This window comes from Sorex fumeus, unplaced genomic scaffold (assembly GCF_029834395.1).
Source record: "Sorex fumeus unplaced genomic scaffold, SorFum_2.1 ptg000009l, whole genome shotgun sequence".
In the NCBI taxonomy this organism is placed as follows: domain Eukaryota; kingdom Metazoa; phylum Chordata; class Mammalia; order Eulipotyphla; family Soricidae; genus Sorex; species Sorex fumeus.
This window is the reverse complement of record NW_026606066.1, coordinates 2,507,620-2,651,798: the sequence shown is the minus strand read 5'-3', so window position 1 is coordinate 2,651,798 and position 144,179 is coordinate 2,507,620.

Below are 144,179 nucleotides of genomic sequence, written 5' to 3'. Positions count from 1 at the left end.
AGATGCTGGCTATTGTGAACAGTGCTACAATGAACATACAAGTGCAGATGTCAATTCTGCTGTGTATTTTTGAGGCCCAGGTTTATATTCCCAGAAGTGGTATTGCTGGGTCACATGAAAGTGGTATTGCTGGGTCAATTTCCAGCTTTTTGAGGAATTCCCATATTGTTCTCCAAAGAGGCTGGAGTGATTGGCAGTACCATTATGTTTTGTTTTGTATTTAAAGGCCTACTTCCAGCAATTCACAGGGTCCAAGCTCTACTGGACATAAGACAGAGTCTATAATTTGGGTACACTCTTGGCCCCAATTATGTAATCTTTAAAATTTTGTTGAAGATCAATGAAAAAAATGTGCTTGCTTTATGACAGGTTAGATCATGTACACTATATATGGTCCCTGAGGACTCCAGGAGTGATCCCTGATCACAGAACCAAAAGTAAGTTCTGGGACAAGTTGGCAGTACTAAGGATCTATATACAGTGCCAGGGATCTGATTCAGAGAAAATCAGGCCTGCCATTTGAAAGACAAGAGACAAATAAACAAACAAACAATGTTTTTAAACACATAAAAATTATGGAGTTCTTTGAATAACCCATCAGTGCTCAGGAGCTACACCTTTTTCTGTGTTTATGAACCATTCCTGGCTCTTTGTCAAAGGCCACACCTGGCAGTGTCTGGAGGTAACAAATGAGGTATGGGAATTTTTGTTGTTCTTCTGTTGGTTTTTAGGCCACATTTTGTCCAGTCCTCAGGACTTACTGTAGGATCTGTACTGAGTGATTACTCCTGGTGGTACCAAGGACCAATATGCAGTGCCAGAGATCTAATCCAGGTAGAATTTAGGTCTGCCATTTTTAAGGCAAGTGCCCTATCCACTGTCCTATCACCCCAAGCCCTAGGGATTTAAGCCATTTTTTCAGATGCAGTCACAAACAATCCAGGTGCCTAAATCTTTGTATTTTCTCTCCAGTGTAATTTTGTTGGATATTTAATTTCCCATTTTATTCTAATGGGAAAAGTAGAACTGAATTTTTGAATAAGTATGTGGTAATAATGACAATTATGCTAATAATAAATGCTACTCATTCTTTCTTCACACTATTTCACACACCTGTTAGATACTGAACAAATAAGCTTTAATATTCGTAAGAAACCAATTAGGAACATATTATTATTTATGATTTGTTATTTATTATTTAAAACTGAAGAATATTAAGAATTTTATTAAACTTCACAGCTAGTAAGTTGCAGAGTTAGAATTTGAGCCCAAGTTGGCTAGCATCAAAGTCTCTTTTAAACAGGTGAATTACTTTCTCTTGATTAATGGAAAAAGAAGCTTCAAGGTTTAAAAATGCTTTAATGTGAAATGGGGCTTATCTTAATTCACTAGAAGCAAAATATATTTGTTTTTCTTTTATTGCTATCTCCACTAAACCACCCTTTGTATTTTTAAATGGACCTCTTATTACCTGTGAACTGTTCTTCCAAAGCCAAAAATAAATTGAAACTTCCTTCAAATCTTAATTGCTTTAGATGTTTAATCTACACAATAAGGCCAATAACCCTGATGCACTTCACAGGCTGTAGAAAGAGAAATCAAATAAAAATCACACATACAAACACACTTGTAAAGCTTTTGTAAATAAATACAGTCATATAAGTGCAAAATAACAATAATAATTATAATTGCTTTGAACACAAGAACTTCAGATTGCAAGTGTCTGTAAATACCTCTTCTACTTGCAAATTCAAATTCATAATAGAATAGATAATTATGTTTTTCCTCATTAGATGTCAACAGCCAATCAGAAAATTAGGTAAGTAGCTATTTTCTTGTAGAAATTTCAATAAATGTTTTCACATTATCTATTTTTACATCTCATATGAAAGTATCCAGAGGAAAGACTCTCCAAACCTGTAAACCTTAGTTATGAGGCTCTTATTTCTACTCTAGACACTTTCTATGCTTGCTGTTCTGTATAATTTCTTTTTCTTTTTTTTTTCCTTTTGTTTTTTCCCCTGGCTCACGCAGGCCAGAACTGAGTATTCTGCTTTCGTCTGGGCGAGCGAGGCAGGATTATATATGAAAGGATGTTCACGGGCTCTCTGGGCAGCTCTCTCTCACTGCCCATGTTCGGTGGTGCTTTTGAACCACTTCCCCATTTAAATCACCTGTTGCCTTGGATGGATGAAGGAAGAACGAGGGTCAAGCTAGTTACTGATTAATTGTCTTTTATTCTATCTCTCATCTCTCCCACCTCTGTCCAACCCTCTCTCTAACTAGCTCTACAACTCTCTTTGTGACTCCTCTCCAATCTCTCCACTCTTACTCTCTTCTCAGCCTTCTAACTCACAACCTTCTGCTCTAACTCCGTGTCTCTTCTCTCTGTCTCTGTCTCTCTCTTCCTGAGTCTTCCTCAAACTCTCTGTCTCACTTACACTATGCCTTCTTCTGTCTCTCTCTGTGTCTATCCCCCTGATAAGCTATCCTCTTCTGTCTCTGTGCCTCCCTTTCAATCTTCTCTCTCTCTTTCCCTATAGCCACTCTTTTCCTTCTCTCTCACCACGCCTCCCCAAGAACACCTTCCCATGGGAAGCGTGATCAACATATTTTTCCAGTCCTCCTGACCACCTGCAGCCCACAAGGGCAAAATAGTCCTGGAGGTGTGTTTCTTCTCTCCTTAGCCCTACAACTTAATTAACATCTTTAATTCTACTGCCTAATATTTAGCATTCTGTATGGACTCAATAATAAACACTTTTAGGCTTGTAGGGTGACTTTCCTGGGGACATCTCACCACAGACACAGACTACAATGCTAAGGCCAGATAAATCATTCCGAATTTCAACAGGGCCCAAATCTAGTTATTACATTTTTGATCATGACACAATTTGTCCATGACCAAGCTCTTATAGTTAAGCATTATGGCATTTTGGCCAGGTCCATTTTGATGCCAGGGTAGCTAGCTCACTGCTTGCCCTGGGTCCATCCAGTCCCTCTTTGGAACCCTGCTTTTGGGGATCTAGGAAGAAAGGGCAACTGAGGCTTAAGTCGAGAGAGTATATGTCCAAGAGGTAATATTATTTGGCAATCAATTCCCAAGCCACAGACCTGTCTTTTGAGCTATCTTCCTGTGTCCATACAAAAAGTAATTGTTCTGAAATAGCTAACCAAGAAAAGAACAGTAAAGAAAAGGGAAAAACAATATTTTCACATCAGAGTTTGATCAGGAGACAAAGGTAATTGACAGGTTAGGGGCCAATCAACAAACCTAAACTCCCAGGGGCCAGGGAGGAAGGGCAAACAAATGTTATCTTATATTTTTCTTCCTTGAAGATACCATACAAAACCATCTTTGAATATAAATATTTTATAGTTTATCTGGTTTATCACTTCTCTATAAATATTCACTCATACATCACAGACAAGGAGTTTTTCCAGTTTAGATTATTTTTTGTCCCTTCTTATTCTGAAACTTTGTCATTTTCCCATTTCAACTGAAGTTTCATTATTTTTTTTATTCTGATGCATCTTAGCTACTGCCCTTCAAGTACTCAATAGTATATTTGCTAAAAGGATTATATGCTCATGGTCTTTGTTCCTATTATACTTCTCAATAATGTTTGTCTTCTATTATTTATATTTTATGATCTGAATTACTAATTTTTCCTATCAACTCAGAGAATGTTTTACTTTACTTTTATCATTTGCTAATGCTTAATACACTGGTTTGAAAGAGAGATATATTCAATGTAAGAATTGGATGCAAAGAATATTCTATCTGGGGAGATGGAGGGATAATTCACCTGTTTATTTCAACTCGGTGACAAAAGATAGGATTTTCCTGAGATATTTCCATGGAGTACTAAAGAAAATAATTAGGATTCACATTGTTAATGTTAAAAAAATGTGAGTTACACAATCATGCATGTGCACACATATATACACACATACACATATTCATACTTATAGCATAGTCAAATTAGCCTTAGTGATGTAAATACATTTGATCCTTGTAGACTTGAATGACTCAAGTTCCTTATAAGAAGAGGGAAATTAGGCTGGAATAATACTACAACAGGTCTAAAGATTGCCTTGTATGCAGCTGATCCGGCTTCAATTCCGAGCACACTCATGTTTCCAGGAGCACTGTAAGGAGTGGTCACTGAATGTAAAAATGGTAGTAAGAACTAAGCACCATCAGATGTGACACAAACCCAAATATAATAGTAATAATAATAATAATGATAAATGAAATTTTAAATATGCTTATAAGTTCTTCCAAACTAGTACCGGATGAGGTAGAGAAAGTCATAGAAGCCTGAAAACAAATTAACCTCAGACAATCTGACAGCTTTTTTAGTTGCTGCTAGTATTCCATATGGACAGAACATCTATAAACCAAGCTCTCACAGATTTTTAATTTCGAGTTAACTAGTACATTTAACTCAAATTATGCTAGATGTTATATGCTAGATGGCTAGATGTACTAGACACACACACAGACATACACAAATAAAAAATCCACTACCCCCACATCAATAAATATTGCTAACTCAAGAGTACAATATCTTGGAGTGGACCTGATTGCAAACCAGAAGAAAGGAATTCTTTCACTAAGTGTTCTTAAATATATCCAGCAAAACACATTACCATTACTCAACATTCTGTGAATCTAGGATATCAGTGTCATCCCGTTGTTCATCAATTTACTCAAACTGGCGCCAGTAACATCACTATTTGTCTCAGCCTGCGATTTTAGCAGCCTCTCCTTACTGTCTTTCCCAGTTATTGGAGGCTCTTTCAGGCTCAGGGGAATGAGACCTGTTATAGTTACTGGTTTTGGGATATAGGATATGCAATGGGGAGCTTCCCAGGCTCTGCCCGTGCAGACAGGATACTCTCAATAGCTTGCCAGGCTCTCTGAGAGGCATATATACATATATATGTGTATATATACATATATTTATATATATTGTATAAACTACATCAAACATGATGTGGTAATTATGGAAAATGGGTAAGAAGTGTATTATGATGTGTCGCGGCCACACAGTACAGAGAGTGGCCTGGAGCATGGCAGCAGTTAGGTAGTGGAGATTGGCTGCCAAGGTTGGGTCCCTTGGAGTAGGGAGAGCTCTCGCCCACCCCCCTCTGGGGCACCCCGAGTGAAAACAGCCTGGTGCAGAGTCCCAGTTTCATCAGAGTGAATTAAAAATTATGCATGATTAAATTACAGTGTGCAAACAGTTTATACTTTATTCATTTATTTTTGGAACTATCATCTTTTCCATTTTAGACATTGTTCTATGCCTTCTCCAGATGGAATCCCAGCGACCATGAGCTTCTACAAGCATGGCTCCGTATGCAGGTAACAGGACAATTTTCCAAACCATGTGGAGATGCCGGGCCAGGCAGCTCTGTCCCGGCTCCCAACAGCCTGTGATCTTCAAAATCACGCCCACAACCTGCCCCCAGCGCCATCTCACAGTACACAGCAGCCAAGAGAACCAGCTGGCGGGCTCCACAACTCCTGAAGAATTCTCTGGGCCCCATACAGAGCCAATATCACCAGGAGATCCCAGATGGGGTAGGTGCTGCCTGCCTGCCTTCTCAAGATGGAATCCATATGTGGGTACCAGGACTATTTTCTGAACCATGTGGTCACTTATGCGGCCTTGCAACATTTCCTGATATGCAAAGTGATCAATGAGAAAGTAAATGATCTAGGGTTTGTTCCTGAAAGATAGGCTTGAATGTTGGTGAGAAAATCTAAGCAAAATATAATGCCCGATCGAAATCCATCTGGACTGTGCATTTAACTACAGTTCTATGCCACTCTGGGAGGGGAAGGGTGTCTGTCACTCCATCTGTTCCCCCTTAAGGAGTCGGCATGGTGGCCTGCATCTTTTAGAGCCTAATGAACAGCCAGTTATGAGACTGCATTGACAAGGCACGTGGGGCCTCTTGAGATGGGGGTGGAATTGGTCCTGTTCCCCACCATGACAATGCCCCAGGTTGCCACCCTCAAATGCCTCCCACAGCTTCTGAATGACTATGATCCCAGAGGCACACAAACCAATCTCAGAACCTATGGGCTTTCGGCAGTAATCTCTCTGGCTTATTACTAAAATATCTAAAATCCAAATTTGCGTGGCCACTATTGTGGCACATGACATCATATGCTCTTCATAATGAGCAATAGAAAACAAATTATCTAATGATGTCTTTTTGGAAGGTCTGAATGTTGGGGAAAATTCCAAATAATATTGTTGGGTCTTTTGTCGTTATGTAGAGAGAGAGAGAGAGTAAAGTGGAAATCTGCCACACAGGCGGGGGATGGGTGGGGGGTATACTGGGGTTCTTGGTGGCGGAAAATGTGCACTGGTGAAGGATGGGTGTTTGATCATTGTATGTTGATCGAGACTTAAACTGAAAGGCTTTGTGACTGTTCTCACAGTGATTCAATAAATAAAAAAAATAAAGAAATTGTTCTAATGCACTAGAGAAATAGTTGCTATAGGAAGAAGAAGGAATTTCATGAAACCATAAAATAAAATGACCACAGTGTGGCTTGATAAGGCACCTGAACTGTAAAAGACACGAAACGTGTGTCTTGGTGTAATAGTTATTTTTAAATCAATTAAACTTAAATTAAGAACAAGTTTTGTGACTCTAGGGAAGCCTTATAAAATGGTGCAATTCTTTTACTTTTACGTTTATATTTATTTTTATCAAATGATTTTGAAATGAGAAAACTACCATGAAAATCATTTGATTGAATTACAGGAAATGGTAAAATGATTCCACTTATTTTGACAAGCCATTTTATTGAAAGTGTAGCTCTGTCATGATCTGTTCTTATGTGCTGCAATTCACATTTCTCTCTCACTATAGGAAGTGAGTGTTGACAGGATGTTTAGAAAAAAAGAAAGGTACTATGAATTTAAAGTCAGAATAATTTTAAAGAGACCATTTGGCCCACAGAAGTTTACAGGGATAAACATAATCAGATTAAATGAAGAATCAGTACAACAGTATTGTGAATTGCTGCATGTGGTATAATCCAAAAAGCCTAGAGAGAATCAAGTATAAATCAATGAGCCAAGGATATATATAGGATAAGAATAACAGAAAACATATTACAATAAAGAACACGAATTCCAGGCCTATGCAGCTCACCTGCAGTGACTTTATTTGCCTAAAAAATGCATGAATTCAGATTCATTATATGTTGTCAGCATCTTCTTTCTCAGAACTTGTCCAATCTAAAACTAATTGCCAAATCATATGTATTGCAACATCACCCCCTTAAGTCTAAATCAGGAAAATATTATTAATTGGTTATTCCTTAGAAACATCTAGATTCTCTTTTTTTTTGTGGGAGGTGTTGGTCCACACCTTGTATTGCTCAGGAATTACTGCTGGTCCTGTGCTCAGGGTCATTCCTGATGGTACTCAAGGATCATATACACATGACATCATTTCACCTATCAGTCATATGGCAGTATTCTACTTGTTTCCTCTTGTGACCACACCTATATTCTGTCTGAATTCAATAGCCTTCTCCTTTATCCCTGCAGGTAATTTCTGCTGTCCTTGACTTACTCTGGCAATACACTTTCCTGAATTTCTTTTAAAATATGGAGTTGTCGCTTTCTATATACTTTTCAAAATCTCCCTCTGCAGGATCTGAACTAGTAGTTTTTTAACAATATGAAGGAGGGTTTGATGGTTCCAGATATATATGCAAATAGTGTAAGGGGATTAGGTTTTAGCCCTATTGTGTTTCAATATCTAGCCACAGACTCCTGCCTTCATAGTCATGTGGATTTTTCAGTCTTTGTGAAGGTGTTTGCTGATGCCTTGAAGAGCTGTGTATTCCATAATTTAAAAGATCTTCCTTTCTGTTCCCAAGCAACAGTAGAGCAGGTAGTACACTTGGGTTGCACACTGCAGACCTGGCTTTGATCCTATGTACAACCTATGATCTCAGAAATCCTCCATGAGTGATCCCTGAGCAAAGGACCAAGACTAAGTCCTGATCACTGCAGGTTGTGGCCCCAAAACAAAAAACACAAATAAACAACAAAAAAGACTTTTATGTTTGAATCACAAACAAACGAATAAATCTACAAAAAATGAACAGCACCCTATCCCCTCCCCCCCACCCCCACCACACACACACACACTGCAACTTCACTCTGCTGGACTGGGAAATGTAACCTGAAGCTCTCTCATGGAGACTTAGCTCTAATGAGGGATGAGAATGAAATGAATGTCCAACTTCAACTCTATATCTGTCAATTTTAAGATATCAAAACCCAGTTATCACAGCTAGTCTCTAAAGGCTGAGTGAATTTTTCCTTAACAGGTTCTAGATAAGTTATGCATGCTATGTACATAGACTTACTATTATTATGAAGTATTCTTTGCTCTACACCTCTCAAAGAAGGCAGAATTAGATATATTAGCTAGCCAAACATCTTAACAATCTTCCAAGAAGTATTATAAAACACAAAAGCAAACAAAAAAACCTTTGAGAAGGCCTGTATTAATAAGTTAGGGAATAGGTCTATTCTCTAGTAACTAGGGAACAGTAGTATAGATAAAATTAATTAAAAGGGAACCTAAGCATAAATTAATTAAAGAAAACAACAACATGAACTGTATCCTGTGGTAAGGATTGTGCTCAGTGCCTCACTGAGTCATCTCAACAAGTTGCTCCTTTTTTGTTCCCAACAGCATCATTGCAAGTATTGGTAAAAGAGAAAAAATTGATCTTATGTAATGTTCAAGGTCTTACAGAAAGCAGATGACAAGACAATGGTTTTAAGTAAAGCCCATCTTTTCAAAATCTCATTCACTTTCTGTAATATTGTCATACAGTACTTTTGGTTTGACATATATTCAATAGAGTATACTCTTACCTTCACACACCTGTATGGCTGCTCTTTTAAGTGGCAGGCACTTTTTCTAATTGCCCAGGCTTTAGGATATTAAATTAGCATGTCACATAAACACAACCAAATGGTAATTCAAGGAAGAATCCTACAAACATGTGTGGTGGTAAATGAAAACCATTTTAAGCTTATAAATCCTCTCAGTATGCCAATAGTAGTCTAAAGATATTAGAGATTCCTTCTTTATTGTACCCCTCTTTTTCCATATTTTTCCTAGCCTAGGTGAAGCCTATTTGGTTAAATTGTGGCCCCACTTTAATTAGTATTGCTCCTGTAAGTTGTTTTCTGATTAATCACAGGCAGCACTAGTCTATTGATCTTTGCCACTCCATCTTTACTTACTTTGACTCGGCAGAAAAAAAGAAAAAAAGGAAAAAGAAAAAAAGAAAGAAAGAAAGAAAGAAAGAAAGAAAGAAAGAAAGAAAGGAAGGAAGGAAGGAAGGAAGAAAGAAGTAGAGAGGGAGAGATGGAGAGAGAAAGAAACTCAAATATCACTATAATTTTTATTAATATCAATTCTGGGAGATAATGAGACAAGTCAAATTCATGTATCTGCTAATTGTTCCAGGCAGGAAGTTCACATTTCTTTTTTGAAGTCACTTGGTTAGGTAGTAAAAGTTCATATTTCAGCAGGGCTATAATCAATATATCACCTATATTAGCCTCATGTCAACATAAGGGTTCTTATTAAGGAGATTCTGAAGGGTTCACTGAATATTGCACTTTAAAATGTGTGTCTGGTGCCTTAGAGCAATTTCCGACCTGTCTTCTGGGAACTAGGACACACTTAAAAGGATTTAGGAGTACAAATCTTTCACTTAAGAAAATCCATTTCAGCAATTCTCACATTAAGGAAACGGGAAATGTTTCTTTACCAATTTCATTGGCATGTGATGGGGGAATCCTCCAGTACAACACAGGCAATTTTATTCTAGTTATTATAACAATCGATGTATAAGTGGGTACTTTGTACTCTCCCACCCTCTTCCAAGTAGGGGAATGCACGATTCATCATGGTCTTTGTGTATTACATCTAAATTCCAAGAACAATTTTATTTTATTGAATAAAAAGTGTATGGTGCCTTTTAAATACTTAGTGAATGCTACACTTTTGTGAAAAACTTTAAGATGCTTTGTTATTTAGTACTTATAATAAAAGTAGGTTTCTATCTTCATGTGCAATACACAAAGAATTTAGAAAGTTAAGTAAACTATTTAAAGTAACATAATTGATCTGACTATGATCACAACACATAATATGCATGTGTTGTGTGTGTATGTATATGTATATCTCATATACCAAGTTATGCTTATGCTAAGGGCTTACTCCTCGTCCTATGTTTGAGGATCATACCTGGAGGTGCTTAGGGGACTATATTGAGTGTCAGAGATAGAACCCAGGTCAGCTGCATGCAAGACAAGTGTCTTACCTATCATACTCCCTCTTCGGTCCCCCCAATGATATTTTAATCCAGTACCACACTAAACAATCTATTGCCTTAAGTCTAAATTACCTTGCCAAGAGAATATTTTTCCCTTTTTTTCAATTTTATTGATTCACCGTGAGATATAATTACAAGCTTTCATGCTTTCATGTTTGAGTTACAATCACACAATGATCAAACATCTATCCCTTATCCAGTGCACATTCCCTACCACCAATGTCACCAGTATACATCCCCTTTCCCACCCTCCCACTACCTCGATGGCAGAAAATATTTCCCCATACTCTTTCTTTACTTTTGGCCAAAATATATGCATTTCTCACATATAATTTTTTTATTGGTGAAACACCATGAGGTACAAATGTAGACTTACAACTTTTTTGTGCTTGGGTTTCAGTTATACAATGATTGAGTACCCATCCCTCCACCAGTGCCCATTCTCCACTTCCAGTGTTCCCAGTATCCATCCCACCCACCCCCATTCCCCCATGCCACCCAACCCCTGTGGCAGGGCATTTCATTTTGTTTTCTCTCTCCTTTAGGGTGCTGTGGTTTGCAAATGAGGCATTGAGTGGCAATCATGTTCGGTCTATATCTACTTTCAGCATGCATCTCTCATCCTGGAAGGATCCTCCCAACACCCTTTATTTGGTGCTCCCTTCTCTATTTGAGATGTCTTTTCCCCTAGTATGTGCGGCTGGCCTCCAAGCCATGGAGTGAAACTCCTGGTACTTATCTCGGATATTCTTGGGTGTTAGTTACTTTATATTCCCCAGATGAATCTTTCTATGTCTGTCCCTCTCTTTCTGACTCATTTCACTTAGCATGATACTTTCCATGTAATACCACTTGTATGTAAATTTCATGACTTGATCTTTTCTTTTTTTTTTCTTCATGTTTCTGTCCTGACTTTTTTTTAAATTTATTTTTATTTATTTTTTTTATTTAATCATTTTTTTTATTAGTGAAACACCATGAGGTACATTTATAGACTTATAAATTTTTGTGCTTGGGTTTCAGTTATACAATGATCAAGTACCCATTCCTCCACCAGTGCCCATCCTCCCCCACCACGGGTCCTAGCATCCTTCCCACCCCCCATCCCCGCCCCCGTCCCACCCCGCCGCTGTGGCAGGGCATTCCCCCTTGTTCTCTCTCTCTTCTTTTGGGTACTGTGTTTTGCCAGAGAGGCATTGAGTGGCAATCATGTTTGGTCTATAGACTACTTTTAGCATGTCTCTCCTACCCTGGGAGGGTCTTCACAACACCCTTTATTTGGTGCTCTCTTCTCTATCTGAGCTTCCTTTTCACCTAGCACATGTGGCTGGCCTTCAATGACTTGATCTTTTCTAACAGCTGCATAGTACTCCATTGTGTAGATGTACCAAGTTTCTTTAACCAGTCATCTCTTCTCAGGCACTCCGGTTTTTTTCCAGATTTTGGAAAAAACAGTGTGATGGAAAGTTGTAAATCTAAGTTATCTCTTTGAAGTTATGCTAATGAATTCGCCTGACTCTTAACTGTTACCTCATTTTCGTAGTACTGCTCTTGTTTCGGGCAGTTTTCAGTGAGGTGGGAAGGTATGTTATTTAACTTGATGTGATGATCTTTAACACATGTTAATAACAGATGTCTTGTCTTCATTGTGTTCAAGTTAGATAATTACAGTGTGTAGCTTCAGGGATGGCCTTATGCGGATAGCCAGGCTGTTCTTTCAGATTGGAGAATGAGCAGCTAAAGGATGCTCTTTACTGGTCTAGAAAGCAGTTAGTAAATAGTCACAAACTAAGCAGAGAAAGCAACAGCTCTTTCAGGAGCAAGATATTTTTTTCAGTGTCAAATTATGAAAACATCAGTAATTTTTTCCTGTTCTGGGGACCAGACGAAAAATACTAGTACCTTAAGCAATTATCATTGCTGTAGCCACAAATAGAAGAGTAGTTTGTGTATAGCCACAAATAAAGATTTGTGTTTTTAACTCCGCTCAATATGCCAGACACAGTAACAACAAAGTCTCCAATGGAGACGTTACTGGGCCCGCTCGAGCAAATCGACGATCAACGGGAGGGCCTTTACCTTTACCCTCCATGATATTGAAGCTAATGGTATTTTCAAATATGTCATGCCACTGGCCAAGCAAATAAAAACAGAGATAGACAATGGGGCTATCTTAAACTAAGAAGCTCCTGCACCTCAAAAGAAACAGTGACCAAAATACAAAGACAGTCCACAGAATGGGAAAGGATATTCGCCCAATATACATCGAACACGAGGTTGATATCAAGGATATACAAAGTACTGGTTGAACTCCACAAGAAGAAAACATCCAACCCCATCCAAAAAATGGGGTGACGGAATGAACAGAAACTTTCTCAAAGAAGAAATCCAAATGGTAAAAATGCACGTGAGAAAATGCTCTACATCACCAATGATCAGGGAGATGCAGATCAAAACAACAATGAGATATCATCTCACCCTAGAGACTGGCCCACACCCAAAAGAACAAAAGCAACTGGTGTTGGTGCGAATGTGAGGAGAAAGGGACTCTTCTGCACTGGCAGTGGAAATGCTAACTGGTTCAGCACTTTTGAAAAAACTGTATGGACCCTTCTCAAAAAATTAGAAATGGAGGTTCAATTTGACCCAGCAAATTGAAAATATCTTGGAGAGGGAAAATTTTTCCTTTTTAAAATGTCGGGATAGGAGCCTAAGTTTGAGAGATTCCAAGACAAATCTGTTTACTAACCTCAGGAGTGTTTTCTTTTGTTGTTCTTACATTTTGTCAACAGGTACTCTATTAAATTATTGATTGCCTCATCACTTGACATCCTGTTACTCATCGATCTGCTCGAGCAGGCGCCAGTAGCGTCTCCATTAGTCCCTACCGCATACTAGTGTAGCCCAATGACGTCTGCTCATTCTAGGAACATAAAGAACCTCAAACCAATCGTTCACGGTCTTGACGAAAAAGTCTGACCATCTCATAGGTGGCCAGCCACACGATCTTTTGACATCCTGTAGAATCCAGTTGGTATCAGCTCTAGTCCAGTGGTCATGTCCATATCACATTAGGTGTCCTGCCCATCTGATTTTCGACATTTTGGCAAACAAAACAGCATCCCTGATTCTCAATCATCAATGTAGGTCATAACTTCGGACTCCTTCTCTCATTTGAGTGACACATGATACTCCAAGCATGGCTCCTTCGATTCCTCTTTAAGAAACCCAAATGCTGTTCTCGTTCTGTTTTCCTAGGGCCCAGGTCTCTGAGGCATATGTTAATGCAAGAAGAACAGAGAAGTCAAAGAGATATGCACAGAGCAGGAGGTTCTTTGTCTTCTTAGCTATTTCTTCGACACCCTTGATGGCATTCCAAGCTGCTTTCATCCTCCTGTGCAATGTAGGTGCCATGTCATTCGCATGTTGAGTTCTTGGTCTAGGTACATATTACTGCTGGATCCAGAGATGTTCGTTCTATTGAAAGTGAATGGAAATTAGGAATGAGCACATTTTTCATGAAATTTTTTTTGTGATATTCAGCTGCAGTCCAACCTTTTCACGCATCAGGTTGAAGTCGACCAGTATTTGTACCACTTGACTAATGATTGGTGTTATTAGAACAATATCATCAGTGAAGTGGAGGTGGTGTAGTTGCTGACTGTATGTCTTCACTACCATTCTTTCCCACTCCAGTCATCACATGACATTCTCAAAGGTGGCACTGAAGAGTTTCTGTGAAATGGTATCACCCTGCTGAACCCCTCTCTTGATCACTTCCTCGTAGAATGGTGAGATCGTGGTAGTGAATCTGTAACACAGCTCACGGAGGATCTTGATGTATTTAGTTTGATGCTCTGTTTTGCCAGGGCTTCTGTGACCACTACAGTCTCAACAGAATCAAAGGCCTTCTTTAAATCAATGAATGTTAGACAGAGCAGCATCTCTGAAAAACACCTGAAAAACCACACCTGAAAAACACCTGAAAAACCTCAATGAGCTTGGTTATCGTGTGGATATGGTCGATGCTGCTGAATCCTTTTCGGAACCTGGCTTTCTCACAGGGTTGTCCTTCATTCAGTGTTCTGCCAATCCTATTCAGGATGACTTGAGTGAACATCTTGTAGATGACAAACAACAGGCAGATTGGGCGACAGTTGTCAATGTGGATGTCTCACTTCTTGTACAGTAGAACAGTCCTGCTGGTTTTCCATTTGGATGAAACCTGGCATTCAGACAGGTAGTGTGTAAAGAGATCAACCAGTGTATTGATGAGTAATGACGGCATACTTCAGGTGTTCAGGTCTGATCTTGTCTTGGCTGGGTGCTGTTTGCTTCTTTACCAATGAAATGGCATGTCAAATATTGGAAGGGACAACGTTGGGGATGACATATCCATCCTGCGGAATTTGGTATGTGGGCAGGTGGATGTGGCTATAGAAGAGATTCAGATAGAAGTCATAGATAATCTTCTCCATCGCCTTTCTGGAAGAAGTAATAGATCCAGCAAGGCATCAGAGGGCTGTCATCTTGGTCTTGTGCTTGGGGGAGGATAGGAGGGCATTGTGATTGCTTTTCTTGGCCTCTGCCACATCTGCCAGCACTGCTGATTTTCTCTCTTTGAGGTCTTCCTTTATTGCTTCTCTGCACTGCTTTGCAAGCTCAGACATTCACTTATCGTTGCCTGAGGCCCATGCCAAGCCATGTTGGCAAATGAACTCGAGAGTTTTCGAAGACAAGCATGTTTTTAGTGGTTTTCTCTCTCTTGGTGTTCCTTGGACAATCATAGAGGTGCTGAACCAGTCAATTGTATTGTTCATCAATGCTCTCATTGATATGCCAAAAACAAGAAATACAATAAGTCTCATTCCACTGACTCTGAAAAAGCCCCCACTATGGCAGCATTAAGAAGGATGAGGAATGAAAGGCTGATAAAATCTCAGGGCCAACTAGGCTGCCAAAACCGAACAAGGACTAAATGACTGTATGTACTCCCAATGCACGTACACTGGCATAGGATGCATCCATCGAGGACCTTATGGTGCAAGAGCAAAAGATCAAGGACAACATCATTGGTCTGACTGAGAGGAGAAGGCATCAACCACATCATGCCATTTTCAACACTGGAGAAGAACTGTTCCTTGAACTGTGACAAAAGTGTCAGTGGTGTCAGTGTCTTTGTCAACATGAACTTGGCCATGAGTATTGATTCATTCAAATGCCTAACAATCCGAATCAGATGATTACACTTGAATAGATGTGGCTCACTGCCAGAAGTTTCTATCTTCATTGTCTACACACCAACATCCAATTATGATGAAGGAGAAATTGAGTAGTTCTACATGGAGCTGGAGAAGTTCTATGAAAAAGACCGCAGCTTCTACAAGATCATTGTCGGTGATTTTAATGCCAAGATAGGACCAAGAAGATCAGCTGAAGTACTCCACATCCGGACCCATGGCCTAGAATGTAAGAAACAGGGTGAGAGACTGTCTGAGTTCATCATGTCAACCAAGACCATCCATGATAGCTCACAATTTCAGAAGGCCTAATCTAAATGTTGAACATGAGAGCCTCCCAGTGGACGGTTCCACAACAAAATTGACCACATCGTATTCAATCGATGGTTTTGCCTGACTGTGTCACTGTTGTCCCAAAATTCCAAACAGGATCAAACCTTCATCTCCTTCATGCAAAATTCTACTTCACGAAGAGGGGAGAAAGGGCTGGAAAGTTTAAGAAGAGAACTCACAGAACGACCACCGACTGGGAGCTCTTTGGCTCTATTGCGGCAACATGGGAAGTTTTATAACAATATCAACTTTTAGTTACTAAAGTTATATCCTTGAAAATATTTTTAGCTTTCTTTTTCAACTACTAAGATTATGTAATATCAAAGATAATTACTTGTTTAAAAACGTATAGAAAGGTAGGAAGCTAGTTACACTGGCAGCAACCTAGCTAATAATTTGGGCAGTAATCTATATGAGAGCTCAAAAAGAGTACTATCATGGAAATTTACCAGAGACTCTGGTAAATAAATTCTGGTAAATAAATCAGATTATTTACCTGTATTTCTCCACTCTCACTTAATACAACATGCAGTATGTTCTAATTGGTTTATCACTGATAAAATGTAAAACACTAAGGATGGTCTAAAATTCCTTTATTATTTGTCCTCTGTGATGATCTTTTCCAGCTCCTTCTCTCTCATATTTCATCTCCTAATCAAAACAACCTCCACCTCCCTAAACTCACAGTATTGCTTAGAATCCTATAATCCTTTCTTAGAATCCTATAGCAAGATACTGTAAGCATCTTGTCATCCTGGGAAATATTTTCCAATACTCCACAATTTATAATTTTAGCACTCCATTTCCTAAGAGCCTTTTCTTAAGGCATGTTTTTTCTAAAGACATAGGGAAATGCAACCATATTCTACTGTAATTTTAGATTATTGTTTTTATTACATTTCCCTTTTCTCATATTATTATGGCAGAAATGGGAATGGAAGATGAAAGGGCACACCAATTGTATTAGGTTATTTCCAATTGGTCATTTAAATGTCATGGACGGGGACTCGAAAGATCGTACTGGAGCTAAGGCGCTTGTCTTGCATGTGGCTAGATTTGGTCACTGGTGCTGCATATGGTTTCTTCAAGCACTACCAGAGTAATTTCTGAGAACAAGTATACCAAATATTTCTTACACGAGGTATAGCTAGTCATAAAAGAAGACTAGAAAGTGTCAGTAGAGAAACAGAAACATGTTCTCCATCATAAAGAACTTCATTTTATCAACAAGCTATCTCTGATTTGCACACCTATCCATAAATACTCAATAAAATTCACTTCCTTCTAAATGTAATATATTCTTGCATAAATATTTAATGCACTCTCAATGCTAACTCTTTACCAATGTGTTTTCTGTGAAGAACCCAGGTTGGCTGTGTGCAAGGCAAACACCTGACTGACTGCACTCTATCTCCACCCCAAGTCCTCTGAGATTTTTTATAGAAAAACTCATCCTCTTCATATAAAGAATATCAAAAATAGACTTCATAGTACACACTGCAGTAAACTAAGATAACTCAAAATAATAGTGCTCAGATAATCAAGAGGCAATACTCTTTTACTTGAAAAAAAAACTTTCCTAAATCAAAGTATAATGCAATGAGAAAGGGTGAATGAATAAAATATTTGGTTGAAATTGGAGCTCTCTGGTCTGTGAGAATGAATATCATTATCTGGAAATCAGAGCCATTAAAATACAGTTAAGGACATTGGTTAGAAAATAAAAAGAATAATTCAAAAATAGCTCTCTAAATAAAACCATTATCTCTGAAAGCGCAGATACTTAAAGGAAACTGCAGAACAGTGTTCAGTTAAAAGAACTCTGCACACTGCATGAAAAATAAAGAAAGCAAATAATGCACATCAAATCCAATGTCTTTATAAACGAAGTTAAAATGATTTCATTTTTCTTTCTGTAAAATTAGTAATAATAACACACAATGCAGTATTAATTATAAACTTAGTAATGTTCATTTAATTGCTCTTATTGTTGGACTGCAAAAGTGCATTAATAATCAATTTTGTGTATCAAAATAATTTCTTATTAGTTTTCTAAAAGTTATAGTGGCAAATGTATATTTTCACTCAATAGTACAATTATTGGAGTGGAGCATATAAAGAATGCATTACTACAAATCTGCAAAAATAGCATTTAATACAAATGATTGGCTATGTGTTATAAATTACTGAGACTCTGGACACTTAGTCTCCTAGTTCCAGTACAATTAGTCATAGGAAAAACAGACTAGATCACTTAGGACTGCCCATTCTCAAGCTAGTGAGAAGAATTATTTAAGACAAAATTTATGCAGTCATTTTGTCCAACATAGACATGAGATAAGGAGTTCTGGTTAAATCAGATTTTTCTAGGTATCAAATTAACACAGAAATATGCATAAATCTATTATATAACATTTTACATTTTCATAAACATATGGAGCACATATATTGGTAAATCAGTCTCAGATATTCCCTCAAAAGTGACAAATAGGGGACTGAAAAGAGAGTACAGGGGTCAAGTGACATGTCTTCAGTCCATCACCATATGATTCATCCAGCATCAGCCCAGCATCCCTCACCCCCAATACCTTGGGTGAGGCATTGAAGAGCCCCTACCAATCCCAGGTTGGCCTAGTAATGCAGGACCTGAGAAGCACCATATCTTTGGGAAGTGTGCAAAGATTTTTATGGAGGAGGGCCCCCAGCCTACTGAACACCACTTGGGAGACCCTGCCCCAAAATATAATAAACAAGGGTGAGGAGAGTGAGCTTAATCGGCTGGAGTGTATGTTGCAATTGGGGGACCTGGATCTATTCTCTGTCATCCCTGTCATCATATGGTTGGCTCAGCACCACTGGGGAACTATCCCTAATAAGAGAGTCTGGAGTATCCCCTGAGAACCTCCAGCTGTGAGGTTGTCCACCCCATTACAATAAAATTGTAATGATTTACAATCAAAATATAAACAATTTTTTCCAATCCCTCCATTCAAAAATACATCTTTATAATTTCTGATTCCATATGAGAAATTTATCTCCTCTTTAAGTTTTATGTAAATGAAATCATGCATATTACATCTTATTGTTTGGGATATATTCTTATGGTCATCTCTATGTTAATATTTTTTCTTTTACTATAGTAAGAGGCATTTGAATTGCTTCCAGTTTTGCTATAACTATTACTTCCATAAGCATTTTGTGGGTATATAAACTAAATTTTTATACTAAAAAATATACAATCTACATATTTTGAGAAGAAATTATGCATCATAATATAACACTTTCAGCTTTTCAAGGCAGTAAAAGTAATTCCCTGCAGGCACCTAAATTGTATAGTTTCTTAGTATATAGCAATGATCTCATAATTATAAATTAATATATAAATATTATTTTCTTTAACTTTTAGTGCACTTTAGTTTTTATGTCTGTAAAAGTTACCCTTTGTTGGTTTTACATTCCAGGATCTAATCAACCTAAGCTAAAAAATGAGTCCTATATGGCTAAGCCTATGATGACTCTGTCTATATTGAACATGCATAGATTCTTCCTTGGTGTTTTTATTTAACAATAGAATATACATGGGATTTATAGTATATTTGCTGTTGTAAGAAATCTCAATATTATTTTAAGTTTATGAAAGAACATATATTGGCTAACTACTATGCCATTTTTGTATAACAGATTTGATCACCGTTGGATTTTATTATCCTTGAAGTGATAAGCAAAGTGAGTGAGTATGCTCTGGAGCTAATCCACCAAGAATAATGAGGGACAATTATATTTATAAAATACAAAACATAATAATTGAAAAAGCATTTGAACATTCTACATGTGTTTGAGCATAAAACTTTTAAGTCAAAAATTTCTTTTTCAATTTGCAATCATATAGAATACCAAGAGAACCCAAACATACTTTGACGGGCATTTCATTCATGACCCACTTAAAATAAAACTGAAATAATTTCTTTTGAAGTCATCCTTTTTGACCTTTTCAAAGAATTATTTGGATTTTAATCAGAAATCTGTGTTTCATTTTGAACAAGGAATACATCATTCCATTTCAGCTATTTCCATACAAATGAACTACTTTCCATATCATAAGATTAATAATGAATAGACTTGCATTCCTACTAATGTATGGAGAAGTTCATGCAGAAGACCATTTTGATCTAGTTGAATATAAAATATTTCCAGAATGTTTGAAAGTTCTAATCTCACTCGGTTCTTGATGAATAAAGGAGTAAACACTCAGCTATAATTAATCCACAATTAATCAAGTATTCTCAAATTTAGCTAGAGGTGAAATAGATCATAGAGTTCAATTACTCTCCTATTGTAAAAGAAATAGATAGAAATTGAGGACAAAGACAATATAAATAAAGAAAAGGGAAAAGAAAAAGATGATATCATCAATTGTTTGTATATTTATGAAACTGTGGGTTATAAATAGTTCTCCCCTAGGGCATTTAGTTAAATAGGAATCTCTGAATCTCAGTTTCATTTACTAGAAAAGGTTTATACACTTTTGACAGGTAGATAAGCTTCAAATTTGATAAACTACAAATCAATCACAAATCATCCTGTTATTCATCGATTGCCTCGAGCAGGCCCCAGTAACGTCTCCTTCATCCTAGCCCTGAGATTATATAGAAGGCTCTTTAGGAGAATGAGACCCATCGTTATTACTGGTATTTGGCATATTGGGTATGCCACGGGGAGTTTGCCAGACTCTGCCATGTGGGCAGGCTACATCCGGTAGCCTGCCAGTTTGTCCAAAGTAGGAATGAGATAATAAGATGTCATAATAAGATGTCACGCGGCCGCGCGGTTCCGGGAGCTGGTTTTTATAGTCTCTGAGTCTTGGCCGCTGATGGGATTACACGGCGCCATGGGGCCAGTTGGTGGGTGTGACCCCCGCCTACTGGAATTTGGAGGATCTGGGTGGAGGATGCTCGGCCCCAATCTGAGTAGGCTTGGAGATCTCGGCCCCGGAACTCACGTGGCTTTGTCCCTCTGCCAGTACCTTCATGTGTGCGGAGAGTGGTCTCAGCATGGTGGTGGCTGGTCTTTGGCTGCCGGAGCCCTGGTTGGGGCGGGGAGGAAAACTCAACCTGCTCCCCTCCAAGGGGCCCCAGCAAGGACAGCCAGGCACAGGGGCAGGAGACTGCACTGTTGATAAACTAAGTAACAATTATTTAAATGGAACAAAACATTATCATTTTATGATGATATATATTTATTGTATGTTTTCAGAGAATTTTTTCATTCATTAATTTATTTTAACATTAATTGTACTATGAGGATTAAAAGATTGTTTTAGGATTGCACAAAACATATAGTACAAGGGACATTCAATCCTTCATCCTCATTTGGTTCTTTTACTTATTCCACTTTCTTCAAAATAATTGCTTCATAAATGGATGATGCACTTATCTACTTATATGTACTTCTATGTGCTCTTCAAATATTTCCATTACTCCCATATCAATAGACATAAACCATCATTAAGGGAGATCTCTTCAGTAAGGCATTTATTTCTACCCGGGTTCGGTTCCCTCCCCCCTTGGAGAGCTCAGCAAGCTACCGAGAGTATTCCGCCCACACGGCAAAGCCCAGCAAGTTACTCATGACGTATTCAATATGCCAAAAACAGTAACAAGTCTCACAATGGAGACATTGCTGGTGCCTGCTCAAGTAAATCAATGAACAATGGGAGGACAGTGCTACAGTGCAGTGCTACTGCTAAAACACAAACTAACGTCTTTCGTACATATAATGTCATCGGCTTTTTTTGCAGCTCAAGCTTTTATTTTATTTATTTTCATTATTTGTTTTGTTTTGGGGGAACACATCCAGTGGTCCTTGGGATTTACTCTTAGCTCTGTTCCCAGTGATCACTCCTCCAGGTGAAACATATGAGGTTGTCAGGGATCTAACATGGTTTGGCTGAGTGCAAGGCAAGTGCCCTCCCTGCTATTATATCTTGAACTCCTACCAGAACTTTTACACTCATTATTCTCGTTAATACCTTGTTTTGTATTAGATAAGTTTATATTTACAATCCTTGCTGTACAAATTCCAGGAAGGAAGGAAGGAAGGAAGGAAGGAAGGAAGGAAGGAAGGAAGGAAGGAAGGAAGGAGAAGGAAAGGAATGGAAAGAAAAAGGGTGGGAAGGAGGGAGGAGTGGGAGGATAATTTCCTTAAGCTCTGTTTACTAACATATTTCAGAGTCCCAAAATGGAGATGTATAACAGTGGATAGGGCATTTGGGCATTTGCCATGGATGCAGTTTACCAGATTTCAACCTCCAGCACCCCAAATCTTGAGTGACAGGAGGAAGACTTGAGTACAGAGCCAGGAGTAAGCCCTAAGTACTGCTAGATGGAGTTCAAAACAAAACAAAAACTAGTAAAAGCAACCAAAACTTAAAATGTTCTATTTCAAACGGAGAGGAACTATACATGTTTAAGAAGTTAAAAGTAGGTTTCTCTTATGTATGAAATGGAACATGTTAGAAATGATAAATTTACTACCAAATTTCCACTAAATTTATTTTCTGTTTTGAAATGATAATAGCATGATAATAGGGAACATCTAAGATTGAGAATTCTGGAATATTTAACTCTTCTTTATTTTTTTAAAAATGTCTTAGACAATCACTTCATTTCTATGAGCTTATGCTTCATGTAGAATAGGTACTGTATGCATGTTTTTAAGAAAGTCTGGGGTTTTTTTTGTGTGTGTGTAACTATTTCACTTCTTTCTTTCCTCCTCGCTTCATTGTTACATAATATTGCACATTGCACATTGTTGAGTGACTTCTGGGACACTAGTTCCAATTAGGAGATTTTCACCAACTATTTGCTTCAAGTGCTTTTCTTTCCTTGGCTTATTATTAAATTATAAGTCTATTACTACTGTTGTTTTTGAAATGCATCTGCAAGATAATCTATTATAATACTCACAATTTTATGCTGTGTCCCAACAGAGATGCTAAAGAGAAATGAGTTTTGGTTGTCAGAGATTCAGTTTCAACTTGGGAAAAAAATGAGTAGAAAGATTATTAGCCTCTGAATAATCTACAGAGAAAGCACTGAAGTCGTATTCCCCAGAGATCTTTATAAAAGGCTAAACGTGCATATGAAAATTCAGAAATATTTAACAACTCAAAAGGAGATGTGAGATAGTTCTAAATTTATGTACTAGAGTATACATAGATTTGTTCTAAGGCTCTATATTCTGTAAAATAAGACTGACAGAAGTGAATGAGGCCAAAAATATCCAGGAGGCCTATGGTTCTAGGATGTCTAGCCCCACGTTATTAGGACAATGCAACATGCAATGCCCTGACTGTATAAGCAACTTTTACTTATTATTACAACTTGTCCCATGGTCCTCTAAGAAAGGAATTCATCCAAGAGGTTTGCCACACTGGGATTAAGCAAAAAATGAGTTATCAAAAGGCCCTTTCTGTTGATGTGAAAGTGTAAAGAGGAAGCTATCTTTTTCAATCATGGAAATATTGTTAGTAATGAAGTATGTTAAGATTTAGTGAGTTTTTCATTCAAATTATGGTGATTTGAAAAAAAATCCCTTCATCTTTCTAAGTCTTCTTACTCTCTTCCATGAAAAGCAACAAAAGAACTACTGTAAGTTTTTTATCTGTAAATGTGTGAAACAACCTGTGATACTGTTGACTCTCTATTAAAGTTACTTATTTTTGACTCTATCTCTGCACTTGTGAGCTACGAGTTTCTAGAGAAAACATTTGATTCCTCTTGTATTTATAGCGTTTGACAGTGTCCTAAATACACTTTTTGCAAATGAGGGTGGAATGTCTTAGCAAAATATGCTGAAAAGAAATCATGTAAAAAAAATCTCTTAGGCATTAAGTTCCAAATTTTCTTTTTATTTATTTATTTATTTATTTATTTATTTTGCTTTTGAGGTCATACCCAGCGATGCACAAAGGCTATTCCTGGCTCTGCACTCAGGAATAACTCTTACCAGTGCTCACGGGACCATATGGGATGCTGGGAATTGAACCTGGTTTGGCTACATGCAAGGCAAACACCCTACCTGCTGTGTTATTGCTCCAGTCCCAAAGTCCCGAATTTTCAATGTTATCCTATGTTACCAATTTTTATGATACCTCTCCTCTCAAGTACAAAAACTACATATTACAATAAAAAACAATTAGCTATTAGATAAGTGTATAAATGTAGGCAACACATTTCCTCAATTTTCCATCCACAGAAATATAACAATAAATCTGTATTTGGGTCTTGAAATGTTAAATTATAGACTGAAATTATAGGTAAAAGTTATAAAAAGGATATAATTGCTCAGTATTCTTAAAATGTGTAATGTTCTCTTCACTTGATACATTAAATGTACAAACAGCTTAATTTAAAATATTTAAGCAGTAAAAAATTATTTTTAAAAATTGTGAGTTAAACTAGTGAATATTTAAAAAACACCTGTCCAAAAAACTCATATAACTGAATTTCCACTGGAAAAGCCAACATTATTAAATGTTAACTTGATCACTTGATCACTTGACTTCCCGTTAATCATTGATTTGCTCAAGTGGGTACCAGTAATGTCTCCAGTTGTCCCTGTCATGTGCTAGTGTAGCCCAATGGCGTCTGTTCATTCTAGGAACACAAAGAGCCTCAAACTGATCATTCAGGGTCTTGACGAAGAAGTCTGACCATCTGGTAGTTGGGTGGCCATGCAGTCTTTTGACGTCCTGTGGAATCCAGTCGGAAATGGCTCTAGTCCAGCGGTCATCTACAAATCTCATTATGTGTGCAGCCCATGTGATTTTCGACACCTTGGCAAATGAGACAGCATCCCTAACTCTTGACCATTGACGGAGGTCAGAACTCCAGATTCTTTCTCTCATTTGAGTGAAACGTGATACTCCAAGCATAGCACTTACAATTCCTCTTTGGAAGACCCAAATAACGTTCTGATCCTGTTTGCGTAGAGCCCAGGTCTCTGAAGAGTATGATAATACAGGAAGAACAGTGGAATTGAGGACATGTGCCCAGAGTCAGAGATTCTTCATCCTCTTTGCTATTTCTTCAATGCTCTTGAAGCCTTTCCAAGTCGTTCTCTTTCTCCTTCAAAATTCAGGTGCCAGGACATTTGTCATGTTGACTTCTCGACCCGGTACACATAACTGTTGCATTTGGAGATGTTTGTCCCGTTGAGAGTGAATGGAACGTCAGGAATGAGACCGTTTCTCATAAACATTGTCTTCATGAGATTCAGATATAGTCTGACCATTTCATACTCATGGTCGGAGTCGGCAGCATTTGTGCCACTTGGCTAATGTTTGGTGTTATTAAAACAATGTCATCAGCAAAGCAGAGGTGGTGTAGTTTCCAACCATCTATCTTCACTCCCATTCCTTCCCATTCCAGTCATAGCATGACGTTCTCAAGGGTGGCACTGAAGAGTTTCAGTGAAATGGTATCACCCTGCCGAACTCCACTCTTGACATGGACGATCACTTCTTTATAGAATGGTGAGATACTGGTAGTGAATCCGTAATACAGCTCATGGAGGATTCTTATGTATTCAGTTTGAATGCCCTGCTTGGCGAGGGCTACAATGACTGCTCCTGTCTCAACAGAATTAAAGACCTTCTTTAAATCAATGAAAGTTAGACAGAGCAGCATCTTGTACTCCCAAGAAACCTCAATGAGCTTGGTTATTTTCAAAAACCAGCTTGCTTGCATGGTTGTCCTTCATCTAGTGTTCTGCCAATCCTATTCAGGATGACTTGAGTGAACAGCTTGTAGATGATAGACAATAGGCAGATCATGTGATAATTGCCAATGTCATGAATGTCCCCTTTCTTGCACAGTAGTACAGTTCTGTTGGTTTTCCATTGGGATGCAAACTTGCATTCAAACAGGTAGTGTGTGAAGAGCCAAGCCAGCGTATTGTTGAGTACTGATGGAAGGTTCTTCAGGTGTTCAGGTCTGACCTTGTCTGGGCCGGGTGCTGTTCCTTTCTTTACCAACGAAATGGTGTGTCAGATTTCGGAAGGGAGTACATTGGGAACGACATATCCATCCTGTGGAATTTGGTATGTGGGCAGCTGGACATGGCTATTTAAGAGATCTGAGCAGAAGTCATGGATAATCTTCTCCATTGCCCTTCTGGAAGATGTGATAGATCCATCAGGATGTCGGAGGGCAGTCATCTTGGTCTTGTAGTTGGTGAAGGACAGGTGGGTGTTATGAATGCTTTTCCTGGCTTCTGCTGCATCTACCAGCACTTCTGCTCTTCTCTCTTTGAGGTCTTCCTTGATTGCATCTCTGCACTGCTTTGAGAGCTCAGACATTCACTTGCGGTTGCCTGAGGCATGTGCCAAATCACTTTGGCGAATAAGCTCAAGAGTTTTCGAAGACAGGCATTTTTTTGTGGCTATCTCTCTTGGCGTTCCTTGCACAATCATGGATGTGCTGAACCAGTCACTTGTATTTCTCGTCAATGTTGTCAATGACTGCATCTTCCCGTGTTGCAGAAATAGTGCCAAAGAGCTCCCAGTTGGTGGTCGTTCTGGGAGTTCTCTTCTCTTTGTAGCCCTTTCTCCCCACTCTGTGAAGTAGAATTTTGCACAAAAGAGACGGTGGTCCTATCCCATTTGGAATTTTGTGACAACAGCAATATCGATCAGGCAAAACTTTCGATTGAATATGATGTGGTCAATTTTGTTGTGGAACCATCCACCAGGAGACTCCCATGTCCAACGTTTAGATTCAGCCTTCTGGAACTGTGAGTTATCATGGATGGTCTTGGTCAACCTGATGAACTCAGGTAGTATCTCACCCTGTTTGGTCCATTCTAGGTCATGGGTCCCAATGTGGAGTTCTTTGGCTGATCTTCTCGGTCCTATCTCGGCATTACAAGGGCAATTAGAGGCCGTCCCAAAAGACTATCTCTCTTGGAGAGTCTGGCAAGCTATAGAGAGTATTCCGCCTGCATGCCAGATCCTGGAAGCTATCCATTGTTTATTCAATATGCCAAAACCAGTAATTACAATGAGTCTCATTTCCCTGACTCTGAAGGAGTCACCAATATGGCAGCGTTGAGAAGGATGAGGAAGGAGAGGCTGATAAAATCTAAAGGCTGAATTAGTCTGCCAAAACGAAGAAAGACAAAAATGATTGTCTGTACCTTCAATGCACATACATTGGCATCAGGTGCATCCATCGAGGACCTGATGGTACAAGTGTGAAAGATCAAGTATGACATCATTGTTCTGACCGAGACAAGAAGGCATCAATCACCTCATGCCGTTTTCAACACTGGAGAAGAAATGTTCCTCGGAACTTGCGATAAAAGAGGCATCAGAGGCGTTGGTATACTTGTCAACATGAACTTGGCCATAAGCATTGATTCATTCGAATGCCTAACAACCCAAATCAGACGATTTCACTTGAATAGATGTGACTCACTGCGGGCAATTTCTATCTTCATTGTCTATGTACCAACATCCAGTTATGATGAAGGAAAAATCGAGAAGTTCTACATGGAGCTGGAGAAGTTCTATAAAGAAGACCACACCTTTTACAAATGTTAACTTAAAATTATAAAATTAAAATTTATTAAAAGTAAACACTTTATTCATATATCATTAAATATTGTGTTTTGATTTATTTAATTATAGTTTATTCCATAGTCAACATGAATTTTCTGAGAACCATATGTTCATGTTTCAAAAACATGGGAAATAATATTTCCCAATCTGAATTAATGTACTGGCATTCCAATTTTATATGTTAATCACAAAAATATAAGATACTATTAATATAACAGAGATGATGAACTCTTGGTAAAAACATTTTGAGATTGTACACATAAGGGGAGACTAATGACTAATAGGATAAGGAACAATGCAGAGATGCCTAACTCACCTATTTTTTATATGTTTTGTTTAGTGAAGCATAAGAAGTATTTGACTATATCATTGCAACCAATAAACACCAAATTTTTTTGCTAGGTTTTAGTCTCTTGCTCCAATTATTACAAAGTACACCTATGTCATTAATCTTCCATTTTCTAGTTTATTCAGTTATTACTGAAAGTAACACGAGTCAAGTTCTAAAGAAATAATACATATTATCATCAACTGATTAACTAAGAAAAATTTCATTGGGATTGTTCATTTGAGTAGGTTCTCCCATGTTGTGCTCAGGGGTGCTGGTGGTCACTCAGTGATCCTTGACCAACTAGCAAGTGGTTCAATGCAAGGGCTCTGCAATGCCAGGGAAACTCTGCAGTGTTGACATACACAGCAGTTTTCTGGGGACCACACACAACCTGGGACAGAGCTGAGTCAGGCACATAAAAGTCCTAAGCTATACTGCCAGCCTAAATCAATGGCTATTTAAAAAAATGAAAGCAGGAAAAGATCATTGCCATTCCGTAGTATGAAAGAATGAGAGAGAGAAAAATATCAAATATATAAAAAAAAAAAACTAGTGTCATGGAGGAGGCAGGGGAAAAGTAAACCAGAAAGTAGTCTGATGACAGTTTAGAGAATCAAGGGCACTTTGGTGAATGAGTAGAGTAACTTTGTACATTGTTACAGTAAACTTTAACATTATTCTAATTACATAAACTATAGGGAATAAAATAACTTAAAATGATAAATATATTTTAAATCTATAATATTTGGTCAAATGCAGTCAAAATCAGCTGAAACAAAGGAGTACCCTTACCTTACATACTCATCATTTTTATTTCCTGAAAATTTGAGAAAAAAAGGACAAAGAGCATGAGACTCTATTGATTCATTTCACATGGGTCAGCTTACTAAAAACAGAGCATGCAAAGATAGGTAAGAATGGATCAACAGGATCAATATAAAAAATAGAATTGAGTTTCTTGTAATGGATGTAACATAGAATATAATGTAGCCCTGTAGCACTGTCCTCCTGTTGTTCATCGATTTGCTCGAGCGGGCCCAGTAACGTCTCCATTGTGAGACTTATTTTAGTGTGTTTGGCATATTGAATATGCCACGGGTAGCTTGCCAGGCTTGTGAGATACTCTCAGTAGCTTGCTGGGCTCTCCAAGTGGGGTGGAGGAATCAAACCCGGTTCATTTGGGCAGGCTGCGTGCAAGGCAAACGCCCTACTGTTGTGCTATTGCTCCAGCCCCAGAAAATAATGTACATTGTTTTATTTTATCGATGAATATCACAAACATACATTTATGGGTTGGGGTGATAGCTCATCATGCAGGGAATTTGCCTTGCACACGGCCCACGTGGCCGACTCGAGTTTGATTCCTCCACCCTTCTCGGAGAGCCCAGCAAGCTCCCGAGAGTATCTCACCCACAAGGCAACGCCTGGCAAGCTACCCATGACGTAATTGATATGCCAAACACAGTAACAACAAGTCTCATTATGGAGATGTTACTGGGCCCGCTCGAGCAAATCAATGAACAATGGGAGGACAGGACAGGACAGGACTTATTTAGTAAAATCATGTATGTCATGATTATATATTACTTGTATCACTTGTTATCCCGTTTATCTACAATTTGCTCGAGTGGGCGCCAATAGCATCTCCATTTGTCCCTGTCACATGCTAGTAGTATAGCCCAATGGCATCTGCTCACTCCAGAAGCACAAGGAGCCTCAAACCATTTTTTCAGGGTCTTGATGAAGAAGTCTGACCATCTCGTAGATGGGTGGCCATGCGTCCTTTGATGTCCCGTGGAATCTAGTCAGTAACAGCTCTAGTACAGCGGTCGTATCTAAATCGCATTACATGTCTGGCCCATCTGATTTTTGATGCCTTGGCAAATGAGACAGCATCCCTAATTCTTGGTCGCAGATGGAGGTCAGAACTCCGGATTCCTTCTCTCACTTGAGTGAAATGTGATATTCAGAGAATAGCTCTTTCATTTCCTCTTTGGGATACCTGGATAGCATTCTCATCCTGTTTTCATAAGGCCTAAGTCTCCGAGGAGTGTGTTAGTGCAGGAAGAATGGTGAAAATGGAAAGATGTGCCCAGAGCTAGAGGTTTTTCGTCCTCTTAACAACTTCTTTGATGCTCTTGAAGGCGTTCCACTCCGCTCTCTTCCTCCTGTGCAGCTCTGGTGCCAAGTCGTTCCTCATGTTGAGTTCTTGACTCAGGTACACATAGCTGCTGCATTTGGAGATGTTCGTTCCGTTGATAGCAAATGGAACATCAGGAGCGAATTCATTTTTCATGAGCATAGTCTTGATGAAATTCAGGGGCAGTCAGACCTTTCCACACTCACGGTCAAAGTTGGCCAACATTTGTGCCGTTTGGCTAAAGTTTGGTGTTGTTAGAATGATGTCATCAGCGAAGCAGAGGTAGTGCAGTTGCCAACCGTTTATCTTCACTCCCATTCCTTCCCATTCCAGTCATTACATGATGCTCTCGAGGGTGGTACTGAAGAGTTTCAGTGAAATGGTATCACCCTGCCGTACCTCTCTCTCTTGACATGGATGATCCCTTCCTTGTGGAATGGTGAGATCTTGGTGGTGAATCCGTAATACAGCTCATGGAGCATCCTGATGTACTGAGTTTGAATGCCCTGTTGGGCTAGGGTTTCGATGACCACTTCTGTCTCAACAGAATCAAAGGCCTTCTTTAAATTGATGAACATTAGACAGAGAGGCATCTTGAACTCTTGAGAAACCTCAATGAGCTTGGTCACCATGTGGATATGGTCGATTGTGCTGAATGCAGCAAAAAATGACTGTCATGAATATATATATATGTTAATCTTAAAAAATAAATATAAACATAGAAAAAGAAATGTAAGAAATCTCATACAGAGCCAGAGAGCTGACAGGTTTCCCTTTTTACAATATTAAAGTTGGGTTTCTCTTACTTGCAAATTAGGACAGATCTGACTTTTGCACTTGAAATTCTTTGCTCTCATTTTCATCAAGTGCCTAACTTGACCACTCAATTATCTTTAACACTAGACTTATGTAGATAAAAAATGTTAGGATTAGAGGATCAATTATTAGTCAGTCAATTAACCCAGGAGACCTACTTTTTTTCTAAAACTGTTATGAAAGACACCACAATTTAAAATACTCTCTATAAACCAGTGAGATAACCAATCAATTCTATTATTTCACTCAATCTTGACAGAAATTAAATCTTTGAAAACTACTTTTCTCTCTTGACAGGTTTACCAACCTAACTCACAAATGTTTTATTTGACTCCATCACAGCAAATCAAATGAATACTCTATTACATCAATTTGTAGTGGAAGTCAATCATGCTGCTTTTCTATGATAATCTTGAAAGTATTTGCATATGCTTGACAGAGAGTGTTGTCATTGTCCTCAACACACTTTACTCATAATTCGTATAATCATGTATAGTGAGAAGATGACTATCTAATATATATGGATATACAATTTCTTCAACAGTATACGTGTCATGTTTTATATCGTATTATAGTATACCAATTATATTACCAATTATATTACCTAACTTATTTTTATTAAACTCAAATATATGTAAAGAAGAATAAGATTGGTTTTCTAATTTTCTTTATAAAAATATCCTGTTCTTGGAGCGGAATGCCCTGCCACAGAGGCAGGTTGGGATCAGGGGGATGGGGAGTGGGAGGGATACTGGGATCCGTGGTGGTAGGAAATGGGCACTGGTGGAGGGATGGGTATTTGATCATTGTACAATTGAAACCCAAGCACAAAATTTGTAAGTCTACGACTGTACCTCAAGGTGTCTCATTAATAAAAATAATAAATAAATAAATAAATAAAATGAAAATACCCTGTTCTTATATGTAAAGATAATATTACATGCTTAAAATATAATGATTTCATTAGACCTTGAGAACATATACAAAAAGTGTATATTCTCTGCTATAGAGGAACCTAGCCAAAGTACAAGCAACTTAGCCTAAAGCAAATGAGGGTAATACAAAATAATGTTTTTTGGCTATAGTTTTCAAGATGAATCTGTGAGACATTTTGACATATTTTCAGAAGAACCAAAAATTGAGGTATCATTAAAAATTGATGAGTCTTTATCAGAGTCACTGTCACTATGTTACTAAGGATGACAAATTGTTACTAAAATAAACTGTGTTTTCTATACATATTTTAACATTTATGAGGGCCCAATGATTCACCTGTTCATTATCATTTAGTTTGTATAGAAAGAAACTGAGGTGCAGTGTGACTGAACTACTAGTTCAGCAAAAAACAACTAATAAGAGAGACATACTACAACCTTGGCCAGACTATATATAACAATTTTTAGAAATTATAATTAATTCTTGTTTTTTCTACAGTACAATTTATTTCAGATACCATGATACTTAATAATTATTAAAAGTTATTTCTCAAGATCATAAATTTTATCAAATATAGTCATTTTGTATTTTAAAAGTAAATAAAAATGGATGTTCACATTAAACAGTGGTAGTATAGCAAATATAAAGCATTTGTCTTGCATATGACTAACCAAGATTCAATCCCCAATACCTCATTTGGTCCCCTGAGTCCCACCAAAAGTGATCCTTTAGTACAGAGTCAGGAGTAGAGTGTGATCACAACTGAGTATGGCCTCCTAAAAAACAAAAAGAACTGGTGTTTTTTATAAAAGCATAAAAGCAAGGTTATAGAAAAAGATTGGTGCTCTGAAAGTAATTGCATGATGTATTCCACATGATTTAAACATAATGCTAATATGGTTTTCTAACTTTATATATAGGTTAGTGTTTTAAGAGATTTCACAGTTAATCAGATTCAAGATTAAAGTGGCACATAAAGATTAATACACATATTTACATTTTCTTCAGTGGTGATTACAACACAATGTTGAGAATTTTACTCCATTTTATTTATTTATTTATTTATTTTTGGCATTACTGATTGGATTCCACGAGACATCAAAAGATCACGTGGACGCCCACCTATAAGATGGTCAGACTTCTTCGTCAAGACCCTAAATGTTCGGTTTGAGGCTCTACAAGTTCCTAAAATGAACAGATACCATTGGGCTACGCTAGCACGCAACCGGGATGAATGGAGACGTTACTGGCACCCGCTCGAAAATCGATGAATAACGGGGATTAAGTGATTAAGTAAGTGATTTATTTTTGGATCACAAGCAGCGATGCTCAGATACATTCAATTGTACAATGATCAATTCCTGGCTCTACACTCAGGAGTTACTCCTGGTGGTACTTGGGGGACCATATGGGATGCCGGGGATTGAACCAAGTTCGGCCGTGTGCAAGGCAAATGCCCTACGCACTGTACTATCGCTCCAGCCCCAATTTTATTCCATTTTAGTTCAATGTATGAATAATTAAATTTACATTTGCATATTAAAAAATTAGTCGAATTGTTTGTCCAAGATCACAAAGCCAACAAGATCAATAATATACCCAAGGGTGACAAACTTTAAGTTCTACTTTCTAAAGTAGAACCCTATCAGAAAATGTGGGCAGGTAGATTTACAAATCCACGAAACAGGAAATCTCCTTGAAATCACGATACCATCCATTCAATTTATCAAAACCAGGGAAGGTGTTAAAACTCTATTGAGTAAAACACAGTTAAGTTTAGATCACTAGAGGATAGCAAGTATTTATTGATCTCACCATTGTGAAGGTTTCTTCAACACTGTAGTAGTCAATTACACAAGATGTAAGCAAAGCTTGCTCTCTCTCCTTTTCTCTGGCATATAGTAAAGACCTAATGATTCTCCCACTGCTTGCAATGTCTTAGAAATGGTTTAGCACAGTAAGATGTGAAGATAGATTTCTTTGGATAAAGAAATCCTGTATTGAATTTCTTTTGAAAGCTAGGCAACAAAAAGTCTTGTGAGAGGAAATAAATGCTTAAAGTGCAGGGGACACAAAAGGTGGAACACCTGCATCATACCTGTATAATTAGAGAATTCATTGTACATTAAAACCCAACAATATATTAAAGTAACATCTACAATATATTAAAGTAACATCTGGCTCTGCAAGGTGTCTAAGTTCAAACAACATATTTACAAATAAGTCTACCTAGTGTTCATTTTGATTCTTTGATTCTCTCAGATCTCACATATTGATAAAAACTGTTCGCTGGCATGACAGTACAACTGGTAGGTTGCTTGTCTTGTAATTGGCAGAGAGGACTCTATCCTTGGCATCCCATCTGATCCCCAAACAGGAACAGAGCCAGGAGTAATTCCTGAGTGCAGAGTCAGGAGTAAGCCCCGCCCCATGCCCTCTCCCTCAAGCAGCACCAGGTGTGGCCCAAAGCCAAACAAGCAAAAATTACACGTTTAGGGCTGTGCTTGGAAATAGCAGTTGTCTTCCACATGTGAATCTCAAGGTTTGGTACTGTCACTCTCACTGTCCCTGTCCCCCTATTGTTCATCGATTTGCTTGAGCAGGCCTAGTAATATTGTGAGACTTGTTACTATGTTTGGAATATTGAATACATCATGGGTAGCTTGCCAGGCTTTACTGTACGGGCAAGATACTCTCGGTAGCTTGTGAGGTTTTCCAAAAGGGATGGAGGAATCGAACTCAGGTCAACAGCATCAGCCATGTGCAAGGCCATCACCCTACCCACCATGCTATCACTCCAGCCCAAGGTTTGGTTCTTAGCACCACAATAGCACAAAGAGTGTGTGTGCATACACTCTTTGAACTAGCAGTGTGTGCACACACGTGCGCACACCCATACACACATACAATGTTTATAAATAATTTTTAAGGGGTCAGGATATAGTTCAGCAGGAGTGCACATACTTTCCATGTGTGAGAAGGTGGGTCCAATCCCTGGTATTGCAATAAAACAAAGCAAAACAAAAATGAATCCGTGCTAAATGAACACTATATTTAAGTTTCAAGGAATATGTGTTCAATATTCCTAAATGCGGGGCTGGAGCCATAGCACAGCGGTAGGGTGTTTGCCTTGCACACAGCCAATATGGCCGACCCAAGTTCGATTCCTCCTCCCCTCTCGTAGAGCCCGGCAAGCTACCGAGAGTATCTCGCCCACACTGCAGAGCCTGGCAAGCTACCCGTGATGTATCTGATATGCCAAACACAGTAATAACAAAGTCTCCAATGGAGATGTTACTGGGCCTGCTCGAGCAAATCAACGAACAACGGGAGGACAGTGACAGAGACAGTTCCTAAATGGGTCTTTCTTTTGGAGTTTTTTTCTCACTGTTTCTGCCAGGTCCCTTTGAACGACTTTAAAATAAAATAAATTATATAGGTGTTTGGGTATATTTACTTTAAAAAAAGTAAGAATTTATATTTGAGGATAAGCACCTGGTCTACTAATTATATAGTCTAAGATTGCATTTACTACACTATGAACGCACCAGAAAGAGTTGCCTTAAAGTTACTTCCTTCACTTGTGAAACTACTGCCAGGAAGAAGAACCTATCAGGATAAATATATTTTGATGTCTTGCCCCAAGGAGATCTGATACATACAGATCCTTCAGTCTGGGATGACCTTCTCCAGTTCCTCAGGGGTATTCAAAAGCCGACTATTAACTGTTGGAAGGGGCACTTCTCTGGTCTATAGCTCAGCTCAATGCAATTAGCAACTCTTTTTTCCTTCTTACCAAATAGCATTAGCATTTCTCACTTATTGGGCCAACAATAATGTGTGCCCTTCAGTTTACAAATCCCCTTAGGGAGGCTGAACTACTAGCATTGAGAATTACATTTGGCAAAAGTAAAAGCTATAATTTGGTCTATCATCAGATTAGAACAGCAGTTATTCTGGTGTACAGAGAGCATAGCATATAGGCACAACTATCAAAAATCCTCATTCATGACATCTTAGATTTCAAATAATTGATAGAAATATTTTATTGACACTAATACATAATCATTTATTTTAACTTATTAAACCATTAATAATCAAAAACATTATAAAAACACCAGGGAAAATGATCTCTATATTTATGAATGATAATTTTGAAATGAATTTTAAAAATTAAAAAAAAATCATCTTATGCCCCAACTAGAGTACATAGGATGCTTTACACTTTAAAGAATTCTGGTGTTTAAGTGATATGAAACAGATTTGGAGATCAGCAGGAGCCAAGGAAATAATCGTAGTAGAAGATAAAATTATCACCCTGAACTTGATAATTGCAGATCATTTTAAATGTGGCTAATGGTACCACTTTGCCTAGGTAGTTTATGTAAATGAATGATAGATATAGGTAGATAGAATATAGGTGGTTGATAGGTACCATTTGTAAACTTAACAGATGTTATATGTATGATAACTAAAAGAACATGAGATGACACAAGTTTCCTTGTCAAAAAGGGAAAGTTCAACATGTTAGAACAAATGTGAGGCATATGCAAAGTCTGATACTCATTCTCCCCTCTCCAACATAGCCCGGTGTGACACTGATGACCACCAGAAAGGTCATGCCCTGGGTACCATAGTGCCTCCCTAAGACCTGTATCACTTAGCTAAGCATCACAGGAAGAGGTCCAGTCCTCAGCACTACTGAACATGATTCCCTGCAAAGAAATGAAAAATAAAGGGCACATATTTTTCTGTAAATGAAAAGATTACAGGGTTTGTGTTGTAAGCTTCCCTTAACTACAGAATTTATATGGTCCAGATGCATAGTTGAGTATTATAAACTATATCAAATTGAATAATTTTATGGGTTTCACTAGCTAGTTGGGATTTTATCATTTCAGAAAACTATTTGTGGCTCAACTCAACCATTAATCTAACCAAGACTTCATCAATAATAGTATCTAAACATGTTATCAACTACTTTATTTATGACCTATGGGTCATCAACTCATCTAATAAATGTATAGCATTTTTTGGCTAGACAAATAGAAGGTAAGCATAACATTAGGGACAGTTGAAAAGAAAAAAATCCATATTTCTGATATTAAAATGTTAGCTTTTGAGATCAAGAAATACATTTTCCCTATTCTGTAATAATTTTCATATTAGATCTGTCAGTTAACTAAAGTGTGAAAAATGCAGGTGTTAATATCATTGCTCCTAGAGAGGCCAGCTGAGAGGGTTATCAGCCATTCCCTGAACGGGAAATGTAGCAGAAATTGAATAGCTATGGTTCTGTGATATTTTATTTTTTGTGTTAATACTCAAATTAGCAGACGGAGGAGAGTGCCATTTATTTACATTCATTTTGAGAATATTTTTGAAAGATAACTCTGCATTCATAGAAAAATCTACAGAGTTATATTACTTTTAGATTTCACAGATGTAATTTAATGAATTTGTATATACACAACACTGTGGAGTTTTAGGAAGGATTTGCAATTAAATAGTTTTAAGCATTCATACTCATTTAAAATGAATACTTTAAAAAATTATTATTAACTTATAAAGTGTCCTGATTTTCCTTTTTTCTTAATAGCAATTTTGATTGCAACCTTGCGTGTTCTTGCTCAACTCAAATTATATCCTGTCCATGGGTATACATTTTATTCCTAGCCAGGAGTGCACATTCATTTCTCCTCTTCTAAGTCAAGTATCTTATTTCTTTCTCATTTGGCATGGTTTATGCAGCTTGTAAAATGTGTCTTGTGACTACATGGCAGAAGCCTTGACAGTAAAAATTATCATATATATTAATATTTAAAACTATGAACTGATTTCCTACTGAAAAGGTTTTAGAAAATTATGTGCATTAATGAATCAATCTTTAAAATTTGTATTTAAAAGTACTATAATTCTCAAAAAAACTAAATCATTGATATGATTCAAGCACAGTATTTGATCAGTTTTCTTTCTAGAAAAATTATCTATTTTATAATGACAATCCATAATCCAAATATTAATTTGATTCTGTTTTTAGAACTATCACACATTATTTAAAGCTTTTATAAATATGATCAGCTGATGAGACTTCAATTTGAATAAATACTTGTAAGAAGTTGAAATTTTACTTCATCACCTTGATTATTTTCCGTCCCATATATCATCTCTAAAACCTCACCATTTGGGGGATGGAGCAATAGCACAGTGGCTAGGGTGTTTGCCTTGCATGCGGCTGACCCGGGTTCAATTCCCAGAACCCACATAGTCCCCTGAGCACTGCCAGGAGTAATTACTGAATGCAGAGCCATATCCAGGTGTCACCCCAAAAAAGAAAAAATAAAATAAAACCTCACCATTTTAGACATATTATGTTGTTACATATACTTTAGGAACCAACAGAGAGATATTAGATTTAGTAGCTATGAGTTGTTTATTTAATTATTATATGTTTTTATTTCAGTTTACAGGATAGGGTTAGAATAGTGTTCAAGCTGCTTACATTGATATATTACAAAGATATTGTCTAAGTACCCAAGACCCTTCCTCACCCCATTCTTATGTCCAGTTCTATCAATATACTTTCTCTTAGATGCTTTCCCTATTATATGTTAATTGGAATTTGTGGTTTTGGTCCATGTTGTTACTTTCCTTAATACCCCCATGTACTCAAGACCTTGCACTTATGTTCCCATGTTACTTGCAGTAACTAATTTGTTTTCTTTCCCCCTTGTCCCTAATTTAGTACTTTCAGGTTTGAGATTTGTCTCTTTTGACTACACCTATATTACAGTGTAATTAATTACTAGAACATGTGCCCTATTAGAAGGAACAATGGAGTCTAGAAGAAATTACCAAATGTCCTGATTTGTTTTGAGGTTCGGGAAGCAGTGTGAAGAATACGTAAGAGGTAGAGAGACCTTGAGAAAAATAAAAGAAGCCCTGAGCAAGCCATGCAATCTTGTAGTTTTCAACTTCCTGATAACAAGGAGAGTATGATGAACTAGTTCTAATCAGTGACCGACTGCATGCCAGAAAGCAAAATACTTACCCTAATTTCCCCTTTTTCTAATTAAGCTTCAAATACATATTAACTCACCTGCCACCTAGATACATAATAAGATGCTAATGAAACATGGAATATATGAGCAAGCATTGTAATCCATATATGCAAGCACAACCATATAAATTCCTGAATCAAACTATTGCTACTCAACCCCTTATGCATATTTCTCCCTTAGTTAACTTACCAAGTCATAATAACCATTTATCTAAAACATGCAAGCATGACCCTCTTGAGAGTACCCACACCTAACTCAGGTAGTGAAAGATAACTTCTATTTTAGTAACTCTCCCTTGGATAACTCTCCTCATCCCTTTCTCTATTCAACTCTCTCTCTCTCTCTCTCTCTCTCTCTCTCTCATTACACATATCCACTATGGTTCACAATTGCTGTATCTTGGTGATATCTCTCTCTTGCCATCTTTCTCTCTCTCTCTCTCTCTCTCTCTCTCTCTCTTTCTCTTATTACTCATATCTACTATGGTTCACAACTGTCTTATCTTGGAGCGCTGAGTGGCATGGACTTAACTTGCTCCCAGGCTCTATAGATGAAGTGACCTTAAACCGTGACTGAAAGTGACTCTTACAGCACTATCAGGGCAATTGCCCAAGCAACAGAGGATATCTCGGGGGCGTCATTTGCTATACCTGCATGCCCTGGAGGAAAATATAGCATGATTTTTAACCCAAACAAAAGTTCAAATAAAAAAATCAGATTAAATTTTAACTGAAGATATATTTTATAGCCTTCATTGTCATGAATTGAGATAACTACTTCTTCAAATGTGGCAAATTATTTTAAGTCCCCCCATATTGTGATTTGATGGGACAAGAGACACACATGTCAAATCTTCCACTAGTTCAAGTATTATGGTTGATTCTCCATATATTTGCAAAAAAGTTGTAGTCAATCAAAATAAAAGAACTTTCAATCTAAATCAATGTGTCTTAAAATGCCCAATTTTTGGGGGAGGGGGAGTGTCAGGCAACAGCAATCACCATGAATGCAATTGGCAATTGAGGGCTTTCTGCTTGCTTCTGTAAAGAAAGGTAAATATATTTACATATATATTTTTAATGAATTAATAGGTCAAATAACTTTGGGAACTTCATTCTAAATGTTTTCTTCGTATTATTTGAAAGAAAATGTATATTCATCAAGCACAAGTTTCTGTTCAAGTACTACTTAAAAAAACTTTCCCTGTAATCATCTGTTCCAACTACAGACTGTAAAATTTTTGTCAAGTCACTCTAAAGAAATATAAGTGGATATATTTTATGTCTTAGACTTTTTATTATTATTGTTTTTAATCTTTGTATTTTTTTCTGTGGACAATTTTTATATTTATTAGCCAGAAAGAAGATATCGACATTTTTAATGTCTCACATTCATCATGGTTCCTGTCTAGTTCAGTTTCTTTAGCTGCCTAATTCACTCTGGGGATCCATTTCAATAGCTAATCAATCATCCATTTATCTACGTATTTCTTGGGTGGCTGTCATCTAAAGACCTAAGAAATGAGACAGAAGAATATGTCTGGAAAACAAAACAGTGAAATAAATACTTCACTTATCTTTGGAGAACTAACCATTCTTAAAGAGAAAGACCTTATAAAATATTTATATATTTTTATATATTTAAAATACCACCACTTCCACTACCCAGCCACCACCACACTCCAGGACACTTTCCGGATGATTGGGCTGAGATTCATGCTCGAGTGAAGCCCCAAAGAACCACGTAAGTGGAACTCTGTTACCTTGACTCCAGGCTCAACAGGACCCAGGAACAGAGGTCCTCTGCATGCTACCACCATCTCCAGAAACCAATGGATTAAAACCAGAAGCCCCACCATTCCCTGCCCTATCTGCTTGCACCAATCTCCAGTGATCCAGGATTTACACAGAAGACCCACCCAACTGGTACCAGATCAAAAGACTTAAAACCCATCTTCCAAAATTACTGAACCATATTTGATAGGGTTCAAAAATGGCTTGAACCATGGGAACACCTGAAAAGGCAATTAGAGAACACCCTAAAAGCCTCTATCCTCGGAGAACCTGGCAAGCTAGTAAGAATATCATGCCCACAATGCAGAAGCTGGCAAGATATCCGTGGTGTCTTTGATATGCCAAAACCAGTACATACAACGGGTCTCATTCTCCTGACTTTGAAAGAGCCACCAATACATCAGCATTAAGAAGGATGAGGAAGGAGAAGCTGATAAAATCTCAAGGCCAAACTAGGCTGCCAAAACAAAAAAGAAAAAATGACTGTCTGTACTTTCAATGTATGTATGCTGGCATCGGATGCATCCATCAAGGACCTTATGGTACAAGCGTGAAAGATCAAGTATGACATCATTGGTCTGACTGAGATGAGAAGGCATCAATCACAACACGCCATTTTCGAAACTGGAGAAAAACTGTTCATTGGAACATGCAACAAAAGAGGCATCAGTGGTGTCGGTGTCCTTGTCAACACGAACTTGGACATGAGCAGTGATTCATTCGAATGCCTAACAACCAGAATCAGACGATTACACTTGAATATATCGGCTCACTGCCGGCAGATTATATCTTTGTTGTCTATGTACCAACATCCGATTATGATGGAGAAATTGAGAAGTTCTACAAGGAACTGGAGAAGTTCTATGAAGAAGACCACAGCATCTACAAGACCATTGTTGGTGATTTTAATGCCAAGATAGAACCGAGACGATCAGCCAAAGAACTCCACATCGGGACCCATGGCCTAGAATGGAATGGACAGGGTGAGAGGCTGTCTGAGATCATCATGTCGACCAAGACCATCCATGATAACTCACAGTTCCAGAAGGCTGAATCTAAACGTTGGACATGGGAGTGTCCTGATGGACGGTTCCACAACAAAATTGACCACATCATATTCAATCGATGATTATGCCTGACTGATGTTGCTGTTGTCCCAAAATTCCAAATAGGTTTGGATCACCATGTCCTTCATGGAAAATTCTACTTCACAGATCAGGGAGAAAGGGCTGCAAAGATTAAGAAGAAAACTCCCAGTATGACCACCAACTGGGAGCTGTTTGGCACTATATTGGCAACATGGGAATATGGCATCGTTGAAAACATTGATGAGGAATACAATCGACTGGTTCAGCACCTTCATGACCCAAACACCTGAAGAATATACCATTAGTACTCATAAATACACTGGATTGGCTATTCACACGCTACCTGTCTGAATGCAAGGTTCCATCCCATTGGAAAAAATAGCAAGATTGTACTACTATACAAGAAGGGAGACATCCACGACATGGGCAATTATTGCCCTATCTTCCGTTGTCTGTCGTCTACTCGCATCATCCTGAATAGGATTGGCAGAACACTAGATCAAGGACAACCATGAGAGCAAGCTGGGTTTTGAAAAAGACTCAGCACGACCTACCATATCCACACAATAACCAGCTCAATGAGGTTTCTCGGGAGTTCAAGATGCTGATCTGTCTAATGTTCTTTGATTTAAAGAAGGTCTTGATTCTGTTGAGACAGAAGCAGTCACTGAAGCACTAGCCAAACAGGGCGTTCAAACTCAATACATCAGGATCCTCCATGAGCTGTATTACAGAGTCACTACCAGGATCTCACTATCCTACAAGGAAGTGATCATCCATGTCAAGAGCGGGGTTCAGCAGGGTGTTACCATTTCACTGAAACTCTTCAGTACCACCCTTGAGAGCATCATGTGATGACTGGAATGGGAAGGAATGGGAGTGAAGATAGATGGCTGGCGACTACACCACCTCCGCTTTGCTGATGACATCATTCTAACAACAACATACCTTAGCCAAGCTGCACTAACATTGGCCAACTTTGACCATGAGTGTGGAAAGGTCGGACTGCCCCTGAATCTCACCAAAATTATGTTCATGAAAAATGAACTAGCTCTTGATGTTCCATTTGCTCTCAATGGAATGACCACCATCTCTGAATGCAATGGTTATGTGTACCTAGGTCGAGAAGTCAACATGACGTATGACCTGGCACCTGAGTTGCTCAGGAGGAAGAGAGTGGCTTGGAACGCCTTTAAGAGCATTGAAGAAATAGCTAAGAGGACAAAGAACCTCCGGCTCCGGGCACATTTCTTCGAGTCCACTCTTCTTCCTGCATTAACATATGCCTCAGAGACCTGGGCCCTACGAAAACAGGATGGAAAGCTATTTGGGTATCCCAAAGAGAAATCAAAAGAGCTATGCTTGGAGTATCACGCTTAACTCAAATGAGAGAAAGAATCTGGAGTTCCAACCTCCATCGATGATCAAGAATCAGGGACACTGTCTCATTTGCTAAGGTGTCAAAAATCAGATGGACTGGACACGTAATACTATTTGGAGAGGACCACTGGAATAGAGCCATTATTGACTGAATTCCACATGATGTCAAAAGATCTCATGGCCGCCCACCTATGAGATAGTCAGACTTCTTCATCAAGACCCTGATCGATTGGTTTGAGGCCCTTTGTGTTCCTAGAACAAGCAGACTCAATTGGGCTACACTAGCACACGACAGGGATGAATGAAGTTGTTACTGGCACCTGCTCAAGCAGATCAATGAATAACGGGATGTCAAGTGATCAAGTGATATATTTATTGGTTCTAGATATATATATGTCATGGGTAGGACTGTTTCTGTTTTGGAATATGTGAGTGACTGTTATATTTGAAGTGACTATAATGACAGCTTTCTCAAGTGTTTATTCACATTTGATTTATCTAAATGATTATTTATTGGCACTTTAAATATCTTTTCATTGAGAGATTTTACCTATATTAAGATTGTATATTACTTGCTAAGATTATATATATGTGAATGTGCATTTTATATGGGGATGTGAATTATTTTCATAAGGTTTTTTTCTGTGGCTCTCCATCTCTCCTTACAATTGTAAACACTAAGCAAAAAAAAAACCATGAAAACCTAAAAAACGTTTCAAATTGGGTGGGATGTGATTCAATATGAAGACCAAAATATTACAAGTATTTGGTTATATATTTCCCATCTTGGAAACTTTTTTCTTTAAAAATTAAATAAATAATTTATAAAAATAAGTAATAAATATATAATACAATGATTACTTGGCTTTATTACAGAGTCTTAACAGAGCTTGCTACTTATTAATTATACCCCAGTAAGTCTTTAATTGAGATAAAATAAAATAAAAACAAGCAAACAATCTGGAGAGACAATGTTTTTAGCTCAATATTCTCTTGTTTAATAACATATTAACTGAGTAACTTGTAAAAGTAAGGGAAGGTCTAAATAAATGACTTAAGTGGTAAGTCATGTGTCTGATATGTGTGGGGCTCTGAGCCTGATCCGTGGCATCACATGGCCTCCTGAGTATACTAGGTGATGTCCACACAGCATTAAAATAACTGCATAGAAAATTATGCTGGAGATGTGGCTTAGTGGGCAAGTCTATACCCTGAGTTTTTCCCTGACACCACTAACACGAACTCTAAAAATAAGGACAAATTTCTGAGCTTTACCTAGGAGCAATAGCACAGTGAGTGGGGCATTTGCCTTGCATGCAGCAGACCCTGCCCCTCTCGGTGAGCCCACCAAGCTATTGAGAATATCCCACCAGCATGGCCAAGCCTGGCATGCTACCTGTGACATATTCAATATGCCAAAAACAGTAACAAGTCTCACAATGGAGACATTACTGGTGTCTGCTCGAGCAAATCGATGAACAACAGGAAGACAGTGCTACACTGTTACCTAACAATGGAGTGAGTAACATATATAAATAATTGTTGTCCTTTAAAGTGTTACAATTTTAGATTAAAAATCATATTGAATAAAACATATATGTGGGTCATATGGAAAGGAAATGACGCCCACATTAGATATTTAACACTTAAGATTTTTTATAAATTTAAGATAAGTCCTGAAAATCTACAATTAATGATTCTGTGTAATTCAGCAAGAAGCAAAGGCTTCTCAAAGGAAATAAGTTCACAATTTTACTTTTTTTCTACCTATTAAAAATGATGAGTGTAGGTGATATAAACTAATATTTCAAGAAGTAGAGACATTTTAAGAAATATAAAGCACTGTGGATGCATAATAATGTAGAGAATAAGAGAAAATACCTACCAGTGACTTATATTACATAGTCAACTTTGGGGTAAAATTAAATTAGACAAGGAACTAAGTGCTGAGTCTAGAATTAACTTGGCATTGATGATTGGCTGATTAAATATACTGTTGCAGATGTAATTGATAAAGCTAAGTATTTATAAAGATATGAATGTTATATAAATTTGGGTTTGCTTATGTAATAGTATAGGCAGTTGTGTGATTGTATAATAAGCCTAGACACTTATCTCAAGATGCCTAACCTGGACTCCCCTAAGGTGGAATCCTCACAAGAACGACCCCTGCACATCCAGTCAACAGTAGATTTTATGCAGATAACTTGATCACTTGACATCCTGTTACTCATGGGTTTGCTCAAGCAGGTGCCACTTATTCGTCCATTCGTCCCTGTTATGTGCTAGTTTAGCCCAATGGCGTCTACTCGCTCCAGGAACACAAAGAGCCTCAAACTGTTAGTTCAGGGTCTTGACGAAGAAGTCTGACCATCTCGTAGGAGAGCAGTCAAGTGATGTTTTGATGTACCATGGAATACAGTCGGCAATGGCTCTAGTCCAGCAGTCCTCTCCAAATCATATTACGTGTCCAGCCCATCTGATTTTCAACACCTTGGCAAATGAGACGGTGTCCCTGATTCTCTATCATTGATGGAGGTCGGAACTCCGGATTCCTTCTCTCACTTGAAGTGATACTCCAAGCATAGCTCTTTTGATTCCTCTTCGGGATACCTGAATAGCTTTTTCATCCTGTTTTCATAGGGACCAGGTCTCGGAGGTACATGTTAGTGCAGGGAGAACAGTGGAGTCGAAGAGATGTGCCCAGAGCCAGAGGTTCTTCATCCTCTTAGCTATTTCTTTGACACTCTTGAAGGTGTTCCATGCTGCTCTCTTCCCCCTGAGCAACCCAGGTGCCAGGTCGTTCATCATGTTGAGTTCTCAAACTAGCTACACATAGCTGCTGTATTTGGATATATTTATTCAGTTGAGAATAAATGGAATGTCAGGAATGAGTCCGTTTCTCATGAACATTGTCTTCGTGAAATTCAGCTGTAGTCCGACCTTTTCACACTCACGGTTGAAGTCTGCCAGCATTTGTGCTGCTTGGCTAATGCTTATTCTGATAAGCTAATAATAAGGATGGTTTTCACAATTTACAAAAAATTATGGTCACTGCTAAGAAATCTAATACAATGACACAACAGAGCTGTTTAGATATTTAAGAGATCTATGGAAAAATATCTATATATTTGTAATATCAATATCATAATTAATATAAGATAGCACAGCGGGAGGGCATTTGCCTTGCACGCAGCCAACATGGCCGACCTGAGTTCGATTCCTCCGCCCCTTTTGGAGAGCCCGGCAAGCTACCGAGAGTATCTTGCCTGCACGGCAGAGCCTGGCAAGCTCCCCGTGACGTATTTGATATGCCAAACACAGTAACAACAAAGTCTCCAATGGAACCATTACTGGGCCCGCTCGAGCAAATCGATGATCAACGGGAGGGCCTTTACTTTACTTTTAAGAATATACATAAGTTCTTGTTTGAATATTCATAAATCTTCCACCTCCCACATCTAGGTTTATGGTTACTGTTTCCCGGTCCAAGGAAAGTGATAAGCAGCAATACCCTCTATGTTAAACATTTTCATTAAAAATGTCTGAAAATAGGATCCAGATATGATTCATTTACTAAGGAAGTTTCAAAGGAGAAATATCTAGGGGAAAGAAGAATAGGAAAAGGAGAGGTTCAAGTCCAGGTGAAGGTTGGCTGATATGTCAGAGAAGCACTTTCAGCTATGTCATATGTGACTTGACATGTACCATAATTTCTGTACTTCTTGGTTTTTTATTTTATCATTTTAGCTAAAAAAGCATTAATGTTGGAAACATGAACTCTCAAATGGTTGATTTCTTGGTGCTATTATTTGTCTCCTCATGTCAGAGTCTTATTCCAAAGAAGAATTTCAGATTTGGAATCTTTGTAAGAAAAATACGCTGAAACTCTAAGGGCCACACATATGTCTGTTTGGAATCCAGAGCACATTCTATTTTGGTAATAATGCTCTCTCAGCCTATCTTCCTCTCTTGGCCCACTCACACTCTCTCCTTCAGGTGTGCCATTTTACTTTGTAAATTATGCATTTCCCAAAACTTATGTAAAGTTATAAGGAAAAGCATTTTTAATGCCTACTTCAAAACATTACTTAACAACTACTTTACTTCCACCTACACTGTGAACAATAATTTTTTAAAAGATAGTAACTAATTTTATGTTCCCCAGATGAATGCAATCTTTCTATGCCTATCCCTCTCTTTCTGACTCATTTCGCTTAGCATGATACTTTCCATGTAATACCACTTGTATGTAAATTTCATGACTTCATCTTTTCTAACAGCTACATAGTACTCCATTGTGTAAATTTACCAAGGTTTCTTTAACCAGTCATCTGTTCTTGGGCATTCAGGTTTCTTCCAGTTTCTGGCTATTGTAAAGAGTGCTGCAATGAACAAACAAGTGCAGACGTCACTTCGACTATACTTTTCTGCCTCCTGGGATATATTCCCAGGAGTGGTATTGCTGGGTCAAATGGGATCCGTGTTGGTGGGAAATGGGCACTGGTGGAGGGATGGGTATTTGATCATTGTATAATTGAAACCCAAGCACAAAAATTTGTATGTCTACAACTGTACTTCATGGTGTCTCACTAATAAAAATTAAAAAATTAAAAATAAAATAAAATAAAAAAGATAGTGACTAATTTGAATGATGTCAGTAGTGTTTGTTCCCTTGTACCCCAGCAAACTGCAGGATACAGTAAGTCTTATATTTACAACAGGAAGTAGTATTTTGTATCTGTCTCAGCTTAAGAATAAAGCAACAATCCCCCTAGAAAGTGTATGAGGTCGTGAGAATGGGTGGCTTGGTGATAAAAATACTGCTTTATAAAGTCTTGTGAGAATGTAAATTCAGTTTCCCATAATACTTCCACATGCTGAGCAAAATCCCAGGTTCTCTGTTGTTGAGGATTCCCTGTGGCATAACAAAGTGCTTGAAAACCACAACTAGAATGGACAACTCCCTGAAAGCAATGTAAAATATATATATATATGTATATATATATATATGTATATATATATATATAATATTGCAACAGAGTGTGGGACCAGATATGTGAGCACTGCAGCCTAATATGTACAATCTCCAGACATCATGACTATAACAAGAGGGAAAGGGAGATAAATGAATTTAATTAAAAATTTGCAAAGGAGATTTGACTCAAAAGTTGTAAAAGCACATGCCCAATACATGCTAGACCCTTATTTAAGTCCATGATACCATACAGATTCTTAAGCATAGCTAATTTAGCTGAGGTATTATTGAAACAATGTACACCACTGGACTGACCATCACAGGAAGTGTCTCCTGAAATTCACCCATCATCATTGTGTGTAGCCCCTATAAAACCAAAATAAACTAAGTCAATAAATAAAACTCTTAACTCATATAAGAGTCTGAGCGTCTGCTTGCCTGCTTGTTTGCTTTTTTTAATTCTGAAGAAGCAAGTGAGTGTCTAGTCAGGAGACTGCACTTCAAAAATAACCTTTTTGTTGTTTCTGAATGAGCTTATTTCGTTTGTGTAATAATTGTATATATTTTTTTGGTTTGAAGTTAATAACAACCAAGCAGGCATTCTGTATCCAGCACTGTCCATTGTCCAGGTCAGCCTGCCTATGAGCTTTAGCTAAGATTTGTTACAGTAGCATTCTTCCTGAACCATTTAAGGCTAAGCGTAATTCAGTAAAAGATGGCTTTTCTGGCTTTTGAATCATGACTTCTAATCTATAAGACCTTGCGGATTTTGAATTGAGGGAAGCAGACAATTTTTCACTATCTACCATTATATTTTATATTTCTTTCTCTATGACTTTTATTCTGCTTCCTTTTCTGTTATTTTCCAATTCTACCTTTCCCATTTGATTTGTCAATGAAACTTTTACCTTTTTAAGCTTTTTAAAAGATTCACTTTCTGTACAACAAACCCAAATCTAAAAGGGTAGGCAAGGTTGTGAACCTAGTGTGTATGTCCTGTGTGTGTGTGTGTGTGTGTGTGTGTGTGTGTGTGTGTGTGTAAGCCCTACGCTGGGGACTGGGAAACGTTCTATAAAATTTATGGCTGTGGCTGCTATTTAACCCATTAGAAACGAGAATGTTTCCAAGGCATCTCTATTAGCAAAATAATCATAATTATGACAATGCTTAATACGTTCAGTGTCCTTTCTTTCTGTACAAATTTGCCTCTGAAAATAGGTTTCATAATGGCTAAAAGATTGTTAGGGAACAGTTTTTCCCTCAACGTGCCTGGACACATTGTGCACATGGTTCGGGCAGACATGGGGCGAAGGATGACAGGCGAATGGAGAAACACCCTCCGGGAGCAGATGATGACTGTTCACCTCATTGCCAAATACACACATAACACCTTTCCAACTCTGCTTTGCCCCCGTTCCAATCCCAGTCAAGGCTAACTGCCGCAGTTAGGATAACTTGCTAACCGTATGTGACAGTTTTCTGTTTCTAGGGCTTATGTGACTTGGAGGTCGAGTGAGGCTCAAGGCCAAACACCTGGTAGTGGCTGACACCCTGTTCCTACCAACTTTGCTCAGATAGCCCCTCTTGTGAGGCTTTGCTTTTGGGCAGCTTTGCAAGGTAGGGTCTTATCTGCTCCAGTGTCAGTCACCATGCTCCACAAAAGATGCTCTTGTTATTTGCACATAGAAGATAAGTACTGCCCCATACATTTTTATCTTTTTACTTTTTTCCTCACATTTTTGTTCCTTTTTTTTCTTTTTAATTCCCAGACCATTACAAGATAATTTATATTGCCTCATTCAGTGTTTAAAGATAAATCTTAGTAATATGTGTTTGCAGGGACCAAATTGGCTCAAAATAAATTAGATTAAAAACAAACCTCTGGCCCATGAGCATGTGACAGTTTTCAGACCAAAGCTGATTTTGAAGTAGTCCCTAGGAAATGGAGATTTATTAGATACTTGTGACAACATCTTCATTAGGGAAGTGCTAGAGGGGGTTGAAAAACTCTTTTACAACTCAGCATACATTTTCTGCTTCCAAGATATCCTCATGGCTGCAGAGCAATTAATTTGCTGTGCTAGATAATAATTAAAGCACTTTAATGTGTGATGCTCAACCCATATGCAAGCACATCTGTGGCAGAGCCTCTTTATGCCTGCCTTCTGTTTATTCTTGACAAGTCTTTTGTTGGATCAAAGAAAATGAGCCATCACCCTGCCCATTTGACCCAAGTTGAGTACCTTGTCTGCTATCATTAGTATGCCCAGTCAATCGGGTCTTATTACTAGTTTGTCACATTTAGCCAGTAGGGAATGAAACCGCATGCTTATTACGGTGCTTATTATGGAATTATCCATGAAAGAGTACAAGCATTTGAGTCAGATCTTTCCCTGCAATATATCTTATTGGCTTCTGAATTAAATAAAATGCAAATGGGACTTATTACACGATAAAAAAAAAACAGTGCTGGTAGGTATAGTCTAATAAAATTTCTCGAGTAATTCTAGTGGGCTCAGAAATTTAATGCAAACTTGGCAGAATCTTATGATATTGGAAATCACAAACTAGTTTTGTCAAGTTTTGATCATCACATATTGTAAATCTAGAAATATAAAATTTGGTGGTCCTATATTTCAGTAGTGAAATATTGATTCTATGAGTATGAAGATAAAAGAGGCTTCTTACTGTTTGTTAGAAAACATGTTTGAGACAATGAAGCCTTTTGATTTAAAGAATGTTTAAAGGTATTTTTTTCTTTGCATCATCTTGCTCCTGCTATCTGGATTAAATTTACTTTAAATTGAAATAGATCCTTGAGCAATTCTTTCAACAGAGGTCTATATTTTGGCAAAACATGAAAGAATTTACATCTTAAGATTGAATTACAATTCACAAAATATAAAAATTAGGGTTGATATCCTCTCTGAGAATTTTCATGATATCATACTTCTAATGCTGGAGATATGCCTAATACTAATATAACTTGCATGTAACTGGTTTAATTTATCAAAAGAATTTTTATTTTATTTTTGAAATCAATTTTGTAGTTCTAGGTTTTCAGAAAAAATAGAGTATACAGTGGGAACTCATAAACATTGCCCATCCCATAATTTTCTCCATTAATAATATCTTGTGTTAGCATTATGCACTTGCTATAATTTATGAAGAATCTATATCAGTACATTATTATTAATATTATTATTAACAATGTCAAAAAATTTTACATTTTTATTGAAGTCCATAGATTAAGCTAGAGTTTACTCTTTGAGTACATTTCTTTGGCATATGACAAAACTACTGTATCAAATGACCACAATGGCAGCATCATATAAAATATTTTCACTGGCATAAAAATCCTAGGCCATGACAACATATGAATATGTGTCCTACATGTTCATTTCTTCATTTGAACTATGTACAACCACCAATCTATTAACCACTTTACTTTTGTATTATTTTTTTAAAATGAAAAAATTTTCAAATATAATACACAGTATTTTCAGAAATCTGACACATTGATTTCTTTCAGATAGAATGCACATATAAAGTTCTTGCACATTTTTAAGTCAGTTGAGCAGTTTCTTTCACTTATAATAATATTCTACCACACAGATCATTTATTTATTCCTTCACATTTTTTTTGCTCTGGGGTCTCATTCAGTGGTAATCAGGGCTTATACCTTGCTGTGCTCTGAGGAATAATTCCTGGTGGTTCCTGGGGGAACAAAATGTGATGCCAGAGGTTTGACCTGAAAGGTTGTATGTCAGGCAAACATCCTAACCACTGTTGCTCTGGCACTTTCTTTCACATATTACAAGATAATTTAGTTGTGACAATTTTTAGAAATTACTAAGACATCAACTAGAGACATTTATATACTTGTTCTATGTGGATGTATGTTTTTGTTTAAAAAATATTTAGAATTATAATTTATCTTATGGAGCCTGACTTTGCTAAAGCTCCTATAGTAAAGTACAAAAAAGTGATTTAGAATAATAAAAGTTTGTCCTGAAACAGTCTCAGAAGCTCCAGATCTGATACCAGGCAGTAGTTTTGACTACACTGCAAAACATGTATGAGAAAGAAGTTTATTGTATTTTTGAAATTTCTAGCAGTTTGATGGCAATATTTCATGTTCCTTTGCCTGTAGATGCATCACATTCCATTCCCCCATATTTTTTTCAAGAAAAAGAGAATCATTTCTTCATTAAATTAAATTCTTTTTGTTTCTTTGTCAAAGAGTCATGGACCATACATGAATGGTTCTATTTCTGGGCATTTCATAATGTTCTAAAAAGAGTAAAATCATTTATTAGCATTAACAAATAATTTTTATAATGTATTTTACTATAATTATACATTAATATAGAGCTGGAGAGATAGCACAGCGGGTAGGGCGTTCGCCTTACAATCGGCCAACATGGCCGACCCGAGTTCGGTTCCTCCGCCCCTCTCTGAGAGCCCGGCAAGCTACCGAGAGTATTCCATATGCCAGACACAGTAACAACAAAGTCTCCAATGGAGACGTTACTGGGCCCGCTCGAGCAAATCGACGATCAACGGGAGGGCCTTTACCTTTTACCTTATACATTAATAAATTGATGATTTATTCAATCATCTATTTGATGACTCAGCAGCAACACACTGCTTTTAAATAGGTATTTAGATTATGCCCTGTGGGACTGTTCCTTTGAAATACTGTGTTGACTTTTCATGGGTTATACCTTTCTGCATAATCCATTTGAAACTTTTGTAAATATAACTTTGCAAGATTTTATTTGGATTCAGTTAACATGTTTATGGGTATGAATCATCTATATGACTATTTATTTCTTTCAATTATTTCTTCAGAATGTTGTAGTCCAGAGCCCGGGAGAGAGAATAGGGGTCAGGGTACTTGCCTTCATGTAGTCAACGAGGATTCAATTGTCCAGCCTGTCTTATGGCACACCAAGCCCTGCAAGAGTGATCCCAGAGTACAGGAACAGGAGTAAGTAAGCGCCAAGAGCAGCTGGGCATGGCCAAAAGACAAAGAAAAAGAAGAGAAATGGTAGTCAATGTAGTGTTAGTGTTAGTTATGGAGAATGTCTGGATATCTTATAATGCAATTCAACTCTGAAGCTCAATTGCCTGAGAAAGCATCATATGGCTCCGGTAAGGGCAGTAGTCCTATAAAAATGTCATCCTCTATTTCAGTCACTCCAAGCATCTAAACAATTAAAAATGGGATCTATTTTTCAGATTTTTCTTTACAATAGTTTATATTATCTATGCATAGTAAGGTAGCTAGCACTGTAGCATTGTCAACCCACTGTTCATCAATTTGCTCAAGTGGACACCAGTAATGTCTCCATTGTGAGACCTGTTGTTACTGTTTTTGTTTTTGTTTTTTTTTCTTTTTTAATTAGTGAAACACCATGAGGTACAGTTGTAGATTTACAATTTTTTGTGCTTGGGTTTGATTATACAATGATCAGATACCCATCCCTCCACCAGTGCCCATTTTCCACCACCATGGATAATATCCCCCACCCCCACCCCCCCATTCCCCCTGTCTCTGTGGCAGGGCAATCCCCTGTGTTCTCTCTCTCCTTTTGGGTGTTGTGGTCTGCAAAAGAGGCATTGAGTGGCAAACATGTTCAGTCCATAGTCTACTTTCGACATGCATCTCCCCTCCTGGGAGGACCCTCCAAACACCCTTTATTTGGTGTTCCCTTCTCTATCTGAGCTGCCCTTTCCTCTAGAATGCCCGACTGGCCACTAAGCTATGGAGTAATCCTCCTGGTGCTGATCTCAGCTATTCTTGGGTACTAATCTCATATTTTGTTACTTTATATCCCCCAGATGAATGCAATCTTTCTATGTCTATCCCTCTCTTTCTGACTCATTTCGCTTAGGATGATACTTTCCATGTTGTACCACTTGTATGTAAATTTCATGACTTCATCTTTTCTAACAGCTACATAATACTCCATTGTGTAGATGTACCAAAGTTTCTTTAACCAGTCATCTGTTCTTGGGCATTCAGGTTTCTTCCAGTTTCTGGCTATTGTAAAGAGTGCTGCAAGGAACAGACAAGTGCAGACGTCACTTCGACTATACATTTTTGCCTTTCTGGGATATATTCCCAGGAGTGGTATTGCTGGGTCAAATGGGAGCTCAATTTCTAATTTTTTGAGAATCGTCCATACTGTTTTCCAGAAGGGCTGAACCAGTCGACATTCCCATCAACAGTGAAGGAGGGTCCCTTTCTCGCCACATCCGTGCCAGCATTGGTTGCTTTTGTTCTTGTGGATGTGGGCCAGTCTCTGTGGTGTGAAATGATATCTCATTGTTGTATTGATCTGCATCTCTCTGATGATTAGTGATGTAGAGCATTTTCTCATGTGCCTTTTTGCCATTCGGATTTCTTCTTTGAGAAAGTTTCTGTTCATCTCCTTGCCCCATTTTTTGATGGGGTTGGGTGATTTCTTCTTGTGTAGTTTAACCAGTACCTTGTATATCCTTGATATCAACCCCTTGTCGGATGTGTATTTGGTGAATATTCTTTCCCATTCTGTAGGCTGTCTTTGTATTTTGGTCACTGTTTCATTTGAGGTGCAGAAGCTTCTTAGTTTAAGATAGTCCCATTTGTCTATCTCTGTTTTCACTTGCTCTGCCAGTGGCGTGACATCTTTGAAGATACCACAAACTTCAATATCGTGGAGAGATTTGCCAACTTTGTCTTCAATAAACATTATGGATTCCGGTCTGATGTTGAGGTCATAAATCCATTTCGATCTTACTTTTGTGCATGGCGTTAGGCAGAGATCTGAGCCCACTTTTATGCATGTAGCCGTCCAGTTTTGCCAGCACAATTTATTAAAGAGGCTTTCCCTGCTCCGTTTCACTTTTCTTGCCCCCTTATCGAAGATTAGATGATTATATGTTTGGGAGGAGATGTCAGTATATTCAACTCTGTTCCATTGGTCTGCAACTCTGCCTTTGTTCCAGTACCATGCTGTTTTGATTATTACTGCTTTGTAGTAGAGCTTGAAGTTAGGTAGGTTGATTCCTCCCATTTTCCTTTTCCCAAGAATTGCTTTAGCTATTCGTGGGGGCTTATTGTTCCATATAAATTTCAGGAGGGTTTGCTCCATTTCTTTGAAGAATGTCGTGGGTATCCTTATAGGGATTGCATTGAATTTGAACAGTACATTGGAAAGTATTGCCATTTTGACAATGTTGATTCTCCCCATCCATGAACAGGGGATATTTTTCCATTTCCTCGTGTCCTCTTTTATTTCCCAAAGTAGCCTTTTGTAGTTTTCTGTGTACAGATCCTTTACTTCCTTAGTTAAGGCGATTCCTAGGTACTTGATTTTCTGGGGCACAATTGTGAATGGAATTGATTTCTTCAAGTCACTTTCTTCTCTTTCACTATTTGCATATAGGAAAGCCATGGATTTTTGGGTATTGATTTTATAGCCTGCCACTTTACTATACAAGCCTATTTTTCCTAGGATTTTCTTGGTAGAGGTTTTAGGGTTCTCTAAGTATAGTATCATGTCATCTGCGAATAGTGAGAGCTTAATTTCTTCTTTCCCTATCTGGATGCCCTTAATATCTTTTTCTTGCCTAATCGCTATTGCAAGTAATTCCAGTACTATATTGAACAGCAGTGGAGAGAGTGGGCATCCTTGTCTCATCCCTGACCTTAGCGGGAAGGCTCTCAGTTTTTCCCCATTGAGGATGATGTTTGCTGTAGGTTTGTGGTAGATGGCTTTAACTATATTGAGGAAAGTCCCCTCTATCCCCATTTTGGCAAGGGTTTTCATCATGAATGGGTGCTGGATCTTGTCAAATGCTTTCTCTGCATCTATTGATATGATCATATGATTTTTATCTTTTCTTTTGTTGATATGATGGATTATGTTGATTGATTTCCAAATGTTGAACCATCCTTGCATCCCTGGGATGAATCCTACTTGGTCATGATGTATGATCTTTTTGATGAGTTGTTGAATTCTATTGGCTAGTATTTTGTTGAGAATCTTCGCATCCGTGTTCATCAGGGATATCGGCCTGTAGTTTTCTTTTCTTGTGGTGTCTTTGTTTCCTTTTGGTATTAGAGAGATATGGGCTTCATAGAAACTGTTTGGGAGAGTTTCCTTTTTTTCAATTTCCTGGAAAAGCTTGAGAAGAACTGGCAATAGGTTCTCTTTAAATGTTTGGAAAAATTCACTAGTAAATCCATCTGGACCTGGGCTTTTGTTTTTGGGAAGACTTTTTTGATTACAGTTTCAATTTCCTTGATGTGAATAGGTCTATTCAGGTACTCTATATCTACTTGCTTCAGCTTTGGGAGATGATAGGAATCCAGGAATTTATCCATTTCTTCTAGGTTCTCTTGTTTCGTGGCATACAGACTTTCAAAGTAGTCTCTGATGATCTCTTGAATTTCTTTAGTTTCTGTTGTGATATCCCAATTCTTATTTCTGATTTGATTTATTAAGGCTCTCTCTCTGTTTCTTTGTGAGTGTTGCTAGTGGTTTATCTATCTTATTTATTTTCTCGAAGAACAAGCTCTTGGTTTTATTGATCTTTCGGATTGTTTCTTTGTTTTCCATGCCGTTGATTTCTGCTCTAAGTTTTATGATCTCTTACTTTCTGCCTGATTTAGGCTCTTTCTGTTGATCCTTTTCTAAGGTCTTGAGCTGTGAGGTCAAGTTGTTTATGTGCATCGTTTCTACAGTCCTAAGATATGCTTGCAGAGCTATAAATTTTCCCCTTAATGCAGCTTTCGCTGCATCCCATAAGTTCTGGTAGTTTGTGTCTTCATTCTCATTTGTTTCCAGGTATCTTTTGATTTCGTCCTTGACTTCGTTCTTGACCCACTCATTGTTCAGCATAGAGTTGTTTAATTTCCAGGTGTTTGATTTTGTTCTCTGTGTCAGTGTGTGATTCACTTCTATCCTCTGTACATCATGGTCTGAAAAGATGGCTGATACTATTTCTATCTTCCTGATTCTGTTGAGGTATGTTTTGTGTCCTAGGACATGGTCTATTTTGGAAAATGTTCCGTGCGTACTGGAGAAGAATGTGCATTCTTTCTTTTGGGGGTGTAAAGCCCTGTATAGGTCTATAAGCCCTTTATCTTCTATTTCTTCTTTCAAAGCCAGTAATTTCTTGCTGGGTTTTGTTCTTGTTGATCTATTCAGAGTTGATAAGGCGATGTTGAAGTCTCCAAGTACTATTGTGTTGGTAGCGATGTCCTCCTTAAAATCTGTTAGCAGTTGTTTTAGATATTTAGCTGTTCCCTCATTAGGTGTGCATACATTTAAGAGTGTGATTTCTTCCTGCTGTATGTATCCCTTGATGAAGAGAAAATAGCCTTCACTGTCCCTTCTAATCTTTTTCAATGTGAAATTAATGTTGTCGGATACTAGTATGGCCACCCCAGCTTTTTTGAAGGAGCTGTTTGCTTGCAGGATTGTTTTCCATCCTTTGACTTTGAGTCTGTGTTTGTTCTGGCTGTTGAGATGAGTTTCATGTAGGCAGCAGAATGTTGGGTTCTGTCTCTGTATCCATTTTGCCACTCTGTGTCTCTTAACTGGTGAATTTAGACCACTGACATTGAGAGAGAGAATGGTTATGGGGTTTTGTGTCATCTTTCTGTGCAGGTGTTTTGTGGTTGTAGGGTTTGTCTTGTCTTATAGTAGCCCCTTTAGGCCTTGCTTTAGGTTTGGTTTTGAGTCTATGAAGTTCCTAAGCTGCTGTTTATCTAGAAAAAAGTGTACTGTTCCTTCGATTTTGAGGGAGAGTTTAGCCGGATAGAGTATTCTTGGTGAAGCATTCATTTCAGTGAGTTTTTTGACTATATCTTGCCACTGCCTTCAGGCTTGCAGGGTTTCCTCTGATAGGTCTGCTGTGAATCTAATGGATGCTCCTTTGTATGTGATTTCCTTCTTTGCCCTTGCTGCTTGCAGTATTGTGTCTCTATCGGCAGCATCAATCATTCTAACTATGAAATGCCTTGGAGTGTTTTTGTTGGGGTCTCTTTTAGCTAGCACCCTTCTGGCTTCTTGAACCTGAATGGCTGCATTGCGGAGCTCTGGGAATTTTTCAGCAATGATTTGTTTGACGGTGTTTTTTTTTCGTTAGGATTGTTTCCCTGAGCTTCAGGTAGTCCCATGATTCTAATGTTGTTCCTCTTGGAATCATCTGCTAGGACTCTGATTCTCTGAAAAGCTATTTTGAGGTCCCTTGCCACTGTTTGTTGTTCCGTGTTGGCTTGGCGCAGCTGATCTTCCAGCTCACTGATTCTCTCTTCAGCTGCGGTCACTCTATTTTTAAGAGAAGAAACTGAGTTTCTCATTTCATCTACGGAGTCTTTTAATCGTGACATTTCTGCTCTCATTTCTTTGCGTAATTTGTCGATTTTTTCTGTGGTGTTACTGGCTGTCTGTCTGACCGTTTCATTGAGTTGATTGAACATCTTGATGACTTCGTATCTGAATTCTGTGTCAGAGAGGTCCCATAGGTGAGCTGTATCGACAGAATGTTCTAGATTGTTTTTGTTGTCCTCCACTTGTGGTGCGGATTTTCTTTGTTTCTTCATATTGCTGAGTAGGTTGGGGACTAAATTCCTTGGGAACTAGGTTCCTTAGAATGGGTAAACAACCTGTGGCTGTGTAAGCGGCCACAGGCCTGAAAATAGGCCGCGCCCACTCTGAAGCCATGCCCACTTCTAGAAGAGGCCACACCTCTACGGAAAACTGGGTTTGAGATGAGATGAGCGCCGCGTGAGGAGTGAACAGGGGACGGCAGACACTTACGGCTGCGTTTCTCCAGGCGTCTGCCGGGATGCCTGAGGTCCCGAAGGGAGAGATGGAAGTCCCGGGGCCACACACCAGGGGCTGAGCTGACCTGGCTTTCAGATGAGATGAGCGCCGCCTGAGGAGTGAAGAGGGGACGGCAGACGCTCACGGCTGCGTTTCTCCAGGCGTCTGCCGGGACGCCTGCAGTCCCGAAGGGAGAGATGGAAGTCCCGGGGCCACACACCAGGGGCTGAGCTGACCTGGGTTTGAGATGAGATGAGCGCCGCGTGAGGAGTGAAGAGGGGATGGCACACGCTCATGGCTGCGTTTTTCCAGGCGTCTTCCAGGACACCTGAGGTCCCGAAGGGAGAGATGGAAATCCCGGGACCACACACCAGGGGCTGAGCTGACCTGGATTTGAGATGAGATGAGTTTCACGTGAGGAGTGAAAAGGGGACGGCAGCGATATTGAGGTCTTTAATCCATTTTGATCTTACTTTTGTACATGGTGTTAGGCAGAGTTCTGAGCTCATTTTTTTTGCATGTAAGCCGTCCAGTGATGCCATCACAATTTTTTAAAGAGGTTTTCCTTACTCCACTTCACATTACTTGCACCTTTATCAAAGATTAGATGATCATATGATTGAGGGGAAATGGCAGTGTATTCAACCCTGTTCCATTGGTCTGCAGTTCTGCCTTTGTTCCAGTACCATGTGTTTCCTGCAGGCAGCAGAATGTTGGGTTCAATTTTCTAATCTATCCTGCCACTCTATGTCTTTTAATTGGTGTGTTTAGCCCATTGACATTGAGAGAGATTATTGTTATGGGATTTTGTCCCTTGTTCTGTTGAAATTTGTTGTATTTGAGGGGCCATTTTTGCCTTAAAGTAGCCCATTTAGTTGTTCTTGTAACCATGGTTTTGAGTCTATGAAGTTCCTGAGCCTTTGTTTGTCTGTGAAACTGTGTGTTGTTCCTTCTATTATGAATGGGAGTCTCGCTGGGTAAAGTATTTTTGGGGAGGCATTTATTTCATTAAGTTTTTTCACTATGTCCCACCACTGTTTTCGGGCCATGAGGTTTTCATCAGAAAAATCAGCTGTGAAATTTAAGGATGCTCCTTTGTAAGAGATTTCTTACTTCGATCTTGCTGCTTTCAGAATTTTGTCTCTGTCTAAGGCTTTGGTCATTTTGATCAGAATGTGTTTTGCGGTGTTTTTATTCGGATTTCTTCTAGCTGGTACCCTTCGGGCCTCCTGAATGTGGTCACAAGTTTTCTTCAGCTCTGGAAACGTTGTAGCAATGATGTCTTTGACAGTTTCTTCTTCATCAAGGTTTTCTTCCTGTACCTCTGGGACTCCAATTATTCTTATGTTACCCCTCTTGGTTTCATCACGATCTTCTCTTGCCATCTGTTCCCGAATTGTGAGTCTCTTTTCCATTTTCTGCTCTTTTCTGGAGAGTCTCTGAACTTCATCTTCGAGCTCACTGATTCTGTTCTCAGCAGCTGTTACTCTGCTGCTGAGGCCTTCCACTGAGTTTTTCAATTCGCCTACGAGATTTTTCAGGTCTGACATTTCCAATTGCATTTTCCTTATTTCTGCCTTCAAATCCTCTTGTCTTCTATTGGCATTGCTTTCCATTGTTTCTTTTAGTTCCCTAAGCATCCTAAGTAGCTCTCTTCTGAATTCCTTGTCAGAGAAGTTGTCTAACACTACAGTACTGTTGGTGTCATCTGGGCTAGACTCTTCAATAAGAAAGTTTGGTGGGCTTTTGCGTTGCTTTACCATTGTGAGAAGTGTGGTTTATTCCTTCACGTTCACTGTTACTATTCTGCTTGATATGCAGTGTGAGTTAAGATAGGCTTATGAGTTATTGGCTACTGTGTTTCTAGTGACTGAGATAAACTAGAGAAGTTGCCATCTAAGAAGGTAGCTTATGGTTCCTATGGCATATATAGTGGGAAAATATTTCGCGGCCGCTAATGCGGCCGTGGCTCCGGAAAGAGTCCCTGGCACTGAGCGAGGAGTTGGGAACGTCTACGGTTGGAATAGGAGCCGTTCAGCTTGGTTGCCCAGAGCTGGGCCTCCGTGCCCGTCCCGCACAGATCAGGGGAGAAAACCGGCTTTCCAGGACATGGAGCTAGCTGTGCATCTGTTACTGTTTTTGGCATATGGAATATGCCATGCAGAGCTTGCCAGGCTCTGTCGTGTGGGTGGGATACTCTTGGTAGCTTGCTAGGCTCTTCAAGAGGGAAGGAGGAATCAACCTGGTTGGCCGCATGCAAGGCAAACACCCTACCTGCTGTGCTATTACTCCCCCAGAAAGGTAGCTTAAGTAGTGTATTTTGATTTTGTCTCCTGCAATTGAATTTATTAATTTTGAAGGAGTATTTGGGATTTCTCTCTATAATATCATGCAATCAAATATAGTGACAATTTTCCCTCTGTTTACAACTTGGATACATTTTATTTCTTTTACATCTCTAATTTCTCAGATGAGGTAGACAAAATAGTAAAAATTGACATTATAACTTTGCTCCTGATCTTTTAGAAAATGCTTTCAGTGTTCACCATTGAGAATATTAACTGTGGGATTATTTATTTCGGTCTTTAAATTCGTGCACTTAGATATTAAAGTGATTAATTTACTTGAATCAATTTCTATTTGGTTTGTAACTGTTTTCTGTTGTCCATGCTCTTCATTTATTTTTTTTATTTTCTACTTTTTTCTCCAATCAATATTTTTAATTGACTATTTTATGTCTCTTCATCTGTTTTGGTCTTATTTTAAGAAAGTAATGTAGTTTACCTATACTTTAAATTGTACATTTGCAACAAATCTACAATCAACTTTAACTAACACTTTAACATGAAAATGTTGTTTATGCACATTATATAGTCTGCTACCTTTCCATCCCTTATAACATGGCTGTTTATTACTTACTTATCTATAACCTAAAGTCACTCAAAAATATTATTTGACAGCGGCAGGGGAGGTGGGGAAATATTATTGTTATTTAAACATTCATTAATTTTCTGAAAGCAAAATGTTGTATGTTATATTTATTTATTAATATTTAAAGTACTTCCTTGCTTTTATATAAATACATATTTCTAAGCCATGTGAGTATTCTTGCGGGAGCAGATTTCTTTTTTTGAGGGGAGGGGTAGAGTTCGAAGCCAGGCTGGAGACAAGATGACAGAGTCACTCCCTGCCATATTCAGCCCGTGTTGATCTGACAGTACTTGGTTGGGTTCAGACATGAGGTACTTTCCCAGTACCCAGAACACCTTTTTCTTGAATTTCCAATAAAGGAATAACAAATGTTTACTTTTTAAATCTTCTTTTGTTTGTTTGTGTGTCTACATTTTAGCCTAGAAAATAGTATAATATTTTTATTTTAATATATTGTGTTTGTCTACATTGTTCTCCACGTTTTCATGTGTTTAACAACTTTATTTGCTCTATTTTGAATATGGTTATAATTTTAACATAAATATTAATCTCTTTCCTAAATTCTGGATTATCACTGGTCTTTAAATCTTTACACTGCATTAATTTTATGGTTTTTATTTCTTTCTTTACAATTCTGTATTGTACCTAATGATTCCATGCTTCATGCTTTAAAAGCAACTCCCCTACCCTTTATTTTTTAACTCTTTAATAATTTCATTCATTGATTCAGTTCGTCAATTGGAGTTCTTGCCTCAGCTGAGTGTAACTCACAGTTTAGGTAAGTGTACAATTGTCAATTTACCAGTTTTATTTATTTACTTATCCATTTATTTATTTATTAGCCTTGCAAGACTTGACGAACAGGCAATTCAAAGCCTCCAGAAACTGTAATGATCCAGGATAAGTTTTATTATTTTATTATTTAATTTTGAAGCCTTGGGATTAATTCAAAATAATCTGTTTTCTAAGTTTGGATTGCAAACCTTAATCAGAAATGCTTAGTTTCTCCTTTTTTTAGCATTTTTTTTATATAAAGATCAAAAACAGAATTTTTTGCCATTGCCCTTGACTTTAGGTGAACATTTTCTGTTGATAAATACTGAGTATCCTCTTAAGGCTATAGATTCTGGGACGCACATGAGGAGTATCACCCTCACGTCAGGAGGTTTCTTGTTCAGCATTGAAACTCCATGCCACTTGTCTGGCCTGAATAGCTACTCTGCTTTTTTGAAACTGTTGTCTTTAGTTGTTTTTCATTCTTTAGTACAGAAAGATTTTTCTTAGGTTTCCAGATCAGCAATGGAATCAATTTTGGGCACTTAAATTTACTCTGTATTTGAAAGTGTGGGGTTAGAAGAACAGCTGTGTGTAATAGCCTGTCATATGGCCCAAAGTCATGATTCGTATGTGCTGTTTTGATGTGACTATCTTTCCAGAGAGTCATTTTATTTTATTCTCAGGATAGTTCTATGGTAAAGTGAAAAGAACAAGGTGTCTGGAATAAAGCAGTCTGGGTTTGAATTCTCACTTAGGATTTTGTGACTGTAGGTAGGGAAACGAAACTTTTCTATTTGATTTAAAATGGCAAAGTACAATGCCACATTTCTTTTTTATCTCTGCAATTGCCTAAGAGAAACAAGAAAAGACTGAAAAAAATTTCTAACAGTGATAAATCAGAGACAGTAATCCATATGAAATATAATATGCAGGAAGAGTTGCATAATTTGTGAGGCTCCCACAGCTACAGACACCAGTTTCATAGAACACAAATTTCTCACATGGTACATTCAAGAGGGAAAAGCCACAGCAAGGTCTAGGTGATAGTGCTCTTGGAATGGATGCCTTTTGAGCACATTAAATAATCACTCTGTGTCTTATTCTCTCATTTGTAAAATGGGGAAAGTAATATCTTGTGTTGGTATGGTGAGATGTCTTACGAGGGTCTGAGGCAAAAAGTTAATAAAATGCAACAGTTATACTGGGATCCGTGGTGGTGGGAAATGGGCACTGGTGGAGGGATAGGTATTTGATCATTGTATAATTGAAAACCAAGCACAAAAATTTGTAAGTCTACAACTGTACCTCATGATGTCTCACTGATAAAAATTTTTTAAAAATGCAACAGTTAGACGCTAGTTATTTCCCCGGTACAAACCATAACATTTTAAAGTTTGAGGGCAGGGGCTAGAGTGATAGCACAGCAGGTAGGGCATTTGCCTTGCATGCAGCCCGACCCGGGTTCGATCCCCAGCATCCCATATGGTCCCCTGAGCACGGTCAGGAGTAGTTCCTGAGTGCATGAACCAGGAATAACCCCTGAGCATCGCCGGGTGTGACCCAAAAAGCAAAAAAAAAAAAAAAAAAGTTTGAGGGCAACACAGAAAAGGAAAAAATGACCAATATTTGTCCTGAAAGTATAGAAGATATAACTATAACTCTTTTGCCAAATGCATTCAAAATAGATACAATATTGGTGCCGTAGGGACAGTACAGTGGGTCGGCCAATTGCCTTGCACGCAACTGACCCAGGTTTTATCCCCGGCATCCCATAGGTCCTCTGAGCACCGCCAGGAGTAATTCCTGAGTGCAGAGCAAGGAGAAACCCCTGAGCATTGCTGGGTATGACCCAAAAAGAAAAAACAAGATGTAGTATCTATTTTTAAAAATATAATTACAAAAATCTCAGATGCAAATAATGGATTTACTATATTTTTTAAGAATTACCATATAGATTTTGCATTGTTTCAAAAAAATCTATAATTATGACCAAACTTACCACACAGTAGAAAACATGATATGTATGTAAAGCAATCACAAAAAATGAAAAAAAAATATGAATTTGGTAATATCACACAGAAGTGTTTGTGCAATGAAATTTTAGTCATAAAAACAATTTCTCCTTACAAATTCAGCAGTTTTTGTTTGATTTTGGGTAACACCAACTGTTCTCATGACTTACTCCTGACTCTGGGCTCAAGAATCACTCCTGACATGCTCAGGGGACCATATGCAGTATCAGGATTCAAACACAAGTCAGCTGCATGCAAGGCAAGCACTTAATCTCTCTCATATTTCTTTAATACAAATTAGTTTTTTTAAACAATTTTTAGGAAATATAATTATAATAGTGTTTAAGTTCATAGAATTTATATAAAAAGCTATTACACAACATCATTATCAAAATACCCATGACCGTCAACTCCTGTCCTTGTGTCACCTATAGCCTGGCCATGTTTCTCTCAATCCTTCCCTCCACTGTTTATTGATTGGCAGTTGGTTTAGTTGTTTCTCTTTAGTACATGGGAAGAGAGTGCTACAGTGCTACAACCAAAATATCCTAGATCTCCCACCTACCCTTGTGCTACTTCTGGTTCACCTCATCGTTCCCTCCAACCATTGCTACCCCAACTTGATATTCTCAAGTCCACAATCCTGTGCACAGAATTTAATACCTGTAGATTAGTGTGCCCACATAAAGTGCACTGACTTTGCATAGAGGATCAAAATAGCACTGCATATTTAGGCCCTTCCATGAAAACTGGATTGTCTGATCAAAAAATGTGGAGGAGAGGCCCCAAGTCTCCTGAGCACCACTTGAGAGATTCCCCCATGTGAAATAAAATAATGGAGGCCCGAGAGATAGTACATGGAATAGGGCACTTGCCTTGTACCTGGAGATCCTGTGTTCAATTCCCTGCATCCAATATGGTCTCTCAAGTCCACCAGGAGCAATTCCTAAGTGCAAAGGCAGGAATTACCCCTGAGAATTTTTGGTGCAGCCTTGGTGCAGCCCAAACTAATCCTTCCCCTCACGGTATACAGTGTGTATACTAGTAAGGTATACTAATAAGTAGTGTATAAAATTATGATTAAAAGAATTTACACATTATGTAAAATATACATGTTGTATGAATATGTCTGCTCTTAGTATAAAATTGATCACTTGATTACTTGACATCCTGGTACTCATCCATTTGTTCAAGCGGGTGCCAGAAACACCTCCATTCATCCCTGTTGCATGCTAATGTAGCCCAATGGCCTCTGCTCTTTCTAGGAACACTAAGAGCCTCAAACCAATCATTCCGGGTCTTGACAAAGAAGTCTTACCATCTCATAGGTGGGCGGCCATGAGATCCTTTGATGTCCTGTGGAATCCAGTTTGTAATGGCTCTAGTCCAGTGGTCATCTCCAAATCTCATTACATGTCCAACCCATCTGATTTTTGATGCCTTGGCAAATGAGACAGTATTTCTGATTCTTGACCATCAATGGAGGTCGAACTCCGAATTCTTTCTCTCTTTTGAGGGAAGCATGATACTCCAAGCATCGCTCTTTCGATTCCTCTTTGGGAGACCCAAATAGCATTCTCATCCTGTTTTCGTAGGGCCCAGGTCTCTGAGGCTTATGATAATGCAGGAAGAGCAGTGGAATCAAAAAGATGTGCCTGGAGCCAGAAATTTTCCGTCCTCTTAGCTATTTGTTAGAGGATCTTAAAGGCATTCCAAGCCACTCTCTTCCTCCTGCTTAACTCAGGTGCCAGGTCATTTGTCATATTGCCTTCTCGATCTAGGTACGCATAACTGTTACATCCGGAGATGTTCATCCTGTTGAGAGTGAAAGGAGCATCAGAAACGAGACTGTTTCTCATAAACATTGTCTTCGTGAGATTCAGCTGTAGTCTGACCTTTCCACAATCATGGTTGAAGTCTGCCAGCATTTGTGCCCTTTGGCTGTTGTTTAGTGTTATTAGAACGATGTCATCAGTGAAGCAGAGGTGGTACAGTTGCCGTCCATCTATCTGCATTCCCATTCCTTCCCACTCCAGTGCACGCATGACGTTCTTCAGGGAGGCAATGAAGAGTTTCAGTGAAATGGTATCACCCTGCCAAACCCCTCTCTTGATGTCAATGATCACCTCCCTATAGAATAGAGAAATCCTGGTAGAGAATCCGCAATACAGTTCACGGAGTATCCAGATGTACTGACATTGAACGCCCTGTTTGGCTAGGGCCTCAATGACCGCTTCCATCTCAACAGAATAAAATGCTTTCTTTAAATCAATAAAAATTAGACAGAGCAGCATCTTGAACTTCTGAGAAACTTCAATGAGCTTGATTATTGTGTGGATATAGTCGGTTGTGCTAAATCCTTTTTGGAAACCGGCTTGCTCGCATGGTTGTCCTTCATCGAGTGTTCTGCCAATCCTATTCAGGATGACTCGAGTGAACAGTTTGTAGATGAAAGACAACAGGCAGATCAGGCGATAGTTGTCAATGTCATGGATGTCTCCCTTCTTGCACAGTAGTACAGTCCTGATGGTTTTCCACTGGGACGGAACCTTGCATTCAGACAGGTAGCATGTGAATAGCTGAGCCAGTGTATTGATGAGTACTGATGGCAGGTTCTTCGGGTGTTCAGGTCTGACCTTGTCAGGGCCGGGTGCTGTTTGCTTCTTTACCAACAAAATGGCATGTCGGATTTAAGAAGGGAGAACTTTGGGAACAACATATCCATCCTGCGGAATTTGGTATGTGGGAAGGTGGGCATGGCTATCAAAGAGATCCGAGTAGAAGTCCTGGATAATCTTCTCCATTGTCCTACTGGAAGATGTGATAGGTTCATCAGAACGTTGGAGGGCAGTTATCTTGGTCTTGTAGTTGGCGAAGGAGAGGTGGCATTGTGAATGCTTTTCCAAGCTTCTTCCTCATCTGCCAGCACTGCTTCTGTTCTCTCTCTGAGGTCTTACTTATTGCTTCTCTGCTATGCTTTGCGAGTTCAGACATTCACTTTCAGTTGCCTGAAGCTTGCACCAAGTCACGTTGGTGAATAAACTCAAGAGTTTTCGAAGACAGGCATCTTTTTGTGGCTATCTCTCTCTTGGAGTTCCTCGCACAATCATGGAGGTGCTGAACCAGTCAATCGTATTCCTCATCAATGTTGTCAATGACGGCATCTTCCCATGTTGCCACAATAGTGCCAAATAGCTCTAGGTGGTGGTCGTTCTGGGTGTTCTCTTCTTAAACTTTGAAGACTTTTTCCCCCCACTCTGTGAACTAGAATTTTGCACAAAAGAGATAGTGGTCCAATTCCATTTGGATTTTGGGACAACAGTGACATCAGTCAGGCAAGACCATTGACTGAATATGATGTGGTCAATTTTGTTGTGGAACTGTCCACTGGGAGACTCCCGTGTCCAATGTTTAGATTCGGCCTTCTGGACCTGTGAGTTACCATGGATGGTCTTGGTCGACATGATGAACTCGGACAGTCTCTCATCCTGTTTGCTCTATTCTAGGCCATGGATTCCGATTTGGAGTCCTTCAGCTGATCCTCTCGGTCCTATCTTGGCATTAAAATCACCAGCAATGATCATGTAGAAGGTGTGGTCCTCTTCATAGAATTTCTTCAGCTCCATGTAGAACGTCTCAATTTCTCCTTCATCGTAATTGGATGTTGATGTGTAGACAATGAAGATAGAAACTTCCGGCAGTGAGTCACATCTATTCAAGTATAATCATTCGATTCAGGCATTTAGGCATTTGAATGAGTCAATATTTATGGTCAAGTTCGTGTTGACAAGACCTCTACACCACCAATGCCTCTTTTGTTGCATATTCTGAGGAACAATTCTATCCCAGTGTCAAAAATCGTGTCATGTGATTGATGCCTTCTCATCTTGGTCAGACCAATGATGTCATAGTTGATCTTTTGTGCTTGCACCATCAGGTCCTTGATGGATGCATCCGATGCAAGTTTATGTGTGTTGAAAGTACAGACAGTCTATTTTGTCTTTCTTCATTTTGGCAGCCTAGCTCGGTCCTGAGATTTTATCAGCCTCTCCTTTCTCATCCTTCTTAACGCTGCCATATTGGTGGTCTTTCAGGGTCAGGGAAATGAGACCCATTGTATTTACTGGTTTTGGCATATTGAATACACCACAGATATCTTGCCAGGTTCTGTATTGTGACCATAACCCTTTCAGTACCTTGCCAGGCTCTCTGAGAGGGATAGAGGCTTTTAGGGCGGCCTCTAATCGTCCTTGCAGGTGTTCCCATAGTTCAAATCCTCTTTCAACACAATCAAATGGGGTGCGGTAATCTTGTATGAAGTGTTTTATGATGTGTTTCAGGACCAATGAGGCTGCACGGTCCAGAAAGCGTCCTAGAGTGCGTCGGTAGCTGGGTAGCAGAGATAGTGGAGATAATGGAGGTCTACCAGGCTGCTGGGAGTATAAAATTAAATATGTACATATATTATGGAAACAAATATACTTTAGAAAATCTCTCTCTATATATCCTATATATATATAAATTTGCTCGAGCGGGCCCAGTAACGTCTCCATTGGAGACTTTGTTGTTACTGTGTCTGGCATATCGAATACTCTCGGTAGCTTGCCGGGCTCTCCGAGAGGGGCGGAGGAATCGAACTCGGGTCGGCCATGTTGGCCACTTGTAAGGCGAACGCCCTACCCGCTGTGCTATCGCTCCAGCCAATGGGAAATGAGTACCTATCTATACAATCTTAAAGATACCTTGTTTATGATGTTGTAAAGATACAGATGTTTGCAGCTGAATTATATTACCAGTTGAGTTAACTGAAGTACGCAATCATAAAGCACATATATAATTATCTCTACATAGTAATTTAGAAATATAAATTTTTGCCCTTGAGGAAACATATTGAGCTATCTACATACAGAAACAGAAGTAAAATTTGCTTTTCAGTATAAATATTGAAAAATATTTCCCATAATATATGTATTTTTCTGAGAGTTTTATTAACATATTTAAAAACTGAAGTTATGCATGAGAAAATGCTATTAGTTTTGTATTTTGAGAGAAAATGTGATATGGTGCCATCAATAATTAGTTATCAGTATAATTCATTTAAGAAGTTATTCTGAAGATCAATCTATTTACTATCATCACTTCTGAAATTTTGATGAATTTCCAGGACTGATTTACTGTTGCAGAAATATTAATTTGCCTAAATGCTAGTCAAATATATTTACCAAATGCGCTCCAACTTTCCAACCCTTCTAAAACATTTTTTGCTGTTGCTGTTTTCTCATCGTCTGTTAGGCATAGAATGCCATCTCCTTTATGGTTATCCTGCTCTTGAATGGAGTGGGAATCTCTGTGTCATATGAGAACAAGGTCTCATATCAGATGTCTTTATCATTTAACCTTACCAGAATGCATGCGTCACACTTTCTTAGACCTCCAGACTCAGAAGAATATCATTTATGTCATTCCTACTGCTATGAGAAAGAAATATTTCTTGTTTGGGGGGCCTTGCCATCACTTTGTTCAATTTCTTCTATTCTATAACAAAGCATTAATGTCTTCACTATAAGTATATTTTCTTATAAATATATATATTATATAGGTATATGCTAAATGTCAACTATAAGCTCATTTGTACCTCCCATAGTACTACTATTTTTTTAAAAGCTGCTAAATGGGAAAGTATGTCGGCAAAGTAAGAGAGAATAATTCTAGGATAAAGCATGGATATCTGTATATCTATAACATGTACATACATGTGGATTACTGTGCCATTATAAAGTGCACTGACTTATAAAGATAGATGATGATGTGTAAAATGAGGTACATACACATTTGTTTATTGTCCAATCAGTGCCTGAGGAGATTCTTCATGATGCTCATCATATCCTTGCTTGAGGCTGTAATTTACTTTCTTTTCTGCAAGATCCCATGATCTCTTTCTTGTTTTTTTTTTTGGATAGGGATTAATTTTTCAAATATTTTCTGTGTTTCTGAATGCTCTGCTCTTTTTTTTGGTTTTTTGAAATAAATAGTCTTATTTACAAAACATGAGGCATAGATGAGAGAAGAGAGATTTTCATAAAGGAAAATAAGAGAAATTATGCACCTCTCTCTGCCGTGAACATGACCTGAGAATGAAATGCTAGAAATCTCTACTTTCAAGGCCAATCTCACCTGGCTTCATTCTTGAGAGGTGCTGCTTTCCTATGTGAGAGTGCACTGTTGTCACTTTTGATCACTGCTATAGCCCTACATTTAGAAAGCGTTAAGAAATCAAAGTGAAAATTTTATTTACTGGGTGAATTAATATGTATCAGTTTGATAGCTAGAAACAAAATGCAAAAAGTTCTAAATTGTGTTTCTGGAAAATATCCATGTGTTAAGGAAAAATCAGGGTGAATATCTTCACTACCATCTTATCTTTTTTAATCATACATGTATTACTTAATCAGTAAGGAGTATGTTTGGAGCTTTATCACTCACAAAATCTATATTAACTAGAATTCTAATTCCATATTTTTGGTTTTTATTTGTAATTTTGCATATATTTATAGATATAGAAATAAGCATAGACATGAAATATATGAGGGAATTGTAAATATGTAACATGTATATAAAGACACAATAATGAATAATAATGTGGCTAAGTGGGAAAAGAAATAAGAAAAAATCAAAAAGATAGCACAGGAGAGAATTATACTGCAGTACTTGATTCAGTACAATGAAAATAAAATGCAAAAAAATAGTTGGATGATTTTTAAGATAAAAGTGATTGCATTTTAACACATGCACACCTGAAAAAATAACAGTACAAAGAAGGGGAAATATGATGCATAAGCAATGAAGTAATTTAAAATAGATGTTATATTTAGATAAACTGATTTAATCACTTAAGTTGTTCAAAAATAATTTTGCACATGCAATATGTTATGAAATAATTGATTTGTTAACACAAACTAGGAAATCTATCAAAAATGCCATATTCAATCGAGATGACTTATGACTGAAAGCTAAAATTAAATATGAGTATATAATTATATTATTGCTGATAACAAAAGAAATGTGAGAAAACAAAAATAAAGAGCTAAAAAGTAAAAAGTAATACTTGGAGATTCAACAAGAAATAGGTTTCAAAATGTTAGAGTGAAAGTAGACTATAGACCAAACATGATGACCATTTACTACCTGTATTGTAAACCATAACACTCAAAAAGAGAGAGAGAGTAAAAGGGAATGTGCCTGCCACAGAGGCAGAGCAGGGGATGGGGTAGGGGTGGCAGGGATACTGGGGACATTGGTGGTGGATAATGGGCACTGGTGGAGTGAAGGGTACTCAATCATTGTATGACTGAACCGTAATTACGAAATTTTTAAGTCTGTAACTGTATCTCATGGTGATTTATTAAAAAACAATAAAATGCTAAACTGAGGGCAAAAGGTGAAAGGGTAAAAAGATGAAGCAAACCAAGAATCATTTTCTATTACATTAATAGTTTTACTATAAATGTTGCATAATAAAATCAAGTCACCAAATATTTAAAACCTTAAAAATAAAATTAAAGAACAAAAATAAAATATCTTAGAAATAAAAGACTATATGCACTTTCATAATATGACCATAAAAGGAAAAAAAGTAATTCAATAAAAATTTAACATTTTCTTTTTAAATATCACTATCACTATCACCTCTTTGTCCATTGATTTGCTCGAGCAGGCACTAATAACGTCTCCATTAGTCTCTCTCACGTGCTAGTGTAGCCCAATGGCATATTGGGGCCTCTTTCAGGGTCAGGAGAATGAGGACCATCATTGTTACTGTTTTTTGGCATATTGAGTACTCCATGGGTAGCTTGCCAGGCTCTGCCATGCAGGCGGAATACTCTTTGCAGCTTGCTGGGCTCTCTGAGAGGGATGGAGGCTTTGGGGGCAGTCTCTAATCATCTTTACAGTTGTTCCCAGTCAGGCATATAGGTAGGCAGTATACTCTCACTAGCCTGCTGGTTTCTCTAAGAGTGACAACTAGAGAATAAGAGGTTGTGTGTCCACAATTGTGGGAGCTTTGCTTCCGGGAGCTTGGTTTTATAGTCTCTGGATCCTGGCCATTGATAAGGTTACACAGCAGGTGGTGGGTGTAACTGTCTAACTACTGGAAGATGGAGGATCTAGGAGGAGGAGGCCCAGTCCTGAACCGAGAAGGCTTAGAGATCTCAGTCCCAATTCCTGCACACCTGGATTCTTCTGCTGGTTCCTTCATGTGTGAGGCTTGTCCTAGCATGTGGAGAGTGGTCTCAGCATGGCTGTGGCTGGTTCCCGGAGGTCTTCAGCTTCTGGGGCTCTGCTCGAGGCGAAGAGGGAAACTCAATCCGCTTTCCTTCAAGAGGTCCCGGAAAGGACAGCAAGGTGCTGTCCTCAAAAAATTTAAAAAAAATATTTATTAAATTTTTATTTATTGAATCATTGTGAGCACAGTTACAAAGCTTTCCAGTTTAAGTCTTAGTCACACAATGACCACTCATTCCTTCACCAGTGCACATTTTCCACCACCAAGAACCCCAGTATATCCCCATCCTGCCTTTGTGGCAGAAGATTTCCAATTTACACTCTCTCCACCTTGATCACATTCAATATTAGGACAAAATTATTATTTGAAATTTTCCCCAACAATCAAACCTGCTGAAAAGGCATCATTAGGTAACTTGTTTTCTATTGCTCATTATGAAGAGCATACAATTTTGAACTTCTGATATTTTAGTAATAAGTCTGGAGGGATTTCTGTCAAAAGCCTTGGGGTTCTGAGATTGGATTATGTGCTTCTGGGATCATGATGGCTGGTCAGGATTCAGAGGAGCCATTCGTGGGCGGCAACTTGGAACTTTGTTGGGGTGGGGAGAAGGGTATTTTTAAATATTTTGAATAAAATATTTTCTCTACAAAAATGTTGAAATTTGTAACAAATAAAACCAATGATCTCCTATTTCCCCTGATGTTAACTCACATTATGATGTCATATTTATTTCTACAATACTTGAAATTAATGTTGACCTAATGCTACTACACAGGTTTTTAATACAGTCTTTGATTCACCCTCCAACTCTCTCCTCCCAATCTAATGCATGATAAGTATTGATTTTAATCTAAATGACTATTATGGATGACTTTATTTTTGTGGGCTTGTTAGTTTTGAAGGGTTGGTCAGTGTTGGGGTCCCAGCAGCTAGCCGGAGACTTTGACCAAATCCCTTGCCCCTGGAAGCAAGAAAGCAAGAGCCATCCTGTTTACAAAGACCCAGAGGGCCCCCTCCAGCACCCCTCCCCCAGGCAGGCACTCTAGTTGAGAATAAAGGATATGACTGTGCCCACCTACCCATATTGTTAACCTTGCTCTAAGAGCAGGATATGTAAATCATTAACTGACACCTGTACAAGCCCTACTCGAGAGAGGGAACCACGTGTACATGGGATTGCCCCTCCCCTACCAGTGTGGGATTGCCCCCCACCCCACCCCTGATTGTACCTAGAAGAATCCCTGGGTAGGGGCCAGTAAATGGAGAACTGCGTGACTACCAGACTCCCCCGCTCTGCTACGAATCCCGAGATGAGCAGTGGCCCCGGCAGAGACTTCTCCCCTACCCACTCCCTAACCCTTTAGGGAATAAGTCCGGCGATTTAGGGGGTTTGCACTCCAGTTTGCTGGGGTAAACTGAACAGGACTTCGACAGGTCAGTACTTTTTATCCCTCGTTTGGGTTTGTCGGTAGCTTTGTCGTGATTTACTAGAATTTTGGGAAAATAGAAGTGAAAAATCCCTACCGCACCAAGTGCATAAAATTCAGTGTTAATACTGATGTTATTATTGATCAGTTAGTTAAAATATTAGTCTTCCCTAGGGCCAAGCGAGAATACGGTAGGGAAATCATTTGCTTTACATGCAGTCAACCTGGGTTAGACCACTGATATCCCCTATGGTTCCCCATCCCCACACCAGCATCACCAGAAGCAATTTCTGAGTGCAGAGGCAGAAGTAACCCCTGAGCATGCCACGTACAACCCAAAAAGCTAACAAGCAAACAAAAAAACCCCATTTTTCATTACTACAATAAACACAATTAAAAAGTATATATTAATCTGCCAATTTCCTTGAATATTTATCTTGTGCCTTTCTTTTGAGGGATGAGGCCACCCAAGCAGTGTTCTATGGACCTAGGACGCACTCCTTGCAATCAAGGCTAACAGTGCCATATGACTTATTACTAGTATCAAGAAATACAGCAGTGTTCTGATTCAGTGGTGCAAGGGGCTTTAAAGAACCCCCTAGAAGTGCTGAAGGGGTTACAGTGGCACTGGGTGGGAGGACATGGCAGTTTTGAGGATCAAACCTTCTTCTTCTCTATGACAGCATGTGCCAGTGACACCTGAGCTATTTTCCTGGCCCTAAAAGACTTGAATTTTTTTTGCCTGAAAATATTTTTAGAAGTAGAATTATAAGTCCAGTCCATGCTCAAGAGGAAAGAACAAAACTCTACTTCCTGCAAAGGTAGGGAAGTAAACAATTTATGGACATATGGAGCAATAGCACAGCGGGTAGGGCATTTGTCTTGCATACAGCCAACCCGATTCAATTCCTCCGTGCATTTCAGAGAGCCCGACAAGCTACCGAGAGTATCTGCCCACCAGGCAAGCTCCCCATGGCGTATTCAATATGCCAAAAACAGTAACAAGTCTCACAATGGAGACGTTACTGGTGCCCGCTTAAGCAAATCAATGAACAATGGAGGGACAGTGCTACATGCTAAAATCACACTTCAATTAATAATTTGAGAGAATATTTTGTTCTATTCAAATAGCATTTTTCTTCACAGTTTCCCAAATTAATTATAACATTCTTCAGTGGATTTTGCCTGCAGCAATTTTCCCAGTAATGTTCTAATGTCAATTTCCTGCATCCTCTGTTCCATTTTATAAATATTTTTCTATAAGTAGTATGTTTTCCCTTAACCAAACGTATTTATTTATTCTGCCATGCTTTTTATACCAGAAAAAAAACTTTAATGATACTAATTGTTATTTTTTAAATAACATACAGCTATTATATTATTATTTATGTCTAATTCAGATTTTCCAACTGTGAATATTTGAAACTCTTCAGTTTAGCTCTTGTATTTTATTTATTTGGTTTAAAAAATTAGTCATCATAAGTTACGGTTTAAAATACTGTCAGCGATAGGCTTTTCATACACACAACATTCCAAAATATACATTCCTAATACAACTAAAAATAGAGCTAAAAACTTAAAAAAAAGTTTTTATAACCAATTATTTTCTCAATGTGGTGGATTTATTGACAAATTTATTACATCAATGTCAATTACCTATCCAGAGTGTAGTGTATTTGCCTTGCACACGGTCAACCCAGGTTCGATTCCTCCTTGCCTCTCAGAGAGTCCGGCAAGCTACCGAGTGTATCTTGCCGGCATAGCAGAGCCTGGCAAGCTCCCTGTGGCATATTCAATATACCAAAAACAGTAACAAGTCTCCCAGTGAAGACATTACTGGTGCCCACTCAAGCAAATAGATGAGCAATGAGAGGGCAGTGCTACAGTGCTATTTTTTATTTGAAGCTCTATGATTTATGGAATTTAATGTCAGGATTCTGAGCATGCAATATATAAAGTGATCTCTCTTATGAGATATAAAGTGACATAAAATGGGAATTACAAATGATCAAAGAAAAATTGAATCTGTATCTATTTATATCAACTTATTTATGTATTCATTTCTTTCTGAAATCACACGAGGTGTCAAAATCGTTCTTTTTGGTTGATTGTTGTTTTTTTGGGCGGGGGATGGGCACCCTGGCAATGCTCAGAGATCACTCTTGGTTCTGCATTCAGGAATTACTCTTGGCAGTGCTCAGGGGAACATATAGGATGCTAAGGAACAAACCCACGTCAGCCACACACAAGACTAGCTCCCCACTGGCTATACTATCATTCCATTCCCATAAGGTAAAGGCCCTCCCGTTGATCGTCGATTTGCTCGAGCGGGCCCAGTAACGTCTCCATTGGAGACTTTGTTGTTACTGTGTCTGGCATATCGAATACTCTCGGTAGCTTGCCGGGCTCTCCGAGAGGGGCGGAGGAATCAAACTCAGGTCGGCCATGTTGGCCGCTTGTAAGGCAAACACCCTACCGCTGTGCTATCGCTCCAGCCCCATAGTAGTCTTATATTATTTCTAGAATCACACATTTTTCAGTGAGTTCCTCTTAACATTAGAAATCTTTGAAATTATCTGTGCTAATTGTTATGTTATTAGGGCTTCCCTCAGAATTCAGATGTCTGGTTCTGTGATATTTTAAATATATGTGAAATTTTATCTGTAAAATTCAAACAGCTATATGATTTAATGTTTTCCTAAAGTTAAACTTAACTTTAAAAAATAGCAAAATAGTATATGCCTGAAACATGTTTTAAAGAGGTAAAACTTACAACACTTGTACAATTGGAGGCACACAAATCCCTAGGTTCTGGTTCTTACACTTTCCCAAGAAGGAATTCTTTAAGAGAATGGAGCATTTTTTGTTTTGATTGGCTTTATGGGGTAGGATGGTAGAGAGGGGCATATCCAGAGGTGCTCAGGGGCTACTCCTTGCTTCTTGCTCGGGCTGAGGGGTCATTCCTGGAAGCACTTAGGGAATCCTGACCATATGTGATGAGAGTGATCAAACAGGGTTAGCCACATGCAAGCCAAGTTCCTTAAGTCCAATACTATTTCTCCCACCCAAGCACACAGAATTTAAAGCAAAGATTAAAAAAAAAGAAAGAAAAAAGACACTCCAGCAAGATTGGGATGTCCAAGAGAGGAACAGCACTGACTAACTTTATTTATGTCTCTGTGCTCCTAGATTTCCCAGTTTCTCCTATTTCCTCCCACTCTCCTTAAATGGGTGGAAATATCTCGGGATCTAATATTCTGACCATATTTATCTGTATCTGGATATGTCATGGCAAAAGTAAATTGTCATGGTACAGATGAGTGGGATTTTGATATGTTGAATTATTTTAAAGATGAGGTAAGGAGGTAGAGTTCAGAGTTCCCTTGGGATTGACTGACTAGCATTTGGTCTCCATTGTTTTAACAACTGGACTGACCCTACTGAAGGCAGTAAACCCCTGTGAAGTTTCTGTAAAGTGACAAATCAGGGTTGATTTCAGTCTGGAGGCAGTTACTAACCACTATTTTATCATCCTGTGTCCTTTGTTGTGATGACCTTACCTCATCCACATCATGCCTACCTACTCAACAGAAAAACACTCTAATTTAGAGAATCTGGGTCCGCTTCTCCAGCACACAAAATTGTTCATATTAGAAAAGAAAATTTAGAGTAGGTAAATGTTTTAGTCAATGTTAAATAATAAAGAAACTCAGCGAGTCCTCACAAAGTAGCACATTTACTTTAGGGCACAAGGTTTTAGAGTTGAGAATGAGGGAAAGCCATGGATACAGGATTCTGATATGTCTTGGTCATACTTCAAGTAGCCATTCCAGGGAGGACATTTTAGTATTGAAATAAACCTCCACATGGCTTTTAGCATATGAAGTTGGCTGTTAAATTAACTTTATTTGGTCTCCTCCCAGGTCATCTGCAACACCAACTTTCTGGAATGATCGGGCTTAGGGTAACTTTGTGAAACTTGAAGAACACAGAAAATTCTGTCCCTCTGACAGGATAATGGCCAATATAAATGTGTCCTGTAACTGAGTTGTATGAGGAAGAAATCAGAAAACTGCCTTTCATCACAAAATATTTCCCTGTGCAGACATTATAAAGCTTAACAAATACAATGTTAAACCATTCCCTTCAGTAAATAGCTATGTGCTTTTTAAAGACTAGTAACAACCAGTTTTTTTAATATGACATCATTAATTTCCCCTACATTTTTCTTCTTTGATCAGCCCGCATCTATAAGCAACTTTTCTTGCAAGCACAGAAGTCTGGTACATTTCTGCAAACACTTAAAAAGTATCAAGTGTTGGACACCAAAAAGGTAGAAATATTTGCAATATAAAAATTAAATTTGCTCATGCTGTAATAGTTTACAATTCCCTTTGCAACCCATGGAAGCAAGAAAATGTGGTTAGAATCTGGGTGAACATTTGTTTCTGATAAATCACCCTCCCAAACTCCCTCTTCTCTGAAACCCCATGCATATTCTGCATGTGATCAATTTACTCCATTTTTATTCCTGTTTAACCTAGAATGTTGTATACAAACACTGCTAAATTTTCATGAATATGTCCAAACTTTGACTCTTAGTACTATTAGTTATAAAACTGTTTTAATAAGAAACAATGCTTCTCACCTTGGGTTATGTGTGAACTCTGTTTTTTTTTTTTTTCAGAGGAGTCTCTGGGGGACATACCTAATAGTGCTCAGGACTTTACTCCAAGTGCCAAGGATCCAACTTTGGGCAGGTGGGTACATGATGAGTACTCTACACACTGTATTATTGCTCTTGATGTAGGCAGGTAGATAGGGAAAGGTCCTTTGCAACGAAACAAAGTTTCATGGAAGAATTCTAGGAATGACCCACCTTGTGGATACAGAAAACAAAGGCCTGATAAGTCCATCCGCAGACCCTCAGGATATAGGCCTCCCCATGAAATTCCTCATTTTGGACCTCCCTTGTAATCTCCTTAGCAACGGACTTTTACCTGGGAAGAGACCCCACGTGGGGACAGGCTGGAGAAACCCTATAAAGGCCACCTTGAAAAAAGGAAGGGCGTGCATATGCTGGCCGAGCCCATGTGCTGCTTGCGCCCACGTGGCTGAACACATGTGGTGCCTGAGCACATGTGTCTCCTGCATCTCCCCTCTTGAGATGTGTACTTTCATGCTTTCGTGTCTAATGCTAAGATGTGTGTAGATTCTCTCTCTCTCTGCCCTTGGAGAAGCCTGTGTTCTCTCTTGAGTGTTACTCTCTCTCTCTCTCTCTCTCTCTCTCTCTCTCTCTCACTCTCTCTCTCTCTCTCCCCCTCCACACCTAAAAATCCTCCAAATAAAATCTATTTGTTTCACTGCTTGTCTACTCCTGAAATTCCTTTCTGCGAGAAGAGACAAGAACCCAGTAACCCTGGGTGGCAGAGGCGGGTGGGGAGAAAGTGACCGTTTTTCTCCTCCCCGCTTCACATAAGTCACCTGTGGGGCCCACCGACATCACTGTGACACCTGATTCTTCAACTGTATATTTTAGTAAACAACGTAATATACTTTGTTTCTCAGTTCTGAGTCTTTTACTATTGCAAAATCAAGAGCTTGGACTTCTGGGCTAGGGTTAACAGCTTGAACCCTGTATCAGGATTTTCCTCAGAGAGGACTTGTGATAGTCTGCTAAAACTCTCAAGACTGACAATTGGTGGTTCTAGGCTATCTCAGCAGAAAAAGCTAGAAAATATACCCAAGTATAATAAACATATACACCACATTTTGAAGGGTTCTTTCTAGGTCACATCTAGCGGTGCTCAGTACTTACTACTGATTCTATGTTCTAGGGTCACTTGTGGAGGGCTCAGGGAACTATGTGGGGTTAAATAATGAAGAAAATGAGCCAGTATTCACAAATAGTTTATCTGTTTTGGGGAAGATGTTTTACAGAATTAAAATCAAATCGAAGAGACTGCATATAACAATCCTGCCCGCTGTATTCATTACATCATTAAACTTCCTATACTTCTTAGAATTTATGTAAATTTGTTTCTGATGAGTACAGTATTCCCTTTAAGTCTGTTTTTCTTTTTCAGTTTTACTCTTGTTTCTTATTTTTTTTATTTTCCCTTGTTGAAAGTTATCTATGTTTTTCTAGACACATGATTGATGGTGAATAAAGTATTACCTTTCTTTAGGTCTTTATTGTAAATTTTTATGTTAATTAGGCTTTACATTTTTGTATTGAATCTCAGGATAAAATTTTATGGGGTGTTAACCTAAATGCACTATAATTCCATATTATTCCTGTTTACTTTGTTCTAAGTTTATAATATCTTGAACTTAAAGTGTTGACTAGATGCTGGGGTGATTGTTCAAAGAGCTGGAACACATGCTTCATATGCAGGAGTCTCAGGTATAATTTCCAGCACTACATGGTCCACCCAGCACTTAACTGGGGGAAGCCTCTCAGCGTAATTGGGTAAAACTTCCCCCCGGAAAGAAAATTTTAGTGCATAAACTGTGTTCATTTTTTTTTTAAGAATTTTATCAAGATTTTTTTTCTTCTTTTCCTTTGATCTCTTCCCCTTTGCTTTGCATTTTTCTTTTGTTTTGGGGCCACACCTAGCAATGCTCAATGTATTCTCCTGGCTGTGCTGTCAAGAGTCACTCCCAGCGCTGCAGCGCGGACCATATGAGATGCTGAGGATCAAACCTTTCCTTCTTTATTACATGCAAGGAAAGCCCCCTGCTTGGCATTTTTCTTTTGTTTTTTGTTTCAAACAGAGTCTACCTCTTGCCAGACTTCAACCTGCTACCATTGTCAATTTATCTTTTTACTCCCTTCAGTCTTTAGCAGAATGATGATGAGGCATGGAGAAATATTTCAAAGTATCTTGATTGTCTTAGAGTTACACAAAGCTACTTTTTCAGAACTTCTACCATATTCCTGTCATCTCTCAGTTGCAATGGTAGATATAACATACTCCTACCTCTCCTCCAAGTGGAAATTTTTGTTCTTCTTTCCTTATTCACAACCCATTGCAGAAGTGAATTTGTCAAAAATAGATAAAACACTGTAATTTTTATTTTCCAATTCCTCTATAAGTTAGCTTGTGTTTTGTAAAAAAAATAAAAAATGAAAATAAAAGGATTATTATATGTTTGGTATCCATTACCAGCTCTCATGAGAAAAACTTTCTAAAAAAAAATCACTTTTCTCTGAGAGAGAAAGCCTGCAAAAAAATCCCTCTATGTCAAAGGTCTATAAGCTAGCCAACAACTGGCTTTAAGCAATTCATTAAAAATTACTGCCTTAATCTTCTTATTAGCTTACATGATGTCTGGCAGCATCTGCCTGAGCAAACAAATACTCGAACTCTCTATCTCCCTACAGGCTCCTGTCTTTCTGGAGATTTCATACTACTTTCCTCTTCAGTCTTATTTTTCTAATGAATTCTAGAAAGGAAACTGATTTACCTTTTTGTCCAAGGTGGTTTTTTTTGTTATTGTTTGTTTGTTTGAATTGTAAGGATGAGAGCAATACTTCAATAGGATATACTCTGGATTATCGTAATTACAAAGAAGTATCAAAGTTTTGGACTTGAGACACAGTATAGTGGGAACTTTTGAATTTCCTGATCTCTGGCATCCCATATGGTCCCAAGAGGTGGCCAGGAGTGAGCACCCCTGGGTGTGCCCCCACCCTGCAAAAGGAAATGTTGAACTTTAATCAGTGTGTTCTCTACTTTACTTTAAATAAGTAAATGCATTCATGTCAGTAAGATGCAAAATTTCTTCTGGTATTTTCATGTATTCAAATAATGTTTAAGGAGATTAATGCAAATAGTTTTAAAAGCAAAGAATGGAGAGGAATTTCAATGTTAAATGTGAGTTTAAAATGCCATTAAGGACTTATATATATATATATATATGAATCTGATACTTAATATATACAATCAAATATATATTATGTTGATATTTTCCTTTTTCCTGACCTTTTGGGCCATACCTAGATGAGCTGCATGCTTACTCCTGCTTATAAGTGAGGTATAATTCCTGATGCAACTTAAAGTACCATGTGTGAGGTCAGGGATCAAATTCAAGTTCACTTCATGCTAGGCAACTGTTCTACCTCCTGTCCTATCTCTTTAATCCCTGAACTTTAATATAGTTTTAATTGTGTCTAGGGAAAACTCTGAGTGCAATAATTTTAGTATGGTATTTGTTTCAAAACTTTTTAATGTGTGATCACTGAAATGACAGAAAATTAAATATGTAAAATATAGCACTGTCCTCCCATTGTTCATCGATTTGCTTGAGTAGGCACCAGCAACAGCTACATTGTGAGACTTGTTACTGTTTTTGGGATATGAATTTGCCACAGGGAGCTTGCCAGGCTCTGCTGTGCGGGTGGGATACTCTCCCTAGTTTGATGGGGCTCTCCTAGAGGGACAAAGAAATCAAACCCAGGTTGGCCACGTGCAAAGTTAACACCCTACCCGCTGTACTATCGCTCCAACCAATGTAAAATATAAAGACAAATTTAAATAGAATGTAACAGAATCAAGTATTTGTGTGCATGTGTTTTTGAAAATTCACCAATAGTTTTACTTTTATTTTTAAAATATCTTTAAAATATACTGCCATTTGAACTTCAGACATGTATACATTCTAAAAAAGAAAACTTTGTACCTCTTCTTTTATATTCATGGCCTAAGTTGCTTGCTTAACATTATCACAACTTGAAAAAGAAACTGCAAGTAGGTTAGTAGAAAATTAGGAAGCCTCTTAAAAATAAACTCATTAAAAGAATGAGCTAATCATTGTCTTCTGGGTCCTCCACTCAGCCTCAAATAACAAGCTATACTACAATAATGAGTTTGCACATTTCCTTTAATTTCATTTTTTTCAAGAAGAAAAATACCCTCTCTTTAAATGTTTCTCTGAGCATCAGTTTTTAAAAATGTTTTATTTTAATCATCTACTAAGTAAACAAAAGTGTGCTTTATATTAAAATAAAAACAAAATGGGTTTCCTTTTAAATCAACACATGGAACCACTCCAGAAACAGTTTGCATTCATCCTGGGAATACTTCGCTACATATGGATGTGCCACATGGAATTTTCTTTTCTTTCAAAACTATCAATTTTACTACTAAACCTCTGAGACTGCATCTTTTCTTAACCCAAAGCTCTTGTACTTTTTTTTATCCCCAGAATTCACTGACTTCAAAGAGGAGATGCCAGGAAGAAAGGCTTACTTTAGTTTTTAGGAACTGGGGCAGAGGTGCTTTTTTCAGCATTTAACAATACAACAGAGGAGGAAAAGGATGACCATAGCAAACTTTAAATAGCAACTGATTGTGGAGAAAATTGCTACATCATCTAGGAGCTGTATACTTTCAGGCATTTCCTTGTACTACTCCCCTTTCTTCCTCAGACATAAGGACAATGAGGTTTATTGCTGTCGCTTTAGTCTCTACCATTATTTAATAAAAATGTTGATACAAGATTTTATAAAGTAAAAATAAGTACAAGTAAGAATTATCAACCCTGTCCCTGTGGAAATCCTCCGTTTAACCTTACTGTGAATTCAGCAATCACTTTTTTTCTGAGTACTGTGAAAATAATCAATCACAAGTTTACCAAGGACTCATCTTCTGAGAAGAACTAAGAAAAGCTAGATTGATTAAAAAAAATAGTTTTTCATCCCACCCTGCCTATGTGGCACGGTATTCCCTTTTGTTCTCTCTCTCCATGGGCACTGGTGGAGAGGTGGGTGTTTGATCATTGTACATTTGAAACCCAAGCACAAAAATTTATAAATCTACAACTGTACCTCATGGTGTTTCACTAACAAAAATTTAAAAAAATGTAAATGATGGAGAATGGGCACTGTTGGAGTGATGTGTACTGGATCATTGTATAACTGAAAACCAAGCATAAAAATTTGTAAGTCTACAACTGTACCTCATGGTGGTTCACTAATAAAATTTTAAAAAAAGATGTTTTTATCCCAGGAAGGTTTAATAAGTGTCAAATATTATGACTTATTTAATAAAATTGTTATTATTTGCCTCTCAAATACCTGCTGAGACCTGCTGGTGACACCAGTAGCATTAACAATATACATATACATCTCAGTTAAACTATAACCACAACAAAAACTACCCACTCATTGACATCCAGAGAAACCCAACCTTGGGCCTGAAGCAATAGTACAGCGGGTAGGGCATTTGCCTTGCATGTGGCCAACCCGGGCTTGAGTCCCAGCATCCCAGATGGTCCCCTGAGACCGCCAGGTGTAATTCCTAAGTACATGAGCCAGGAGCAAACCTTGTGCATTGCTGGTATGACCCAAAAAGCAAAAAAAAAAAAAAAATCCAGCCTAAAAGATTCTGTTTTGACCCACTAAAAGAATATGTTTGACGCACTCACAAGAGTTAATACATAGCATTTGTATAGCACAGCGGGTAGGGCATCTGCCTTGCACGCAGCCAACATGGCTGACCCGAGTTCGATTCCTCCGCCCCTCTCGGAGAGCCCAGCAAGCTACCAAGAGTATTCGATATGCCAGTCACAGTAACAACAAAGTCTCCAATGGAGACGTTACTGGGCCCGCTCGAGCAAATTGACGATCAACAGGAGGGCCTTTACTTTACTTCACTTTACATAAGAAAACAGGATTAAGTTAACAGGCCAACTTTCCCATTTGTATCCTATTGTAGAGGGGACCAAATGATGTAATGGAATAAGCAAAGCTAACAGCAAACATTTTTGAGTTTGAATTTCAGTTCTATGGTTTACTAACTTTAATATATGTATCTGTATATCCTCAAATACATATTGTATGTATACAAATGTATATATGTATATATACATATGTATATTTGTTTGATGATACAAGTGGTGATGCAATGTGGTGAGGGCATGTTGTCAACTTTAGTGATAGGTATGTGTGGTATTACTGTACCCCTAAATCATATAAGCATTTACATATCTGTAAACTATGCTATGTCAATAAAAATATATTCATGAATTTATAAAATAGTATTTCTTACCCCAAAATATAACTCAAGTACCTTAATATTTTAATTAATTTTTATTTATGTCTGATAACAAGTTCCATTATGTCCTATAAATATGTCAAGGGATTAGTTGAAAAAACCTTTTCTCATAAAACCTTATGATAATATTGTTCTGGCAAAACTGGATGGCTACATGCAAAAAAGTGGGCTCAGATTTCTGCCGAAGGTCATGTACAAAAGAAATATCAAAATGGATTTATGACCTCAACATCAGACCGGAATCCATAAAGTTCATTGAAGACAAAATTGGCAAAACCCTTCATGATATTGAAGCTAATGGTATCTTCAAAGATGTCACGCCACTGGTCAAGCAAGTGAAAACAGAGATAGACAAATGGGACTATCTTAAACTAAGAAGCTTCTGCACCTCCAAAGAAACAGTGACCAAAATACAAAGACAATCTACAGAATGGGAAAGGATATTCGCCAAATACGCATCTGACAAGGGGTTGATATCAAGGATATACAAGGTACTGGTTGAACTCCACAAGAAGAAAGCACCCAACCCCATCAAAAAATGGGGCGAGGAGATGAACAGAAACTTTCGCAAAGAAGAAATCCAAATGGCAAAAAGGCACATGAGAAAATGCTCTACATCACTAATCATCAGAGAGATGCGGATCAAAACAACAATGAGATATCATTTCACACCACAGATACTGGCCCACATCCACAAGAACAACAGCAACCAGTGCTGGCGCGGATGTGGTGAGAAAGGGACCCTCCTTCACTGCTGGTGGGAATGCTGACTGGTCCAACCCTTTTGGAACACAGTATGGACGATTCTCAAAAAATTAGAATTTGATCTCCCCATTTGACCCAGCAATACTACTCCTGGGAATATATCCCAGAGAGGCAAAAAAGTATAGTCAAAGTGACATCTGCACTTGTTTGTTCATTGCAGCACTCTTTACAATAGCCAGAATCTGGAAAAAACCTGAGTGCCGGAGAACAGATGACTGGCTAAAGAAACTTTGGTACATTTACACAATGGAGTACTATGTAGCTGTTAGAAAAGATGAAGTCATGAAATTTACATACAAGTGGTACTACATGAAAACACAGGACCCAAAAGAAGAGAGAGAGAACAAGGGGGAATGCCTGCCACAGAGGCTGGGTGGGATGAGAGGCATGGGGGTTGGGAGGGATGCTGGGACCCGTGGTGTTGGAGGATGGGCGCTGGTGGAGGGATAGGAACTTGATCATTGTATAACTGAAACCCAAGCACAAAAATTTGTAAGTCTATAACTGTACCTCATGGTGTTTCACTAATAAAAAATAATAAAAAAAAAGTTCCTGAATTTTCTAGTTATATGGTCACTGTCACTGTCACTGTCCTCCTATTGTTCATTGATTTGCTCGAACGGGCCTAGTAACGTCTCCATTGGAGACTTTGTTGTTACTGTGTTTGGCATATCGAATACATCACGGGTAGCTTGCCAGGCTCTGCCATGTGGGTGAGATACTCTTGGTAGCTTTCCGGGCTCTCCGAGAGGGGCAGAGGAATCGAACTTGGGTCAGCCATGTTGGCTGTGTGCAAGGCAAATGCCCTACCCGCTGTGCTAGGTATTCTCATTATCCTCAAACTATTTTTAAAATTTTCCCCAATGTCATGATTTTTTTAATGTTTTATAGGTTGCAGAACCCTATAGCTTAATTTTGGCCCTTAAAAAACTTAAATACTCTCACCATCTAAGGAAAACCAAAACAAGGTAACATTTTTTTCAAAGTGCTCAGTCTAGCATGCTTTATGAAGGAACACTCTTTGCTCCATTCTAGGTTCAACTTATTTGCCATAATTTTTGAAACATATATTCACAGAGAGAGACAATAAAATAGATATATGTAGATTTATAAATGTCGATTCAACTCCATTACTCTTTGTTCCTCATTCCAATTTAATATCATTCTGTTTTCATTACATAGCTTTGTAGCTTAGTTTCAAGTTAGGGAATTTTATTATCTCCATTTTTATTCTGGTCAACGTTTATTTTGTGGCACAGAAGTGTCTTAATTTATTTTAACTAATGCCATTTTTATGAACCCACAGCTAACATCATACAAATGGTGCAAATTGAAAGTCTCCCTTCTGAATCATGAATCACGACCATCCTGTTATTGGTCGATTAGCTAGAGCAGGCCCCAGTAATATCTCCTTCATCCTAGCCCTGAGATTTTTAGGAAAGTGCTATATTCAAGGCTCTTTAGGAGAATGAGACCCATCATTGTTACTGGTATTTGGCATACTGGGTACACCACGGGGCGTTTGCCAGACACTGCCAAGTGGGCACGATTACATTCGGTAGCCTACCAGTTTGTCCAAAGTAGGAATGCGATAATAAGATGTCATAATAAGAAGTCGCGCAGCCACAAATGCGGCCGCGCGGTTCCGGGAGCTAGTTTTTATAGTCTCTGAATCTTGGCCGTTGATAGGATTACATGGCGCCAGGGGGCCAGTGGTGGGTGTGACCCCCACCTACTGGAATTCAGAGGATCTGGGTGGAGGACGCTCAGCCCGGATCCGAGTAGGCTTGGAGATCTCGGCCCCGGGACCCGCGTGGCTTTGTTCCTCTGCCAGTACCTTCATGTGTGCGGAGAGTGGTCTCAGCATGGTGGTGGCTGGTTCTGGAGGTCTTCCGCTGCCGGAGCCCTGGTCAGGGCGGGGAGGAAAACTCAACCCACTCCCCTCCAAGGGGCCCCGGTGAGGACAACCAGGCACGGGGGCAGGAGACTCTGTGCTGTTCCTTTCCGGGAGCTGGTTTTTATAGTCTCTGAAATCCCTTCTGAAATCAGGCACAAAACAGGGTTTTTCCACTGTCACCAATACTATACAATAGATTACTTTAAGCTTTTTCCATAGCTACTCAGAAAGAAAGAGATATTAAGGACATCCAGATTGGAAAAGAAGTTAGACCCTTACTAGTTTCAGATGACATGATACTGTAAAAAAACTCTAAAGATGCATTCTGAAAAGCAATGAATTAGTAAAATAATGTGGCAGTCTACAAAACTATCACTGCATTCTTATATACAATAATCTAATTAGAAAATAGGAAAATAAAAAATAAATTATCATTAATAACTGTGCTTCAAAAATTAATAAATAATAGAGCACCTGGGAATTAACTTATGAATAGTGTGGAAGATGAATATAAAAAAATAATAAAGCACTAGTAGAAATTTTGCTTTAAAGAGATACAATGTAATAGAAACATATTTCCTCTTCATAGATCGTAAGGACAAAATTGTCAAAATGACTATCCTACCCCAAGCACTAAAACTTCAATTAAGTTCCTCTGAAAATGCCCATAAAATTTTTGAGTCATAAACCAAATATTGGCTGATATTTGTAGGAATAAGGTAAAGCCCTAAATATCTAAATCAGACCTAGAAAAAATGACATAAAGTTTCTCTTTCTATGGTTTTTAATTATACTGTAAAGCAATACTAATCAGGACAGTGTGGGACTGGAACAAATTTGACTCTCAGATCAAAGGAATAAAAATATGTAAAACAAACTCCAAACAGGGATGATTTTATTTGCAATAGGAATTGAGAAATATAAAGACAAATATTTTTAAAAATAAAACATGCCATGAAAAATCTCTAGAAACATAGAAGGGAGCAATTTTGTTGACTTACATTTAACAATGGTGACAGTGACACATTTTTTTTCAACATTTACATTAAATCCTTTAGCATACTTATCATAACTATTTTAATGCTAGTACCTAATGGCTCTAAAATTTTTATAATATCCTGATCTAATTTTTTTCATAATTTTTTTCTCATTTTTAATCAAATTCTAAACATTACTTTCAGAATTTCTCTCTCTCTATCTCTCTCTATATATATAATTTTGCTTTATGATCACACCCAGCAATACTCAGGGGTTACTCATGGCTCTGCACTCAGGAATTTCTCCTGGCAGTGCTCGGGGGACCATATGGGATGCTGGGAATCAAACCCACGTCAGCCGCATAGAAGGCAAACACCTTACTGGCTGTGCTGGAACATTAGCACAGCGGGTAGAGTGTTTGCCTTATATGAGGCTGACCCGGCTTGAGTTGTCCATTCCTCTCAGAGAGCCTGGCAAGCTACCGAGAGTATCTTGGTAGAGTGTGGCAAGCTCCCTGTCCCAGTGGTGTATTCAATATGCCAAAAACAGTAATAAGTCTTACAATGGAGACCTTACTGGTGCCCACTTGAGCAAATCGATGAACAATGGGAAGATAGTGCTACATTGCAGTGCTACTTTTAGAATAGTAAAGATAGAAATCGTTATATGTAGAAATAGGTGAATCTTTTTGTCTTTGCTTGGGCGCTCTAATCTTCTCAAAATTTTGTTTTACCTTTTATTTATTTATTTATTATTATTATTTTTTTTTTGGTGGGGATCATACCCCGCTGTGATCAGAGCTAACTCCTGGTGATGCTGAAGGATCATCTGAGATACTGGAGATCAAACGCAGGTTGCCTGGGTTAGACAAACACCTTATCCATCTGGTCCCTCTTCTCAGTATTTTTTACTGATTTGAAGGCTGGAGCAATATCACAGCAGTAGGGCGTTTGTCTTGCATATGGCCGACCTGGGGTTCAATTCCTCTGCCCCTCTTGGAGAGCCCGGCAAGCTATGAGAGTATCTCGCCTGCACAGCAAAACCTGGCAAGCTACCCATGACGTATTCAGTATGCCAAAAACAGTAACAATTAGTCTCATAATTTGTTGTGAGACGTTACTGGTGTGCACTCAAGCAAATTGATGAACAACAGGAGGACTGGGTAGGGCAGGACTTGAGAATGCATTATTGCTTTAGGGGGCTGTAGATTTCAAACATCACCAGTACAAGTATAGGGTGCTTAGGGTAGGACTTGCCATTTATAACACTTGGTTTCGGTATTTCGAGAGTTCTAGTATTGCCATAAGTTCATAAAAGAAGGAAGCAGGATGGTGGTCAGAGAGATAGTACAGCATGTAGAATACTTGCCTTGCATGCTGCTGACCTGAGTCTGGTCCCAGCAGACACTATACATAGTCCTCCAAAGCCCTCCAGGTACGATCCTTGAGTGTAGACCAAAGAATTAGCCCTCATGTTGCCCAAAAAACATGTATGAATTCACACAGTATTTAAATTTGGTATCCTCAGTCATTCTATATTTTTCCCGTGTGTGTGTGTGTGTGTGTGTGTGTTTTGCTGTTTGGGAGCCACACCTGGTGGAGCTCAGGGGTGTCTCCTGCTGGGAAAGCACTTGGAGAACATATGGGATCAAACTTGGGTCAGCACCATGCAAGGCAAGGCACCCACCCACTGTACAATCACTTTAGCCCTGGTATTCTGTTTTTGTAAAGTTATATGTGCTTATACTGAGACCACAAGAAATCTATAAAAGTTTAAAATTTAGGACCTTCACAACCTAAATTATCTACATCCTAATGCCAAGTGCATACTTTGTCTTTCTTTATGAGATTCTCTCATTCTCTTCTCTATTATTTCCTAATTAAAACTATCTACTTCATTAAAAAATTGGCTGTCGAATTCTTATCCACTTTAACAGTGACTAAATCTTTCTTTTGTGCTGTCAGTAGAGAATTAATTTGTTACCCGATACCTCCTTGAAGAAATTCATCATTCTTTGGAATTCAGTTCAGCCTTGCAAATTCAACTCTCTAAAAGGTTTAAGAAAATTTATGGGGTTTTTCCTATTCATGGATATAATAATATCAAAGTACTATTATAATTTCTATATTATTAGTAGAAGAGGAACCCTATATTGAAGATGAACTAAGATTGATAAACTTTAAATTATATATATTATATATGTCTTTTTATTAATTTTTTAGATCAGTTGTTAAAGAGTGGTTTTATGGTATAAAATTATAGTAGAAAATTACTGTGTATTTTTACAAGTAAATATAATTAAGGAACCTGAACCCTGCTTATCTCTTGAAATTGCATTAATTTACTCATCTTGTCTATAAATTGCAAAGACAAAATGGAAACTTTTAAATACAATTATCTTGATTACCATATAACATCATGAAAGAAATTTTTTGCTTATTTTATTTCTATTTTTGACATTGTAGTAGAAATACATAAAATGAGATCTATATATTAACATGTTTAAGTTCTATATTACAGCAACATATTTTCAGTTGTATATTGTAGGATTGTTCTCTATTGTGTAATCATGAAACGACTGGGAATCCCACAACTCTCTCTTGCTTCCTGTGTCTGGTGGTCATGCACCACTCCCGCACCCAGGATGGATGATGCTGTGGGCAGACGAAGGAGGAAAAGAGGGCCAGGCTGGTTGATGATCAGTTGCCATTTATTCCATTCTCCCCACGCGCCTGTTGCAATCTCACTAAGGTCCTTATTCTTGTCTCCTCCTGTCTCCCTTGCTAGTTTCTCTGCCCACTGACTCGCCACCTTCATCTCTCTAGTCCCTCTCAACCTCTTCGAATTGGAATTGGGACTAGCATCAGACCCAGGTCCAATAGAGTATTCAACATATGAAAGCCCTCTGCTGAAGAGCGAAATGCCACTTAGGGGCTTTTCTCCTTACCTTAGTTCAATAACAATTAACATTTTAATTAACATATTAATTCTACTTCTTAATATTAGTTATTTTGTATGGACACAGTAAGAGATGCATTAAGCTTGTAGGGTGACTCTCCTGGAGACATCTCGCTATAGATCTCAGACTACAGTACTCAGGCCAAATTAATCTTTCCTACCCTAGCAGGGTCCTAATACAGTTTTTACTTTTTGGATCATGACAGAATTTGTCCATGACCACGTTCTGAACTTATAGTTACGTATTATGGCACTTTGGCACAGCCCATTTCGATGCCAGAGGAGCTTTCAGCCTGGTTCATCCAGTCCCTCGTTGGGACTCTGCTTCTGGGTGGTAGGAAGTAAGGGCAACTGATGCTTAAGTCGGGAGAACAGATGCCCCAAAATGGATATTATTTGGAGTCAATTAACTCCCAAGTTACAAAAGCATAGTATTAACTATCTTCCCATGTCTATACAAAAAAAGATTTTGCTCTGAATTAACTAAGGACATAAGGAGAAGAGAAAAGCAATATTTACAAGTTAACAGAGTTTGATTAGGAGATAAAGGTGATTGACCTGTTAGGGAGGCAGAGAACAAAGAAAGAGGTCTCTAATAAATACAGAGAAATGGGAGCACTGTGATGAGAGTAACCCAATAAACCTAAGCTCCCTGTGGCAAGGCAGAAAGGGCAAACCGATATTATCCTACACACTATAACCAAATTTTACAGCCGATCCCTCAAATCTTTTATCTTGCATAACTAAAAACATTCATGTATTGCATAGCAACTGCATATCCCTGATGCTCTAAGACAATGAAACCACTTTCCACGTTCTGATCTTGTGGATTTCATTACTTTCAAAGTTTCACATAAGTGAATCATGCAGTAATTTTTCCTTTTGACTACTAGAAAATTAAGATAATATCTCCAACATAGGAATGAAGCTTGAGACCACTGTGTCTAACTTTGGATCTTAAGTAATACCACCTTCTGTTTAAGTAATATCAATATCTGTTTTACAGTAGATATAGTAGCTTGTTGAAACAAAGTATCACTGTTAGTACTAGAAGTCAACCAAAACTCCAAAGAAAAATACATACTTGCCTCTTCAAGCTGTTTTATTTGTTAAGTAAATCTTTGTATCACATCTTGCATAGTTAGTCTTAGGAACAATATCACATATGAAGTGAATGCAATTCAACATAATTCTTAAGTATCTCAACAAGGTTAAAGACAAAGTAGAACTTGTCAACAACTGCAAAAGTTAATAAAGTGGTAGTGGAAAGAAAACTAAGTCAGAAGAGAACAGAATACAAATAACAAAATAGCCAAACTTCCAAACTACTGAAATTGATATTCCAAAGTATAGCATAAATGGAACCAATAATTGTTTGAATAATTGGCCTGATATTGTCATCTTTTTTTACATTACTGTATTCTCCAAATAAATAAATAAATATGCCAGGTAATCATACTATGGGATATATTTTAGCAATTTAGAATCATAAAATTCAATGTAACTCCCATAACCAGTTGCTTTATGACATAAGAGCGACAAATTTCTCTTCAAATTTCAATTTTGTTAATGTAGGAGTTCTGCTATTTATGCAGCCACTGATTAGCTGATTGAATTGGGCATGAAGTCCACCTTACATTTTTTCCCATAATTTAATTAATTTATTTAATTTCTTTTTATATTTATTTATTGAATCACTGTGGGAAAAGTTACTAAGCTTTCAGGTTTAAGTCTCGGTCATACAATGATCAAACACCTTTCCCTTCACCAGGACTCATTTTTCACCACGAAGAACCCCAATATACCCACTCCCACCCCTTCCAATGCCTGAGAGGCAGATGATTTCTACTTAACTCTTCTCTACATTGATTACATTCATTATTTCGACAAAAATGCACCATTATTGTTTAGAATTTCCTCCCCAACTATCAGAATTGTTGTAAAGGCATTGTGAAATACTTTGTTTTCTATAGCTGGTCATGAGAATCATATAATGTCACATGGCCGCAATTTTGGATTTCTGCAAAGAGCCAGATAATTACGAGATAGGTTTCTGTGCATCTGGTGTTATGGCTATGCTGGAGAGCCACTCGTGGGGGGCAACTTGTGACCTCAGTAGGGCGTGAAAGACGAGCCGGTACCAACCCCCTTCCCATGAAACTGCAGTTGCCCCGTCAACGCCAGCTCCAACCTGGCTTTCCTATAAGCTCTGAGGCGGCAGCCACCTTGCTGCCAGTGGGGGCGGGTGGGGGGGTGTGGAAGGGAGCAATACCCTTTCCCTTCCGGGGAGGCATGGCACCATAGTTTAACGCATGGGCTGTTCACTTTTCTGCACAAGCTGCAGGGCTCTAGATTAAGTCCTTTTGCCTCTGGAGCCATGGCCATTCTGGAGAGCCGCTTGTGGAGGGCAATTCATGATCTTGGTAGGGCGTGAAGGACAAGCCGGTACCGTCCCCCTTCCCATACCTGGCTTTCCTATAAGCTCTGAGGAGGCAGCTACCTTGTATGTTGTTCAGATGCATTTCTGCCAAAAACCGCTGAGTTTCAAGATTTGTTTCTGAGTCTCTGGGATCATGGCCGTTAATTAGCTTGATCAGGAGCCAGAGAGGCCATTTGTAGGTGGCAACTCGGGGTCTTGTTGGGATGGGGAAGAAAGGGCCAGTTCCACCCCCATCTGGTGAAGCCCCATGTGTCTCATCACTGCAGGCCCAAACCCGACTGTCCAGTGGCCTCTGGAGGATGGCGGTCATTGGGCAGCCAGGAGGAACAGGCCACAGCACGAAACCTATTCCCACCTGGAGTGGCCCAGCGCCAGTAACCTACTGCAGGAACAGGACACATTTCTGCCAAAAGCCTTTGGCTTCCGAGATTCGTTTCTGAGTCTCTGGGATCATGGCTGTTAAGCAGTTTAATCAGGAACCAGAGAGGCCATGCCTTCATGCAGAGCTGGAGGTGGTTTGTGGGTGTGTCTCCCACATACCTAACTTTTGGCCATTTACTTTCTTGGTAAACTTTGCCCAAGTTTTTGGGGTCTGGCCAAAAGCATGGCAGCAATTTTGGGGTATCTGAGAGTTTGATGGTGCCATCAGGCTGCTGATGCATTTGCCTCACAAGTACAGATTGACCTGCTGGCGGCACTATGACCCCTCAAATTTCAATTTTATTACCTGTAAAATAGATGTTAATAATTCTAAGCCCCAGACTGTGAAAATTAGTGCATGAAGACCACCTAGTATGTTATCATCACATATCAAGTATCAACTTTCTTTATTACTATAATATGTTTTCTGTTGTTTGTTTGGGAGTCACATGGAATTCCCTGAATTGAGATCCATTTGAGGCAAGTGTACCCACTGCACTGTCTCTCCACCCCCCACCCCAATCAACTATAATCTTAGACAATCTTTCAAAGATATATTGCAGTAACTTATTCCTCTGTCTTCTTTTTAAAGTTAGAAACTTGCGGCACAGTTTCACCTTTGGATGACTTAGGGTCATCAGTTAACCTCTTCCTATGTGAAGTCCTCTATCAATTACTGTCAATGTAATTCAAGTTGCAATTAATCTTTTACTACCTTATGACATCTCTTCTCTTGTTGTCTTGCACTTCTAATCAGCAGCTTGATTTTCAAATTAGCTGTTGATGGCTTTTCCTACTATGTGTTAAATTTATAAGCACCTTGACAGTTGAGATTGTCTTTATGATTTTGACTTCCCAACAAAGTTTTAGCAAATACAGTAATTGAAAAGTATCACTGGCTATGTTATTTCCCTTTAAGTAAAGCATACTTGTATAAATCTATATCCAATAATACACATAGGGCTCTAAATTCATACAGCTTACGTTGTCCTTACAGTAAACAGTCTTATTCAACCATGTTTTTAATGATATTTGAAATATTATTGTCCATCTTTATTGAATCAGATTAAAATTGTCCCTTTCCACTCAAAGTCAGGATTTCTAAAATGTTATTATCATAAATCAGATCATGCATCAATAAGTTTATTTTATTACAAACTGAAAATAATAAATTCTTGCTGATGATAAAAAGAGACTGTCAAACAAACAAGTACATACGTTTTGTGAAAATAATTTTTCTCAGTAGCACAAGAACCTAACATCACTCTGGGTGAGATTTACTTCACTATATTTCAAAATGTAGTGTTTCCATGGCATAGAATTATTTGAAAAATGCCATTAAAATATAAAAGTATTGATATTACTTAAGTATTCTGAATAATAAAATAATATAGTAATTATACTTAAAATTTAAGCATTATGAATAATATTCAAGTTAAATAAAATGTAAACTATTCCTTTATTTTTTTTTAATTTTATTGAATCACCGTGAGATAGTTACATGCTTACATGTTTGAGTTACAATCACACAATGATCAAACACCCATCCCTCCATCAGTGCACATTCCTCACCACCAATATCACCGGTATAACCCACCTTTCCCACACTCCCTCTGCCTCCATGGAAGATATGATTTCCCATTATCTCTTTCTACTTTTGGGCATTATGGTTTGCAGTACAGACCCCGAGAGGTTATCATGTTTGGTCCTTTATCTACTTTCTGCACAAATCTCCTATCCCGACTGATTCCTCCAGCTTAGTGATCCCTTCTCTATTCCAGCTGCCTTCTCCTCTTTGCTCATGAGGCAGTCTTCCAGCTATGGAGCAATCTATCTGTCCCTTGTATCTACTGTCCTTAGGTGTCAGCCTCATGTTATGTGTTTTATTCTCCACAATTGAATGCAGTCCTTCTATGTCTGGCCCTCTATTTCTGACTCATTTCACTTAGCATCATACTCTCCATGTCTATCCATTTATAAGCGAAGTTCATGACTTCTTCCTCCTGACAGCTGCATAGTATTCCATTGTGTAGATATACCAAAGATTCTTTAACCAGGCATCTGTTCTAGGGCACTTGGGTTATTTCCAGATTTTGCCTATTAGGAACAGTGTTCCAATAAACATATAGGTACATATGTCATTTCTACTGTGCTTTTTTTCATCCTCAGGATATATTCTCAGAAGTGGTAATGCGAGGTCATATGGAAGCTCAATTTCTAGTTTTTGAAGGACTGTCCATATTGTTTTCCAGAAAAATGGACTAGTGGGCATTCCCACCAACAGTGAGAGAGTGTCCCTTTTACCCCACACCCACGCCAGTACTGGTTGTATTTGTACTTTTGAATGTGTTCCAGTCTCTGTGGTGTGAGATGATATCTCATTATTTTTTTATTTGCATCTCCTTGATGGCCAGTGATATGGAGCATTTTTTTCATGTGCCTTTTGGCCATTTGTATTTATTTCTGGAAGAAAATTCTGTTTGTTTCTTATCCCCAGTTTTTGATGGGTTTGGAGGATTTTTTCTTGTACAATTCTACTAGTGTCATGTATATCCTGGATATTAATCCCTTATCAGATGAGCATACAAGTCTATTGTTTGTAGGAGTTTCTTAGAAGAGGTTTTAGGGTTCTCTAAAATCACATCATCTGTTCTCTAGTATCACATCATCTGCTAATAGTGAGAGCTTGATTTCTTCCTTTCCTACCGGAATACCCTTAATATCTTTTTCTTGCCTAATCGCTATTGCAAGTACATCCAGTACTATATTACAGCAGTGGAGAGAGTGGGCATCCTTGTCTTGTCCCTGATCTTAGAGGGAAGGCTCTCAGTTTTTCCCCATTGAGGATGATGTTTGCTGTAGGCTTGTGGTAGATGGCTTTAACTATATTGAAGAAAGTCCCCTCTATCTCATTTTGGCGAGGGTTTTTATTATAAACAGGTGCTGGATCTTGTAAAACACTTTCTCTACATCTATTGATATGATCATATGGTTATAACTATTCTTTTGTTGATAATCTGGATTATATTGATTAATTTCTGAACGTAAAACCATCCTTGCATCCCCAGGATGAATCCCACTTGGTCATGGTGTACAATCTTTTTGATGAGTTGTTGGATTCTATTTGCTAATAGTTTGTTGAGAATCTTTGCGTCTGTATTCATCAGGCATCTCAGCCTGTAATTCTCTTTCTTTGTGGTATCTCTGTCTGCTTTTGGTACCAAGGTGATGTTTGCTTCATAGAAACTTTTCAGACATGTTTTTGATATTTCAATTTTGGTGAAAAGCTTAAAGAGGATTGGCAGTAAGTCCTCTTCAAAGATTTGGAAGAATTCACTAGTGAATCCATCTGGGCCAGGACTTTTGTCCTTGGGGAGACTTTTTATTACCATTTCAATTTCCTTGATAGTGATAGGTCTATTCAAGTACTGTAGATCTTCTTGGTTCAGCCTTGGGAGGCTATAGGAATCTAGAAATTTATCCATTCCCTCGAGGATTTTGTGTTCCATGGCATAAAGTTTCTCCAAGTACTCCCTGAGGATCCTTTGAATTTCTGTAGTTTCTGTTATAATGACCCTTTATTCATTTCTGATTCGGTTTATAAAGGTTTTCTCTCTCCTTTCTTTGTAAGTTTTGCTAGAGGTTTATCTATCTTGTTTATGTTCTCAAAGAACCAGATCTTGGTTTCATTGATCTTTTGGATTGTTTTTTTTTGATTTCCATCTCGTCGTTAATCTCTGCTCTGTGTTTTATTATTTCTTTTCTTTTCTTTGGATTGGGATCTTTTTTGTTGGTCATTCTCCAAGCTCGTAAACAGTGGGGTTAGGTTACTTATGTTTGTTCACTCCTCCTTCCTGAGGAATTCTTGTAGAGCTATAAACTTTCCTCTTAACACAGCTTTTGCTGTGTCCCATAAGTTTTGGTAACTCGTGTCCTCATTTTCATTCCTTTCCAGGAATTTTTTGATTTCCTCTCTGATTTCCTTTCTAAGTCACTCATTGTCCAATAGTGATCTATTAAATTAAATAGATGGAAATTACTAGGTGTTTGATTTAGTTTTCTGTTTGTGTGTGATTTACTCCTAATTTCAGTGCATTGCGGTCTAAGATGTTTGTTGATAAAATCCCTATCATCTTAATTTTATGGAGGTACATTTTGTGGCTCAGCATGTAGTCTATCTTGGAGAAGGTTCCATGCACACTTGAGAAGAATGTGTATTAAACTTTTTGAGGACGAAGTGTCCTGTATACATCTACTGCAACCCTTACTTCCTTTTTTCCTTTGGATGAAGTATGTCCTTGCTAAGCTTGAGTCTGGTTGATCTCTCAAGAGGTGATAAAGTGGTATTGAATTCTGCCATTAGTCTTGTGCTGCTATCGATGTCTTTCTCCAAGTCCACAAGTAGTTGTTTTAAGTACTTTTCTGGTCCCTCATTAGGTACATATACATTTAGTATTGTAAATTCTTCCTGTTGTACAGATCCCTCGATCAACAAGAAATGACCTTCACTATCTCTTGTGATCTTCCGTCTGAAATCAATGTGGTCTGATACTAGGATGACTACCCAGATTTTTATGGGAGTTGTTTGCCTGTAGGATTATTTTCTAGCCTACGATTCTAAGCTTGTGTTTTCTTTGACTATTGAGATGTGTTTCTTGCAGGCAACAGAATGTTGGCTTCAATTTTTTAATCCATCCTGCCACTCTGTGTCTTTTAATTGGTGAGTTTATCCTATTGACGTTGAAAGAGATTATTGTTATGGGGTTTTGTCCCATTTTTTTGTTGAAATTTGGTGTATTTGAGGGGCCTGTCCTGTCTTAAAGTAGCCCATTTAGTTGTTCTTGTAACCATGGTTTTGAGTCCATGGAGTTCCTGAGCTGTTGTTTGTCTGTGAAACTGTTTGTTTTTCCTTCTGTTATGAAATAGAGTCTCACTGGGTAAAATATTTTTGGTGAGGCATTTATTTCATTGAGTTTTTTTCACTATATCCCACCACTGTTTTCGGGCCATGAGGATTTCATCAGATAAATCAGCTATGGATCTTAAGGATGCTCCTTTATAGGAGATTTCTTTCTTTGATTTTGCTGCTTTCAGGATTTTGTCTCAAAGATTTTGGTCATTTTGATCGGGATGTGTCTTGGGGTATTTCTATTCAATTTTCTTCTAGCTGGTACCCTTCGGGCTTCCTGAATGTGGTCACATGTTTTCTTCAGCTCTGGGAACCACAATCTTCTCTTGCCATCTATTCCTGGATCGTGAGTCTTTTTTTCATTTTTTGCTCTTTTCTGGAGTCTCTGGACTTCATCCTCGAGCTCACTAATTCTTTCCTCAACAGCTATTACTCTTCTGCTGAAGTCTTTCACTGAGTTTTTCAATTTGCCTACAAGGTTTTTCAGATCTGACATTTCCATTTGTAATTTTGTTTGCATTTTCCTCATTTCTACCTTCAAATTCTCTTGTCTTTTATTGGCATTGCTTTCCATTGTTTCTTTTAGCTCCCTAAACATCCTCAGTAGCTCCCTTCTAAATTTCTTGTCAGAGAGGTTGTCTAGCACTTCATTACTGTTGGTGTCTTCTGGGCTAGCCTCTTCAATAAGTAAGCTTGGTGGGTTTCTGCGTTGCTTTACCATTGTGGGCTGTGTGGTTTAGACCTTCAAGCTCACTGTTACTACTCTGTTTAAGATGCAGAATTAATTGAGATGGGATTAATGAATTATTGGCTAATGTGTTTCTGGTGGTTAAGCTAACCTAGTGAAAGTTCCATCTCAGAGGGTAACTTATGGTTCTTATGGGATATATAGGGGGAGAATAACTTTGGGAAGGGGGCCTGCTGTGGGGCGGGTACCTCGATGGGTGAGCAGAGGGTGCCCGGAATGGTTCAGCTTTGGGTTCATGCAGTATGCCTCAATTCCTGTCCCTCACAGACCAAGAATGAAAACAAGACATTCTCAGGAGAACTAGTTAGATGTGCATCCCTTGGAAGGGGCCCTGCCATCGGGCAGGTACCTTGATCAATTTAAACTATTTCTAAATAAGTCCTAAGAAAGATAGAAATTGCTTCTTAAGTCTGGATTTTAAATATAAAGGGTTTATAGCTAACCCTTTTAAACTATAAACGGTTTATAGTTACTAGTGCTCTATAATTTTTTGTGTATTTTTTTATACAACAATATTTAGGACCAGAGATATAGTACAGGGAATAAGGCACTTGTCTTGCATGAGCCCTATCCCAGAAGTCTGAGCTCACAGTTTGATCTCTGGCACCATATGGTCCCCTGAGTACAGCCAGGAGTGAGCCTTGGTACAGAGTCAGGAGTCAGCCCTGAGTACTGCCTGATTGATCCTTACCACATGTTCCCTTTAAACAATTACAAGGATTAGAGAGACAATATCAGTAATATGCACTTGTGTGGCATATTACAGCCCCTCTTCAAATCTACAGCACCACATATGGTCCCCTGAGCAGCTGTAGGGGTCACTCCTAACACAGAGCCAGGAACAGCTTCTGTGCAACACCAGATGCATCTCATCCTTCCCACTCCAAAAGAATACAGAATTTCCATACTTCTGTTTCATCCATAAAACCCCTTGGAAAGTAGAGGTAAATACATTTTGTTGTGTTGCTCTCAATTTGATTTGTTTTGGGGCCACACTCAGTGGACCTCAAGGCTTATTCCTTCCACTATGATCAGTATAACTCCTGGTAAGCTCTGGAGTCCATATGGGGTGCCAAGGATGGAACTAATTCTGACTGTGTGCAAGGTCAGCACTCTACCTGCTGTACTATCTTTCTGGCCTCAAATGTAAAGGTAAATTCTTTATACATTTGTGTGTAGAATAGAAAACAAGTCAATTTTACTTGTTAGCATAACAAAAACAATGATTAGACAACAGAAAAGATAGAAAAAAATATATCAAGCAAGTTTAGAAGAATTTTCTTGCCTGGTGAAATAACGTGGTTTTAGGACTCTAACTCAGAGTCTTGTACATGCCAGACACGTGCTTCAGTGCTTTAAACTTCTTCCAGTCCCCAGTACGAAATTAAATTCCTTACAGTTTCACTTAGAAATTTGAAAGTCATGCAATCCTTACATCATAATTTTTTCTGGCATAAGTAATCATTTGAAGCTACTTAAAACCAGCTCTGCCTAGTTAAATTTTACTATAATAGCTCACTGAATCATATCTAGTTTATAAACATTTTTGAATTTAACAATATCATTATTATTCATTATTACATTATTATACATTATTCATTAAGATACAGAAAACAATTACAAATATATCTTTTTGTTTCATCTGTAAAATGAGAATAAAAGTTCTTTGATATTGCTAAGTAGAATAGTTTTATTTCATTTAAAATAGTTTTATTTCATGTTAAAACATTTGACACAGTACATGCAACAGATCTCAAAATTTTATTAGCTGAAAATATTACTAATTTTTTGGAAAACTTCACTTAAGCAATATTATTAATGTAAAAGAACAATATACATTTTCTCCTTAATATGATAGAATTTTCTGTTAAAATATAAGTAATTCTTGATTTTAAATTTTCTAAAAGAAGTACTAACAAGAAATACATTTAAAGATAAAATTTTATTTCTATGTAAATCCAAATCCATTTTATAGATATAAATTTAGACAATAGACAAAAATTGTTTAAAGTTTCTGAACATTTTCAAGGTTTTAATTAGTTCTATAAATTAATTATATCGAAAATATTTTCTGATTTTCACTTATAAGAATGTACTTAGAAATAACAGGTATTTTCTTACTTAAAATGATATAGTTATAACTCTATTTTCTATTTAGTATAGGATTTTGTAGTAGCAGAATTATCTTAAAAGTTATCAGAGTTCAAAAAACTCCTAGAAACAATAGACTCGTATAGTAAAGTTGCAGGTTATAAAATCAATACCCAAAAGTCCATGACTTTCCTATACGCAAACAGTGAGAGAGAAGAAAGCAACATGAAAAAAACAATCCCGTTCACAATTGTGCCCCAGAAAATCAAGTACCTAGGAATCAGCTTAACTAAGGAAGTAAAGGACCTGTACAAAGAAAACTACAAAACGCTACTTCAGGAAATAAAAGAGGACATGAGGAAATGGAAAGATATCCCCTGCTCATGGGTCGGGAGACTTAACATTGTCAAAATGGCAATACTACCGAAAGCATTGTATAAATTCAATGCAATCCCTATAAGGATACCCATGACATTCTTCAAAGAAATGGAGCAAACACTCTTGAAATTTATATGGAACAATAAGCCCCCACGAATAGCTAAAGCAATTCTTGGGAAAAAGAAAATGGGAGGAATCACCCTCCCGAACTTCAAACTGTACTACAAAGCAGTAATAATTAAAACAGCATGGTACTGGAACAAAGGCAGAACTGCAGACCAATGGAACAGGGTTGAATACACTGACATCTCTCCTCAATCATATGCTCATCTAATCTTTGATAAAGGTGCAAGTAATGTGAAGTGGAGTAAGGAAAGCCTCTTTAATAAATTGTGTTGGCATCACTGGACGGCTACATGCAAAAAAATAGGCTCAGAACTCTGCCTAACACCATGTACAAAAGTAAGATCAAAATGGATTAAAGACCTCAACATCAGACCAGAAACCATAAGGTACATTGAAGATAAAGTTGGCAAAACCCTCCATGACATTGAAGCTAATGGTATCTTCAAAGATGCCACACCACTGGCCGAGCAAGTGAAAACAGAGATAGATAAATGGGACTATCTTAAACTAAGAAGCTTCTGCACCTCCAAAGAAACAGTGACCAAAATACAAAGACAGCCAACAGAATGGGAAAGGATATTCACCGAATACACATCTGACAAGGGGTTGATATCCAGGATATACAAAATACTGGTTAAACTCCACAAGAAGAAAACATCCAACCCCATGCAAAAATGGGGCAATGAAATGAACAGACACTTTCTCAAAGAAGAAATCCGAATGGCAAAAAAGCACATGAGAAAATGCTCTACATCATTAATCATCAGGGAGATGCAGATCAAAACCACAATGAGATACCATCTCACACTTTAGAGACTGGCCCACATTCAAAAGAACAAAAGCAACCGATGCTGGCGTGGATGTGGCGAGAAAGGGACACTCCTTCACTGTTGGTGGGAATGTCCACTGGTTCAGCCCTTCTGGAAAACAGTATGGACGATTCTCAAAAAATTAGAAATTGAGCTCCCATTTGACCCAGCAATACCACTCCTGGGAATATATCCCAGAGAGGCAAAAATGTATAGTCGAAGTGACATCTGCACTTGTTTGTTCATTGCAGCACTCTTTACAATAGCCAGAAACTGGAAGAAACCTGAATGCCCAAGAACAGATGACTGGTTAAAGAAACTTTGGTACATCTACACAATGGAGTACTATGTAGCTCTTAGAAAAGATGAAGTCATGAAATTTACATACAAGTGGTACAATATGGAAAGTATCATGCTAAGCGAAATAAGTCAGAAAGAGAGGGATAGACATAGAAAGATTGCATTCATTTGGGGGATATAAAGTAACAAAGTATGAGAATAATACCCAAGAATAGCTGATATCAGCACCAGGAGGATTACTCCATAACTTATAGGCCAGCCGGGTATCCTAGAGGAAAGGGCTGTTCAGATAGAGAAGGGAGCACCAAATAAAGGATGTTTGGAGGATCCTCCCAGGAGGGGAGATGCATGTCGAAAGTAGACTATGGACTGAACATGTTTGCCACTCAATGCCTCTTTTGCAGACCACAACACCCAAAAGGAGAGAGAGAACACAGGGGATTGCCCTGCCACAGAGACAGGGGGGATGGGGGGATGGGGGTGGGAGGGATATTATCCATGGTGGTGGAAAATGGGCACTGGTGGAGGGATGGGTATCTGATCATTGTATAATTGAAACCAAAGCACAAAAAATTGTAAATCTACAACTTAAAAAAAAATAAAATAAAATAAAGGGGAAAAAAAAAAACCAGAGGAAAAAAAAAAGTTACCAGAGTTATATTGAAGTAATAAAGGCCTTTGATCAATAACTATGCCTTATATTGCTTGAAAGCATTTTGAGTTATATTTTCATAGTAATTACCAGCTTCTTGTTGATCTTTATGTCTTGAATTTGCATTTATAGAATTTCACATTTTTAACCAGAGTTCAGTATCTTTAGTGGATTTTTAAATTAAAATGTAGAACTGATGCTCACTGTCACTGTCACTGTCCTCCTGTTGTTCATTGATTTGCTCTAGCGGCCCAGTAATGTCTCCATTGTGAGACTTGTTACTGTGTTTGGCATATTGGATACGTCATGGTAGCTTTCCAGGCTTTGCCCTACAAGCAAGATACTCTTGTGAGCTTGCCTGGCTCTCAGAGAGTGGTGGAGGAATCGAACCTGGTTCAGCTGGGTTGGCTATGTACAAGGCAAATGCCCTACCTGTTGTGCTATCACTCCAGAACTGATGATAAATAAATTTATAAAGTAATCAAAAATTATTCCAGTTGATAAACTGCATTCAATTATATATTACACCAAATTGTCTTATTTGGTGTTAGGGAGATAGTAGAGTGAATAAGGTACTTGCCTTGCACATGGCTCAGTCCTCAGCACTCTAATCAGTTGTGATCTTTACAAAACCTCCTATTGTACCTGGTGTGATACCTGGTAGGGCTCTAAAACAAACAGTATTTAAAAATGCAACTTTTCTCTTTGTTCACCAGACAATCTTATAATTCTGTTCAAGTCTAGAAGCACTATATCCAAATGTGACATAAAGTTGGTTTCATTATAATTTCAATTTTTGTTTTAACAAATAAATGTTTGAAATTTATTTTAAATCAGCTTTGGATGATCTCCACTTGCTCACTCATCACTAGCAAGTGAGTTTGATCAAATGTGCGGAAGAAGAAATCATGATCAGCTTAAGAGTTTATTTTAAATATGTGATTAACTGTAGAAAATGGATTAAATTATCTTTTGTTCCCAAGCAAGTAAAGAAGAAGTGAGACAGTGAGTCATCATCTATGTGAAACCAGGGATGTTGTGAAAGACTAAATCCTGTGTTTCCATAATTCATATATTGAAGCACTCAGTGTGTCTCCAATTGAAAAGATGGGCTTAAGAGAGGTAATGAAGGTTAAGTAAGGTCATAAGCGTGGGCCCTCAATCTGAACAGAATTGCCATCCTTCTAGTGAGAGTAAAAGTCCAAGATATATCTGTTTTCATATAAGGTTAGCTGAAAATAGCCATTTTCTGCCATCTTCAAAGATAGAAATAGATAACAAGCAAACCCACACTGACAGTATCTTAACTTACGGCCTTTAGAACTTGGAGAAATAAATTTCTATTGTTTAAACCACAAAATATTATTCTTCTATGACAGTCTGTGTCTTAAACTGATCCCATAAGAAAGTTTAGAAGGATTCCAGCAAATCTTTAGGTCAAGTCAATGACACCATGGGCAAAAAATTAAATGTGTAGCTTGTCTCCTTTTGCATGTACAGAGGGATACATTTTATCTTTCACAGAAACCTTGATCTTCTAAATAATGTTGTGAATAATTCCAGCATACAACTGTACAATATCTTCAGGATATTAACAAATCTAATATTGGCTTCCTAGTCTGCTATCCTATGAGTTCACTAACAGGAAAGACTGATGATGTGTTTGCTGAAAAACTTCAATATTCTCAGAAGCTTTGTCATGAAGATAATGATTCAGAGGTCAATTCTTTATTAGGATTACTGAGAAGTTTATGTAGTTTCTTTTCAATATACCATTTTATTAAACTCAAAGATGAACTTATTTACAGGTAGAAAGAACTATCTTGGTCATCGTGTGTACAACTTTATGTTTGGAAAGCAGAGTTTCTACAAATTGGGTTTTGTACTCAGTTTTCCAAGGGACAAAGATGAGACCTTTGTCAAATAACTAAAATAATGTAGAACTGGAATGATGGAACCATGATTTATTTTCCACGAAAGTTTTGGGCAGAAAAGTCACACTAAATTATAGCAAGAAAAAATGCAGGGGACAAGACAATCCAAACACGCAAAAATTTGGGGGAGAGGAAGATCTTATAAAATACTGTCAAACAATTAACCTAGAGTAATAGAGTTTCTATTCAGAGAAGAAAAACCAGCTAGTTTTTGAACTGAGTTCATTGTTTAACAAGTGACCGAAAGCAACATGTTACAAAACAAACTTTATATTTTATATCCGACTTCACACTTCAGTTCTTCTTGTTTTTAAGGCCTTTCTCCTAATCAATTAGAGACTTGTAATGCCTATTTTTCACTTGTAGTTTACAGGATGAAAGAAATATTTTTTCTAATTATCATGAATCTAGAGAGAATTGTTCTTTGACATGTTATAGGTATCCAAATCCGATGCCATTGTTTCAATAAATTCAGACAGGTTATTGTTTAGAACATGATAGAGAATTCCGTTGAGAGCAGACAAAGAAATCACACTTATTCATCCAATTTCAATGTGTTCACTGATAGCTATACAGGACAAAATTTTGCTGTTGTTGGATTAGTGGCAAGTGAAAGCAGTAAGTAGTCAATAGGAATTAGTCAAGAGGCTGAGTTCGTGCTACAGAATCAAGTATTGATTTTAATCCATAGAAGTAGGTATTTAGAAATCAATAACTGTGACTGCCTAAGGGGAAAGGGCATGAGGAAACACAGTGCAAACTCTGAAAAACCCACAGCTTAACCACAAGTAACCAAATGCATTAAGTGGATAATTGCCTCCTGAGAAATTTTCCAATTTCAGCTGTCACAAAGATTACAGTGTCAATCGTTGGGTACCAGGAAAGCAGAGGAGAAAACATGAGAGTAAAGAAAGAACATTTTTGTATTAAAAATGTGATAATAATGATAAGAGAAGATTTGAGAACATATACAAAAAAGTGATTAAACAATACAATGCAAACTAAAAGCAACATAATGTGAAAACTTGGTAACAAAGATTGTGTCTCTGAAATAAGAATTTCAGTTTAAGAATTATACTCAAAATGAAAGAAAACATTAAGTCTTTATTTCACACTATTTTGCTGCCCTGTACATACTACACACACTCTAAGGATTGCTGTTAGACATGAACTTTTTAAAATTAAAAAAATTCTTCACCACAAAACAAGGTTAAAGTACGTATTTTATCCATTCTCTATTTAAGGATGATCGATATGTCCTTTTTGCTTATATCCTAGGAAGACAATCATAGTTTTTTATCCACTGAAACTTCTTGGGATATATATACCAAATTAATGGTGTTGAAGAAGGCAAGTATTTAGGTGCCCATACATTAAGTGCTTTAATCACCTTTTACATGTACTGAATTCATAGGAAGGTTTTTTTTAAATAAAACCACAATTTGGGGCTGGAGTGATAGCACAGTGGGTAGAGTGTTTGCCTTGCACGTGGCCAACCCGGGTTCAATTGCCAGCATCCCATATGGTCCCCCAAGCACTGCCAGGGGAGTGCAGAGCCAGGAGTAACTCCAGAGCATCGCTTAGTGCGAACAAAAAAGCAGAAACAAACAAATAAACAAAAAATCCTATAATTTAATTTAGCTCAAAGAATTTCTCTAGTTGTACTTTATAAAGCATTTTGTTTGAAAGCTTTCCAAAATCTCATTCTACTTAGAATAAATTTTGCATTCATTTGCACACTGCCAAATAAATCTAATAAAAGTTTTTAAAACTTTTTCAGTGAAATATTTAAGTAGAAAAAATATAGTATGAAATTTAAAATACTAAAAACTGTTCTTTGTTTTTGGGCCACACTCACCTTTGTGTTGGATTCACCCCTGGCTTTGTACTCAGAGATCACTCCTTTGACCTCTCACCATGGCAGCCATGCCCACAGCCACCTCTGGTTGGCGCTCATCTGGTTGGCCATCAATGGCCATGATTCAGAGACTTACTGTCCTTCCCTCTCGGAAGAGAGCATAAAACGTCATGCCATAGCCAATCTGCCGGACCCCACACTGGTTGTTTCATTTGGAGCACCTTGAAGTGGAGTAGGTGAGGGCCCTCCCCAAGGGACCAGCCCCAGCAACTGAAAACCTTCAGAACTCGACTGCCACCATGCTAACAGTTCTCGCCGAGTCTCAAGCAGAAGTAAACCTACCTCACACCACTCACTACTCACATTACTCACACCACTCATACCCATACCTCATACCACTCACACCTCACACCACTTATACTCCAAGAGTAGCGCACCACATTTGATGGGGCTTACAGTAGAAGTCAACCAATCTTTGAAGACAATATACTTTTACATACACACACAGACACACACATATACACACACACATAAAGCTCAACCCTTAATAAAATATTAGTAATCACTTCTAGAAGGGCTTAATGATCACTGGGTGAAATACAAGAATCTTCACACACTTCTCTCTAAGAAAAAAATTTTGGAGCATTTTCAGTGATTTATTCATAGAAAACTATACAAAATGAATTATTTTGGTTCTGCTTTGGGTCAGGGGTTGGGGTTAGGGATGGATAAATCCAAAATATGGTGGTGGGAAGGTGTAATGGTGGTGGGAGTGGTGTTCAAATACTAAATGTAATCAAATATTGTGTACTACATTATAAAAATAAAATTAAATTTAAAAATTAAATTAAATTTTAAAAAAGAGAGATCATTCCTGGTGAGGCCCATAAAGCTGTTACAGTTCCAGGGATTGAACCTGGATTGGCTGTGTGCAAGGCAACCACCCTACCCACTGTACTATCACTCCAACCCTTAAAAGTTGTTCTTAATTTCACATATACAATGAATAAATATTTCTGCTATCAAATATTGGTAAGATAGCAAGAATTTGTGTTTCTTTGTTTGTGTCAGTGCAGACTGTGTATGGCATTGAAGTCATGATCTGCTCCTCTCCCACTTAGTGTAAAGGAAAGTGCATAACCCACTTAGTGTAAAGGAAATCATACTCTAGCTGTTTTTAATCACAACAATGGGTACCTTTTTTCCCTAATATTCACTTTAAAACTGTGGTTTTAGTTCAAGAACTATAGGCAGCCAGGATCTCTCATATTCCTCCTGAGCATCATGCACAAGTTCTATTCCAGGAACATGTGACCAAAAGCAGTGAAATTTCCTCCATCACAAGACTCCCATTCCTAAGAATGAAATAGTGCCCCAGGAAGAATCGTTTAGTTAGATTTGCCATTCATTGTCTTTGCCATAGTTGTCTGGTAGGCTGAAAGTTATATTCTAAACAGTTAATAGTGAAAAGATCAGTGATTCATTTACCTATGTGACTCTCATCGCACTGATGAAATATGTCCATAGGTAGACTAGCCCGTGGGCCTTAGAGAAAACCCTGCACCCAAAGCTTGCTACTTTCGGTTGAACTCAGTCCCAAGTCCATCTATTATATTATGCCTACTACTTAAAAAGAAAAGACCAAAAACTATGCATCTCCAATAGCAATATATCTCACAGGTGTGTAGGTTAGGGTTTGGTATGTTACTTTACAGAGAAGAGTTTAACAGAAGAAACCAGATTAAATAACCTCGTGTCAAGGTAGATCTCAGTGCAGGAACCTCAGTTACATTTTAGTTCTAAAACATATGCTCAGGATGGATATTCAAAATATAGCACAGCGGGTAGGGCGTTCGCCTTACTAGCGGCCAACATGGCCGACCCGAGTTCGATTCCTCCGCCCCTCTCGGAGAGCCTGGCAAGCTACCGAGAGTATTCGATATGCCAGACACAGTAACAACAAAGTCTCCAATGGAGATGTTACTGGGCCCGCTGGAGCTCGATCCAAAGAAGAGCACTTATACTTACATTCACTCCTAAGGATTGTTTATTGTGCTTAAAAATGAGGGTCCCTGCAAAACTTGAGACACACCCTTTTAGAACATGACAGCCTGCTGCAATATGGTCTCCTTTTTGTGCTCAATCACCAACTTCCTAGAACATACCTCCCTTTTTGCTCAAGAAATAGATTAAAGACTTTTTTGAGCAAACTTTTGTGTCTATTTCTTCCCAAATTCCACCCTATAAAGGAATCATTGGGATACAACAATTGATCTGTAACACTTGTTGCAATCCCATTGTATTTATACTTAGAATAAGTTCAAATGGGATAGGTGCTCTGCTAAAATAGTGAGAATGTAAGAATGAGACTTTGTAACTCTCCCCACTATGGGCTGAATTTATTTTAGTGTATAAACTACATGCCTAAAGACACAGGGGGATAAGAGGCTAGTGTGTGAGTAGCAGCAAAAGCAAAACAGCAGAAGGTTTGAATCAAAGAGTTGATTTTCTTTAGAGATTGGGTCTGACTTAGACAGAAAATATCCTTCTTATGTATGTAAAGTTGTCTAATTTAATGGGGTTTCAAAACAATGTGACTTCATTAACTCTCTACCCAGCTCCACTCCCAAAGTGTTGTTGGCAACAACAGAACAAATAGCAGTTAGTGGAGAAGACCTGAGAACGGTATCAAAAATAGCAAATAGATGAGTTCAACAGGAGTTCAAGATGTGTCCACTAGCTACACATAAAGAGACTGTACATCTTCACAAGAAGTGCCTTCTGAGAGTGACACAGAAGCAACAGACTCTAAGAGATGTTTTCTTGAAGTTGTTTCACCGAAGGAGTAAACAAATCGAATTGGCTCTTGAGATTGAGAAGTGGTATGTGGCATCATTATTCTGTTGTATATATTCAGTATATTCTGCTGTATCCAATTTTCTATGTATTTAATATAGTATTATGTATAAAACTTCTGGGGGCAGCCAGGGAGAGGTTCCGATGGCTCTTCCCCTAGCCGCCTGGGTTCAGGTGGGCCAGGGCCTCTCCCCCAGCCAAGGCGGACGATGGGGTAGAAGGAAGAGGAGACGAGGGCCAGGCCAGTTGATTGATCAGATGGCATTTAGTCCATTCTCCCCATGTGCCTTCCCCAGTCTCTCTGAGTCCTCCATTCTATTCTCACACTGCCCCTCTTTCCCCTCTCCTCCTGTCTTTCCTGCTCATCTCTCTGTGCTCCATCTCGCAGCCTGGGTTCTCTCTCTCTCCACTCGCTTGCTCCTTTCTTCTTCCACATTCTTCTCTGTTTCCCCCTTGCTAGCCTCTCCAGGGTCCATATTACCGCTCTGCTCTCCCTCCTCTCTCCAACCCTCTTGTGTCTCCAACTCCCCAGCACTCTGGGCAGACACTGCACCCATTCAGGTAGCAAAATCAACATAAAAAAGCCTTTCCTGAGGGTCCACCAAGTTCAAAGGGAATACCACCTAAGATATTCCAAAGCCCTTCTGACTGTCCAAGGTCAAACTACCTCAAGGTGTTTTTCTCATTTTCTCAGTCCAATAATTTTATCAACATCTTAATACTAGTTATTTTTGTATGAACACAGTAAGAGATACATTGAGTCTTGTAGGGCAGATCTCCTGGGAACATCTTGCCAAAGACTCGGACTATAGAGCTCAGACCAGATTAATCTTTTCTAACCCCAGCAGGTTCCGAATCTAGTTATTACTTTTTGGATCATGACAGCATTTGTCCATGACCAAGCTCTAAACTTATAGTTAAGCATTATGGCATTTTGGCCAGACCCATCTCCATGCCAGTGTAGCATATTAGCTTACTGCTTGCCCTGGTTCCATCCAGTCCCTCATCGGGACCCTGCTTTTGGGGGTGCTAGAAAGTAAGGGCAGCTGAGGCTTAGGTCGAGAGAACAGATGCCCAGGAGGAAAATAACACTGAGAGTCACATTACAAAAGCATAGCATTTTTCTGCCTTTTTGTGTCCACACAAAAAGGACATTGTTCTGAATAAACTTTTCAAAGGACTTACGGAGAAGAGAAAAAAAACATATTTTCAAGTCAACAGAGTACAAAGAAAGAAGTTACAAATAAACACAGAGGAATGGGAGTACTGTGATGGGAGCAACCAAATAAACCTAAACTACCTGAGGCTATGCAGGAAGGACAAACAGTGTTATCTTACATTGCATAATGCCATTATCTGTGGATTTTTAATTCTTTCCCTTTCCCTTTGGTTTCCCTTTGTAGTGACAATCAGGGCTCAGTTGTACATCCTGTTGTAGTGCTCACACTTGGCTAGAGGTTGCACTCATTCAGCCATAGTGCTCATGTACATTCTGGTTTTAGGGTCTTCGTGTGTTACCATGTGCTGTGATGCTCACACATGAGCCTTTCAGTGATCACAGTCCCACTACATTGTTAAAACAGAAAAAAGCAAGAAAAAAGACCTAAAAGAAAAAACACTTTTCATATACATCACAAACCAAATAATACTAGGAGCTTTTATGTCATGATAATTATTCATTTTTTTACATAAAAATGTGGATAAGTAATTTAGCAAAAAATCACTTACTTGAAATTATAATGGTTTAAAAAGATATACTGCCAACTAATAGCAGATGAAATACCAATGATCACAACTTTGAATAGTATTTTTACATTTAAAATATAAATAATCTTAATATTTATTACATGTCTTGATTTATATGAGTTTTAATTCCCTAATATTCGTTATTTTTATTTTGCCACATTAAGCTGTGCTCAAACTTTACTCCTGGCTTTATGCTCCAGGATCACTCCTGGCAGGGATTGAGGAAAATATACAATGCCCAGAATTCGAACCAAGGTATGAATGGTTCAAGGCAAACAACTTAACAGGGTCTGAGTTTTTAATTTTAAACTCATACAGACAAAACACGAAAAAATATATATATGTGACAATCTAGTATGGTAATTATTAAATGAGAATTCTTAACAAAGTTTTGAAGCAAAAATGCTAATTTGATAGCATATTGAACTAGCACTGTAGCACTGTCGTCCCATTGTTCATAAATTTTCTTGATTGGGCACCAGTAACGTCTTGCCAGGCGCTCTGAGAGGGATGGAGGAATCGAACCCGGGCCAGCTGCATGCAAGGCAAATGCCCTACCTGCTGTGCTATTGCTCCACTTGATAGCGTAACTATATCTAAGGAAATATCTGATTAACTTTTTAAAATTAAATAAGTGCTGTGAGTTTTAGAATCTCAGATTACACCCATCCATGCTCTGGCAGTTCCAGATTCTCTGAATATTAATCCATTAATTCAAAGCTAATTGGTCTACACACTACACATTCAACAAAATTTACAAAAGCTAGGCAAATACTTTTGTTCCATCATTCTTAATTTTAAATCTATTTACGAAGATTAACATTTATTTGAAGTGAAACATTGAAGGAAAAATAAAGAGCAATAACAGAAATTTGAGGGAAGTAAGGGTATAAAATGTAATACATGGGATTTTTAGGGAGTTGGAAGTACCCTTTATGATACAGTAATTGCAGGCATACATACATGTGACATTATGCATTATTCAATGCCCTTTAGTTGTTTAGTGGAAATATTGAGATCTCAGTCAAAACATTAGCTCTGCATGAGCCAAAGGAGCATATCTTTCTGTGAGTACTCATTACTAGGAGCAGTTTTTGTAAAAATAAAAAATAAATAAATAAATAAATATATTAATTAAATATATAGCTGGGGTGGAAAGGAAGAAAAACATAGGAAAGAAATGGAAAAAGCAAAGGATTCAAAGATAGAATTCAATAATTATTTTCTAACATGCATGTGAAAATTTGGGATGTAACAAAAATATAGTAAATAATATGTAGTAATAATATTTTTTTTTCTTGGAACGCTTCCCCCACAAGTAGTGCTCAGAGGGGAAAAGGGTCACTCCCAGATATACTGTGATGAGCAGGGCAGTGATTCAAGTAAAACAAATAATTTAAAAAGAACAAACAACTACTTCCTACAATATTTTGTTTTATTACATATACAAATAGCAAATCATTAGTCAATTTTGATTAAAATATTTATAGATTCATCTCCATTCTATCCATTTATTTCTGTACGTTATACAATGGGCTGGAGCGATAGCACAGCGGATAGGGCATTTGCCTTGCGCACAGCCAGCCTGACCGAGCCGGGTTCAATTCCTCCGCCCCTCTCGGAGAGCTCGGCCAGCTATGGAGAGTATCTCACCCGTCAGGCAGAGCCTGGCAAGCTCCCCGTGATGTATTCAATATGCCAAACACAGTAACAACAAATCTCAAAATGGAGATGTTATGGGGCCCGCTCAAGCAAATTGATGAACAACAGGACAGTGCAGTGCTACTTTAAACAATGGCATATTACTATTTTCCTAAACATTATTTTAAAATAATTACTTTGGATATAGTGTCATCTCTTATTTTAAAAATATTTTTTATTGATTCACTGTGAATTACATGGAGATCTCAGCCCGGGAACCCACGTGGCTTTGTCCCTCTGCCAGTACCTTCATGTGTGTGGAGAGTGGTCTCAGCATGGTGGTGGCTGGTCCTGGAGGTCTTCGGCTGGTGGAGCCCTGGTCGGGGCAGGGAGGAAAGCTCAACCCACTCCCCTCCAAGAGGCCCCGTTGAGGGCAGCCAGGCGCAGGGGCAGGAGACTGCACTGTTCTCTTACGGGAGCTGGTTTTTATAGTCTCTGAGTCTTGGCCGTTGATGGGATTACAGGATTGGGGCCGAGCATCCTCCACCCAGATCCTCCAAATTCCAGTAGGCGGGGGTCACACCCACCAACTGGCCCCCTGGCGCTGTGTAATCCCATCAATGCCAAGACTCAGAGACTATAAAAACCAGCTCCCGGAACCGCGGCCACACGACATCTTATTATGACATCTTATTATCTCATTCCTACCTTGGACAAACTGGCAGGCTACCGAACGTAGCCTGCCCACATGGCAGAGTCTGGCAAACTCCCCGCGGCATACCCAATATGCCAAATACCAGTAACAATGATGGGTCTCATTCTCCTAAAGAGCCTTGAATATAATCTCAGGGCTAGGATGAAGGAGACGTTTCTGGGGCCTGCTCGAGGCAATCGACGAATAACAGGATGGTCGTGGTCGTCATGATTCGTGAATTATATAAATTACATAAATTTAATGAAATGCTTCCCAAGAATATTTTAATAGCACTCGGGGTGCCGGCTGAATGCAATGCAAATGCACTACCCACTGTACTATCTATAGTGTGTAGGACACTTGCCTTGCACGCGGCCAGCCCAGCCGACCCGGGTTCAATTTCTCCAACCCTCTTGGAGAGCCAGGCAAGCTACTGAGAGTATCTTGCCCTCAGGGCAAAGCCTGAAAAGCTACCCATGAAGTATTCAATATGCCAAACACAGTAACAACAAGTCTCATAATAGAGATGTTACTGGGCCCCCTTGAGCAAATCGATGAACAATGGGAGGATAGTGCTAATGCAAAAATAATTAATTTTCTATTAAAAAGGTAATCAGTACTGCTTTTGGTTAGTTATTTATTTTACTTAATTTAATCCACTGAAGTATGGGCAAGAGTGACTTTTGAAATAGAGAACTCTATAAATATAAAAGGAGTTTGAACTTTTAAAGCAGAGTGAAAATCAGGAATTATCGATGACATCAATTATAAAATTATCTATGCCCAGCTGTTATATTATTTTTAACAAAAATATATCAGAAATAGAAATAAAATAATGATAAATATAATTTTATTTTAACAAAATAAATTCAAAAAACTATATTGCATTTAGATTTGTTAACTTTCAGCAACATAAAAATCACTGTCCATTAAAATATCGTGTGTGTGCATGCATACACAACTTTTGTCCCAGGCATAGTATCATACCTTAGGGTAAGAATGGGTGAACCAAGATAATTCCATAATATTTCTGAGTTTCTCAAAGGCAGGTATTAAGTCTTTTTCTTTTCATCATGCTATCTGACAACTGCATTTTCAGAAATGGGAACTATCTTCAAAAATCAGTTGTAGACAGATCTAGGAAAGAAGAAAATAGCAGACTCTTCTGCTCTTTGTCACTCTATTATCAGCTGCAACAACTTTGTATTTTTGAACAACAGAAAGATTTTCCCTTCTGAAAGATATGAAGCAAAGTGGATAAGGGGCACCTTATTTGATTAGAATCTGTCACCAGAAAGGATTGAATGAAATAGTAAAGAGCAGTTTGCTTTAGCCTTGTATTTTTGTATGCATCTTAAATGCTTGGTATGGGTAGGACTTCATTATCCAGCACATTCAATAAAAAATATAATAAAACAATTGTTTTAAATCTATTTTAAGCCATGACTTAAAGTGTTTGAATAATTAGAAGTGTCAGTAATCACTGATTAGTTGTTGTAAATCTCCAAAAGGTTTTGAATCTCAGACATAAAGCCAAAGAGAAATTTGAGTGTCTCTGACTTCATGGAACAGCATGACTTGGCTGATTCCTTGGACACTGACGAGGGAAAGTTTTGAAGGTGACAAAGGCAGAAATGAGAACAACTTTAGGTCAGGAAAATCCAAGAAACTGGGTATGGAGATACAGTGAAGAGACTATGCTTTAACATGGTTAATTGTTTCTTTAGCATCTCAAATCTCTCTCCATCTCTGGGCATGATTTTCATTGTTGTAGTTATTTTGGTATTAGCTGGTGGTGCTTAAGGCTTATTCTTGCTTCTGTGCTCAGGGATTATGCCTGGATGTACTAAGTGGCTATATTCGGTACTGAGATCAAACAAACTTCAACCGTGTGCAAAGCAAGTGCCTTACCGCATGTACTATGTCTCAGGCCCCAGAGAATGATTTTACTATTAAAATCAAAGGGGAAAAAGGTCAGTTAAGAATCACCACGGAGGTTTCAAGGCACAAACTGATGTGTCTGGTTTCTTCTGTGAGTTCCTTTTATTGCTAAATATTCAACTTTTATACTACTGCTCAGAGATATATAGCTTAGTCTTTCATTTTGAAGTGAAAAGCACAAATCATTTGGCTTCTGGTCAGATAAGAGTGGGACCCAAACAGTCCTGTTCTTTCTCAGTACAATCATCTCTAACAAGAGATTAAAACCCATTGTAAATGGAATTTAGAAAATTCAAATATGAATCTGTTGAACATTTGACTCTCTAGATTCATTTCCATTTATCACTCTACCCTCTCCCCCTGTTTATGACACTCAAGAAAAAAATGCTTCCACTTTAAGAATTATTGTATTATGCATATATGCACCATGAAAATGTTAATTCCTTGGAGAGATATTTCCCTCAGGCCTTCAATTTGATTTTGAAACGGATAAAGGGAATGACAGTATTTCATTATTGAAAGCCCCTAGGAAGGTATTTTGACTTGCCTACAAATTTCTGAATTTCATGCAGATTTTCATTTTATTACTCCACAAAGGGATGGTACTGACTCTTTGGGTAGAAAGGGTAGAAATAAACAACAAAGTATCTATCTTTAATCTTCATTTCCTCCTCTCTGTGTTAAGAAGCGAGGAAAAAAGTAATATATTCACAGTATAGATGACTACGATTAATTACCCTAATGCTTGACATTTTGAAATACCTGCATATTAATTAGGTAAATAATAAGATATTTTTTCTTTTTTACTGAACTTTTAAAACTGTGTGTATTGATATGTTAGGTTATTCTTCTAATCTATATTCTTCTAATCTATATTCTTCTAATCTAAATTATATTTCAGAGTTTTTATTAATTGTTGGAAGAGTAGAGAGATCAAGCAAGTTGGCTAAGACCATACAATCAATAAAGAGCAGTTTTGACTTTGGAACTTGTGTGTCTAGTCTTGATTTAGAAACATTTCTATTCTTTACAATAGAAATTGGAACACATACCTAAAAATGCGGGCTGGAGTGATAGCACAGCAGATAGGGCGTTTGCCTTGCATGCAGCCAACATGGCCGACCCAAGTTCGATTCCTCTGCCCCTCTCGGAGAGCCCGGCAAGCTACCGAGAGTATCTCGCCCGCACGGCAGAGCCTGGCAAGCCACCCGTGATGTATTCGATATGCCAAACACAATAACAACGAAGTCTCCAGTGGAGACGTTACTGGGCCCGCTCGAGCAAATCGGTGAACAACGGGAGGACAGTGACCTAAAAATGACTGTATTTATAAATCTTATTTATGGAAAGCCAGGCTTTCATATTATGATGTAAGTTTTCTATAGTTCTTTGTTGTTCAATTAAATATTTTCAAGTGGATTCATTGTGGTGTTTCTGTCCTTTATATTTTAGGAACATTTAATGACACACCCTATTCTGAAGAAGTTTCATGTGTCAAATTCAGTGTCCTTACTTAAAAAAAAAAAAAAAACCTTTCCTTTTCCAAATATCTCTTTTGGAATTCAAGTTAATATTCCATACACCACTACTCACATACTTAGTAAACTCCAGTTTCTTACGTTGAACTTTACTGATAAAAGTGGTTACCAATAATCCTACTACATTTTTCAGTTGGTTAAGATCTAGTTCCTACTTTACCATTTTCTATTACATCAGATCAAAGCCTATCAACTTTTTAGGATTCAAACATTCTTAGGAATGATATATATATATATATATATATATATATATATATATATATATATTCTCCAAGATTATTCTCAGTGGTTTTCAGAGCAGTACCCAGACCAACAACATCAGTATCTACTGGATACTTGTCAAAATTAGAATTCTTCAGTTGTCACAAAAGTGATGATTTATTTCTTTTGTTGCAGTGACTTTTGTTTTTGAGGTACACCTGGCTGTGCTCAGGGCTTACTTCTGTTTATGCACTAAGAGATCACTTCTGAAAGGCTTGGGGGTTCTTATGGGGTGCTGGGGACCAAACCTTGTCAGCTGCATGCAAGGCAAGCACTTCCACTATATTATCATTCCAGTTCTTAGGGAAATGTGTTTAGGTTGTGTCAACATTTGTGATCATTGTGTAGCAAGTTACCTCACCTTACCACCACCACCTAATGTCTGCCATATTTTCCTTCCATATGTTTCAGAAAAACTACCAGTAATAGAACCAACAATGAAAATGTACCTACTTGTTCATTTATCGATTCATTTATCATACGTTTATAAAACTTGTTAGACAAAGCTTTGGGTACAGTATTCAAAGATGAGAGGATATAGTTTCTTACTTTCTGGAATTAAAATCAGGATACTTTTGTGATTAAGAATCATAATCAAATAAAATTTGACAGTAAGAAGAGAGCTACATATAAAGTATCAAGACTTATTAAAATAACTTTTAAATCTGTATGGAAAGTCTTAGGTGGAAAAAAATCACAGGGAAATTTACTCTTTAACTAATTTAAACATTATAAAGAAATACATATTTATTAAAAAATAAACAAAGGATAGCAACCCAGACACAGAACAAAAACAAATGCATATGCTATTTTCAGGATCTCCTAATGATGATTTATTTTTCAAGCAGAAAATATGAGAAGATGAACAGTGAAAAATTAGAGAAAGAATAGTGGGAGCCAAAGAGAAGTTAAATTTCATGTTAAATAATAATTTAGATGCTTATTTATATAATGGTTATTTACGATTTAATATTAAATTATAAATATATATGAAACTGTTTTATTTCATAATAAGTACTTTTTGGAGATTATTTGTTGAGAAAAAAACACCTGGTTTAGTCACAGTTCAACTAGTATGTCTTTTTTATTTTTACATGTTGGCAGTTTGCATTTTTTTCTTACTTCCATGATCCCTAAAGACATATATGTTTCCAAGTCTGCAAAAATAAATATTTATAAATCAATTAATAGTATGCTTTCAACATCTGTTATAGTTAAAAGGACTATAGCACTGTGGTCCCGTTCATCGATTTACTTGAGCGGGCACCAGTAATGTCTCCTTCGTGAGACTTGTTGTTACTGTTTTTGGCATAACGAATATGCCACAGTAGTAGTTTATCAGACTTTGCCCTGCAGGCAGGATACTCTCAATAGCTTTCCATGCTCTCCAAGAGGGGAGGAGGAATTGAACATGGGTTGTCCCAAGTTGGCCAAGTGCAAGGCAAATACCATACCCACTGTGCTATCACTCCAGCCCAAATGGACTGTAAAGGTAAAAGGTAAAGGTAAAGGCCCTCCCGTTGATCATCGATTTGCTCGAGCGGGCCCAGTAACGTCTCCATTGGAGACTTTGTTGTTACTGTGTTTGGCATATCGAATATGTCACGGGGAGCTTGCCAGGCTCTGCCGTGCGGGCAAGATACTCTTGGTAGCTTGCTGGGCTCTCCGAGAGGGGCGGAGGAATTGAACTCGGGTCGGCCATGTTGGTTGCGTGCAAGGCAAACGCCCTACTGCTGTGCTATCGCTCCAGATTTCATAATTATATCATTGTCAATTCATCTGTGGAGTTGCAGAAACTGAAATTATTCTGCCATTATTGGATCAGGGAATAAACATTGTTGATCACTTGACAACCCGTTACTCATCAATTTGCTCGAGTGGGCACCAGTAACGTCTTCATTTGTCCCTGTCACGTGCTAGTGGAGCCCATTGGTGTCTGCTCGTGCTAGGAACATGAAGAGCCTCAAACCGATCATTCAGGGTCTTGACGAAGAAGTATGAACAACTCGTAGGTGCGCAGCCACACGATCTTTTGACGTCCCATGGAATCCAGTCAGTAACAGCTCTAGTCCAGCGGTTGTCTCCAAATCTCATTACAGCCCATCTGATTTTGATGCCTTGGCAAACTAGACAGCATCCCTGACTCTTGACTGTCGATGGAGGTCGGAACTCTGGATTCTCTCTCTCATTTGAATGAAGCATGATACTCCAAGCATAGCTCTTTCAATTTCTCTCTGGGAGACCCAAAGAGCCTTCTCATACTGTTTTCGCAAGGCCCAGGTGTCTGAGGCGTATGGTAATGCAGGAAGAGCAGTGGAATCTAAGAGATGTGCCTGGAGCTGGAGGTGTCCGTCCTCTCAGCTTTTTCTTCGACGCTTGAAGGCATTCCAAGCCATTCTCTTCCTCCTGCACAACTCAGGTACCAGGTCATTCATCCCATTCATTGTGTTGACTTCTCAACCTAGGTACATATAACTGTGAATTCAGAGTTGTTTGTTCTATTGAGAGCGAATGGAGCATCAGGAACAAGAATGTTTCTCATAAGCATTGTCTTTGTAAGATTCAGCTGTAGTCTGACCTTTCCACACTCACGGTTGAAGTCAGCAAGCATTTGTGCCACTTCGCTAATGTTTGGTGTTATTAGAATGATGCCATCAGCAAAGCAGAGGTGGTGTAGTTGCGGACCATCTATCTTTACTCCCATTCCTTCCCATTCCAGTCGTTGCATGATGTACTCAAGGGTGGCACTGAAGAGTTTTGGTGAAATGGTATCACCCTGCTGAATCCCTCTCTTGACATCAATGATTACTTCTTTGTAGAATGGTGAAATCCTGTAATGAATCCGTAATACAGCTCACAGAGGGTCCTGATGTGTTGAGTTTGGACGCCCTGTTTGTCTAGGGTTTTGATGACCGCTTTTGTCTCAATAGAATCAAAGGCCTTTTTTTTTTTATCTCCACAACCTCCACTACCCAGCCACCGCTACTCATCCAGGACGCTTTCCAGACACTCGTACCAAGACTCAAACACAAGTGAAGCCACACAGAACCAGGTAAGTGGAACTCTGTGACCTTGGACTCCAGGCTTAATGGACCCAGGAACAGAGATGTTCTGTCTGCTGTCACCAATCTCCTGCAACAAGGGAGTAAAACCAGGATTCCCACTTTACCCTGCCCTGTCTGCTTCCACCAACTGCCAGCGACACATCATAAGACACTTAAGTACCCATCTTCCAGAATTGCCGCACCATATTTGATAGGGTTCAAATACAGTTTGAACCATGGGAACACCTGCAAGGGCAATTAGAGGCCTCCCTAAAAGCCTCTATCCCTCTTGGAGAGCCTGGCAAACTACCAAGATTATCCCGCCCGCATGGCAGAGCCAGGCAAGCAATCCATGGCGTACTCAATATGCCAAAACCAGTACATACAATGGGTCTCATTTCCCTGACCCTGAAATAGCCACCAATACAGCAGCATTAAGAAAGATGATAAAGGAGAGCCTGAACAAATCTCAAGGCCAAACTAAGCTGCCAAAATAAAGAAAGACAAAAATGACTGTCTGTACTTTCAATGCACACATGCTGGCATTGGATTCATTCTTGAGGACCTGATGATACAAGCGTGGAAGATCAAGTATGACATCATTGGTCTGACCGAGACAAGAAGGTATCAATCACATCATGCCGTTTCTCGACATTGGAGAAGAACTGTTCCTCGGAACATGCGACAAACGAGGCATTGGTGGTGTTGGTGTCCTTGTCAATATGAACTTGGCCATGAACATTGATTTATTTCAATGCCTAACAACCCGAATTGGATGAGTAGACTTGAATAGATGTGGCTCACTGTCAGTAGTTTCTATCTTCGTTGTCTATGCACCAACATTCAATTATGATGAAGGAGAAATTGAGAAGTTCTACATGGAGGTGGAGAAGCTCTATGAAAAAGACCACATGTTCTACAAAATCATTGTCGGTGATTTTAATTCCAAGATAGAACCGAGAAGATCAGCCAAAGAAGAACTCCACATTGGGACCCATGGCCTACAATGGAACGGACAGGGTGAGAGACTATCTGAGTTCATCATGTAGACCAAGACCATTCATGGTAACTCACAGTTCCAGAAAACCAAATCTAAACATTAGACATAGGAGTCTTCTGGTGGATGGTTGCACAATGAAATTGACCACATCATATTCAATCAATGGTTTTTCCTAACTGATGTCACTGTTGTCACAAAATTCTGAATGGGGTTGGACCACTGTCTCTGTCATGCAAAATTCTACGTCACAGAGCAAGGAGAAAGGGCTGCAAAGTTTAAGAAGAGAACTCCCAGAATGACCACCAACTGGGAGCTCTTTGGCACTATTGCGGCAACATGAGAAGATGCCGTCATTGACAACATTGATGAGGGGAATACGATTGACTGGTTAAGCACTTCCTTGATTGTGTGAAGAACACCAAGAGAGAGAGGGAGAGCCATGAAAAGACTCCTTTCTCCGAAAACTCATAAACTTATTCGCCAATGTGTCTTGGCGCAAGCCTCAGGCAACCACAAGCGGACTTCCGAGCTCGCAAAGCAGTGCAGAGAAGCGATAAAGGAAAACCTCAAAGAGAGAAGAGCAGCAGTGCTGGCAGATGTGGCAGAAGCTGGGAAAAGCATTCGCAATGCCCGCCTTTCCTTTTCCAACTACAAGACCAAGATGACTTTCCTCCGATATCCTGGAGAAAATTAGCCATGACTTCTACTCAGATCTCTTTGATAGCCAGGTCCACCTGCATACATACCAATTTCACAGCATGGATATGTTGCTACCATTGTTCGCCCTTTTGATATCCGACACACCATCTCAAGTACCTGGCCCAGACTTGGTCACACCCGAACACATGAAGAATCTGCCGTCAGTTCTCATCAATACACTGGCTTTGCTCTTCATACACTACCTGTCTGAATGCAAGCTTCGTCCCTTTGGAAAACCAGCAGGACTGTACTACACTACAAGAAGGGAGACATTCACAACATTGGCAACTAACTACCAATCTGCCTGTTGTCTGTTGTCTACTTACTGTTCACTCAAGTCATCCTGAATAGGATTGACAGAATACTAGATGAAGGACAATCATGTGAGCAAGCTGGGTTTCACAAAGCATTCAGTACGATCGACCATATCCACACGATAACCAAGCTCATTGAGGTTTCTCGGGAGTTCAAGATGCCACTCTGTCTGACGTTCATTGATTTAAAGGAGGCCTTTTAACATTGTTATGTGAAACAAAAGATTTTCAGCCTTTATTCTAGTGAGTGTGCAGGACAAAGAATATTAAGATAAGAGAATCAAATGAGAGAATCTTTACGAGTGCTACAATTTGCTTATTTGATAGCTTGCAAAATACACTATTGAATTAAAGAGTCAAAACAGACACTAGTGGTATTACAGGGTCCAATCTGACTAGAACATATGGTACGAAGGAGTCAATAAGGGACTTCACAGTGAAAGAGCTGTAAAATTTGCTCTGATTGAATAATTGTTTAAATATCTGTGTGTGGGAGAGAGAGATACAGACACAGAGAGAGAAATAGAGAGAGTGCGAGAGAGAGAGAGAGAGACAGATAGACAGACAGAGACAGATACAGAGACAGGGTGTCTGTAAGGTGGTGAGAGTAGTGCTACCCAAGTTTAAAAAGTATAGTTGCAGTACATTAGGTAGAACTTAACCCAGTGATAGCGCTAGGAAATATTGTGTTCTGAGAAGACAGAGTCATTGATGGGGGCTCAGGTTGAGTCCATACTTTGGCTGCTACAAAAAATGCTGACTTGTTTAGAGGGATGCCAACATCCTTTAAGTTAGTGTTTTTATATCTTTCAGAAAAAAAAATCTAGGAATGATATTGGTAGTTCGTAGGAAATCTCTATTTTAACTTTTATAAGTATATTCCAGGGGTTTCTGCACCCATTTACATGCCCACCAACACTGTACTAACTGTCTTCTTTCTTCATGTTTAGTCAGCAGCAGCTATTTCCATTCGTTTAAGACCATTCTCACAAATGTGAGGGAATAGCTCATTGCAGCTTTATTTTTGTCTTCCTGATAATCACTAATGTGATTTTACTCATGTATGGTACCTGTATGTCTCTTCTGAACATATCAAGAGTTTTGTTCAGTTTTAGATGGGCTTGGTTGCTTTTCTTTTGCCCAAAAGATAATGACTTATTTATTTATTTTCCGTATCAACCCTTTGATGGATGTATCATGGGGTATTATCTTCTTCAAATTGCTGTTTGTTCCTTTTGTTTTGGGCAAAAGTTTGTTATATTTTCTGGATGGAATAGTAATCTTTTGCTAAAATAGATTTATCTGCCTTTGGGGACAAAAAGAATAGAACTTGAGGTCATAATGCTCTGTATGAGATGAATAACCATTATTGGATGGCTTCAGACATAAATGAGCTACAATTAGCAAAAAAAAGCAACAATAACAACAACAAACCTGGTGAACCTCAGCAAAACAAAATTATTGATGTGGTGGTTATGAGGTGGAAGACAGAAGAGTAGGAAAAGTGCAGATGTCTTTTGGGAATGGGACAGTGCTGTAACTTTGGTTGCTAGGTATGCATAAGAGAGTCTTAAGTTATAACCACCAATTTATATAATTGTAGCCATTAATATATAAGCGGAAGAAAAGCAGGGAGACAGTGCTTGTCTCTCTCACCCTCTCTCTCTACCTCTATATATGTATATACATATGTATATACATACACATATATACACACATATATTTAAAGGGACGATAGTTTAAAAACCTCACTTTTTAAATTAAAACTTTTAAAATATAAGCATACTCAAGTTTGGTACAAAAATATATATAATTATTTCTTGGAGTCTTATGAACAATTCTCTAGGGTTTCAGGGCTCAGTCCCAGTGATAGTTAGCCCTGATAATTCAATGCTAGTATCCATGTAGGTGGTATTGCTGATCTCCAATAGTGTTGGTGGGCGGACACTAGGGTCAACATGGTGGTGCTGATGATGCAATCCTATCTTTTAGAAGACCCTAATTGAATTGGATTTACTTTAAGAACTTAAAGATTAGAGGATCAAAAGATGATATGGCTGATAGGCCTCTTGCCTTGCAAGACCTCTATTCCCAACACCCCAGATATTTTCTAAGCCCTGGAAGGGTTATCGTAAAGCACAGAGCCAGGAGCAGGCCCAAGCCCCACCAGCTGTAGCCCACTACCCTCCAAAAGGACTCCAAAGATTATGAAGTTTAATTTAATTTTTCAATTTGTTCTATTATCATCTGAAGAGATTAGTATAAACATTTGATGGAAGGAAGAACAAATTCACCATTCGAACCATTCTTAGAAATAGTCTTCAGTTCATTGTTGAACTGAAAAGATATCCAAGGAGACATTATAGGTGGCTACTTCAATTGAAATGCCAAATAGTTTCCATTCAAGACTAGAGCAAAGATATTCTTACAAATATAAAGCAATAAACTTCATTTAAGTAAAAGGGAAAAACTTAAAAAAGAAATATATATTGTAAAGGAAGATGTAGGCTACATTTATTCAAGTGACTTATAGACTCAGTAAACAGTGCTACATAATCCACAAAATATATAAAAACATGCTATGAATTTAATAATGTTGTAACAAAATCATCATAAAATCAATTCAATTCCAAATACTAGCAATAGAAAAACTATAACTTTAATTTAATAAATAATATTTATAGAAGTGCAAAATTCATAAAGGAAAATGCAAAGCTGTCCCTAAAAAATGTTTGATATATCTATATAAAGGTTGTATGTTATTGATAACCAAAATAATTAAAGAGATGTAGAACTGGAGTGAATGAACAAGGATTAGAAATCATGTCATTAGGTTGTCCAGTATAGAAAATTCTAATCAAATTCCCAGCAGGAATATTTCTAGAAAATTACAAATTATTTTTTACATTTATATGGAAATTCAGAGGTCCTTGTTTTAAGAAACTAATCTTCAAACAAAAGAACACATTTAGAAAAATATGCAAACTCATTCATATAAGGTAATCAACACAGTGTGGGGCTGCTTTATAGACAGATAAATAAATAGAACATTAGAACGCTGTGGAGAATCTAGAAATGACCCTAAAACTTTGTAGTCCAGCTTTGTTCACACACATATTGGTGTGATAGCATTTTAAAGAAAGGTCCTCAGAAAAACACTTGAATGTAGGAGATATAGTGCTAGAGGAGAAACCATTAATTATCAATTTTAGCAAATGTTCTAAGACAAGACGTCAGAGGCTGTCACTAAGTGTCAGTTACAAGTCATGCTAGGGTACAATAATTTAGTGTAGAAGTTTTGACAAAGACCTTATGTGCAAAAATTTCTCCAGTTCTCAGTCCTGAACTACTAGTGACTTACTATTTAGCAATATTTAAAGGTATACATAAAACCCATAGTAATAAAAAAGAATTAAATTTATTATATATGGCAAAATCATAAAGTTCCACAGACCAAGCAGATATCAGAATAAATGTTGCGTTTCGTATGGGCATGAAGGCCTAGTAACAAATTTATTTGAGTTAGAGAGAGAGGGGGGGAGAAAGGGGGAGAGAGAGAGAGAGAGAGAGAGAGAGAGAGAGAGAGAGAGAGAGAATATTTCCTCTTCAAAGAAAGAGTGAGACTCTGGGGCCACACACAGTGGTGCTTAGGGTTCAAAGAACCACATGGCTAGACTGGGATAGAAACAGGGTTGGCCATGTGCAAGACAAGTACCCTATCTGTTAGACTGTTGTTTGGGGCCTGAGAAACGGAGTCTCGCCTGTAGTGTCTGTCCTGTGATTCCACTTAGAAGACTTCACACACTGATGATCTACCATTGATGATTATCAAAATTTTTTTTGAGATCCTTAAGTCTTACAATTAAATCTCTGAGGATTTTATTAAACCTTGTTGCAGGATTGTTGAAAAATTAATGTTTATAACAACAGACTGAAAACCAGTCTCACTGAGTTTGATATTAGGATTTTTAGGAAACAATTTTCAACTAACTCTTGCTCTTAGCAAATAGAAAAGAGATCACCCTGCATGGAATAGATTTATGTTTCTTTATTAATATCCTTTATCTCTAATCTCAAGGACACATCCAAAATATCACAATAAACACCCAATGTTGGGGCTAGAGCGATAGATAACACAGTTGGTAGGGCATTTGCTTTGTACATGGTTGACCCGGGTTCGATTCCCAGCATCCCATATGGTCCCCCAAGTACCACCAGGACTGATTCCTGCGTGAATATCCAGGAGTAACCCCTGTGCATAGCTGGGTATGACCCGATAACCCAAAAAATAATAAGAAAAAAAAAAGAGAAGCATTCAATATCTTAGTGTAAAAGAAAAAACTACCACTGTATCACTATCATCTGGTTGTTCATAGATTTCCTGGAGCAGGCACCAGTACTGTCTCCTTTGTCCTAGCCCTGAGATTTTAGAAAATGCCACATTCGAGGCCCTTTCAGGGTCAGAGGAATGAGACCTATCATTGTTACTGGGTTTTGGCATATTGAATATGCCACGGGGAGTTTGCCAGACTTTGCTTTGTGGGCAGGATACTCTCAGTAGCCTGCCGGGTTCTCCAAGAATAAAGACTAGATAATAAGAGGTTGCGCAATGGCCAATGCTGCCGCACGCTTCTGGGAGCTGGGTTTTTTAGTCTCTGGGTCTTGACCATTGATGAGATAACATGGTGCAGCGGGTAGTTGGTGGGTGAAACGCCTACCTACTGGAAGATGGGGGATCTGGGTGGAGGAGGCCCAGTCCTGATCTGAGCAGACTTGGAGATCTCAGCCCCGGGTCCCACATGCCTGGGTTCCTGTGCTGGTTCCTTCATGCGTGAGGCTCATCCAGAGTCTCCTGCCCCCGTGCCTGGTAGTCCTCACTGGGACCATTTGGAGGGGGGCGAGTTGAGTTTCGCTCCCTGCCCCGAGCAGAGCCCTGGCAGCCAAAGACCTCTGGAACAAGCCACAGCTATGCTTAAGACCACTCTCCACACGTTCGGCCAAGCCTCACGCATGAAGGAAGAAAAAAGTAACACGTAATATTCCTCATAAAATTATTGCAATAAATAGAAATAGCACTCTAAACTTACTAGGGGAAAGTGGTTAATATGGGACCCAAGACAGTGACAGAGGGAAGCCAATAGTCTTGTGAATGGTGTAGTACTGGAATCATTGTATGCATGAAACCCTACCATTAACAATAATGTAAATGGTGCTTCAATTGAAAAAGACATAAGACAAGAGGAATTCTAAAACATTAAACAATTATTTAATTATTATTTTGATTAATCATACAGTCCTGTAAATAATGTTAAAAAGTGTTTGTTTGGGTGATGCTCAGGACTTCATCTGTGTTCCGGATCACCCCTTACTGTGCTCCAAGGACCATAGGCTGCATCGGGGACTGACCCAGGGTGTGGTGTGTGCAAGACTTGCACCTTAACCTCTGCACTGTTTCTTTGACCTAAGGCTTAATTTTTTGGAAGAAAGTTAAGCTTGTATAAATGATTAGAAAATACAGGAAGGAATGACAATCAATCTTAGTAACTCACTGGTGTTTAATAACCTCTGATAGCCATAGATCTCCAAATTAAAATTTTATATACTTTTAAAACTAAATGTTTCCAGAGGGTAATATATTTTAGTTGCTACACATTGAGAAAAAATAATAGATACTACTTTACATTCTCAGTTACAATTTATTTAGAATATAATGCTGATTTGTCTCCTTCTTTCAAGTGACAGAAAAAAAGATAAATACTCATTAGGGAAGAAGATAGATAGAAGGGCAGAAATAGCTATTTAAGGAATGTATGATGAGAAAATATGATAGGAACTGCACATATGAGTGGAAATAAAAAATACACCATTTGATTCTTACATTTAACAGATTGGCCAAGGCGAAGGTTTTCAGGCCATTGGGTAGGCAAATGTAATTTTACTCCTTTCTTCTGTACCTGCTTGAAAACTTACATCAGAAACACATGGCCATTAAATGTTAAGGCCCAGCTTAAAATGAAAAGTGTAGTGTGACTAATGAGAATTTATAAACATACACTTGTTTGCAGAGTGAATAAAAATCTATTTATTTTATCATTTATTCCTCTTGAAGTTATTTTCTTTTCATTCTTTTTTTCTTCTTAGATGCTATTTATAAACAGTGCAAGTGAGAAAATACCAATATACATAGGATATTGATTTAATGTAAAGTTTTTATTATAATCAGTTTGAACTGTCACTTTGGCTTCAATTTCTTTCTGTGTTGGTGTTATGAGTAAGTGAACTGCCTGCTTTCTAAGCCATAAATTCAAAATTATTAAAAATACCAGGTCTGCCACTTCTCTGGCCAGAACTTTCTTGCTGCCTTTGATTGCAGCTTCAGTGACTGACAGGGACACAGAAGACACAGCTAGCTTTTTTATGTAGGCTTAGGACTACATCTTCTGAAGAATTTGGAGAAAGTCTTGAACTTATATATCTTGAACTTATATATCTTTTGATGAGTTGCCTTACTAGGAATCCAAGTAGCCTACAGTTCTTGGAAGAAATATAAGTGTTCCTGGAGAGCTTTAAAAGCATCAACGCAAAAAGGCTTAAATCAGCAACAATAATAACAAAAATGTGTTACTTTCTATTGCAGAGAGAAATTCAGCTAAAAGTGTGTTCTTCAAGATAATCCACTAACCCCTAACATAGAATAAATTCCCTTTCAAAGGTAAAAATCAGAATGAACCCTAACTAAATCTCAGAAACAACAAAGGATTGTTCAAGGAATAGAGTGATGACCTTGGAAATTTCTCTCTGACAGATAATTAAGGCACTAGATATTTAAGGCAATCAAACTCAAAATAAATTATAACCTGAGTTTTTCATCAATATTACTTCGGTACCAAAGCTATTTTAACATGTTGCAAATTTTTATTGATTAAAACAATAAAAAATGTCATTAAAAGAAGAGCTAGTGATGTGGCCTTCATTTAAAAGCACAAAAAAGTAATGAAATAAATAGATTGCATCTATAATTAATTATCTAAAACACACCATAAGTTCATCAGATGATTTATGCCTACACATAAAAATAAGAGATGCTAAGTATAACTGAATATATTTATAATAGAGACCAAAAATCTAAATAAAGTCTTTATAGCAGCAGATTGAAAACCAGTCTCACTTAATATTAAGATATTTAGGGAACAATTTTCAAAGTTCTTATTTCTCTCTTGGTCTGGAGCAATAGCACAGTGGGTTAGGGCATTTGCCTTGCATGTGGCCAACCCCATTGGCCCACGTTCTATTTCTTCACCCCTCTCGGAGAGCCTGGAAAGCTACCCATGATGTATTTGATATGCCAAACACAGTAAAAAGTCTCACAATGGAGATATTCTGGGCCCGCTTGAGCAAATCAATGAACAACAGGAGGACAGTGCAGTGCTTATTTCTAAGCTTCAGTGCTTATTTCTCTCAGATATACCTGCCCCCATTCCTGTGTTATGTTCTTTACTATCCTGTTTCTTTCACAGGTCCAACAAACTACTCATACTTTACACAGTCTTGATGCATGGGAATATCAAGTTACCAGAGCTTAGTTAAGTAAGATCAGTCACCCAAAGTTGGATACACTGGTTTGTCCTTACTGCTCCTACAGGGAGATTAAGGTTTATTGAGCCAAATTCACAACAGTGTAACTGAGGCACACCCATTTCCATCAGACACTAATGATCCTAAATTGCTTTTCTCTTTCCTTTATGTCACTTGTATGGTTTATGGCAGGGGGTGTAGCTCAGGGGAATGAGCACTTGCCTGCGGGCCATGGTTTATTTAAAACTGTCATTTTTACATAAACACAGGAAGACAGTTCATGTATGCTATGTAACATGAGACTTAAATGACTCCATGATAAGCTTGCTTAACATGTGCATATGGTCTATAGTGCTGAATCCTACTCAGAAACCGGCTTGCTCAGCTTGCTTTCATAGTTAACTTTCATCTAGTGTTCTGCTAATACTATTCTGGATGTGGCCTATTCAATATGCTGAAACCAGTAAATACAATGGGTCTCATTCCCCTGACCCTGAAAGAGTCACCAATACAGCAGCGTTAAGAAGCATGAGGGAGGAGAGGCTAATAAAATCTCAAGGCTGAACTAGACTGACAAAACGAAGAAGGACAAAAATGACTATTTGTACATTCAATGCACATATGCTGGCTTCAGATGAATCCATTGAGGACCTGATGGTACAAGCGTGAAGGATCAAGTACAACATCACTGGTTTGACTGAGAAGGCATTAATCACATCACACTGTTTTCAACACTGGAGAAGAACTCTTCCTCAGAACATGTGACAAAAGAGGTGTCAGTGGTGTTGGTGTTCTTTTCAACACGAACTTGGCCATGAGCATTGATTCATTCGAAAGCCTAACAACCCACTTGATCACTTGATAGTTGACCTCCCGTTACTCAATGATTTGTTCAAGCGGACACCAGTAACATCTCCATTCATTCCTGTCACTTGCTCGTGTAGCCCATTGATATCTGTTCATTCTAGGAACACAAACAGCTTTAAACCGATCATTCAGGGTCTTGACGAAGAAGTCTGACCATCTTATGACATGGGTGGGCTGACTATGGGTGGGTGGCCATGGGATCCAGTGGAATCCAGTGGAATCCAGTGGAATCCTGTGGAATCCAATCAGTAATGGCTCTAGTCCAGCAGTCATTTCCAAATCTCATTACAAGTTCAGCCCATCTGATTCTCAAGTCCTTGGCAAATGAGAAAACGTACCTGATTCTTGAACGTCCACAGAGGTCAGAAGTCTGAATTCTTTCTCTCATTTGTGTGAAGCGTGATACTCCAAGCATAGCTCTTTTGATTCCTCTTTGGGAGACTAGAACAGCATTCTCATCCTGTTTTTGTAGGGCCCAGGTCTCTGAGGCATATGTTAATGCAAGAAGAATAGTGAATTTGAAGATATGTGCACAGAGCCGGAGGTTCTTCCACCTTTTAGCTATTTCTTCGACACTCTTGAAGGCATTCCAAGCCGCTCTCTTCCTTCTGTGCAATTCAGGTGCCAGGTCATTCATCATGTGACTTCTCAATCTAGGTACACGTAACTGTTGCATTCGGAGATGTTCATCCTGTTAAGAGCGAATGGAATATCAGGAACGAGACTGTTTCTCATAAACATTGTCTTCTTGAGATTCAACTGTAGTCCAACCTTTCCATGCTCACGGAAAAGTCAGACAGCATTTGTGCCATTTGGCTAATGTTTAGTGTTATTAGAACAATGTCATCAGCATCTGATGTATCCATCAAGGACCTGATGATACAAGAGCGAAAGATCAAGTACGACATCATTGGTTAGACCGAGACGAGAAGGCATCCATCACAACACGCCGTTTTTGAACACTGGAGAAGAACTGTTCCGCGGAACATGCGACAAAAGAGGCTTTGGTGGTGTTGGTTTCCTTGTCAACACGAATCGGATGATTACACTTGAATACATGTGGCTCACTGCCGGCAGTTTCTATCTTTGTTGTCTATGCACCAACATCCAATTATGATGAAGGAGAAATTGAGAAGTTCTACATGGAACTGGAGAAGTTCTATAAAGAAGGCCACACCTTCTATAAGATCACTGTCGGTGATATTAATGCCAAGATAGGACCTAGAAGATCAGCCAAAGAACTCCACATCAGGACCCATGGCCTAGAATGGAACGAACAGGGAGAGAGACTGTCTGAGTTCATCATGTCAACCAAGACCATCCATGAAAACTCACAATTTCAGAAGGCCAAATCTAAATGTTGGACAGGGGAGTCTCCTGGTGGATGGTTCCACAACGAAATTGACCACATCATATTCAGTCAAGGGTCTTGCTTGACCAATGTTGTCCAAAAATTCCAAATGGGATCAGACCACTGTCTCCCAGAATGACCACCAACTGGGAGCTCCTTGGCACTATTGCAGCAACATGGGAAGATGCCGTGATTGACAACATTGACGAGGAATATGAATGAATGGTTCAGCACCTCCATGATTGTGCAAAGAACGCTGAGAGAGAGATAGCCACAAAGACAGCTGTTCTTGAAAATTCTCAAGCTCATTCACCAACGTGGCTTGGGGAAATCCTCAAGCAACCACAAGTGAACATCAGAGCTCGCAAAGCAGTGCAGAGAAGCGATAAAGTAAGACCTCAAAGAGAGAAGAGCAGCAGTGTTGGCAGATGTGGCAGAAGCCAGAAAAAGCATTTGAAATGCCCTCCTGTTCTTCGCCAACTACAAAACCAAGATGACTGTCCTCTGATGTTCTGATGGGTCTATCACATCTTTCAGAAGGGCAATGGAGATTATCCATGACTTCTACTCAGATCTCTTTAATACTCACGTCCACCTGCCCACATACCAAAATCCACAGGATGGATATGTCGTTCCCAATGTAATCCTTTCCATAATCCAAAACACCAATTCGTCGGTACAGAAATGAACAGCACCAGACCCAGACAAGGTCAGACCCAAACACCTGAAGAACTTGCCATCGGTACTCATCAATACACTGGCTCGGCTCTTCACAAACTACCTGCTTGAATGCAAGGTTCCGTTCCAATGGAAAACCAGCAGGACTGTACTATTGTACAAGAAGAGAGACATCCACGACATTAGCAATTATTGCCCATTCTGCCTGTTGTCTGACGTCTACAAGCTGTTCACTCAAGTCATCCTGAGTAAGATTGTCAGAACACTAGATGAAGGATAACCATGCGAGCAAGCTGGGTTCCAAAAAGGATTTAGCACAATCGACCATATCCATATGAAAACCAAGCTCATTGAGGTCTCTAGGGAGTTCAAGATATTGCTCTGTCTAATTTGTATTGATTTAAAGAAGGCCTTTGATTCTGTTGAGACAGAAGCGGTCATCGAAGCCCTAGCCAATCAGGGCATTCAAACTCAATACATCAGGATCCTCCATGAGCTGTATTGAGGATTCACTACCAGGACCTCACCATTCTATAGGGAGGTGATAATAGACGTCAAAAGAGGGGTTTGGCAGGGTGATACTATTTCATGGAAACTCTTCAGTGCCACCCTTGAGAACATCATGCAATGACTGGAATGGGAAGGAATGGGAATGAAGATAGACGGTTGGCAACTATACCCAACAACCCAAATTGGACGATTACACTTGAATAGAGAGATGTGGCTCACTGCTGGAAGTTTCTATCTTTGTTGTCTACACAACAAAATCTAATTATGAGAGAAGAGCAGCAATGCTGGCAGATGTGGCAAAAGCCAGGAAAAGCATTTGCAACGCCCACCTGTCCTTCGCCAACTACCAGACCAAGATGACTGCCCTCTGGCATGCTGATGGATCTATCACATCTTCCAGAAGGGCAATGGAAAAGATTATCCATGACTTCTGTTTGGATCTCTTCAATAGCCACATCCACCTGCCCACATACTAAATTCTGTGGAATGGATATGTCATTCCCAAAGTTCTCCCTTCCGAAATTCGACATGCCATTTTGTCGGTTAAGAAGCGAATAGCACCCGGCCCAGACAAGGTCAGACCCAAACACCTGAAGAATCTGCTATCAGTTCTCATCAATACACTGGTACCTGTCTGAATGCAAGATTCCATCCCAATGGAAAACCAGCTGGACTGTACTACTGTACAAGAAAGGAGACGTCCACAACACTGGCAACCATTGCCCAATCTGCCTGTTGTCTGCTGTCTACAATCTGTTCACTTGAGAAAGATTATAAGAAGTTAATTTATTATTACTGTTTAAATGGATTACCAGCTGAGGGAAGGAGAAAGCAATACACCCTGGATGGAATCCCGCCCTTGGGCAGATCTCGTAGTCATCTGGAGTGCTGAATCTTCAAATTAGATTTTGTCCTTAAATTAATCTTCATGATTACTCTATAACTATGGTGAAAGGGGTAAGAGTGGTTGTATAAGTTGTGTGTGTGTGTGTGTGTGTGTGTGTGAGAGAGAGAGAGAGAGAGAGAGAGAGAGAGAGAGGGAGAGAGAGAGTTATAGAAGATGCTGAGAACAAGGCTCTGGGACTAAACTCTGGGAAGGAGATGCTGAGAAGGAGAAAGTGAAGAATAGACTCTGGGAAGGACATGGAGAGTAGATGCTGAGGACTAGTCATTGGGGACAAGAAGGTCAACAGCGAGATTTTGAAGATGAGGAGCAGAACTTAGACTTTGAAGACTTTGAGGTTTGAGGGGAGATTAGGATGATGGAACTCTGATGACTGAGATTATGACCAAAACTCTGACTACAACTGCACCGTAAAAAGATAGATAGGACAACGCAGGGAAGAGAGAGAAATTAACTGAATGCCAACCAACCTGGGGCCTGGTTCCTGTTTCTCCATTCCTCTGCCCATAAGCACCTGTCATCTGGCCTGGGGAGGGGGCTTTCGGCCACCTAACCTTCAAGTTCTCTGCATGTATGCAGGCCTATTGTAACTCCCCTCCTTTTCTTTTGTTATTAACAAAAACTTACCACCCTCCACATAGTAGTGAATGCTAGAATGTCACTACTCTAATGTTTACAATACTTAAATTGTTGCATAAATACTTCATATATATTTAACTGCACATTTAATGATTTTGTATGTATATATGCATACCACTTTGATTACAATGTGCCTTCCAATGCATATACACATCCATCTCCCTATATACACATCTATCTCCCTATACACATATATTTGTGTACATATAAGGAGGGGAGCAGGTTGAGCTTTCCTCCCCATCCCGACCAGGGCTCCAGCAGCCGAAGACCTCCAGGACCAGCCACCACCATGCTGAGACCACTCTCCGCACACATGAAGGTACTGGCAGAGGGACAAAGCCACGCGGGTTCCGGGGTCAAGATCTCCAAGCCTACTCGCATTGGAGTTGAGCATCCTCCACCCAGGTCCTCCAAATTCCAGTACGCTGGGGTCACACCCACCACCTGGCCCCCTGGCGCCGTGTAATCCCATCAACGGCCAAGACTCAGAGACTATAAAATTCAGCTCCCGGACATCTTATTAGACATCTTTTTATGACATCTTATTATCTCATTCCTACTTTGGACAAACTTGCAGGCTATCGAATGTAGCCTGCCCACAGGGCAGAGTCTGGCAAACTCCCCATGGTGTACCAAATATGCCAAATACCAGTAACAATGATGGGTCTCATTCTCCTAAAGAGCCTTGAATATAATCTCAGGGCTAGGATGAAAGAGACGTTACTGGGGCCTGCTCGAGGCAATCGACGAATAACAGGATGATGAATGAATGAATGAATGAATGAATAAGGCATTATTTACATTCACAGGAGACAGAGATATTTATCATAGAGGGATGGTATCCTGATGGTGAAATAACGTATGGTAAAATACTGCTATATTTTCAAATATTGAAGTTGAAGCAGACTTTGAAGCACAGAAGAATATAGAACAGTAGCAAAATGCTTTTGCTTTTGGACATCCTCTTCTAGTGTTTAGGGGTTATTCCTGATTTACTGTGTAGGGTCTGTTTCAATGGTATTAGAAGATCCATCTGGTTCAGGGAACTGAATACAGGCTTCCTGCACATAGATGAAGTACATTAGTCCTTTAAACAATCAATCTGTCTGGAAAGATAGTGATTTATAGGCAGTCATTCAGTATTCCTTTCAGAGTTGGTTTAGATGCAGCAAATGTCTTCAATTCTTGTTCTTCTGAGAACTTTTTTATCCTTCCATCAAATCAAACACAGGTTAGTCATGTGCAAGGCAAGAACTTTACTCACTGAATTAGATCTCCCTGCTAAGAAATAAATACATTTTTAGACAAATAAACATACTGAAAATTATATACCTAATAATACAAAAATAATATGGAGTTAAAAGTTAAATAAAATCATCTTAATTATTGATTTTAATATATAATAAACACTACCTGGAAGTAGTAGGGCTGGAGCGATAGCACAGCGGGTAGGGCGTTCGCCTTACAAGCGGCCAACATGGCCGACCCGAGTTCGATTCCTCCGCCCCTCTCGGAGAGCCCGGCAAGCTACCGAGAGTATTCGATATGCCAGACACAGTAACCTGGAAGTAAATCTTGGGTTTTTCTAGTGAATTTACCAAAGGAAGAACTTAAAAAATTTATACTCAGTCTCCTAAAAACAAATCTAAGCTAGGGGAATGCTTCCAAATAAAATTTTTATGGTTTTATAGCAGAACTGCTAGTTTTCCGGAGACCATGTGTGGTGTTGGCTATCAAACCAGAGTTGACTTGGGGCTGGAGCAACAGCACAGCGTGTAGGACATTTTCCTTGCACGCGTCCAAACTGGGTTCGATTCTCAGCATCCCATATGGTTCTCCGAGCACTTGCCAGGAGCAATTCCTACGTGCAGAGCCAGGAGCAACCCCTGTGCATCACAGGGTGTGATGCAAAAAGAAAAAACTGCAAGAAAAGCATCTTACCCTCTATACTCTCCATCTAAGCTCCAAATAAATTTAGCAACTGTTTTGAGTCCAAAATACTCTGACATAAAAATAAGGTAACGATAACATAGATAAAACTATAGAGTAATATTTCTAGTCAATATGGATACAAAAATTTTAATTTATAAAATTAAGTTAAACATTTCATCAAATATTATAATAAAATTTAGTTTATTCTAATCACACAGGGGTGACTTAACTTGCACTAATCAATTACTTGCTTACAGTACATCAATAGAAAAGAAAAATAATAATATCAATAGAAAGAACTTGATAATTCAACATACATTCATGATAAAAATATCCTATAGAACAGAAATATATTAATACATATCAACAGAAAGAACTCTTTGTTACATAGTAGCTAATATAAACAAAACACAAAAAATTCTCACAAAAAGTTGGATTGATTTACACAGTAACTGAACTAGAAGCCCAATGAACAAAGGTTTTGAATCAAATGACAAAATATCAGCAATCCTAATTGGAGAGAGAGAGAGAGAGAGAGAGAGAGAGAGAGAGAGAGAGAGACAGAGACAGAGATGGAGATGGAGACAGAGAAGGTGGATAATGTCAAGTAAGAATCCCCATTGCAGGAAAAATACTGAACTCCAGAAGAATCTTCCATATCAAAAAATTTCACCCTATGTTATGAAATAGCAATTGTTCAAATAGCTAGAACCCTAATTCTACGATCCTATACTTTTAGGATTGAAATTTTAAGCAAGATACTATAAACTGTAAATAAGGATCATAAACAATTTTGTTGGCTCACTTTTCTAGGGGGTGGATGAATTATCCTAAGAATTTATCCACCCCTAGAATTGAGTTCTTTTATCTAAAGTAATAGGATAAATACCCTGGCAAAGAGCTGAGCTACCTCGGAACTGAGAGACAATTAACAAGACTGATTTGAGGTCCAGAAACTAGTTCAGCACCTAAAGGAGGCTATCAAGCAAGAACAAAGCTGCACATTAAAATGCTGGTGACTCTGAATCTACCGATACACCCAGGGTTTGCACTGCTCAGTAGGAGAGGGAAAAATAGTTTAAAATGTTCCCGTGATACTGTGTTAGAGCTCAGGGGATAACATAGTGATTTAACATTGCTTTTCTTTCTCTTTCTTCCTCTCTCTCTTTCTCTTCTTCTCTTTCTCTCTTTCTTTCTCTTTCTCTTTCTTAAAATTTCTTGGCCATACTATACTTTGTGCTAAGCAATGAAAAACCCTTGACATTAGAATACATAAGTAGTTTTCAGATATGAAAAGGGTGGAGAGTGAGGAGAAAATACTAGATAAAGATAGTAGTGAATAGTTATCGAAATTTGTTGGTCCTGGGTGTAGAAGTTTGTATATTAATATCATAAAATTTAACACGTTTATAGCTTCCTAAGCTATAAAACTAAAATTTAAAATTCAAACTGAGAAGAATTTTCAATAGATATTTCTCCAAAGAAGTTCTTCAAATAGACAATTAGTACAAACAGTGTTTGAAGTCACTAAGCATTAGAAAAATACATATCAAAACTACAATGAGATGCTATATCTCAATGCTTACTATAGAACAAAAACCAGATTCTAGTAAAAATAAAGAGAAATTTAAATCATGATACATTGCTTTTGTAAAATAGAGCATATTCACACATACAGTCCAGCAGAAAGTAGAACCTAACAGAGAGATGTAGCACAAAACGCAGTATTTACATTTCTAAAAATATTAAAATGAAATTATGTGAATGACTACAACAGTACATGTAATGAGGCATAAGAATAATATACAGTTTTATATTAAAAAAAAACTGTAGCACTAGAGGTCTGTTCTCCCATAGCTCATCAATTTGCTCGAGTGGGCACTATTAGCGTCTCCATTGTGAGACTTGTTACTGTTTTTGGCATAAGGAATATGCCATGCGGAGCTTGCTAGGCTCTGCCATGCGGGCGTCAGTAGCTTGCCAGGCTCTCCAAGAGGGACAGAGTAATTGAACCCAGGTCAGCCACATGAAACGCTCCACCCGCTGTGCTATCTCTCTAAGAAAAAAAAACAACTTTCAATTCAATAACAGCAACTGCGATATATATATAGATAGATAGATAAAGATAAATATGATAGCAACTAAAGAGAAGACTGCAAATATTGATCAAGTACATGTAGACAGATGAGTATAGAAGTGGAAACATTGGATTTCTTTTGTCAGGATTCTGTTTTCTCAAATAAATAAAAATTGCTTTATCATTGAGGGATGAATGAGGGAAAAAGTGTAAGTTAATTAAGAACAAAGAAGAGAATTTTAAATAAGAAGTCAAGAATTGTGAGAGGAATGGCTTTGCAATACAAGAAAAATCATTTGCATACTTGCTTTTGATTTTTTAATTTTTATTTTCATTTCTATCTCAGCAGCCAGCAAACTCCAATGAAGCAAAATGATTTCCACCTGACCTCTCCATATTGTCAAATTATCAAAATGTCCAATTATCAAAATAACCATTCCTTTCTGCTCATTTAGTTTAATGAATTGTGGCTTGAAATTTAATTTTATATGTCATACATGTGGGCAAAGAAACTACACAAAGGTTGTATAAATTTGATATTTACAAATGTGAATTTGATTCCACTGATTCTGAAAAGTTCAAGCTCTCTAATAAGTTCTCAGTCAGTGACAAATCTGGGGCATAAGGATTGGTTGGGATAGATTTTACCTGTACTGTGAGATAATTCCCAATAGTTTGCTGATTTCTTCTCTCTTTTTCAGCACAAAAATTCCACCTTTAAAATTCTTCCTCAGGGGCTGGAGCGATAGTACAGTGGGTAGGGCATTTGCCTTGTATGCAGCCAACACTGGTTCGATTCCCAGCATCACATATGGTCCCCTGAGCACCAACAGGGACAATTCCTGAGTGCAGAGCCAAGATTAATCACTGTGCATTGCTGGGTTTGACCCAAAAAGAAAAAAAATTCTTCTTCTAATTCCTCTAATGCTAGAATCCGTTAAAGAAAATTAACATGTAATTACGTTTCATCTATTATTTTTCCCTTGGGTTCTTTTTAAAAATTAATTTGTGGAAAATACAAAGTGAAAGTAGTACCTTATTAGACTTTTTTTTCTAGTCTCTAAATTACTAAGCACACATTCCTTAGTAAACTTTGTACAGGCTAATAAACAGGATCAAGTTGACTTCTTCTTCTTTTATGAAAGCTTTTATAGACTATTACGGCTAAAAGATGGGAAAAAAATTCCAAACTCAGTTGTTGGGGAAAAAAATCCCCCTTTTAAAATCATGTACCACAAAACTTCTATTTAGCGATTCACAGCAGGAAACTCAGTAAAAATTATTTAAAGCACATTAATTCAGATCAGCACAGCCTACCTCCGTGAGAAAGTTGTTGCATAAAGGGAACAGTTCCTCTAATTAAATCCAAAAACTCTACAGCTGTGAAACTATAAATTTTTATCTGTGCTAGCAGTAGCTGTAAAAGTGATTCTAAATTAAAATATTAACTTTTTTTCCTCTGTACAAGATGTAAAACTTCCATAAAATGCGTCAGATTGTTTTGTCCTTTTTAAGTGGACACTTCGAGTCTGGTAGACAGTTTCTGCCTCGAGAAATTGTGCTGGCTTACCATTTATCACAGTGGCTCATGTTTCTTTTCTTGTTTTTTACGTTTTCATAGTATGATTCAGCTACAAATGAATTCACTATTTTGTCCCTTTTTCCATTGGTCTCTCTCTTTTTTAATCAGTTGTTCCTGATCTGTCAGTTGCAACAAAAAACATCTGGTCTGTTACCTGGTGAATAGTTAAATCTCCTCTCTCCAGGATAGGAAAATCTGTTTCTAGATCTTAAAGTATGGATTTCACACACGTTAAAATATGCATGTCCCAAACCTTGGCTCCTAAATCTCTATTGAAAAAAAAATGTCCCCCAAAACGATTGCTTTACAAAAGTCATCTTGAAAATCTTGAAAATCAGATAAGAACTAAGTCGCCATTTGCATAGTTTATTTTTTTGCACAGTTTATTCTGTTCTTCTAAGTTAGGTTTGGTCCACATGTTTTGTCGTATTTTTAAAAGCTTCCTAAATGAATAAATGGATTGTTTGAGATTGTGGGAAGGTATTTGAAGATTTTAGAGTGCTCTGTCAAAATGATTACATCTCATAACGTCCTAAAATCTTGACCTTAGCTTATTCTACAATGTTTATTCTCTATGTGTGTATGTGTATGTAGGTGTGTGTGTGTGTGTGTGTGTGTGAGTGTGTGTGTATAGATGGGGTGAGGTGGGGTAGGAAGTGCATGTACACATCTATGCTGAAAGAGAGTTCTAATAACACACACCTTCACTTGGAACTTATTAGACTATTGTCACATATTTCTCAAGTTTTGTACTTAAATAGAAATTCTAGTATGGCATTCCTAATTACTCTCATCTTTTATTGCTATTATTCCTTTCTTCCTCTCTAGAGTCACAGATAACATGTTTTATTTTAACTTTCACATATTTTATCAGTCATATTAAGGATATCCCAAATAAAAAACCTAATATGTATTTTATGCACATAAATATGATATGCCTATGTTTATCTGTGCTACTCTTTACTATCATGGTACCTTTACAGAATTATTTATCTTCTACTACAAGTTTGTTTACTAATGAGCTTTATGACTATGATAATTTATAAGAAAAGCTATTTAATAATTTTTGCTTGTGTTTCATATCTTACCCCATAATCTTAATAGCAGGAATAATAGTGAATAGAAGGGAACAGATTTGAAATCAGGGAGAGCTTTTGTTGAAGTCAGATTATGTGTTTTTAGAAACTCTACGTAAATCCATATTAAGTTGCACAAGACCTTGTATTTGACACACTAAACTATAGCATGTAGCATGATGATTCCTCTTTTGTTCCCCAAAATAACCAATTGATCAGTCCTCTAAAGGCAGGGAACATGTATGATTATGTGCACTAATGATCAGTGTTGCAGGTGAGTCAGAGTTATAATATTAATTATAATGTAAATACAAATATATGATGGTAATTTATACCTTAAGTTCATCTATACATCCTTTACAGACTAAGCAAGTGTGTATGATTGCATTCAACTGACCAGGTTTGGTCTGCAACACTTGATGTGTTTGTTCCCACAAGTTCACCAGGAGCGGTCCCTGAGTATAGAGCACAGCCAAGAGTGGCCCAAACACCTGCCTCTCTACCCCTCCCCCAACAAAAAGAACAATCAAGCAGGATATAATTAATTCT